We start from the raw sequence: 129,462 nt of genomic DNA on the forward strand, positions 1-129,462 counted from the left end.
TTTTTTTCCCAGGAAGCCAGGGCTGTTCTCCTAGTGGAATCGGCCAGTGCATGTTCTAAATTGCAGATTTCTTTATTATTTCCAAGGTTCTTCCTGTGCTGTTTAATGTGCGGGGCTGACAAGGCAGGAAGAAAGAACAGAAACCTGCCAGGCGCTGCCAATCCTCTCCACAGAGGTGTGTGGGCCTCTCCACCTTGGAGGGAGGAGAAAACGCCACTATGCTGTTCAAAGGGGGAAGCAGCCTTCTCTCCGCGAAGCTTTGCAAAGAGGCAAATGCTCCGCTCCAGTTTGACAAACTGGGGGGAAGCCAGACATTTAATCAATTAACTGATTTTAAAACCAAAAAAAGGTGAGCCGTTTTCTGCTCCTCATTTTCTGCCCTGGGCTGGAATCTTCCATGCATCTGTGGTTTCCACTGGGGAAATTAACCCCACAGATTAAGATTGTGCCCCTTGCTCAGGGTAGGATTCTGGAATAAAAGAGGTATGTGTGATTGAGGCCTGGAACTAGTACACATTAGCATCTAAAGACAGTGTTGTGCAGTGGTTAGAGTCTAGGACGAAGACCTGGGAGAGACCAGGGTTCAAATCCCACCCCATTTGGCCGTGAAGCTGTCACTAGGTAACCTGGGGGTCGGTCACCGTCTCTCTCAGCCTGACCTACACCACAGGGCTGTTGTTGCGGGGGCTGAATGAGGAGGAGGGAGATCCTTTTATCTGACTCTGCCTCTGGCTTGCCTGGCTGGAAAGCAGAGAGGGGTGGGAGGGGGGAGTAAATGAACATTTGCTGCCCCTCCCACTCTTGCATCTGCCCTCCACGGCCCTCTCCCCTCACCCCAAGGCTGCCTTTAGTTTGGAAAAGGGCCCCCCATACACACCCCACGTCCCCACCCCTGGACCCACATCTAACCTGCCTGCCCCACAGTCTCCCTCGGAGGGAGTTGGCTGACCAGCCACTAGGCGGCAGCACTTGTGGGTCTTCTCATCCCTTTGGCCTCCTTTTTGAAAATTCCCTGGGAGGCGACAGGTAAGGGGTGGCATGGTCCGATCCTGCAGGCCTCGGCTCCTCTCTGCTTCAGCGCCAGCCTATTTAGCCAAGATTCCTTTGCATTTTGAAATGTGGGTGCAGAGAAATCCTGCTGAGGAGGAACCCATTGCTTGCTGCCTCCCAGAGCAGGACCCTGGATAGATGGGCCAGGAATAAGGGGACTTCCTAGGTTCCTCATCGTCCTGCTCTCTTCTGCTTTGGTCAGGCCACACCTGGAGTCCAGTTCTGGGTGCCACAATTTAAGGAGGATAACAGCTGGAAGGTGTGCAGAGGAGGGAAACCAAGATGATCAATGGTCTGGAGACCAAGCCTGATGAGGAACGGTTGAAGGAGCTGGGTTTGCAGCCAACCTCTTGCAAAGTTTATCTTCATGGCCATCTCAGCTCTTGCAACACACATCCAAAGCAATAGCTTGGCCCAAGGGGATCATCTTTCATGTCCAGTACAAGAGAAGTCATAGTCCCACTCGATCCTGCCTTGGTCAGACCCCGCCTGGAATACTGTGTCCAGTTCTGGGTTCCACAATTTAAGAAGGATGTTAAGAAGCTGAAAGGTGTGCAGAGGAGGGAGGCCAAGATGATCAAGGGTCTGGAAACCAGGCCATATGAGGAACGGTTGAAGGAGCTGGAGATGTTTAGCCTGGGAAAGAGGAGGCTGAGAGGAGAAATCTCAAGGGCTGTCAGATGGAAGAGGGAGCCAACTTGTTTTCTGCTGCCCCAGAAAGGAGGATCCAAACCAATGGATTCAAATTGCAAGAAAGGAGATTCCGACTCAACATCAGGAAGAACTTTCTGGCAGTAAGAACCAGTGGACTCCTTCCTCACAGGTTTTTACGCTGTTGGATGGCCACCTGCCATGGATGCTTTAGCTGAGATTCCTGCATTGGAGGGGGGTTGGACTAGATGACCCTCGGGTGTCCCTCTCCTACCGAGAGCCTACCGTTCCACACACCCACCCAATTCAAGGAGAGGCGTTCCCTGCTGCATGCAAGAGATGGAGGAAGGCCTCTCCTTGGAACAGGGATAGAGAGCATCTGCGTCCTTCCAGATGTTATCAGTCCTGCACTCCCCCAGCAGCAGCCCACAGGAGTCAGGGAGGACTGGAGTTGGGGAGGCCACAGGCAATCCCCCTCCCTGGACCTGGCAGCCCTCGAGAAACACCACCTCACCCTACAACCATTCTGCCGGGATGCCCCCCAGCACCCACAATTTCCTTGTTCTGTATGGGACACTGACAATAAAGGTGATCGTATCGTAATGGTAGGGAGTCTTTCAGGTGAGCGGCCCATTGTGAGAAGCAGGAGGCTTTTCCATGCTGTCTCTTTCTCAGTCCCCTCCCCAAGCTGAGCTGAAACTGGAGCCAGCGACAGACAGGCGAGCAGGAGGCGAAGGCCTGCCAGTCAAGATCCATCTGGGCTCCTCTTTTCGCCCTGGGAAAAGGATGACCCCGCCGAGCTGGGACGCGGCCGCCTCTCTCTGCTCTCGAGGGAGACGCTCGCCTTCGGGCTGCGCAAGGAACCCAGCAGCGCGCTCTCCCCTTCTCTGCCCTTCCTGCAAGATGCTCCCCCCGGATGAGCGGGGGGGGGGGGCGGCCTCTCCCTGAGGATGTCGGTGTCCGAGGCTGAGGAAGGTCACCCTCTTGCTTTCCTGGCAGCGGAGGCCTGAGGGGGCCCAAATGTCCTCTGTCCGTCCGCTGGAGAAGATGCGCAAGTGACCTTGCGGGGGGACTGCGGCTGCTGCGAGCGAGGCAGGACAAGGTGTTGCTCTCCTTTTGCGCCAGGGTCCTTCCTCTGACAATAAAGTCACGACTCCAGTCCTCCTGGAATTAGAGAGTTCGAAGGGGTCCCCGTGGTCATCTAGTCCAACCCCCTGCAATGCAGGAATCTCAACTAAAGCACCCATGACGCGCCCATCCAGCCTCTGCTTAAAAATCTCCAAGGAGGGAGAGTCATCGAATCATCCCACGCTGCCCAGGGAGGCCTGGAGAGCTCCCTCGGCTGACAATGCCAAGGTTGCAGGTTCGATCTCCATATGGGGCAGCTGCCTGTTCCTTCACTGCGGGGGTTGACTAGATGATCCTCAGGGTCCCTTCCAAGTCTACAATTCTATGAGGACTCATTTTCTGCCATCTCCCACCTGCCCCAGCAAAAAAAACCCATCTGAGCTGGAGCTGTGTTGGCACCCCCGGGGGGGGGAGGGGGGGAGGTGGGGGCGCCCCCTTCCTTTCCATTGCCAGCCCTGCTCTCTCAACCTTCTCTCTGGCTCAGAGACAACTGGCAAGGAGCCGCGAGGAAGGGACGCCAGCAGAGGGAACAGCTCCCAGATGGAGCGCCAGTTGGCTTGGATTCTGGCATCGCCCCACCCGGACAGCTGCTGGATTGGATTAAATGCCCCGAGCGCCCACTAGGCGCAGCTCCCCCCGCCCCGGACAGATTCTTCACACCAAGGCACCTTTGGGGTGCCTTCTACGGCTGAGACGTCCCCCCAATCCAGCCACCCAGCTTCCTCCCACCGTGTCTTCGCAGGATCAGGACCCCACAGGCTTAGGCTGGGTGTGGCGGCGAGGCAATCCACCGGGGGGGGGGGCGCTACCAGGTTTTTTGCTCCAGAGGGACTCCCAGCCTGTGTCTCTCTGTGTCTTTGAGCAGGGCGAAGTACAGCCTGCCTCCTGCAAGGTGAGGAGGAGAACATACAGAGAGCCCGCTGAATCAGGACCAGGGCCCATCTACACAGGAATCCTGTCCTCGGTGGCGAAGCCGAAAGCAAGATCCGAGCACAAGAGTAATCCAGCGGCTCTTACTCCAAAGCAATTGCAGAGGCATCCTGGCTAGTAGCCATCAGTAGACAGTGAATCTGAAGCCTTCCAAATGGGTGTGGGAGGGGATTCCGTAGTTTCGCAAGGGGCTGGATTGGTGCCATGGACTGGTGGGGGAGCAGAGGAGTGGTGGGAGGAACCAGCTGGGGACCCCCCCAGGGAAGGGGGCTCAGAGCCCGAAGGGGGGGTGGAGATGAGTGGTCAGAGGGAGAAGCCTGGGAAGAGGAGGGGCTGGAAGCTGAAAGGGCGACAGGCTGGAGTGAGCGGGGAGAGTCTGTGCCAGAGAGATGCCCAGGTGGGAAACCCGCAAGCAAGACCCCGGCACAAGAGCAACTCTCTCCCCTCCTGCCGTTTCCAGATACTGGGTCTCCAACCGTAGAGGCTCCCACTCTGAATCAAGGGGTCAGCCCAGCCCGCGTTTGCATAAGCGCTTCACACACCCCCAACTCTTTGGGTCTGGCATCTCTATGCAGCAAGCAGCCTTTCTGGGGGTTGGCTTGGGCCAAAGGCACCCGCTTTGGAGACAGCGGGTCTCTCCATCTCTAAACAGGAGTTTCAGATCTGACTGGCACCCATCCCCTTGGGGACACGTCAATCCCTCGGCCTCTGCGGCTGTTGCCTGCTGGCTGCGCCTGTCAAACATTAAGCCACCCGCTTTCTCAGCAGATTCCTCCTCTTCCCTTCTTCCTCCGCTTGCTGCAGCTGGCAGGCTCGTTGCCCGACGGGGGTCCCTGAAGCCCCACATCTCACTCTTTGCACACACCCACTTTGTCAGACATGAAGGAGGGACGGGGGGGGAGAGGGGCAGCAGCGATGGAGAGCAAAAAATGGAGAATTTTCTGGGGAAGGGCTCCCATGGCAAAGCAGTCCCAGAGGCCATCACTCTCATGAGGCCGCTCTCTCTCTCCCTCTCCCTCTCCCTGTGTATATATCTCCCGCACTTTTCCTCCGATGAGGTGAATGAGATCCATAGTCCTCCTCTCCCCCCACATGTCAAGGTTGCAGGTTTGATTCCTGTATGGGACAGCTGCATATTTCTGAATTGCACAAAGTTGGAGTGATGATCCTCAGGATCCTTTTAAACTCTACAATTCTGCTACACTCACCAGAACCCTGCGAGGGAGGCCAGGCTGAGAGAGGCAGTGACTAGCTCCCAAGATCGCCCAGTGAGCTTGCTGGCCAGGAGGGGACTTGAACTCAGGTCTTAGTCCCACACTGCAGCCACCACACCAGCACTTGGAGTCCTGGGCACAAATGGTGGCAAAATTGGGCTTCAAAGCATCTCTTCGCTTTCAAAAGCACAGCTGTGGGGGAGGGAGATGATTCATGGGGCGCAAGGGAAAAGGAAAGGCATTCCTGGAAAGGCCAGACCCCCCCCCCCTTTGTAGTCTTTCTCCCTCCATTTTGCTAAAATGGAGCCAACTGACCAGGCTACACCCCTGAGCACAAGGGAAGTCCCTGTCCCACTCTGTTCTGCCTTGGTCAGACCACACCTGGAACAGCGCGTCCAATTCTGGGCACCACAATTGAAGGATGTTGACAAGCTAGAACAGGGGTAGCCAACCTTTTTATACCTACCGCCCACTAATGCTTCTTTCTTGATGGTAAAATTTCCTTACCGCCCACCAGTGCTTGATGGAAGGATTCAGCTTGTGCCGCAGAACCCCTAAGCCAGAACATGTGCAGAGGGCAGCAAATGAGATGACCAAGTGTCTGGAAACTAAGCTTTATGAGGAACGGTTGAAGGAGCTGGGTATGTTTAACCTGGAAAAGAGGAGACTGAGAGGAGATAGAAGAGCCATCTTCAAACATCTAAAGGGCTGTCACATGGAAGAAGGAGCCAGTTTGTTTTCTTCTGCTCTGGAGGGTAGGACTCGAACCCATGACTTCAAGTTACAAGAAAGGAGATTCCAACTAAACATCAGGAAGAACTTTCTGACAGTGAGAGCTGTTTGACAGTGGAACAGACTCCCATGAGAGGTGATGAGCTCTCCTTCCTTGGGGATTTTTAAGCAGAGGTTGGATGGCCATCTGTCAAGGATGCTTTAGTCGAGATTCCTGCATTGCAGGGGGTTGGACTAGATGATCCTTGGGGTCCCTTCCAAGTCTACGATTCCATGACCTCAGAAGTTGGTGGACTCTCCTTCATTGGAGGTTTTCAAACGGAAGTTGGATGGACCTCCATCCATCGGGGTTTCTTTAGCTCCTCCGTTTCCTGGCAACTGGGACTCAGAAGCATGGATGCCTCCAGCCGTGGAGGCACAGCCTGGGAGACTGCCCTCTCCTCCCTCCGTGGCAGAGTGGCAGAAAAAGAAAGCACCCAGAATGATCTTGCACTCTTTCGCGACTGAGCTTTGAAACGGATTCCGGCTGGAACCTGGTCAACATGTGCCTTGAGCAGCCCAGGAGTGTGTGGCCGCGAGATCAAGAGCAGCCTGGTGGATTTGGCGGACGCTGCCAAGCCCCATTCACAATTAAGTTCCCAATTAAAGAGGAGGGAAAGAGAGAAACTCCCAGGGTCGTAGTTCCACCATTGCTTTGTCTTATTGAACACCTCCAGTAAAACCTGACAATCATCAGGGCACTTATACACAGCCAACAATCCACAGGTTTGCTTGAATACATTCTTTCTGCGACACGGGGACATTCTGAATTCGTCACCAGGCTAAAACTCTTGTCTACTTAGTCTTAGAGAGACACAACAATAATCTGCTTTGGCTAAATACAGAGGGGTTGTAGCCCCACTCTAAATAATTCCAGCTCGACCCCCACCCACCCGGCCTCCCCTTCAGCATCACCTGTTTCTAGAGCTTTCACTGGGCATTGCCCAAATCTGTCCAAGCTTTCGTCTTCATGCAACAAATAATCATATTTGCAAAACCAATTAGGGCCATGTTTTCGTTTTGTTTCGGGGGGGGGGGGAGGTTTAGAACTTCAAGAAATGCGCAGGTTTGTGGGAAATAGCCCTGTCGCTGTACAATAGGCATGGCAAGACAAATGGAGCTTCCAGTCTTAGAGGCAGTGTACCTGGATGATCAGCGTTAGCCCCCTTCCCTCCAAACTCCATGTGTTCAACCTGGCTGGACACGCAGTTGACTCTTTGAGCGCAGGTAATGGGGCACCCCCCTAGCTTAGCAGGTGCAAGGCAAGGGCAGCTCTGGCACAAGCCCAGCTGTGCCCCCTGCCTGCGGCTGCCACTTCACTCTGCCCCATGGCAAGAAAGGGCCCGGCAGAAAGAGAGTGCTTTGGCTGCAGAGCGCTGATTTGTTCCTTCCTTCCAGCCGCAGCTCAAATGCGAGGCAAACTGCTCAAACATTCTCCTCTTTTGTAGATCCATTTCCCAGTGGATCACACCTGGAACAACCCATCAGCTGACTGGTGCAGAGAGGGCGCCTTCAAAAGCGCTTGCAGTAACTGTGGATTGGCAGGTACGGCAAGCGCCTCTGAAGTCTGGGAGTGGTTCAAACCTAATGGAGACATGCAAATTGAAAATTGCAATGGAGCGGGCTGGCACTGCCATCGTCAGGTGTGCAGCAGGTGGGCACAGGTTGGGGAACCACATTGTAGCACTGTGGGCCTTATGAATGTACCGGACCCTGCAATCATTCTCTGAGGCCTCTCTCCCTGTGCCTCCTCAAGAGGTCCGGAGGGTGACAACACAAGAAGAGGGCCTTTTCTGCAGTGGCTCCCTGTTTGTGGGATGCTCTCCGCAAGGAGGTTTGCCTGCCGCCTTCATTATACACCTTTAGGTGCCAGGTGGAAACGTTCCGTCTTCAACCAGGTCTTTGGCTGATTGACACCCAATGCCCTCTTAAAATGTGTTGGGGAGCAGGGACTACGGGGTTTTTGAAATGCATTTTGTGTTTTTATCATCTTGTGATTAACCACCCTGAAACCTGCGGCATACAAATAGGGCGGCATACAAATTTAACCAATAATCAGTGCTCTCCCCCCCCCCACGGGGCACTCCTGGGTACACAGTACCAGCACTTGTTTTCTTAGCAGAAAAGCACTGGTTAAAAATGTGGCACTTAGTGTAAGAACTTCATAGTGAGTACCGGCACCTTTTTTTCCTAGAAGAAAAGCACTGCAAATAATAATAATAATAATAATATTTTCGGTTCATGGGCCAGAGGTCCCATCACCTACGTTCCTGCCAATGGGTCACCCCCCCTGCCTGACTTCTTGGAATACTCCTTGAGCAAGCTGCACTTCCTTCTCAAACCAGGAGAGGGTCAGGTTCTTGGTCTCACACAATATTTGCAGAACTGGGCAACCTGCCAGATTGGCAGCTGGCTTGGCTTGCTGCCCCTCTCCCACCGGCCCCCTGGAAAGAGCCTTTTCCCCTTCTGACATTAGCACCCACCCCACTCCCCCCCCCGCACACACCCCAGTTTGCCCTGCCAGCTTTCCCAAGCTGAATATTCATTCCCACATTCGCATTACCCCACTAAGACAAAGTCACTGCTCGCTTTGAAAAGAAAACCAAACGTACAATGGAAGGAGGGTGTTGTTGGGAGGAGAGTGGGGGGCGGAGAGAAGAAAATAGCCCCATTTACTTCCAGGAAGAGAGTCAAGGTTCCCTCTGGGGGGTTTTTTGAGGGGGAAGTCTCTGATAATCTATAAAAAGCAAGCTTGTTAGAAAGACTCAGCCAGGAGGATTACAAGAAAGGTTTTTGAATCAGCCGCTGGTTCTGGTAAGGCTGGGGAGGGGGGAGAAGAGTTCTCTATCAAAAACCTACTGGATCAGGGAAGGGAGGGGGAACCACCATACTAACTTGGCTAGAAAAAGGATAACTGGGTCTGTAGAAATGGAAGCATCCGAAAGGGAACTAAGGCCAGGAAAAAGAAGCCTGAAGGTGTCAGCCAGGATAGATCAGCTGGTTAGAGCCTGGTGCTGAGAACACCAAGGTTGCAGGTTCGATCCCCTTATGGGACAGATGCATATTCCTGCATTGCAGGGGGTTGGACTAGATGATCCTCATGCTCCCTTCCAACTCTACGATTCTATGATGTCCAGCATCCTCTTGGAGGAGCATTTCTGGAGGACCAAAAAGGTGCCCCACCAGCTACCCACTTCAGAGCCACGTCGCCTGTCCGCTTCCGCCAGGAGGAGAACCATCGGGGCAGCCTCCTCACCTCCCCACCTCTGGCCAGGCTCAGTTGCTCTCCACCAGCTTGGCCAAGTCCTGCCGCAGCTCGCTCAGCTCAAAGATCTTCATGTCCATGATTTCTGCCACCTTGGCCACTTCGTGGTACATCTTCTCCCGCTCAGAAAGCGTCTCCGACAGAGACTGCTCAGCCAGGCGAAGGCGCCGCTCCAAGTCTGTGTTGCGCCTCTCCAAGTCCTGGCGAGAAAAAGGAGGAGAGGAGAATGACCTCAGGGTCCCTGGGGTCATGAGGGACCCTCCTGCTGGCCGCCCCAGGACCATCGCCCCCCGGGGAAGAGCACCTGGGTTGCACACAGACCATCTCGCAGTTAGTTCCCCAGAAATGTTCTATCCATGTTTCTTTTGCGGGGGTCTTGTGTGAGTGCCTGGAGGTGGTTGGAGGATGGATGGCTGAAATGGATTGAGGCTGAATCCTGACAAGACAGAAGTGCTATTTCAGGGTGATGGGGGGTGGGTGGGTGTGGTCCTGAATGGAGTCAGTGTGAAGGACCAGGTCCGCAGCCTGGGGGTGATTTTGGACCATGGAGGCGCAGGTCAACTCTGTGTCCAGGGCAGCTGTCTACCAGCTCCATCTGGTACGCAGGCTGAGACCCTCCCTGCCCTCAGACTGTCTCACCTGAGTGGTGCATGCTCTGGTTATCTCCCGCTTGGACTACTGCAATGCACTCTACGTGGGGCTACCTTTGAAGGTGACTCAGAAACTACAACTTATCCAGAATGTGGCAGCCAGACTGGTGGCTGGGAGCAGCTGCCGAGACACCAGTCCTGAAAGACCTACATTGGCTCCCAGTACTTTTCCAAGCTAGGGACAAGGGTGACGCTGTGGTCTAAACCACAGGGCCTAGGTCTTGCCTATCAGAAGGTCGGCGGTTTGAATCCCCGCGACGAGGTGAGCTCCCGTTGCTCGGTCCCTGCTCCTGCCAACCTAGCAGTTCGAAAGCACGTCAAAGTGCAAGTAGATAAATAGGTACCGCTTCAGCGGGAAGGTAAACGGCGTTTCCATGCGCTGCTCTGGTTCGCCAGAAGCGGCTTAGTCATGCTGGCCACATGACCTGGAAGATGTCTGCAGACAAACACCGGCTCCCTCGGCCAGTAAAGCGAGATGAGTGCTGCAACCCCAGAGTCGTCCGCAACTGGACTTAACAATCAGGGGTCCCTTTACCTTTACCTTTCCAAGCACAAATCAAAGTGTTGGTGCTGACCTTCAAAGCCCTAAATAGACTCGGCCCTGTATACCCGAAAGAGCGTCTCCACCCCCCATCATGCAGCCCAGACACGGAGGCCCAGCTCCGAGGGTCTTCTGGGGGTTCCCTCCCTGCGAGAAATGAGGTTACAGGGAACCAGGCAGAGGGCCTTCTTGGTGCTGGCACCTGCCCTGTGCAATGCCCTCCCATCAGTTGTCAAGGAGATAAAGAACTATACAAGCTTTAGAAGACATCTGAAGGCAGCCCTGTATAGGGGAGTTTTTAATGTTTTGATGTTTCATTATGTTTTGATGTGTCTTGGAAGCCACCCAGAGTGGCTGGGGCAACCCAGTCAGAAAGGTGGGGTACAAATAATAAAAATAATTGTTGTTACAGGAATTGGCACGCAGGCCTAAGTCACTTAGGGGGTGGCAAACCAATGTTTTTAATCGGGAGCAAATGGGGTTGGGGAAAAGTTGGTGCTTCTCCTCAGGGGGATTTGGCCGAGTCACCATTGCAGCTGCCCCTAATCCCCCCCTCCTGCCCCCCATTACCTGCACCTTCTGGCGGGTGTCCTCACACTCTTCATCCGTCTCCCAGCTTCCTCCTTTCTGCCCCTTTAGCTGCCGTAGTTCCTGGTCGTTTAAAAAAAGACACAAACAGGAATGGAAGAACGTTCCTTTTGGCCCTTCCTAGTCTGCAATGCTATGATTCTATGAAACTAAAAAGAGAACTATACCTTTAAAGAGCACGGCTCCCCCCAAAATCCTGGGAACTGTAGTTTACTGCTAACAATGCTACATCTATCAAGAACTTCCTGACAGTAAGAGCTGTTCGACAGTGGAATTTGCTGCCAAGGAGTGTGGTGGAGTCTCCGTCTTTGGAGGTCTTTAAGCAGAGGCTTGACAACCATATGTCAGGAGTGCTCTGATGGTGTTTCCTGCTTGGCAGGGGGTTGGACTCGATGGCCCTTGTGGTCTCTTCCAACTCTATGATTCTATGATTCTATGATCCCAAGCACCATTAGCAAACTACAGTTCCCAGGATTCTCTGGGCAAGGGGGGTCACAAGCTTTACATGTGATATGTTTGGAGGCCCTCCCAGTGTCCCTATTTTCCAGGGACAGTCCCAGATTTACAAAAGCTGTTCCAGTTTCTGATTTGACACTGGAACATCCCGCTTTTCCTTAGAATGTCCCTCTTTTCAGTGGAGAAATATTGGACTGCTATGCAACCCACAAGCCAAGGAGCCTTTAGAAGACATCCAAATGCAGCCCTGGATAGGGAATTTTTTTTTAACGTTTCATGTTTTCTTGTGCTTTTATATATGTTGGAAGATGCCTAGAGTGGCTGGTGCAACCTAGTCACATGGGCAGGGTGTTGTTGTTGAATAGGACATCCTTCTCTTCATTGGGGAGATGTTGGAGGATATGTGTCCACAGCCTTGGTCAGACAGCCCTCCCCCCAACCCCATTATTTGTTTTGCAAAACGTGGTTTGGTTGCAGCTTTCAAAACTACAGAGGACGCTCGGGTTGCGAACGTGATCCGTGCAGGATGCATGTTCGCAACCCGCAGCGGCACGTCTGAGCACAGGTGGGTTGCGATTTGGCACTTCTGCGCATGCGTGACTGCTGAAACCCGGAAGTAACCTGTTCCGGTACTTCCGGGTTTTGGCGGTCCATAACCCGAAAAAACGCAACCTGAAGCCTCTGTAACCCGAGGTATGACTGTATTAAAATGAAAAGGGATGCATTCTGACCAACTTTCCACCCCCTTGCAGGATGCAATGGCTGAGAGGCTAAACAAGCCCAATCGCCAACCTGGCGCCCTCTGGGTGGCTTAGACTACAACTCCCAGCAGCCCCAGGCAGCAATGAGCCAACTCAGAGGGCCGATGCCAGGAGCACAGAGGCAATTAACGCACCTGCCCCTCTGGATAGTCACATTTCTGCATGCAATAACCTATTTTCCCTAATACAACCCCCACTGTGTGTTATTTTGACCATGCCACTTTAGGAATACTTGACACCATTGCTTTTTTTTCTAGAAAAAGAGGTGCAGGAACTCCCCCCCTTTTTTTTGACGGACAACCCCAATTTCTCCCCGATGCCTACTCATGAGTTTGATGTATTGGCATAATAAGAATATACACCTCTGTATATTAATGTATGGTAATGTAACAGTGTTTCTTCTTTGTCGTTCACATTCTTTTTTTCTCACTCTCTCTTTTTTATAAATGAAATTCTTCTAATAAAATAGTAACCTAGTCTCAAATCCCGGGGCTCAGCACATGCTCAGAGGAACTCTCGCTCCTTCATTTACGTCCACAGGGCTGGACCACAGCACTGCCCGGGGGACACCTCAGGCACCTAGCAAATTGCAACAAAGCCCCCCCCCCCCTGATCCTAAGAGGCTGCAGCTTAGCCCACTCCCTGCTTTACCGAAATGCTAATTCTTAGTGCTATGAGTCGGGGGGGGGGGCATGGAGTAGAGAGCACAGAGCCTCTTCTCACCAGCGCACGAGTTTCTGCCTTGCGCAGCATTCTCGGAAAGGCGGATCTGCGTCTAGAGCAGGCGCCTGCCCTGTAATTAAACCTCTGCTTTAAACTGTTAATTTAATTGGCGCCCCAGCAAGAGCAGAGGTGGAGTGTGGGCTCCTGGCAGCTGCTGGCGTGGAAAGGAGAGCGATGGAGGAGGGAGCAGAGCTGGCAGGGCCAGGAGGGATGGGGGAACTCCAGCTAATCTGTCGTGGGGGGGTGTGAAAGAGAGGGGGGTGTTGGTCTGTTGGGGCAATAGGGGCAGCCCTGTGCCCAGTCGAGAGGGAGTGTGCAAAAGGGATTTGAGAGCCTGTCCTGATGTCTCATCCAGCAATAAGACCATGAGGCAACAGTGGCTCTCATAAGGCATGTCGCCACCCTGGTGTGGCAGGAAGATTCCAGGACAGCTAAGAAGCATTTATACATTTCTGTGTAATATTGCATAGCATCAAAATTTGTTTCTTTTTATTTGCAGAATGTGGGAAGATATCTTTTCAAAATGAGAGTAAGGTACCAAGATCCGGAATCGGCATGGCGAACTGTTTCAAAAGGACTGGAGCAAATTTATATTTTATATGAAAGAAAATTGTAAACATTTGAAAACGTTTGTAGGCTTGAGTTGAAATGTTTCGTAATGTGAAAATAAGGAGCTGCTTTACATATAAGGAGGTGAATGTCAAAAGAAGATATAAGGTAAAAAAGTGGCTATAGAAATGCGAGGAATTTGTAAAAGATGTTTGGAAGTCAGAAAGAGGGAGGGAAGGAGGTCGATGCCTTGTTTGAGCAAGTTATGGATTTATGTAATGAAAATGTAATGAAATATGGAAAACTCCATTAAAAATTATGTTAAAAAAGAAAAAGAGAGAGTAAGGTACCAGGAACAAATATGAGAGATCTGAATACAGCAAGGCTTTTTTGTGTTGATGAAAATTTATGGGAAAAGCCACGGCAGAAAACCACCGTCTGATATCGTAAGCTTTGCCTCTGAGCCACCAGGAGGGCGACAGCGGCCCCTCACCTCGTCCCTGGCTTTCACCAACTGCTCCAGTTCTTCCAGGGCTGGGCTGGACTCCTCCTTGGCCTCCCCTGAGGACTCGTGGACTCTCTGGGCTTCCAGCTCGGCCACCTGAGGGAGAGGATGAGAGAACGGACAGGTTGAGGGGCAGAAGAGACGAAGGACAGCACCCCAGCTCCCCAAGGCTGGGCGCCAGCAGGGTGGGGAGCCGGATGCCGCAGAGCCCTCCATCACACCCGAGGGCAGGAGCCTGGCTTAGGGGGTGCGGGGCAGGGCTGGGTGCCCCACCTCTCCTCCATACGGTATTCTGCCAGGCCCTCCTGGCACCTTCCCTGACATCTTTTTTTAAAATAATAATTTCTATTCACTTTTCAAAAGTTCAACATACATACTTTAATACATAATAAGTTGGTCTTTTCCAGATTTCCCGGCCCATTTTCCGCGGTGTTTTACTCCCCCCCCCCCCACTGCACAATGCCTTCAATGTCTTATACCAATAACTCATCAATGCTGTTCTCTCAAATTCCTTCCGTTGCTCATATTTCTAATCCAGCTCGCGAGTTCACCAAACTACACTATTTCCCTAAATAGTCTGAAAAGGACGTCCATTCTTCCAAAAAAACTGTCATTGCCAGAGTCTCTTACTTTGGCTGTCAACTTTACCAATTCCACGTAGTTCGTCACCTTACTTATTCATTCTTCTTTGGTGGGAACTTCTGCCTCCTTCCATTTTTGTGCATAGAGAATCCTAGCTGCTGGTGTTACATACATAAAGAACCGAATCATCTTTTTTTGAACGTCTGTCCCTATAATTCCTAAGAAAAAGGTTTCCGGTGGGGTGGGGGGGTGTTTAATCACTTTAAACATCTTTTTTATCTCATTATACATCATTTCCCGCAAAGCCCTCACTTCCTCACAAATGGTGGAGAAAAGATCCACCTGCCGGTTTACACTTTCAGCAGTTATGCCTTCCCCAACATCCTTTTTTGTGCCAGGCAAAAACTTCTTTGACGGACTAGTAGGGTGACTAAGGCATAAGAAGGGTGAGCCCCTTTGGCCCTCGGGGTGTGATTGGACTACAACTCCCATCAGCCATGACCGCTGAGCATGCTGGGAGATGTAGTTCAGCAACATCCAGAAGGTCACCAGCCCCACCGTAAATTGTAAAACTTGTCGCTGTTGGGGGTGTTTGGTGGTTTCCCCCCCCCCCTTTCTGTAATAATATTTTATTCTTTTTTCTATATAGAAAGTTACATTTCTTGCTCAACAATTATATTCCAATTCAACCAAACTAGTGACTTCCCGCTCACCCAACATCAATGTTTATAATTCAAATTACATATATTGCATTTTAAGTTTCCGTCTTATCTAATTTCATCCTCTCTAACATGTTTCTTAATACGTTCTGCTGGTTTTTTTATACTTCAAACCCCACAGGGGTCTTTGCATATGGGAAATAACTTTTAGATGGACTAGAAAAAGTTTCCAGTCTTCTTTAAAGAGTTCTAAATTTATATCTTTTATCAGTGCTGTCAATTTTGCCATCTCTGCATATTCCACTATTTCCATCGGCCATTCTTCCTTGGGTTTCTCTCCTCCTTCCTTTTCTGGGCACAGAGAATCGCTGTCCCTGGAGCCAAGGCTTCCTTTGGGATTTTGCTGTCTGGGATCCAGGAGGAAGCATTCTGGCCTCTTGGAAAATCACTTTAATTTGTTTATTGATTTCATTATAGATCATATCCCAAAAGGTCGTTGCTGCAGGTGAATGGCGCACAATTGAGAAGACCCATAATCGAGAAGATCCATTTATGGGTGCTAAATTCCAGCCTTGCTCAGGGCACCACCATATCCCCAAAGATGACCAGGCAGAGCGCAGCCATCAATCACCTTTGATCAATTATAGCCAATTTGTGGGGGGCAACCAAAGCCGTCTTCCGAAAGACAAGGCCTTTTGCCAATCAGGAGAGCGTAGGCATTGGAGCAGCAATATTGAGCTAGATGGGGCCGCTGGCCTGGCTCCAAGGCAGCTCCCATGTTCCTGAGACGGAAGCCATGCTTCGATGCGCCCTTTCTCGCAGCACAAAGGAGGCGACCTCGGGTGTCCTCCCTCCTCCTCCTCCTCCTGCCCCTCCTCACAAAGCCAGGCCAGTTGATGCAAAAGCGTCCAGCGACAGGGCGGCAACCTCAGGCCTGAGTTGTGGGAAGCTGTGCTGGCAGCCCTAGGCACCATTGCAAAAACCCCACAACAACAACAACCCATCAGAGAGGTAGCCTCTCTTCCGAATGCCGCTGCCTGCAGAACGGGGTCGGCTGGAGAGAGAGGGAATGTCAATTATTCATCAAGACTACATTTTTAGAAGTGCATTCTTCAAGCCTGCAGCTGCTGCTTTGGAAAGGCGGGGGGGGGGGGGGAGTCTGGCGGGATGAGCCTTGGGAGAGAGCGAGATCCCAGGGACAAATCTGGAACCTCAGACGTTTGAGGAAAGGAAGATTCTAGCCCTCATGGCTATGGAGACAAGCTGAAGGAGGCAAGGGCGATCTTGCAGGATCAGAAGAAGAGAGGTTCTGTTTGGGGGTTCATGTCCTGTTTGGGGGCTTCCCTGTGGGGCAGTTGGCCGGCCACTGTGAGAACAGGATGCTGGGCTTAGCTGGGCCCCTTTGGCCGGATCCAGCCCCCAGGCTCTTCTGACATTCCACATACCCAGTAGGTGGCTGTGTTCTGCATAGAGGTTTCTCTTTCAAGGCCCCCAAATGCCCCCCCCCCCGCAGTAACTCAGAGCAGGGCTTTCAGTGTGGCCTGTTGTTTTTCGAGGGGCTTTCCCGAATTTGTTACTCACAAATTTGTTTCCGTTCCATATTACAGTTGTGTTTTTAGCCTTGCAAAAGGCCTCAGGGTTTCAAAACATGACCCCCAAAGCCTCCAGCATGCAAAAAACAAATAATAAACACAGTAAGATCCGCTGGAAATGTTAACTCTCCCCCCGCCAAATACTGAAGTGAAATTTTAAAAACACACATCAGTCAAAGAGTGGTGTTACAACCGATGTGCTGGAAATGATGGGCTGGAGTCATTCAGGCGATTGAGTCTGCTCAGAGGATGACTTACGCAGGAGAGATCACCTTGATATTTCCTGAAAGCGAAGCCGCCTTGCAGAGAATTGCCTCCAGAATCCACCACTTCCCTCCCTACCAGCAAAGGAATTTCAGCTCCAGTGTCTGCATTTAAGTTGATTTATTTAAAAGGCTGACAGCTCACCTTTCCCTGTTCGAGGTGTTTGCGGGCGAAACTGGGGTTGTCATATTTCAACAAGTAAAAACCAGGACACCCCAAAAGTTGTTGAGTTGTTTTTTACGAAAACACACACACACAAAAACCCCACACGATTTTTCGATTGACTTGCCTAAGATCCAGGACAAAGTGCAAACTTTTGGGAATTCCCCTCAGATGTCAATTCCACCTTTGAAATCCCAGTAATGTCTGGGAAAATCCAGCCATATGGCAGCCCTAACAAAATTCAGTTTTTTACGGTTAACATTTCGAAAGAGGGAGAAGGAATGTGTGTGTGTGTGTGTGTGTGTATCAGAGGCAAAAAGAGGGGTGGGGAACTCCCTTCCTCCCCCCCAGAAATCAGGAGGGGCTGTAGCTCAGCGGCAGAGCCCATGCTTTCCACAAATAAGGTCCTGAGTTCAGTTCCCATCATCTCCAGGTGGGGCAGGGAAGGCCCCCTGTCTAAGAGCGGGCAGAGATGCTGCCACGAATGCAGAGCGCAATGAGCTGGGGGGGGGGTGTCACTGGGTCTGACGGCACAAGGCTCCTAGTTCAATTAGCCCCTTAGCCAGAAGCTTGAGGGCTAGATCCTTGGCTTATTTCAATGAACCGTGCCGAAGTTCTGTGGCAGGACATGTGCTTTGCCTGCAGAAGGTTCGGGGATTAAACCTGCAGCTCTGGCGTTATCAACACCATGCTCTAACCAACGGAGCTATGCATGCGCTGACAATGGCCAAAAAGCGAGGTGCGAGGGTGAGAGAAAGAGACAGAGGGCATGGTGTATTTCCCAGTCCCCGTCCTCCACACACACACACACCCCCCGCTGGCAAAAAAGAGTTGTACCAGTCAGGGTGGGGCAGTGACCTCTCCTTTGTCTGCAAAGACTGAAGTGGGGGGGGGGCTTGACAAGAAGTGGCTGCGCTCTCTCTCTGTTTCTCTCCCCCTCTCCCTCTCCCGCTTCCCCCCCCCCAACCTGACGACCTTGGGCGGGAGCTAATATTAGCAAGCAAGGAGCGTCTTTCGCCACGCCATGCAATGAAGCCAGGGACGTGCACAGCGACCTCTGAGAGAGGAATTACACGCATGCCTCTCTCTCTCTCTCTCTCTCTCCTGCCACATGGAAATACTTCCCCAGAGATGAGCGGCGGATCTGGTGCCGATTCCCCCAAGCTCTGAGTGTCTGGGGCGTATCCTGATGAAACTATCCTCTGCGGGGACCTATCCCCAAAGCGTCAGCTTCTGCGGGGAAATGGGGGCGGATTCCGCCAGAGCTCTATGTGCAGAGCGATCGGGTGAGTTGCTCAGAGAGGGAGCTGCCCAAACTAAAGTCTCCTGCTGGCTGCTAAAAATGTTAAAAGCCCTATATGATATATATGGGGGGAGAGAACCCAGGCAGCACCAACGACACATTCCAGTCCGGCCGCCACGGCACAAGGTGAGGCTAGAGAGCACCCTTTGCACCCCGGTCGTGATCCGCTTGGTCAAAACAACACATATCAGCAACATTAAGATCACAGACCATGCACCAGTAGAATCATAGAATGGCAGAATTGGAAGGGACCACAAGGGTCATCTAGTCCTACCCCCTGCAATGCAGGAGCATTTTGCCCAATGTGGGACTCAAAGACCCCCCAAAACTACTTTGTGAAGAGACTGAGTTGCTGATCAGGGCTTGCTCACCTCCCTTCCCTCAGCCTCCACTGGGGAGTGGGCAGTTCTGTCCTGTCCCTCTTCTAGGGGTCATTGCTAGCACCCAATCGCCCTAAATGCAGAGATGCTGCAGAACCACCTGACCTCAGAGGAGGCTGTCTTTTTTGGGGGGGTGAGGGATTAGAGAGGTACTTATCCTACCACCCCTGTGCAGCCAGCATCTCCTGGGCTCACAGAGGCTGCATGGTCAAAGTCCAGAGGCTTCCGCCCTGAAGACCATATAGCACTGGTCCTAAAGGATCTTTATCGGCTCCCAGTTATGTTTCCAAGCACAATTCAAAGTGTTGGTGCTGACCTTTAAAGCCCTAAACGGCCTCGGTCCTGTAGACCTGAAGGAGCGTCTCCACCCTCATTGTCCAGCCCAGACACTCAGGTCCACCTCCGAGTGTCTTCTGGTGGTTCCCTCGCTGCGAGAAGTGAGGATACAGGGAACCAGGCAGAGGGCCTTCTCAGTGGTGGCACCCGCCCTGTGGAACACCCTCCCATCAGATGTCAAGGAGATAAAAAACTATACAACCTTTAGAAGACCTCTGAAGGCAGCCGTGTATCGGGAAGCTTTTTAATGTTTGATGTTATATGATATTTTTATATCTGTTGGAAGCCACCCAGAGTGGCTGGGGCAACCCAGCCATTTGGGTGGGGTATAAATAATAAAATTATTATTACTATTACTATTACTATTACTATTACTATTACTATTACTATTACTACTACTATTCACAGCAAAACCACAGCCCCTCTTACTCCCATAGAATCAGTGCCTATTGGTGTCATAGAACTGTAGAGTTGGAAGGGAACCCAGGAGTCATCTAGTCCAACCCCTTGCAATGCAGGAATGCTGCCCAGAGCCGTCTCTGGGTGGGCTCGAACCACGAACCTTCTGGTTAACAGCCAGGAATGGCATATGAAATGGATGGACTCTGCTGAAATGTCAAAACTGACTGCCAAATTAAGAGGACATAATGACGAAGTGTCTAAGGAAGAATGGAGGCCACAGGTGGATTACCTATCCAATTACCCCCCGTATATGAAGTCGCCGCAGGCAGGGTTTGAAATATAAGCAGCGGAATAATGGAAGATTAAGCAAAACTCTCGCCTTGAAACTTCCCTTGTACCACCAAGACCATCACCTGGAGCAGAATGTCATGGTGCCCTGAGATCAGGACAGCGGTGAAGTGCGCTGCGCAAAGATGGTGGCCATCTCGGTCAGCCCCCCAGCCAGGCTCCCACACCAAAGCCCCCCCCCGAAGGCCGCCCCCTCACCCGCTGCCGCAGGGTCTCCGTCTCCTCCTGGTAGGCCACCAGCTGCTTCTTCCATTGCTCCACGTTGGCATTGGCCTCGTTCAATGCGGCCACCAGCTTGTTGTTGTTGTCCTGCAGCGTGAAGAACTCTGCCTCCCACTGGACTTCGCAGACAGAGCTGGGAAGGAGACAGAGAGGGTCAGCGGTGGATGCCAATGGCCACAGAGTTGGAAGGGACCCCGAGGGCCATCTAGTCCAACCCCCTGCAAGGCAGGAATATTCTGCCCAAGATGCAGCTCAAACCCAGGACCCGGAGAGTCTTGCGCTTTGCCAACTGAGCTATCCCAGCTGCTGGGGAGTAAAATTTGAGATTTGAACAGGAATAAAATAGCCACCGTTCGGGTGCCCTTTCCCCAAGCCACCTCCGCCGCCCTCCTCACCCTTCGGAGAGCATCTTCTTGATACGCTCCCTCTCCGTCGTCATCTCCATGTCGGCGCTCTGGCTGCGGAAGAGCTTGTCATCTCCAGGTCCATTGGAACTGATGATGGGGCTGGGGAGGATCTGTGGGGCAGGAGAGCATGGGGAGGGGGCAGGTGAAGCAGAGCCCAAGTTCAGGTGCCCTCAAGAGCCACCTGTCGCATTCCAGGAAGGTGGGCTCTCATGCACGGACAAACACACCCTCCGAGGGGTCAAGGCCCCGTGCCACACTGGGAAATCCCAAACCTTCCAAAAATCCCAGGTGGTTCTCTTGCTATCCAAACCTAGAAGAACCCCCTCTCTTCCTCACCATAAACTTTTTTATGCTCCTCCTCCTCTGGAACTCCATGCCACTGGATGCTCAGAATTCAACTAGAACTGTCGCTTAGCACTTCAGAAGCATTGCTAAGTATTAAAATGGTGGCTTTATTTTTAACAAACGCTCCCTGCTCAATGCGAAGCTTCCCTTCTCTCCTCCTCCTCCTTCTCCAGGCCAAGGGACTGTTCACACTCCCTCCTCCGCATGTTCTGCTGATCCATCTGTGCCCAGACCGAGGAACATGGCGTCCTCCGCCCCCCAGATCCACCTGCCTGTCCCTTTTACCCAGGAGGAGCTGCCAAGGAGCAGCTGGGGGGGGGTACTGCAATGCTCCTGTGTCTTCACCTGCCCCACACCTGGTGTCAGGTATGGGAGAGGTGGGCAGGCTCAAAACAATTTCATGGGCCAAATTAGGACCCTGCTGGGCCTTGTCTTTCAGAGGTTCCCCCTGCCTGGTCTACATCCCAATGAGTCGGTTCAATTCCTAGTGAACTGGCCCATCCCCTGCTGCAGGGTTTTTGGAGGAACAGGACACCTGGCCTGCTTACCTGGTGGGACGTCAAACTGAGGGCCGGGCTGGTCAGCTCCGTCTTATCCTGCGACTTCTCCCTTGCCAGGCGAGCGGCTTCCTTGACCTCCTGAAACTTCTCTGCAAACTAAGCAGGAAAAACAAAACTGAGGGGTTCGGCCGCCATCTTGGATATTTGTAAAATGGATCAAAAAAGAGGCCCTGCCCTCTTCTACCTTGCTAGCTGTACAGCACCCTTTAACTCCTTTTTTATAATTTAGATTTTTTATTAGATTTCCCCAAAGTTTCCAAAGCTGCTAGGTAGGAGAACAAGAGCCAGAGAGTTGTGTGAGGGCTGAGCCGGAAGCTGGAGACACAGAGACCTGCTTGCTCTGTGCTGGACCCAAAGCTGTGACTAAGGAAGATCTCTTGGGGTGCGAATGCTGTGAGCCCCCCTCACAATGCTCAGGTCGTACTCATGTGTAGGACACCGCAGTCTCTGCCAAGCTTCCTTCCGACACTGAGCCCTGGTCAAGCAATTGGAACCCCCTGGAGTTTCCCACTGCTCAGAGTTTAGGGTAGTGCATCGCTTTGCACTGTGTGTTAAGTTTAATAAAAAAATAAACCCCGTTCCTTCCTTTCCTTGTCCTGCCCCTGAGTTCTTACCTGGGAGAGGTGCTGCTCAGAGGCAAATCCCAGGCCGTAGACGGTGTTTGCCCTGCTGTCGGCCCATTGGCCGAATTTCTGTGAGGTCTTGGTGAACGTCATGTTGGGGGTGATGGTGCTGTTGATGATGGCCTTTGGGGAGCAGAGAAAGGCAAGCGTTTTAAGGGTCTCCTTCGGCCTTAGGTCAAGAGAAAGTGGCAAGAGCAAAGCTTTCCTCCCTTTCTCAGAACACTAGAATTTGCAGACACCCAAGGAAGCTGAGGGATGGGAGATTCAGGGCAGAGGAAAGAAAACACTTCTTCATGCAACGCAGAGTTGGACAGAGGAACTCCCTGCCACAGTGACGGCCAACAACTTGGCTTCGAAAGAGGATTGCGTGGAGGAGAGGGCTACCAAAGGTTACTAGCCATGATGGCTGTGCTCTGTTTCTATAGATTATCTCTTTTAAAAATAAAAAAAGCTTTTCCAAAATGCATGCCTATAATGGGGTTTGTTTTCTCCTGCTCTTGCCGCCTCTCTCACCTTGGTGCCTCCCACACTGATGATTCGGTAGACGTTGCGTGTGGCATCGTAGAAGTAGGAGACGGTCAGGGCGTGCTTGCTGGTGGGAATCCAGTTCCTCTTGGTGGCCGGGTCGATCTGGAAGATGTGTGCCCTGGTGCTGAAGATCGGCTGCTCCCTGCAAAGGAGGGCGGGAGCAGAAGGGGGCGCTGAGCAGCGGCTGAGATTGGCAGCCAGCAATTGCTCCCCCACCCACCCAGCCCACCTCATGTGCTCTCCTGCTTAGTGCCAGGCTATATCTGAGAGACCTTATTCCCTGCAATGAACCTGCCTGGGCTCTGAGGTCTTGGGGCAGACGGTCCTCTCTTGGTACCACCACCCTCTCTGCGGGACGGTGGCTTCTTAGTTGCTCCCAGACAGCTTGCAAACTCTCCGTTCCTAGAGAAATTAGACCACCTCCCTTCTTGTCACTCACCTTTGGTCCCTTTCCCTAAAAACGAAGCTATGTTTCTGGTCCTCATTCTTCTGAATCAAAGGCTATAGGGAGATAGGAATCGGAGGGTTGATCTCCCAGCTCTAATGATTCAGCTATACCCATTCCCTGGAAACTGAAGCTCCCACCCCCTCCCCACCAAGCAACGAGATCGACTTATGGCAGCTCAAAGCTCAAAATCAAAAGAGGGATTTCAAAGTCTTGGCCTTTGTTAGTTCGAATGTTAACACAGAGACGCGGGGGAGCAGAGCGCGGAGATTAAGGCAAGGCTGTTACCTAATTGTTGACATTGGTTAATTCTGACCGAAGCAGATGGTTAGGTGACAAGTGGGGGTTGGGAGAGGGGTCTGAGGACGGTCATCAGGGTAGTCCTTTCTGTCCCTGGGCGAAATTCCCAGTTTGGCTGGGGTCTGGCGGGCGATTCATTTCCTAGCGATGGAAAATGACGGCTGTTAATTGACACACAAAACACAGGAGAGAAAGAGACCGAGGCAGAAAGCAATATTGCTGAGCAAGAGCCGGCCAGAGGTTTTCTGAGCTGTTAATCTGTAATGATTTTGGGCCACTTAGGAAGAAGCGGGAAGGAGGGAGAGACAGACACAGAGAGAATCAATCTTTGCAATCCCTGTATGCTGGGCTCCCATGTCTCAGGGAGATTTAGATTTCCTGACACCTAGAGAGGCAAATGCATCAAGAGTTAACGACACAAACAAATGTTGCATCTCTGCTTCCTTCGCTGCATGTATTTTTTAAAAAAATGGTAGGTGATAATGATGATTATGATGATGATGATGATGATTCTTAATTGAATTTGCATGCAGCCCTTCATCCGCAGATCTCAGGGCTGTTCACAACATAAAAATACAATAGAAAACAACAGTAGTTGACGGTCTGCTGAGAGGCTTGGTGTGGGCAGCAGACCTGGTCCCTTGCAGCCTGCCACAGCAAAGCATATTCGGGAATCAGAGAAGCAGAGAACCACAGATTTAAGGCCCATCCGTAACATGAAATGCCCGCAACCCGAAGCGCTGCGCAGGCGCATGACGTGATTTGGCGCTTCTGCACATGCGCGAGCAGCAAAACCTGGAAGTAACCCGTTCCGGTACTTCCGCGGGATGTAACGCGAAAAGACACAACATGAAGCGGATGCAACACATGGTATGACTGTACAATGGAACCATCGTTTTCAATACAACCCTAGTCATAAGCCAGGCAAATCTGGAACTAGACTTGATAATGCTGGCATCTTTTAGTTGGACTTTGTGAATTTAGTTTACAGAAAAGCTGAGTATGAGTTAATGAAATTATGCATGACATGGAGAAAGTGGAGAGAGGAAAGTTCTTCTCCCTCCGAACATGAGAACTTGTGGACATCCAAGGAAGATTCTGAACAGGTCAAAGTCCTTCTCCACACAGCACATAGTTAACTGCGGAACTCCCTCCCACAGGAGATGGCTTCAGAAGAGGAGAACACACATCCACGGAGGAGGAGACAGCTACTGATGGCCACTGGCCAAGATGGCTCTGCCCCCACAGCCAGAGGCTTTTGAAAACCAGTCGCTGGGAGTCACAGGAGGGGAGAGGGTTTGTGTTCGAATCCTGCTTGCCGGTTTCCCACAGGTAACAATTTGGCCACTGTAAGAAGAAGATGCTGTACTAGCTGGGCTGATCTAGCAGAGCTCCTCCTATGCTTTTATTTTAGCCCACTCATTCTCCGTGCCTCTTTCAAAGTTTCATCATCATCATCATCATCATCATCATCATCATCATCATAATAATATCTTTATTGTCATTGCCCCCTCTCGGGGACAACGAAATTACTTGACTGCTCCATAAAAACACTAATTAAAACAATACAGCAAGGAAGATTAGATGACTTTCAAAGTCCAGGCTTCCCATTCAGGGCCGAGATCGCTCTGGAGAAGAAGCTGTTCTTAAGACGGCTCGTTCTTGTCTTCATCGTCCTGTATCTCCGTCCCGACGGCAGGAGCTCGAAGAAACAGTGACCAGGATGCGATGGATCTTTTACTATGTCCAGTGCCTTCCTATGGCACCTTGTGGCATAAATCTGCTCTAAGGTGGAGAGTGGGCAGCCAACAATCCTCTCTGCTGCCTTAACAACTCTGTACAACCCCATCCTGTCCTGGGTAGTACAGCTTCTGTACCACACACATAAGCCATAAGTGAGCACGCTCTCAATGGCACAGTGATAGAAGGCAAGCAGCAGTTTCTGCGGAAGATGGTTTTTCCTTAGAATTCTCAAAAAGTACAGTCTCTGCTGCGCCTTCTTCACAAGCCCCCTTGTGTTGACACTCCAGGACAGATCCTCTTGTAATTCAATGCCCAAAAATCTGAACGTTGTTACCCTCTCCACACAGACCCCATCAATCAAAAGTGGCTGGACATCTTTTAATTTGCACCTGCCATTCAAACTGCTCTCTTTGGCTTTAAATATATTATAAAACAGAACGAAGAAATATTTACCAAGAAGGAAACACACACATAGCCAGCTGGGATGGTTCCCTTCACTCTTCTTCACAATACCTCACTGAGCAGGAGCAGTCTATCTGAGGAGTGTGGGCTTTGAATTTCAGCAGCTATTCTTAAATCACCCTCATAACCCCCTAGCCCGGCTCTTGAGGCAGGTTCCTGGCAAGGAGGTGCATCTGTCCGGAGAAATCACACGGTTTATTGTCATAACCTGGTCTTTGCTTTGAGGCGGCTCCCAGGCTTGTGGCCCAAAATTGCACCACTTACGCCAGTGGTTCTCAAACTTGTTTCTCTGGGCCACACTTTGAGAATAAAAATGTGCTTGCCCCACACTGATTTTTGTTGTGGTTGACAAGAAGCATCTTGAAAAACAAAAGGAAACCATTCCTAGCACAAACGCTACTACTTTATAATATGATCACAGGACGGTAGGTATTAAACAATGCAGCTACAAAAGGGCACAAATCATTTCCTCACAACCTCACAATGCATATGATACCAGCGTTGCACAACAAATGTAACTGAGCTGTGGGCAGGGCTCTAGAACTAAAAACAGATGATAGATGGACCTTTGCAATCCATGAAAATCTTCCAATAAAAACAATTATGTATATATAAATGGATGGTATTTCTTCTTCTTCTTTGTATATTATTTCACTCTGTGTGCTTGTAAAGGTAAAGGTAAAGCTAAAGGGACCCCTGACCATTAGGTCCAGCCGTGGCCGACTCTGGGGTTGCAGCGCTCATCTTGCTTTACTGGCCGAGGGAGCCAGTGTACAGCTTCCAGGTCATGTGGCCAGCAGGACTAAGCCGCTTCTGGCGAACCAGAGCAGCGCACGGAAACGCCGTTTACCTTCCCGCCAGAGCGGTACCTATTTATCTACTTGCACTTTGAGGTGCTTTTGAACTGCTAGGTTGGCAGGAGCAGGGACCGAGCAACAGGAGCTCACCCCATCCCATCGCGGGGATTCGAACCGCCGACCTTCTGATCGGCAAGTCCTCGGCTCTGTGGTTTAACCCACAGCGCCACCCGTGCTTGTAATTGTGTACTTTTCATTTTTCAATAAAGAATATATATAAAAAGTAGGTATACAAACGCAGAGGCAGAGCTTGCTTCTGTTGGGTAATTTCTGGGTAGTGGCTCCCTGGTTGTGGAAAGCTCTCCCCAGAGAGGTTCACCTCTGGCACCTTCATTCTATATTTTTAGGCACCAGGCAAAAACGTTCCTCTCCAACCAGGCCTTTGGCTGATTAATATCCTTCTGTGGGAAGGGGGTTATTATGGACTTGCTGTTTTGGTTCAATTATTTTCTTGTGTTTTATCTTGTATTTTCTTCTGTGAACCACACTGAGATCTTTTGATGAAGGGTGGTATTTAGTAGTAGTAGTAGTAGCAGCAGTAATAATAATAATAATAATATAGCGAGTCTAATTTGAGACAAACTCATTTCCTCATCAACACAAATAGCCTTGCTGTTTTCTGATCTTTCATATTTGTTCTCAGTATCGCTAGATGCTCTCTTATTTTGAAAAGATTCTGACCCACATTCTGCAAATAAATAAAAATGTATTTTGATACTAAACTATACTACCCTGAAATGCTTAGATGTTTCTCTGATCATCCTGGGATCTTCCCGCCATGCTTGCCACCCTCTCCTGGCGCACCACACCCCTGGAGGCAGGGTTTGGAGGTCCCAAGCGGCAGGGACTGATCTGCCGACTGTGTGACTCCCACACCGACTTCCATGACAGGCGCACATTCCAGCAAGCCATGTCCCCCGCCCACCCCCAGTCTGCAGGCTGCCTTTTTCTCTCTTTCGTTCTTTGGCTTCCTTACAGATGCTTCCAACCAGCAGTTCAGGCTGCAGACAATGGCTCTTGCTCCGCTGCCAGAAACAAACTCCCTTTGCTGATTTCTTTATGCCAGGCTGCTCTTCAAAAAAGGAGGGGAAGGCAAAGAGGAGCAGCGTAGCCCGGTCAGTTGGCAACCCCATCTGGGAATCAAAACAAGGCCAAAGGAAGGAAGCCAGGGTGGTTGGGGGTTCGAGATCTAATGCACAAAAGGCTTCCTCCATATCCTGCAACATTTCTCTGATGAAAGTAGGGACATCCTATTTAGTGGTGGTAGTAGTAGTAGTAGTAGTAGTAGTAGTAGTAGTAGTAGTAGTGTTATATCCTGCCCATCTGACTGGGTTTCCCAGCCACTCTGAGCGGCTTACAACATACTGTATACAGAAACATAATACAGTCATACCTCGGGTTAAATACGCTTCAGGCCGAGCGTTTTCAGGTTGCATTCTGCAGTGACCCGGAAGTAATGGAACGGGTTTCGCTGCTCGCGCATGCGCAGACACGCAGAAGCGGTGAATTGCGGCATGCGCAGACGCGGGTTGCGTTCTGCTCAGGATGCAAACGGGGCTCCGGAACGGATCCCGTTCGCATCCAGAGGTACCACTGTAATTATTATTATTATTAATAATACCTCGCCCATCTGGGCAGCTTCCAGCAAAATATTAAAATACAATAATTCATCAAATATTAAAAGCTTTCCTAAACAGGGCTGCCTTCAGATATCTTCTAAAAGTCTGGTAGTTGTTTTTTCCTTTGACATCTGGTGGAAGGGCGTTCCACAGGGCAGGTGCCACCACCGAGAAGGCCCTCTACCTGGTTCCCTGTAACCTGGCTTCTCGCAGGGAGGGAACTGCCAGAAGGCCCTCGGAGATGGACCTCAGTGTCCGGGCTGAACGATGGGGGTGGAGACGCACCTTTAGGTATACTGGGCCAAGGCTGTTTAGGGCTTTAAACGCCAGCATCAACACTTTGAATTGCACTCAGAAATGTACTGGGGGCCAACATAGATCCTTTAGGACCAGTGTTATGTGGTCTCAGCGGCCGCTCCCAGTCACCAGTCTAGCTGCCGCATTCTAGATTAGTTGTAGTTTCTGGGCTACCTTTGAAGGTGGCCCAACATAGAGAACATAATAAAACATGACACATTAAAAAACTTCCCTATGCACGGCTGCCTTCAGACGTTTTCTAAATGTTGTATAGTTACTTATTTCCTTGGCTTGAGGGTTGCATAACACTCCAACATTTCTCTGATGAGAATAGGGAAATCCTAACGAAAAGTGGGACATTCCAGGCAGTGGTGTCGCAAGGGGGGGGCTTGGGGCGATGCGCCCCGGGTGCCATGTCTGGAGGGGTGACAAGAAAGCACACCGCGGGGAGCTCACCCCGCCACCCCTGGGCGCGGTGGCACAGTGGGTGCCGCATGGGGAGGATCCTCCGTTCGTGGCTGCAGCCGCGAGCAGAGGATCCTGCCACCGTCCCTACGGCATTCGAGCGGCACCAGCGGCAAACTGCTACATACAACGCATGCGCAGTGTCGCATGCATGCACTGTATGTAGCGATACCACACAATGCGCCCTATGCAACGACGCTATGCATGTGTCGTACGTAGCGGCGCAATGCATGCGCAGCCATTGGTTTGCCCCGCCCCGGGTGTCTGTTAGCCTTCATTCACCCCTGATTCCAGGATCAAATCAGAAACCAGGACGGCTTCTGTCCCTGGAAAATAGGGACACTGGGGGGGGGGGGCGTCTGCTTCTTTCCCACAAATGTTCAGACTGGATATGCAAACACTGATGTAGGGCAGACCTGCACCTCCCATGTTGTTAAGCACAGAATCTGTGTGAGATTGTAGACCTGGGAAAAGTTTTTTTCAGGATCATATCCCAAAATCACATGAGAGCACGGAACCCCAATTGGCTGCCATGCTCTCGCAATTAAAAATGGGACACCCCATTTTCCCCCCATGACAGTTGCAATGTAAAATATAGGAATATAGGTAGATATACAGTGGTACCGCAGGTTACAAACACTTTGGGTTACAGACTCCGCTAACCCGGAAGTAGTACCTCAGGTTAAGAACTCTACCTCAGGATGAGAACAGAAATTGTGCAGTGGCGGCAGCAGGAGGCCCCGTTAGCTAAAGTGGTACCTCAGGTTAAGAACGGTTTCAGGTTAAGAATGGACCTCCGGAACAAATTAAGTTCGTAACCAGAGGTACCACTGTAAAGGTAAAGGGACCCCTGACCATTAGGTCCAGTTGTGACCAACTCTGGGGTTGCAGCGCTCATCTCGCTTTATTGGCCGAGGGAGCCGGCGTACAGCTTCCGGGTCATGTGGCCAGCAGGACTAAGCCGCTTCTGGCGAACCAGAGCAGCGCACGGAACCGCCGTTTACCTTCCCGCTGGAGCGGTACCTATTTATCTACTTGCACTTTGATGTGCTTTTGAACTGCTAGGTTGGCAGGAGCAGGGACCAAGCAACAAGAGCTCACTCCGTCACGGGGATTCGAACCGCCAACCTTCTGATCAGCAAGTCCTGGCCTCTGTAGTTTAACCCACAGCGCCACCTGCGTCCCATAGTGAGGTACCCAAAGTGGTACCTCAGGTTAAGAATGGTTTCAGGTTAAGAATGGACCTCCAGAATGAATTAAGTTCGTAACCAGAGGTACCATTGTACTTAATGCTTTATTATGTTTTTATATATGTTGGAAGCTGCCCAAACTGGCTGGGATAATAACAACAGCAGCAGCAGCAGCAGCAGCAGCATCAACAACAGCAATAGCAATCGCAATAGAAATAACAATTAATAATAATAATAATTATTATTATTATTATTATTATTATTATTATTATTATTATTATTATTATTATTACACCATATTACCCTGCAAAAGAGCAACAATCTGAAAGCGACCAGGGGCAGACTTTGGACTTTCAAATTTCGCAAGTCCAAAATTCCCCATGCCCCAACCTCCCGTTCTGCACGCCTACTATGTCACAGTTGCAGTGCCCCCCCACCCCCCAGCCTCACTCCCTCTGATCTGCCTCCAAAGCTTCATAAACTACAAACTCCAAAATCTGGGATCCTGTTGAATCTGGTGCCAAAGTTTTGCAGTCATTTTGCAGCAAAACCCCCATGTTTTGCAGGACCCCACAAACGTGGGGTTTTCGCAGCAAAACAACTGCAAAGCTTTGGCACCAGTTTCGAGGCGATCCCATATTTTGAGGTTTGTAGTTAAGGATGTTTGCCTCCAAAGTGGCCCTTGGGAGAGGACAGAGCAGGACCAGTTAAGCAGGTGGACGTCACGCGAAGCAGCCGCTGGGACTGCAGCTTTGCAGTCTCGACATGCTCAGCCCAGGACGTTCTTCGGAGCATGCCAGCAGCCTCTGGTTGCCTGGAGGCACTGGGAGAGCGCTTCACGCATGGCTGCGGAGGGCTTTGAAGAGGCACTTAGAAACCAGCCGGCCACCAGCAGGGCCTGGCGGGGAGAAAGGAGCATCTCCGCATGTGAGCGGGTGTGCGTGTCCTGGGGCAGAGGGGCGTGCGCACGCGTGCGTGCATGCGAGAGAGCATTCTCCTCCGCATGCCGGCTCCTCGGGACTCTTGAAGCGTGCAAGATTGGCGCTTGATTGTTTGCAGAGAGAGAGAGAGAGAGCAAGGATGCTGGGAGCGTAGCAAAGAGAAATGAATGGATCTCTTTTTAGATATAAAAGGAGCAGGACAAAGGACAGTGAGGAGATGGGAATGGGAGGGGGGACATGCTGATAAAACCAGCCGCAGGGAGAGAGGAGGCATCACAGCGCAAAGGGCGAACCGGTCGGAGCATGCAGGGCCACAGTGGTGAAGCTTTTGCTGCTGGGGGCCGCCTGGCCAGAGTGGATGGAGCCAAGGGCCACAGGGCCCCTTTCTCTGCCTGGCTGCCTGCACACCACACATTCAAAGCATGTTTTCATCCCAACCCGAGAATCCTTGGAGCTGTAGCACATGCCCCCATGACACCTGAACTCCCAGCACCTTTAGAAAACTATAGTTCCCATGATTCCTTTTTGGGGGGATAAATGTATGCTGTGCATGGGTTTCTGGCAACCCCCCCTTTCTGCTGCCCCTTGCACCTCTCTTCCTTGTCACATACACGAAAGGGACTGCATATGGTTTTGGGGGTGCAGGTTGCTCACCCCCCCCAATAAAAAGTAAATCCAGAGTTGATGCTGTTGCACCCAGGTCCTCTTTGCAGCCTTCCCATGGGGGCAACTGGTTGGCCACTTTGAGAACAGGACATTGGGCTAGACGGGCCACTGGCCTGATCCTGCCACAGGGGTCTTCTCACAACCTTGCTCCTGGGGAAGCGCTCCAGTGCAAAGCTGGGACAAAATCATAGAATTGTAGAGTTGGAAGGGACACTGAGGATCATCTAGCCCACCCCCTGCAATGCAGCTGTTCCCTACGGGGATTGAACCTGCAGCCTTCGCATTAACATCAGCAACATGCTCTAACCAGCGAAGACTCCTAATCTCACGGCCGTGGGTTTGAGCCCCACATTGAGCAAAAGATTTCTGCAATGCAGTGGGTTGGACTAGATGGCCCTCGGGAGCCCATCCAACGCTACAATTCTATGCTTCTATGGCAATGGACCCAGCCTTCCCTTTTCCACGGTAACTTTCAAGCCTGTTTAAAAATAGCCTCCAAACGCTCTCAGGTCAGGCCAGCCGCCTCTCCTTCTCCCCGTTTTCTTCTCTGAGCTCAGAGGCTTCGCAGCAGTAGATGCTGACAATGCCTGACTTTGCTGCTCTCTCTTTCTCTCTCTCTCTCTCTCGGGGGGGGGGGGGCTGAGATATTTCCACCCAGCCACATGGAAATAAATGCCATTTGCAGAGAGAAATCCACTGCACAGCTACTCCACAGGCAAATTTTCCCTTGCCCTGGTTCCCTCAGGTTTTTCAAAGCGACTATTTTAAAAACAGGAATGGGTAAAAAAAAGGAAGAGATGAAAGAGTGGAGGAGGTAGAGAAAGGACTGCAGCAACCTCTGCCATCCAGCCATGTGTGTAACTGCATCTCTTCCTGTCCACACTTCCTCCCCCCCCCCCCCCATTCATTAACTCTGCCTCTCTCCTGGCCGCCTTCCCCCAGACATCAGCAGCTGCCAGGCCAAATCCCTCTCCACACCCAAGTCCTATCTGCATGCCTTGGTTTCGTATCCTGGCCTTCCTCCGATGAACTGGATAGCTCAGTTGGCAGAGCAAGAGATTCTTAATTTCAGGGTTGGGGGTTTCGAGTTCCACCTGGGGCAAAAAGGTTCCTGCATTGCAGGGGGTTGGACTAGATGACCCTCAGGGTCCCTCACAACTCTACAGTTCTATGAATCAAACTCTGGGCGGGGCGAGAGAGTCCATTTGGGAGTGGGCAGGTCTTTTTGGACCCTGGGGTCACAGCCTGCAATGGATAAATGCTTTAAATTCTGCTAGCTTCTCTGAAAAGGGATGCAAAGCAATCTCTAGGGGACTAAGAACAGCCTTGCAGGATCAGGCCAGAGGGGGCCCATCTGGTCCAGAGGTCTTGCTCTCACAGCAGCCGACCTGATACCTGTGGGGAACCTGCAGGCAGGATCCTGTGCACAAGAGCGATGCTTTTCCCCTCCCCTCCTGGGGTTTCCAGCCACTGATACTCAGAACAGAAGCATTACTTCTGAATAGGCAGGGCAGAGCCATTGTGACAGCTTCACCCAACATGAATTTGCAGCCTTCCCCAGCAACTTCCATTCCACGCTGAGCAAAAGATTCCTGCATCACAGTGGCTAGGACTAGATGACCCTCAGGGTCCCTTCCAACTCTACAGTTCTATGAGTGGCAGACTGACTTCTGCATACGGAGGACGCATCCAGCTGCCGTGGCTAATAGTCACCAACGTGGCTAATAGTCACCAACAGATCTATCCTCCTCTACGAATTTACCAAATCCACTTTTAGAACAATCAGACTGAGTGGCTGCTAGTTCCACAGACTAGCCTGGTCTCGTGGGAAACGCTTTTTCATTCTATTCTTTTTCAAGACCCCAGTAAATCCCCCTTGAGGAAAGAAAGGAAGGCTTTTTGCACATCCAGTATGACCTGATCTACTCTTCCCTGCCAAAACACTGAAAGGGGGTCGCTGGGCTCCTGTTGCCAACACCTCCCTCCCTCCCCCCCCCCCCTCTCTCTCTCTCTCTCTCTCTCCTTCCAACTTTTAAGCAGGTGTCCAGCAGCATCCCTGACCACACGAGTTATTAAAATAGTACTCCTCCTCTCCCCCCCCCCCCCCCGCAATTTCCAAACTACCCCTCCCTGCTGTGTCTAAAGGGGGCGTGAGGGGAGGAAGGAGATTCTGATTGGTCTCTGCTGACCACCTCACCCATCCAATGGGAGGCTTTGCAATGGGGGGGGGCTGCTAGGAAGAGGGAAAGCGAGAGAAGGTGGAAACCACCAGTGGGCTGAACAGATCTTGTGCATTCATTCCCTTCATCCCTCTCCTGCAACCTCCAATCTGCAAATCTCCCTCAGGGCCATCTTTTCTGCAACCTCAAAAATCTGCCTCTTCTTCAGGTTTGGTGAATTGCGCCTTTGCCTCACCAGCTCCCTGCTCACGCCCTCCTGTGTGCCTCTGCCCCTTCCTCCCCTCTTCTCTGAATTTCATCTCTGCCCTTGGCCTGAGAGGGCCTCTCCTTGGGTGCCACGGCTGAGGAGGGGGGCAGACACATCCCGACATGGGTGAAATCCCAACATGGAGCACAAAATCAGAGAATCATAGAATTGTAGAGTTGGAAGGGACCCTGAGGATCATCTAGTCCAACCCGCAGCAATGCAGGAATAGGCAGCTGTCCCTTCGGGGATCAAACCTGCAACCTTGGCATTATCAGCACCACACTCTAACCAGCTGAGCTATTGCACCATCTATATAAAGAAATACTTCCGTGGCCTGAGGACCAGGGTTTGGGGAAGCCCACTGTCTGGTCACGGTGCTGCCAGCAATAGGTGCTGCCAGAGGAATAATAATAATAGTAATAATAGTAATAATAGTAATAATAGTAATAATAAATAATAATAATAATAATAATAATAATAATAATAATAATAATAATAATAATATGCCGTCCATCCAACTGGGTTGCCTCAGCCACTCTGATGGCACCCAACCAAATATGAAAAACAACAAAACATTAACTATTAAAAACTTCCTGATACAGGGCTGCCTTCATATGTCTTTGAAAAGTTAGACAGTTCTTTATCTCTTTGACATTTGATGGGAGGGCGTTCCCACAGGGCGGGAGCCACCACCGAGAAGGCCCTCTCCCTGGCTCCCTGTGGCTTCACTTAATCGCAGGGAGGGAACCACCAGGAGGCACTCGGAGATGGACCCCAGTCTCTGGGCTCCATCTAAACAATGTTGAAATAATGCCCCTCAATGAGGCCAAACTTAGATTCACAAAATGTAGCCCTGTGTACCCCCAGCAAAAAGCACTGCATGGCACGATATAAAGTCATCGGCTGGCTTCATGGTTTTTCCCACATTGTGATTTTTGCATAGCACACACATACACACAACATGATTCATAATATATTGTCAGGTCAAAAACTATGAAACAGATATCAGGATATGGGCTTCAAAGTGGTTTTGGACAATATATCCATATATTGCCCAGCCCTCCTCCCTCTACCCTTCCCCAAAGGCTCTCCGTGATCTACTGCATCTATTTGCTGGGTATGGGCCTTTGCGGACTCTGAGAATCCTCTGGAAAAATAATCTCTCAAAGGACCTGTTGATGGCATTTTACCATTGTACTGCTGAGAGTGTATTAACTTATGGTCTGTGTGTGTGGTTTGGGAGTTGCATGGTCAGGGGAAAAACAATGCTGTCCAGGGTTGTAAAGAGAATAATTGGGTGCACTCTTCCCACCTTGGATCAAATCTACGCTTCCAGGTGCCATAAAAACCTGCAGAGATAGCGCAGGATAGTGCGCACCCCGGAAATGATCTCTTTCAGCTTCTGCCTTCTGGAAGAAGGTCCAGGGTTATAAAGACTAGGACTAGCCGCCTGAGAAACAGTTTCTATCCAAATGCGATTTTGGTTTTAAACGCAGTGTAAGGTAGTCTCTATGGGAGTATATTGTATTTAAAATGGGGTATCAGAGTTTTTAGGGGGCTAACCAGGCCGGGATAGCAGGCTTGTTGGTTTTTGAATGTCTGATGTAGATTTTTTTCAATTTCGTTGTTCTGTATGGGCCAATGGCAATAAAGATTATCGTATCGTAAGCCCTGGACCTCTACAGATTTTCCGAGGAGGAGGACAGCCTTTTTTGCAAACTCCCTGCCTTCACTTCCCGCGGCTGCCTCACATCCGATGAGGCAGCGGAGGAGACGCAGCAGAGAGCTGGCAGCCAGCCCAGAGCCGTGCTGAGTCAGCTCAGCTGAACCGGCCAAGGTGAGAGTTTGCTCCTCTCTTTTTTTATAGCTCACATGGCTTCATGCACATTGCCCTGAAACGTAGAATGAGAAGGGTATCCCCCAAACCCCCCCCATGCAGGCAATATGGTTGGTCCTGTCTCAAACGGAATGGCAGGAGCCCCACACTATGTCCACGGAGCTCGCACCTTGCGGAGGAATCCCACTCAACCCTTAGAGAAACATCAGGACAGTCTCATGTGAGCGGGTGGAAAACAGAGCTGTTTCATTCTTGACAATAAAAAGGATTCTAGGGGAAAGGTTATAGGGGAGAGCATGTGAGCAGAATTCAGAAGAAGATAAAAGGCTCAGGAACTGGCCTTCCCAGGTACAGCTAAGGAGGAGTCTGGAAACCTGAGAGAGATGCTACAGGTCGATACAGACCAGGAGCAGGGAAGCTTTTTCAAGAAATCAATGGACTGAAGTTAGTGAGGACTGTCAGGTGCAGCCCAATGCAGGGTCACAGGTATTAGAATCACAGGATCGTAGAATCATAGGACTTGGAAAGGATTCAAGGGTCCTCTAGTCCAACCCCCTGCAATGCAGGAATTTCAACTAAAGCATCCATGGCAGGCGGCCCCCAAACCTCTGCTCAAAAACCTCCAAGGAAGGAGCGTCCTTCAGCTCTTACTGTCAGAAAGCTTTTTCCTAATGCTGAGCTGGAATCTTCTTTCTTGTTACTTGAAGCCATTGTTCCCACCCATGGCCTAATGCAGTCTTCCTCAACCTCAGCCCTCCGGATGTTTTTTTGGCCTACAACTCCCATGATCCCCAGCTAGCAGGACCAGTCATCAGGGATGATGGGAATTGTAGTCTCAAAACATCTGGAGGGCCGAGTTTGAGGGAGCCTGGCCTAATGATTCAAAAAAGGAAGAACAAGAAGCCTTTCCGATGAGTGCCATTAACCACAGTGCTCAAATGAGAGTGGCTGGAAAGGGTTTGGGTTTTTAAATAAAATAAAGTCATTAAAAGCGCATCATCATCATCATCATCGTGAGTTAGTTCTATTAGCGTCATTTATGAGCTTGATGTCAAACCAGGCTGTAAAACAGCATCTGTTTAGGGGTTGTGGTGAACGCTCACTGATGGCTCTGAACAACATCATGCTCACCGGTGCATGTGGGGAACGAGGACAGGGTGGGTGGGGGTCATGCATGCAGGAAAAAGCACAGCGCTTCCTACGGTGTGGAGAGCCAGTGACAATTCCGCTTGGAGCAGCTAGAAGTGGGTGGTGCCAGCGGTGGTCTCAAACTTCAGCAGCATCCTGCACAACGCCAAACTTTTGCACACAGCCCACCTCTCGCCTTCCATTCTGCATCCTAGTTGTGGTGCCCCTAAGACTCCACGCCCAGTGCAAGCGAAGCAGCTGCACTCCCTTAATTCAGCCTCTGGCGCCAGAAGTCAGCACACCTGGAAGCAGTCTGCAGTCTGCCCTGAACCTATGGTCACCCTCTTAAGAGCAAAAGAAGATTCACGTGGATCAGGCCAAAGGGGCCCATCTACTCCTCATAGCAGCAAAATACCCTATAGAACTTCAGATAGACTGCCTCTGGGCCTGGAAGTTCCATTCCAAGCTAAGAAGAGCCCTGCAGGATCAGGCCAAGGGCCCATCTAGATAAGCATGAGAGCCCCCTCCCCTCATGGGCGTAGCCAGGATTTGTGTTGGGGGGGCAGGACCAAGCTACCTCCAACACTGTTGGTCAGTTTGTAGAAGCCACACCTATTGCTCAGTGGGCGGTTGCCAGAATGCGCCACAACATCATCCAGGTGACCTCGGCAAGCATTTCAATTGCAAATATTCTGATTATTTCTACTTTTCGTAAAGTATTTTTAGTCACCTGATTTGGGAGGGGCAGTTGCCCCCGCTGCTCCCTGGCTACACCCATGCCTCTCCTCCTATGGTTCCCAGCAACCAGTATTCAGAACATGGAGGCAGAGCCTAGCCACTGTGGCCAGCAGCTGCCAATAGACTTCTCTTCCGGGAATCTGCCCAGTCCTTTTAAGCCCTCCAAGTCGGTGTTCATTGCTGCTCCCTGCAGCAGCGAGTTCCATACTTCTATGCACTTTCACAGGAAGGACCATGAACCCAGTTCTAACATCACTACAAACATAGTGTGCAGCCCCAGGTTCCTTTGGGAGGGAGGGCGGGATATAAATGAATGAATGAATGAATGAATAGGATAAGAATAAGAGAGAAAATCCTTTCACTTCCTTAGTCTCTCGCAAAAGGGTGGCTGATCCTTTTTTCTTTCCTTTTTTACATCCCCACGTGCCCATGTGCCCCACGCAGATCAGCTAGGGCAGAAGCATTGTCCCCATTTGTCAAATGATCACTTTCATAGAATCATAGAACTGCAGTTGGAAGGGACCCCAAGGGTCATCTAGCCCAACCCCCTGCAATGAGGAATCTCAGCTAGTTCATTCATAACAGATGGCCACCCAACCTCTGCTTAAAAACCTCCAAGGAAGGAGAGGCCGCCACCTTCCTAGCTAGTCCATTCTCCACTCTCGGACAGCTCTTTCTGTCAGAAAGTTCTTCCCGATGTTTGGTTGGAATCTCCTTTCTTGTCACTTGAAGTCATGGGTTCAAGTCCTACCCTCCAGAGCAGGAGAAAACACGCTTCTTCCCTCATGTGGCAGCCCTTGAACTATTTGAAGATGGCTCTCCTATCTCCTCTCAGTCTCCACTTTTCCAGGTTAAACATACCCAGATCCTTCAACTGTTCCTCATCTGGCTTGGTTTCCAGTCTCCTCTCAGTCTCCTCTTTTCATGACCAGGGAGAGAGCGTGTGCCCCTGTCTACTGCCCCCCAGCTTTGGACGTATTTCATTTTTTCTTTTTCCGCCATGCCAAAACTGATGGGGGTCTACAAGGGCCTTGCAAAACTGGGGTGTGGAGTTGATAGAGCCCCACTGAACAACAGTGATGAGTGGACAGTTCTGTATAAACCCATCACTAATGCACTATTCCTGCACTGATGAGCCTCTCTGCTGCTTAGCTTCAATTGTGTCATATTTCTGCAAGGGCCTCTCCAGACTGCAGTTGTTTTGTGGGTGTATTATTAATTATTGTTGTTAATTGCCCACCCTTCACCCAAAGGTCCCAGGCTGGGTTAAAACACAATACAGTGGTACCTCGGGTTAAGTACTTAATTTGTTCCAGAGGTCCATTCTTAACCTGAAACTGTTCTTAACCTGAAGCACCTGAAGGAGTGTGGTGGAGTCTCCTTCTTTGGAGGTCTTTAAGCAGAGGCTTGACAACCATATGTCAGGAGTGCTCTGATGGTGTTTCCTGCTTGGCAGGGGGTTGGACTCGATGGCCCTTGTGGTCTCTTCCAACTCTATGATTCTATGATTTAGCTAATGGGGCCTCCTGCTGCTGCCGCGCCACCGGAGCACAATTTCTGTTCTTATTCTGAAGCAAAGTTCTTAACCTGAAGCACTATTTCTGGGTTAGCGGAATCTGTAACCTGAAGCGTCTGTAACCTGAGGTACCACTGTACAGGCAGCCCCCAGTATTTGTGCATTCAAGATGTGTGTGACCCTCCAACATTTCTCTGATGAAAATAAGGACGTCCTATTCCACAATAATATTATTATTATTATTAATAATTTTACTACTTATATCCCGCTCATCTGACTGGGTTTCCCCAGCCGCTCTGGGCAGCTTCTAGCATATATAAAACAATAATAAAACATTTTTTTTAAACTTCCCTCTACAGGGCTGCCTTCAGCTAGTTACTTATCTCCTTGGCTTGGGGGTCACATAGCTCCATATGCTCCAACATTTCCCCCATGAAAACAGGGACGTCCTAAAGAAAAGCAGGACACTCCAGGACCAAATAAGAAACTGGGACACCGAACCCAGGAGTGACCCAGAAACATCATAAGACGTCACTGAAATCTCACTGGAATGGGTGCTTGCCAGCTTTTTCAACGGGTTTCAATTATACGCGAGGTGCAAGGTGCCTGGGAAAGTAAGCACCACATAAACAGGGGGCTGCCTGTGCCTCGGTTTACAAACTTAATCCACTCCGGAAGTCCGTTCTTAAACCAAGGCACACTTTCCCCAATAAGGCCTCCCGCCGCTGGTGCCCTTCGACCGTTCGGATTCCGTTCTTAGACAGAGGTAAAGTTCACAAACCAGAACACTGCTTCCAGTTTTGCGGAGTTCGGAAACCGAATAGTTCGTAACTTAAACCAAGGTACCACTGTATTTAAAACAACACAAAACCAATTACAACCCTTTAAAACAAGGTGGCTTCTAGATACATACACCCTGAGCATTGAAAGCCAGGGTAAAGAGGGAAGTCTTTAACCTTCTCCAAAAGCCAGACAATGAAGGTGCAGGATGTCCTTCTGCAGGGATTTCCACAGCTTAGGGGCCACCACAGAGAAGGCCTGATCCCTCTGGGCCGCCCCCCACCTCTGAGAGCAGAGTAACTACCAAGAGGCCCCCTCTGACCTCAGGACCTGAGAGGGTCTGTAGGGAAGGAGGCAGTTTTTAAGGCAGTTTTGGGGCCTGCGTCATTTAGGATTTCTACAATATTATTATTTCCTCACTAAAGGTGCCCAAAACGACCATGTCATTGGCACAATAATCGTGCCTTTAGTGGTGGTTATCCTTGACTGTCTACACATGGTTCTGCATTATTACTTGCTCCCCCCAGCGTTGCAGTGATATTGCAACAAAGTCGGGAGAAAAATAAGCAAGCAAGCAAACCCCGAACTTTGGGGATATGAAAATTTTCAGGATGTCCAACCCAAAACTCTTGCAGGTGCCAATAGTGTTGAAAGCCAGGTCACACGTAACCGCCCCGATGCCATCACAAGCGCAAGTCATCGTGAACACACGCTAAAGGACACCTAGAATATACAGCTAAACTGGCGCACTTCCTGAACACTTCGCTGGGTCGCCCTGTGGATGCCCTGCCTGCTCAGAACCCAAATTGATTATGAGAGTTCAACAGCTGGGTGTCCCAGGTTCAAATCCTGCCCTGCTGTGAGGACAGCCAGAGCTGGCTTCACATTTTGCACATGTTCCCATGCGCCCGTGGCAAGGAGCCATATTGGTGCCCCCTTTCCCCTTGCACCTTTGGCAGAAGAGCCTGCGCACCTCACCCGGCCGCCCAGAGCAGCAGAGGAACAGCCGGGGGAGCGGGCAGGATCCTAGCCACTCCAAGCCACCATGGAGAGACGGGGTTATGGGGGGGGCTGGGTCTACACCCCTGCATCCAAGGAAAGAGATGCTGGAGGAGCAACAGGCAGTTGCCCCAGTGGGGGTTGCAAGATGGGATTTCTGGAGGTAATGGTGAGGCGGGAGGGGGGCGGGGAGGCCAGATAACCCCTCGTGCTCCACCCCCTTTCTCCAAAATTGGGGGTCAGGTGAAACTAGTCAGTGAGCAGAGTGAGGCGCCCCAATGAGCCATCCTGCCTTTCAGCAGAGAAGGGCTAGAGAGGATGACTGAAAACAGGACCGCTTTTTTCTGTTGTTATCATTATTGCTATTGTTACTGCTATTGTTATTATTTAAAATGAAACTTCTTGCACCCTGTGATGGCCAGAAGCAGGGGGGGCTGGGGAGGGGAAGAGGAAGGGAGCCTGTGGCAGGATCAGTTTAAAAGGTCACTGGCAGCAGCAGGAGAAGAGGGAGGAAATAAATCCTCCCCTTTTGCAGCAGGGGCTGCCCTGACCAGAATCCATTGGCTCCAAATGAGAACCTTGTGGCAGAGGATTTCAGAAAAAACGCCTCTCCCCGGGACCTCGAAACTTTCGAGCGATTCAGCGGTTTGGCTTTGTTGCAAATCTGTTCATTCATGGGAAGCAAAATCTTTTTTAACAAAACCCCGCACACACATAGTTTTTTTGTTTTAGAAAGTGGCAAAAAACCATCCCCCCAATTCTTTTTGTGCAAGCCGTGCAAAATTCAAAGGCGGCTTCTCACCCCATCTTCGTCTCCCGGAGGTCTCTTTTCTTCCAGATCTCCCTCTGATCCTTTCCACGTTGCTTTCCCCACCTCCTTTCTTCGGCTCTTTCTCTCCGGATCCGGATCCTCCTCAAATTTCCGGAATTTCACTTTGGGAATCCACTAGTTGGGAAGCGGGGCGGGGGGGGGGGGACACGGCGGGGGGGGGGGCAGGGCGGATGCGGGCGGACAAAAGGGAGAGATTTGAAATAGTGTCTGAGTCTGGAGCCATGCATTGCAAAGGCAGATCACCCGGACCGGGGCGACCCCCCTCTCCCCGCAAACCCCAAAGGGGTCCCCCCACCCACGAGGGAGCCCCGCCAGAAGAACTTTGCCTCTCCTGCTGAGCAGATGTGTGTGTGTCAGGAAGAGGGTGGAAACAGAGGGAGGCTGTCAGCTGGCTCCCCCCCCCCCGGTGTGTTGCAAATATTTCTCCTTCTCTAAGCCCGACCCCAAACATTTGCAAATAAATCAGAGTCAAAGTCGGTCTCCTTACCCGTTTCTATGGCCTTTTGTGGGGCAGCTTGGCAAGGTCTTTGTTCTCCTTTTTTCATTAAAAAAAATTCTCTTCCTTCCTCTACCAACTCTCTGCTGCTTCATCTCTCGGTCACATTTCTTCTTTGAGTTATTTCCAAGGGCTGGGGGGGGGGGGGGAGTGTCCTATTTGTCGGCTCCTGGGCGCCACCTGCTGGAAGGCTCTGGCGCGCGTTTCGCTTGCAGCCCCTCTGCGGGGGCGCAGGGTCACTTTCAGGACCCCCGGGTCTCTTTGGGGGCGAAGCGACTGCAAGGACAGGGAAGGAAGGGCATCCCAGTCCATGCTGGGGTTTGTTTTAAGCACTGCTGTGTTTTTAATATATATAATGGGGAGGGGCGGAACCTTTGCATCCTGATCCTGGGGGCCGTATCACCTTCCCAGGGAGCCTTCCAGGGGCCAAATGCTCTATGTTTCTATCATGTTCTTATTTTTGTCATTGCTACTATTACTATTGGGGTCTTAGGGGAGGTGTGGTCGTTTGACCACCTTTGGTCCCCAGCCTGCACTCAGCTGAGCTCTCACCTGTGGTTCCTGGAAGCTGTCAGCAAGCGACCCCAAACCCTGGACCGGCATCTCAAAGACTCCCCCTGCACGTGAAGACCGGCTCCAGGAGATTGAGCAGATGAGACCGAGAGTTTCTGCACAGGTTGAAGAGGGGAGTGAGAGGCAGGTGGGGCTCATCCCCCTGGGAAAGGAAACTCTGATCCTAAACCTCTGTTGCCTTGTGGGATGTCTTCAGGAGAAGAAAAGGGCAAGGACTAAACCCTACACAAATCTGGAGTCCCTAAGACGGCTGGATGGTGTCTTGTATGCAAGGGGTTTGACTAGATGGCCCTTGGGGTCACCTTTGCAATGCTTCAATTCTATGAGTGTCCCCAACACGAAACTCTCAGGCAGAACTGAAGCACAAGAGCACCTCTCTCCCTCCCATGATTTGCATGATCTGTATAGGGAAGTTTTTAATGTTTGATGTTTTTATTCCATTCTTATATCTGTTGAGGGATGTGGGTGGCACTGTGGTCTAAACCACTGAGCCTTGGGCTTGCCAAACAGAAGGTCAGCGGTTCGAATCCCCATGACAGGGTGAGCTCCCGTTGTTCGGTCCCAGTTCCTGCCAACCTAGCAGTTCGAAAGCACATCAAAGTGCAAGTAGATAAAAAGGTACCGCTCTGGTGGGAAGGTAAACGGCGTTTCCGTGCGCTGCTCTGGTTCGCCAGAAGCGGCTTAGTCATGCTGGCCACATGACCCAGAAGCTGTACGCCAGCTCCTTCGGCCAATAAAGCGAGATGAGCGCCGCAATCCCAGAGTCATCCATGACTGCACTTAACAGTCAGGGGTCCCTTCTTTACCTTTACCTATATCTGTTGGAAGCCACCCGGGGTGGCTGGGGCAACCTAGTCAGAAGGGCAGAGTACTAATAGTAGTAGTAGTAGTAGTAGTAGTAGTAATGGCTGGTAGCAGCCCTTGGGGATGTGTGCAGGGGGAAGTTTCCTAAATTAAAACTAGATGGACTTGCTTTGGTATATTTCCAGCAGGACTCGGAAAACATCCATTCCTTTACTTAAGTTTATAGAAAGTGGTTGCTTTCTTTTTTTGCTATTTTTCCCTCTCCCTTTTAAAAAGACACCTGTCCTCATTTCAGAGGTTAGGGATCCGATAGCCTTTCAGAGGGACTCCTCTTGAGCTGGCTGCAGCACCAGCACCCAGCACCCCTGCCCTGGGCGCAGCCTCCTCCTCCGAGCAGGAGCCGTCTCAGGGCTCTGAGTCAGATCCTCATGTGGAAACTTGTGAACGGCTGGGTGATTAATGCTCCAAATAAAAAGCACCCCTTCCTTTCCTGTTGAACATTTGGGAGAGGCACTTCTGATCCCAGCAAGATGGGACAAGGCACATAAACAACGCTCCCAGAGCAAGGCCCGCAATATGCCCACATCTCGTTCCAGCCCCCGCCAACCCAATTAAGACAATCTGCCTTGTGCCCAATAATTAGTTTCTAAAATGAGCCTCAAGGCAGGTTGAGGGTGCCCCTACTTGCCCTACTTTCTAAGGTGTCTTTAGCACCATTTGAATTTTGTCTTATTTGGCCATGGTGGTGGTAAAAGGACAGGAAGGATGGAGCAAAACAAGAAAACGGGTGATGATGCAGAGCATGGCATTGTCCGAGCGCTTGCCAAATCACACCTTCCTTAAAATAATTCACTTTATCCACCAGTGTCTATGCTTTGAGAAAGGAAGTTCAACAAACCCTTCTTGCATGCAGGAGTATGCCTGCTCTCTCTCTGCACAAGTCCCTGTTCCAGCTTTGCCTCTTCCCATCAGCCTCTGCTGAGAAAGGCAGGTGATTTTGCCCCGCTTCTGAATTCTACCACTTTGAGGGGGTTTTTGGTATGCAACTTTTACAAAATAAAATGGGTGGCGCTGGCTCATTCAGTCATTCCCAATGTAGACACACAGAGGAAGTACCTATCCTCTGAGGAGGCTGCAAATTGCATCCCTGCATGAACTGCTGCCACCACTCTGGCTTTCTCTTCTTCCAATCAGCCTCCACCGCGGAGGTATGCAGTTCTGAAATGTCTCTGCATCTGGGGTGACTGGATCTGTCACTTCTGATGCAGAGATGCAGCAGAATCGATGCCTGCCGGGAGGAGGTTCCCGGTTGCACCCCTGCACGAATGTCTGCTCTGGGTTTCTTCTATGAAGGATGGACTTTTCTTCCTACACACTCAGGCGCAAGGAGTGGTTTCTAATTTTAATTTGGTGTGAGAGGAATAAGCACACCTTGGAAACCATTTGAGAAGAAATGAATGTGTGATGGTGCAGAAATTTCCTAAAAGGAGGGTCACGTTTGGATGCCAATGGAGACAGCTCACCAAACAAACTACTTGAACAAACGACTGCACTGCATCCACCCTCCAAAAACAAGTGTGCTCCTGCTTGGGCTTTCTGCCACTATCCCCACACTGAGCAAGGCATGCCACCCTTTCCCAACTCTGGGCTGCTGTGCATGCTTTTAAGAAATGTGTTTTGTTTTCTGCTGCGAACCTTGTAGTTCCCTCTCTCTGGCATGCTGACACTTGTCTCCCATTTCTCACTTACCCTGTTCTGGGGGCGATCCTGGCAGCACTCACCAGCTGCGCTCACTATGAGGATGAGCAACGAGTGCCCTGGGACTCACATGCTCCCCCCCCCATGCGCCACTAAGTTTCTGACAACTGCGCTGACCAGCAGCAACAAAGAAAGGAATCCTGGCAAAGGAAGGGACAAGAAGTCACAGTTTTGCCCAATGGACACAACGGCAGCCTAACGACGTGGGAATCAAGCCACCGAGTTAACATTAAAGAAAGGCAGCTTGGCATCAACTTTACTTTTTTATTTATTTTCCAAACCCTCTGAAAATGGGGGGTCCTGGGCACACAATGGGACAGTCCGTGGGGTTTCCGTGGTGCGGACCCTCTGCCAAGGCCATCATGCTGCAAGGCCTTCTTCGTCAGTGAGCGGGACTTTGCTGACCAGGCAGTTTGAAGAACAGCAGGCTGCCCTGCCCGTGGCGAGGCTGGTGGTCTGCTTCGCCTTTGCCTCTTGGGGTGAGCTTGCCAGCAGGGCTGATTCGCTGGCCGAGCCGGAGATGGGACAGGAGGCCAAGCTTCCCTGAATCAAGACTGTTTGCTCTGGCTCGGGACCCGCTGCCCCAACGGCACCCACCGTTTCTGACCTCCTGCTCCACACACTTTTCCAGGAGAGAGAGAGGTGGCCCTCATAAAGGTTCCAGGAGAGTAAGGAAAGGAAAAGCAGGGCAAAGGCTCCTCCCCAAAGCACCAATGTGAAGGAGAGCCCTTGGACTCTCTGGGATCGCTCCAGCCTTGCCGGGTCCTCCGTCTGGAGAGACGCCAAGGGCTGCGACTTTGGAGCTGCAGAGACGGCACACTCCCGATTTGAGGGATCGCTCTCAGGAGCCACAGCGAAGCTGCTCTCTTGCTGGAGGTAAAGGAAATAGGTGGACATGGAGATGCGGAATTCTCTTCCGTTGGATGTCTCAACAGACTGGCACTCGTAAAGCCCGGTGTCAGAAGCCGTCATGTTAAACACGACCAGTCCCCTGGCGTGGAAGAGATATTTGGGCTCTTCGTCCTGCAGGCTGCTGCCATTGAAGGTCCAGACAGACATGGCCAGGTTGGACAGAGAGCTGCAGCTGAGATGTGGGCTGCTACCCAGGGGGACAGGGAGCCTCCTGACGTCCTTAGCTGAGAAAGGAAAGCAGCAGAGGTGGTTACCCTTCAGCTACACTCACCTCCTTCCATCATTTCAAGGACCTTCCCAACCTCCTCCTACAGCCCTGGCACTGTTTTGCTTCTTATTATGATTGTTTTTAGTAGGAGTACCCCACTCCACCTGACTGGTTGCCCCAGCCACTCTGGGAGGCTTCCAGCATATATAAAACATTAAACATTAAAAACTTCCCTATACAGGGCTGCCTTCAGATATCTTCAAAAGGTTGTATAGTTACTTATCTCCTTGACATCTGATGGGAGGGCATTCCACAGGGCGGGTGCCAACGCCAAGAAGGCCCTCTGCCTGATTCCCTGTAACCTCACTTCTCGCAGTGGGGGAACTGCCAGAAGGCCCTCGGAGCTGGACCTCAGTGTCTGGGCTGGTATAGAGGGCCAAGGCTGTTTAGGACTTTGAAGGTCAGCACCAACACTTTGAAGTGTGCTCAGAAACATACTGGGAGCCAATGTAGGTCTTTCAGGACCGGTGTTATATGGTCCCAACAGCCACTCCCAGTCACCAGTCTGTCTAGTTGTAGTTTCCCAGTCACCGTTAGGTAGCTTTAAGCTTCTAGTCCTTGTGTTTTTTAAGCCCCCCCCCCCCCCACCATCTGAGGTGCAGAGGGTGGAAATGTGGGACAGGTTTTTTTTTTGTAGCAGTACCCAGAGCTGGCTAACCCCACCCCTTTTGCACATTTAGAATCATGGAATTGTAGAGCAAGGGCCATCTAGTCTCACCTCCTGCAATGCAGGAATCTTTCGCCCAACGTGTGGATCGAACCCACAACCCTGAGATTAATAAGTCTCATGTACTACCAAGTGAGCTATCCCAGGTCAAAAATGAGTCAGTAAATCACCTGTTAAACAGGTGGATATTTCATAGAATCATAGAGTTGGAAGGCACCCCGCGGATCATCTAGTCCAAGACCCTGCAATGTTGGAATATGCAGCTGTCCCATGTGGGGATTGAACCTGCAACCGTGGCGTTGTCAGCACCGCACTCTAACCAACTGAGCTCTCCGGGCTGAGCTGGATATAAATAAATATTATTTAGGGCAATAGTATTTAGAAGCACATTTAATCTATGCTCGCAGGGTGCTCTTAGACCTGATTTGACTTGGGCTGTGCTGCTGATGTTCCTGCCATTTGTGGCTGCTTTGTTAGTTTACAAGCACTTCAGGGTTTTAGGGTGGCAGCCAGCAGCTCTGAGGTCCCGGTTTCTGATGGAAGGGTGGGAGATGGATGTTATAAAGCAATAAATGACGTGCATGCCATGGTGGCCTAGGTGTGTTTGTGATCCTGAGACTGATACAGCCAACGTGAGCGTTGTCCCTTTGACCCCTATAGAAAAGAGTTTCCCATTTGCGTAGTCGCTCTCAGAGAAAGAGAAGAGATTCTTGCTGTTTCCCCCTCCTCGCATCTTTGGAAGCGCTGCTTAACATGTGCTGCACGGAGGGTTGGGGCTCCTGAAATTTTAATGCGCTTTCTGCTCTTTAATATTTGCCGTCTTGTACAAGATGCGCTCAGCGGCAACGGCACCGACAATCTCTGCTGCAAGCCGCTGTTGCTGGTCCCGCTGACATTCACTCCCCAGCACCCGGGAATTCCCTGGGTTCAGCCCGGGGCTAAAAATTAAAGGCGGCAGCTTTCGAGAGAATGGCTACAAAAGGAAAAAGCGAACATGCCTTCAGTCCCATTCTCTAGAGCCATGCTAACAAAAGAAGGGGGGGGGGAGAATCTGTGCCTGTGGGAGCAAAGGCAAGCTTTTTTTAAACCAAACACAATTTTTTCATGCAGTGCCTCTGGGAAATATCAGAAGTCGCCATGCAGCAGATTCAAAGGGAGATGCACGCAATTAACCAAAGAGGCAGCAACTGTGATCCTAGGTTCAAATCAGACTCTGGGGGCACAGTAATGATTTGCCCTTAAGTGATAGCTCAGTTGGTTAGAGTGAGATGCTGATAATGCCAAGGTTGCAGGTTCAATCCCCATAAGGGACAGCTGCATATTCCTGTACTGCAGAGGGTAGGACTAGATGATCCCCAGGGTTCTTCCCAAATCTATGAATCTAGGATTCAAGATCATGTAGTTGTTTGCAAAAGGGACGCGGGTGGTGCTGTGGGTTAAACCACAGAGCCTAGGACTTGCCGATCAGAAGGTCAGTGGTTCGAATCCCCGTGACGGAGTGAGCTCCCATTGCTCGGTCCCTGCTCCTGCCAACCTAGCAGTTCGAAAGCACGTCAAAGTGCAAGTAGATAAAATAGGTACCGCTCCAGCGGGAAGGTAAACAGCGTTTCCATGTGCTGCTCTGGTTCTCCAGAAGCGGCTTAGTCCTGCTGGCCACATGACCCGGAAGCTGTACGCCGGCTCCCTCGGCCAATAAGGCGAGATGAGCGCCGCAACCCCAGAGTCAGACACGACTGGACCTAATGGTCAGGGGTCCCTTTACCTTTAGTTGTTTGCAATGTAGACAGAATACCTCCAGGCTGCATGGAGGGCTGAGAGGCCTGAGAGGGTAGGGGGAACTGGATGGCACAGCGTCCACTAGTGGCAAATCTGGAACATGCATTCATGGCCTCTGGTGCCAAAAGTGCATTTCGGGTGCATGTGAGAAGTGCCTGCAGGCTTGCGAGGGCACGTCTGTCTGTCTGGGTGGAGGACAGCAGCATTACCGTTACCATGGAGAAAGCAACAGGCTCTTTGGAAAGGAGGTGCAGGGCTCCTGGCCACCCGCCTGCCTGCCACATCACTGTTGCCAGATTACCAAATAGGCAGAATAAGCACCGACCTATGGGCCCCACATATATTAGGGGCCCCATGACAACGGATCAAAATAATATTGATTTGATCTTGAAAGAACATTACAACCAAGCCTTCTTAGTTCACTGTTATCCCACTAGAGGGGGGCGGAGACTGCCTAGGGGCCTCCACAGGGTTTAATCCAGCACTGCCAAAGGGGTTCTATGGCACTGACATGGCTGGAGCTCTGGACAGGCTGCCGGCTGGAAACAGAGCCTGCAAACGATCCCTTGCAATGAAGCCTGGCAGGCATTCTCAGCTGGGATCGGTAACTGTTGGGTCACATCAAGGTCAGAGGATTCCTGGGCTTACTTGGGGGCCTTTAAGCCACAGCATGCTGCCCAACAGGTTGGCATTTTTCTCTCCGATACCCTGAGGATTTCTTTCTTTCTCTTTCTTTCTTTCTTTCTTTCTTTCTTTCTTTCTTTCTTTCTCTTTCTTTCTTTCTTTCTTTCTTTCTTTCTTTCTTTCACAAAATAAAAAGATAAAAGCGCTAGCTGCAGCCTTGTCCTGAAGAGCGACCTTTTCACACTGGCTGCTCACATCTGACTTGTCTCTCAAGCTCTGTGACTGACAGGCACCTCTGGTTTTGCGGCTCCCCTGCCCAGCTCCCATGACCTTTGAAATCTCAACCCCTGGCAGCCTCCCCGCTGCCTGGATGGGTGCCTGAACTCCCTTCCCCATTGGGTGTGCAGCCTCCATCTCCCAGGCCTTTTCCTGCAGATCCTGCACAAGCACAGGAATGTTTTAATTGTATATTTGACATCTGCATCGCAGGGGGTTGGACTAGATGGCCCTCGGGGTCCCACCCAGCTCTACAATTCTATGATTTTATGAGTGGTGGGGGAAGAGACAAATGTCATAATAAGACTGAGTGTGAGAGAAGGTGTTCCTCCAGATAACTTGCTTATCCAGAAGTTGCATGATGTCTGTTCTTCAGGCAGCATTTGTCCTTATTTCTTTGCAGGGGAGGTTATATGTATTTCCATCATTCGACAGCTTATCTCACACTTTTCAGCACATCTCCTGATCACAAAAAGTGGGCAACGTCTGAAAGTGGGTGGGTGGCCAAACTGCTGCCCCAACGGGAAACCAGGAGGCAGGATTCGAGCACCAGAGTCCTCTCTCCCCTCCTGCAGTTTACAGCAAAAACCAGGTTCCCGCAAAGGGAAGCCCACAAAGAGGAGGTGACAGCAGTGGCCTTCTCCCACTCTTGTTCGCCACTCTTCTAAGGTGGACTGGCTCTGTCCATGGAGGATCCATTTAGAAATCATAAGAGCCCTTCAGCAGCTGGGTCAGGCCAGCCTTGTCTAGTCCAGCCTCCTGTCTGCATAGCGGCCACGCAGATGCCCCAAACAGAAGCCGGCAACCAAGAGTCGAGCACCTCGACCCTCCTGTGGTTTCCATCAACTGAGATCTTTTGTTTTCTTTAATGATTCTTTAGCTGGACCATTGAGGTGGAGACGTTTCTTCAGGTATACAGGGTCGAGGCCATTTAGGCCTTTAATGATCAGCACCAATAATCTGAATCATGCTCGGAAACACATTGGGAGTCAGTGAAGGTCTTTTAGGACTGGAGTTATATGGTCCCAGTCACCACTCTGGCAGCCACATTCTGGATTAGTTGCAGTTTCCGGGTCACCTTCAAAGGTAACCCTATGTAGAGCACATTGTAACAGTCCAAGCGGGGGAATAAACAGAGCATGCACCACTCTGGCAAGACAGTCCACAGGCACGTAGGTCTCAGGCATGGGTAGGCAAACTAAGGCCTGGGGGCCGGATCTGGCCCAATGGCCTTCTAAATCCGGCCCGCGGACGGTCCGGGAATCAGCATGTTTTTACATGAGTAGAATGTGTCCTTTTGTTTAAAACCCATCTCTGGGTTATTTGTGGTGCATAGGAATTCGTTCATTCCTCCCAAAAAAATATAGTCCAGCCCCCCACAAGGTCTGAGGGACAGTGGACCAGCCCCCTGCTGAAAAAGTTTGCTGACCTCAGACTCTCAGCCAGCGCGCCAGATGGAGCAGTTGCTCTGGACACAGTATACCTTCTGTAACTTGGCATCCTATGGATCATTATGGTGCCGGCTTTAGAAAGGTAAAATTTACATGTGTTTCTCTACCCAGTTTCTCTACCTCTGGCCCTGAACACCACTTGTGAACTGGCTAACTACATCCAGGCAGAGCACTTGCTTACAGACCCTATTATCTCCAGAAAATAATAATAACAATAATATATATATATATATAAAACATTCCCCTACCCACTTCAGGGCACCTGGAGGCATCACCATTCCTGACACTCTGAATCAGATCCCTGCAGGAAGGAAGAGGCGAATTAACATGAATACTTCATGCAGGCATGAAAAAGCATTTGGCGTTGCGCAACCACTTCTCTCAGAAAGCATCCTCGCCTGGCCTTGAAATTCACAGAATCATGGCTGAGGGGCTCGAAGCGAACAGGGACTCTCCTGTGAAGAGAGAGCAGAGAACAATGTGCTTCGGTGGCGCACGCTGAAGTGTGGCTGAGAGTGCGTGGGTTTCAAAGCCTCACCTTGAGCGTTTATTCTCTGCACAGGCAGGGCTGGAGCCTGGTAGGTGGGAAGCACACTGTGCCAGCCCAGTTCAATCTCTGGTAACAGACAGAGAAGCTTTTCCCCAACCCCATATGGAGATGCCGGTGATGGAACGTGAGATCTTCTGGACATGAAGGGCTCTGTCACTGAACTATGGTCCTCCGCCTCAAAATAAACTAAAATCCTAGTCCTCATGGTTCTGATTCACAGGGGTACAGAGGGGAGCTTCTACTGAGTCAGACCACTGTTCCTTCCTTTACAGATAAATATAAGATTCTAGTCCTCATGGTCTTGAACAAAGAGCTAGGTTTTCCACAGAAAACCACAAAGCTGCCTCGTGTCAAGTCATATCGCTGGTTCATCTAGCTCACAATTGTCTCCAGAGTTTCCCAAACTTGGGTCTCCAGCTGTTGTTGGACTACAACTCCCACCATCCCTAATTAGCAGGACAAGTGGTCAGTGATGATTGGCATTGTAGTGCAAAAACAGCTGGGAGTTTGGGCAATACTGGTCTTGCCTGGAGATGCAGAGGACCTTCTGCATGCTCCAACCCTTAAAGTTAAAGTAAGATTCCAGTCCTCCTGGCTTTGGCTTAAGAGCTTATTGAAACAGAAGCACAGAAAGGTGCCTTACGCCAAGAGATCATTGGTCCATCTGCCCCAGAAGTAGCTCTCCAGGGTGTCAGATGGGGTTTCCCACCCCACACTGGGGTGGATCCTGGCCCTTCTGCATGCCACACAGTTGCTCTGCCACTGAGCTAAGGGAGGTAGAAGTAAGCAGAAGAAGAATGTGTGTTCGTTTCAGTTACAGGCAGGGAGGTCGCCTAGAGGGCTCAGAGTGAAATGAGAGGCAGTGATGTTAAGTGAATGGTAAATAATGCACGGCGTAGCTTTCAAACCCTCTCAAATGCTGCATAAATGCTAATAGCTATTGTTATTATGTATCCCACAGGGCAGGGGTTGTGCTACTCACCGCAAACCCCCAGACGGGTTCGCCACGGGGATGCAGGCGCCAAGAGGCAGTGACCAGGCACAGTAAGGATCCCTGGCTAAGACGCAGTCGAGGCAGAACTTGTACCGGCTGCAGGTCGCCACGGGGAGCTGCACCAGCCGGGAGGCAGACCCAGCATACAGCAGGCCCTGGAAAGGGAGCACCAAGCAGACAAGACGGCGGTGTAGCTCAGCTGGTATGGAGCATGAAGAGAGCCTTCATCTCAGGGCCATGGCTTCCATGCTGGACATGGGCAAATGACCCTTGTGATTCTAAGACATCTTTCCTGCACTGGACTCAACTGTACATGAAAGAGACACACGCAAAAGGGCAGGCAGAAGAAGACATGTCAGGCTAGGACCTGGGGTCCCATGGTTCAAATCCCCACTTGGTCAGGAAGCTCACTGGGGGGCAGTGGGCCAGTCCTTGCCTCTCCGCCTGACCTACCCCACATGGCTGTTGTGGGGATTAGAGGAGGAGCAGGAGAAGCAGGTGCACCTTGGGGGGAAATGTGGGGTGCAAAGGCAATAACTAAATGAATAAAACGATGTGAAAGGAAAAGGCTAAACGGTGAGGAAGGTGTGGTGTCGTGCTGCACAGCCCATCTAGGCATTTAGAGGCCAAGCCGAAAGGCAGCCACTCTTTCAAATTTCAATTTCTCCGGTTTTGGCATTGCAGTTCTCCAGCCAGGCAACACGTACAAAACTGACACATGACAGGTTAAACATAAAAATGCCTAACATACAAAAATGCATTGTGCTGGGGGAAACTGCTCTGCAAAAGGGGAAACTACAACAAAAAAGGTAAACATGGGGAGAAATTCAGACCCAAATGTCACTGGATTTTCAAAACTTGAAAATAAATAAACTGCAAATTGCTGCAGAATTGTAGAAAGCTGAACAGGAAGTTTCGGAAAGATGAGTAACTGAGAGAAACCAGAATGGATGGATCAGGACAGATGTCCTACCTTTTGTGCAGCCAGCTTGAGTGTCTGCACAGGCTCTGGAGATGGAAACAGCTGTAACTCTTCCACAATGAAAATCTCCCCCTGGAGGTTGACAGCTTTATGCAAATAGCCCTTATCTGCACAAAATCAAGCACACTTTTAAACCCCAATTAAAGTAAATGGGGTGGGGAGAAGAAGAGAAGGGACCACTGTTTTGAAGGAAACATGGTCTAAATTACTCAAAAGCAGGAAAAATGTGAGGTTAAGTCTCCTGCCCTCCTAAAAAGGTGCTTTATTCATCGGATAAAGAAGCCAAAAAGACCTTGGTAAAGTCACTGCTTGCCCCAGCCACTCTGGGTGGCTTCCAACATATATAAAAAACCATAATAAAACATTAAACTTTAAAAACTTCCCTATACAGGGCTGCCTTCAGATGTCTTCTAAAGGTATGTGTAGTTACTTATCTCCTCGGCTCAGGGGTTGCATAACCTCCATATCCTCCCACATTTCTCTGATGAAAATAGGAACACCCCCTGCTTCCTGGTAGCCGCCCCGTCAACCCTGTGGGGGGGGTGTGCCTACATCAGCCCCCACCACTCTCACTCCAAGAAAGAAGTTCTTTGCCCCTCTCCTTTGTTTGGAACAGATGGGAGGATGACCGCCCCACCTTGGCACCCAGCAAAAGGAAGGCATGTTTAGAGAGGGAGTGTTTGATGTGACAGAGACTGAGTCAGCACAAGAAGGAACTGAGCGGGAAAAGCAAAGAGTCTCTCAAGCATGGCAGATTTTTGAGATGTTTCCCAAGACCTTCAGCAGATTCCATGGGAGGCAGCAGAGGGCACACGGGCGCCTGCTTGTGCCATGCTGGCAATTCCCAATCTAGGAAGTTGGCCTACCTGTCCCTAGGAAAAGGATGTCGTACGTTGCATTATCCATGCCACTAGTTTGGTCTACCACAAGATGTGTGTATCGCACGCCTCTTTTGACCAACATCGGCTGGCGGCCGATGGGGTTCACGGTGCCATCCATCAGGGGATGGTCCCTGGCAAACTGGAGGACTCTGTCCGGCAAGTCAAGGGAAGAGCTGTATCCCTCCTGGTGCCTGGCAGAAATGTTGAGGCACTAGAAAAAGGAAGATGGTTACAGTATTCCTTTTATTCAGACGTTCACCTGTTTGGTACAAGTGATATCCACTTGAACACTTACCACATGGGGGCATAGATGGTCAACCAGGGGAGGGGGACAACTTACAGCGCCTGGGCGAGGCGTGGGGACCTCTCCCCTGTGCACCACCCATTTTGCATGTGAATTCTCAACGGCAAGTGGGCCTTTGAAGTTTCCTTTCTGGAAAAGGTCTTGAACAGCTTCCATCCTGAACGCACAAATGGCGGAGATGTCCAATCTCCCCCTGAAACAAGATGGAAAGGAAATAAGTTCTGCGACAGAGCTTGTCTTTCCAGAATGCCTCCCTGCTTCTGGAACAACCAAAGGATTTGTCTGATGAAGAAATATGCCCACAAATAAGATAAAAACTCCCTCCCACTCTTCAGAAGTAGAAGAAGCAAATCATGCAGAGATGCAAGAAGCAGCCATCTCTGAAGGGGGGGGGGGGATTTGGGCTCAGCCTATGAAGCTGCCTTATCCTTGGCTGTCCAACGAGCCAAAGATTGTACAGCTAGCATGGTCCAACTTCTCAGGCAGAGAAAGAAAGATCTTTCCCTTTCCTACCTTTCCCCCCCAAACAGGAGATGCCAGAGATTGAACTTTCTGTATGCAAAGCGGGTGGCTCACCACAGTGAACTACAGTGCCTCCCGGATAAACAAAGAATTGGTTATTTTACCAATTTACTGTTTACAGAAACAGGCACTTCTCTCCCATTTGCTCCAGCAGAGGTTTGACAACAATAACTCTACAGGCCGGGGGGGGGGGGGGGGACAACAACAGCACAGCTGGGCCACACAGTCTGCACGATGCATTCACTGTTTCTCAGGTGCTAATTGCAATCTTGAGATGCCCACTTTTCCCAATCATCCTTTGGTGACAAAGCTTCTTCGTATGAAAAAGTCAGAAACAGAAAGGGTGGGGAGAAAATTATTCACACAGGAGACTTCTGCCTTGAGTCAAACCAGGGTACCGAAACGTGGGCCGCCCTTAAGTTGTATCTGTCAATTATTCACAAGACCTCAATAAAAGCTTGTGTTGCTGCCATGTTAGGGGGCCTTTAGTGAGGCTTTTCCTGCCATTCCTGTGGGATGGCTGATGTAGTTCTGTCATCATTGCCATGTGCTCTTATCTGGGCTGTTGGGAGTTGCAGGGGAAACAGGCAAAGAAGGCTGGTGTAGCTGCAGCACTATGGTGGCTGCGGTTTCTGCTTTATGCTCAAAACAGCACACGTTCCCCACCATTTTTTGAAGGAAAAACTGGAGCTTGGCTTTTGCTGCCCAACTCCCCAATGGGCTCTGAGTCCCCTAAGTCCATGAGAAGAATGGATGGAGGTAGGATCAAGAGAAAACAAGGCAGATCTTTATTTTTCTGTTGCAACAGAGTACCCTGCCCTCCTTGCAAGGATGTGAGAGACCAAGAACAAAGTGTGCAGAAACTTTTAAATACTTTAGACGTTGCCCAACCCCTTAGCCAAAGACTTAACTAAAAGCATCACACATACATCACAGAAAAAGGGTTTCCAGCACAAAAAATTGAGTGTGCAGTCATCTCTCCTGTCTGCCAGGATACCTGATAATGTTTTACTGACTGCCTTATCTGGGCAGCCTGGCCGTTTTTTTGAGATGTTAAATACTTTAGTTCTTCAATCCGGGTCAGAGGCCCACCCTATTCGTACACAAATGTGCCCTTAAAACAGATTTTGTAGGATTTGTAAGTGAAAAGAACTACCGTATTTTTCGCACCATAGGACGCACTTTTTCCCCTCCAAAAATGAAGGGGAAATGTGTGTGCATCCTATGGTGCGAATGCAGGCTTTCGCTGAAGCCTGGAGAGTGAGAGGGGTCGGTGCGCACCGACCCCTCACGCTCTCCAGGCTTCGCACACCTCTCCGCAAGCAGCGGGAGCCCAGCGCTGGGCTCCCGCTGCATGCGGAGAGTTGCCTGCATGCCGAAGCCTGCGCGCGCTGAGATCAGCGCGCCCAGGCTTCGCGGACCTCTCCGCAAGCAGCGGGAGCGCTCCCGCTGCTTGCGGAGACTTGCCTGCATGCCAAGCCTGCGCGCGCTGAGCTCAGCGCGCCCAGGCTTCGCAGACCTCTCCACAAGCAGCGGGAGCGCTCCCGCTGCTTGCGGAGATTTGCCTGCATGTTGAAGCCTGCGCGCACTGAGCCCCGCGCCTGGGGGGGAAATAATTTTTCCCCCTTTATTTCCCCCCCAAAATAAAGGGTGCGCCCTATGGTGCGAAAAATACGGTACTGGGAAAAGTTTCTCCGATATATTTCCTTCTGTAGAGGAACTATTTTGGGTTATTAAGAACCAAACTGCGGGAGGCAGTGGAAGACAGGAGGGCCTGGCGTGCTCTGGTCCAGGGGGTCACGAAGAGTCGGACACGACTAAACGACTAAACAACAACAAAGAATCAAGATGGCATCAGGACTGCCCCACAGAACAATTTCAGACATGTGATTTATTTACTGGTGTATGTGTGCTTACCTTGTGCATTTATGAACATTTATTGTATATTTGAGACCTTAGAATTCTTATAACACAGTCCTTCTGCACACAGCAAATATTTCAACTATGAAACTCCCTGCCACAGGAGGCAGTGGCGGCTGCCAAATTTGATGGCTTTAAAAGAAACTCAGGTTCTGGCCCTGATGTCCAGGTGCTGGAAACAAGAGGAGGGGGGGGGGGCTCTTGTGCTCAGGCCCCGCTTGAGGGCTTCCCTTTGGGGCAACTGTTTGGCCACGGTGAGGACAGGAGGCTGGCCCAGCAGCGTTCTTCTTGTGTTCTTACGGCTGTGAGAAAATCTTACCACTGCTGGCTGAAAATCCCATAAAAGATGCTTTCCCGCCAGTTGGTTGTTTTGATCATGAAGACGGCGTGGAGGACATTGAACTGAAAATCTGATTCAGGAGCTGAGCAGACAAGGGTGGCCTTTAGAAACGAGGTCCACTTTTTCTTCAGGGTGCGCCTCCCACCGAGATCCCCCTGTGGAAAATAACCCCACAAGATAGCAGCGAGCAACTCTTCCCCCTCCCCTGAATCAGGGCCTCATTCCCTGGGCAGGGCTGGGGGAGCTTCATGCCAATAGCGGGCAGGGTCAGAGCTCAAGTGGATGGGGCCAGTCCTTTTCTTCCTGGCACCCCCTTTTCTCTTTCTCCCACCCCTTCCACACAGAACTGAAGGTGCCATGTTCTAGCCTAGGGATGGAGGACCTTTTCCCGCACTGGTAAGACAAGCAAGGGGTCCAGGTACGCACTGTGCAGATCTGGGCTACCCGCGAGACCAGAAGTTTGTCGTAGAAGTCAAACTCAACTGCCGCTTCTGTGAAGAAGACATAAACTCTGTCCGAGTCGGAGCCTGCCCCATTCTCCTGCACGAGATCCATGTGAACGAAGGTGGGCTCTGAAGAAGACAATGACACAGGGTTATTGTTCAACGTCAGGGGTAGAGATCCTAACCAGTTGAAGCACCGTACTCTTGCCACTCAGACTTCCAAACTTCATGATTCTTTAAGGAGGGAATCCACCCCCTCTGATACCAAAAGGGGAGGGGGGGAAGAGTTCTGCAGCACCCAGCAAAAATTATGTTATAGCATCGATATATTGTTCAAAACCACTTTGAAGCCCATATTGTGATATCGGTTTCATAATTTTTGACCTGGCAATATATATAGAGTGTGCGTGTGTGTGTGCGTGTGTGCGCGCGCGCGTGCGTGCGTGTGAAAAATCACAATGTGGGAAAAACCATGAAGCCAGCCAATGCCTCTACATAACTCCATTCTTATTTGAGACATTGTGATATATCAGCATATTGTGATGTTTAGCTGCTGATATATCACAAAGCTGAAAACCAGCTCCATCCCTATTTCAGACATTCTGATGTATCAGTATATTGCGATGTTTAGCTGGTGATACACTGCGATGTTGAAAACCAGGTATCACCCAGCCCTAATCAGTAGTGATAGCCACCAACCTAGATGGTTTCAAAAGAGGATGAGGAAGCGAAGTCTATCCATGGCTACCAGTCATGATGGCTCTGCCCTTCCTCCACTGTCAGGGGCAGGCAAGGGAAACCTCAGGAGGGAAGAGTTGCTCTTGTGTGTCCGTCTTGCTTGTGGGCTTCCCATTGGGGCACCTGGCACCCATGGGGATGGGTAGGGTGGAAAGCAGTAGACTGGTAAGACTCCCTGGAAAAGACCCTGATGTTGGGAAAGATGGAGGACACAAGGAGAAGGGATGACACAGGACGAGATAGTTGGACAGTGTTCTTGAAGCTACTAGCATAAGTTTGACCAAACTGCGGGAGGCAGTGGAAGGCAGGAGGGCCTGGCATGCTCTGGTCCATGGGGTAATGAAGAGTCGGACATGACTAAATGACTGAACAAAAAAAACAAAAAAAAAAACAAGAAACAAGGCAGGCAGGTGGGGGACAAGTGAGGGCAGACTGAGGTTGGTGGGGCAGTGCCCTTTTCCTAAATGGATCATGTGAACATAAGAAGAGTCTGTTGGATTCTTACATTCCCAAAATCTTATGGAATGGAACACACTTCACTTGAAAGATCCCTCCTCTAGACGTTCCAACACTCAGTGCAAGACTCCCAGGGCAGTGTACAGAAATGCAATAAAGCGCAATAAAATAACAATAAAATAGCACGCAGCAGTCATCAAGAAGAAAAAGGGGAAACATAATCGTCCAATGATTTCCAAGAGGCCCTGAAACTGAATAAAAGCAGGGAGATGAATTCCCTCATTTTAAAATTTTAAGTGTTTTGTGCATCCTTGCTTGGGTCTCTCTCCCCAAGCCCCTTCTGTGTTGAAACTTGCAAAACAGCAAAAATCAGCATAGATTAACATCAGGCATCCAGCTGTACAAAGAAACCTAGATTACTCCTTCATAGAAAGGACAGTTTGTTATCACTCAGGCTAAATGAGAACATTCTTGCCCTCATTTAAATAAAGGGGCCGTTTATAGAAATTAATTAAATTGCCTTGCATCTCCTTTCTGTTGCGACAAGGCAGAGCAAATAAAGCCTTTCTGATGGCAAGGAAAATGGGTGAAAATAGGCCTGTCAACAGATTAAAGAACTTTATTTATGGATTAATTATCTGATTTGGAAGCGCTTAATCACGGGGAGCACGTTTACAAATTGCAAAAACATCGGTGACGGAGCCCCCTTGGGAGGAACTTGATTGCAAGTTAAAAATTTAATAACAAAATTTAATAAGCTGAAAGATGGCGCTTATTGTTGAGACATGAAAGGTCACCCATATTGTAGCTTGCTTATTTGCAGCAGGGAAGCCTGCAAAGCTAATCGGCTGAGAGGCTGTGATAGCATCCATAGGTGGTTCCATGGAAGGCAAAGCCATTTGCGGCATTTATTTATTTAGTTATTAAATTTGTATATTTCATCCTTTTTAAAAGTTCACAGGGTGCTTCACAACATTGAATGCAAAATGAGAACACAAAATACACAATAAAACAAAAACAAACTCATAATTCCCCCTCCCACAAAGACATTGAAAAGACCATAGAATGTTAATCAGCCAAAGACCTGGTTATAGAGAAATCTTAAAGATATGTAATGAAGGCACAAAGTGAGTCTCCCTGGGGAGAGCACTCCACAGATGGGGAGCCACTGCCGAAAAGACCCCGTTCTCATGTGGCTGCCCTCTGGATCTCTCACGGAGGAGGAACATGAAGAAGGGCCTCAGAGGTTGAACACAGAATCAGGGTCAGTTCATATGGGGAGAGGTGGTCCTTAAGCATTGCAGGGGGTTGGACTAGATGGCCCTCAGGGCCCCAACTCCAGGATTCCATGATTCTACGAAGAGAAGACGAAAAATGAGGCCAAAGGGAAATGAAATTAGGAAGGAACCAGGGTCAAGATAATATGGAGAGCCTTAGCTTTTATAGAAATGCTCAGTGCATTTACAAGTGCCTGTCCTTGCCCAACTGCTTTGTGAGAAGTGCAGCTAGGAAGAAGCTGGCTAGGTGGGTGGGGAGGCGATGGCTGTGGCTTAGGCAACACGCAAAGGAGCCAGCCCAAATTGACTTCCATTTGCTCTAGTGTGCCTTTGTGACCTCATTAGCCATTGCACCAATTGCTGCTGTCACCTCAGCCCTATCTGCAGGGTTAACAGCGTATGCACCACATGCACAGTAATGGGGCGTAAGCAAATGTCGGCCGACTGTGGAGGACACAGTGACAACACGTTTTTACTCACCCCCAACCCAAATCTTTCCTGAACCAAACCTGTGCACCAGTTCCCTGGATCTCTTTCCATCTAAGGACTGGGATACTGTATTTTAAAACATGGACTTGAGCTACTTTCAACATCCCCTCCAGCACTAGCCTGGTTTGATGGTTTGTTTTGTTTTTTTAAAGATCTCCCTTTAACAAAATCTGTTTGGTGTTTTAATGAAAATCTGCTTTTTAAGCTACCATGTAAAGAAAAGCTGTGCACATAGTGTTTGGCTGCTGCGCCACTTTCTCGCCAGATGACGCCGAGGCAGGGTGTGTGTTTTCCAACAATGGCAGATTTAATTGCATGTGCAAAGGGCCCAGTACATGACAAGAGGCAGAGGCGGGCAGATGCCGTCACGAGATCGAAATAAGCACTGCACCTCCAAGCTCCATTAATTGGCGACATCTGCCTGGTGGAGGGGTTAAAGTGACATACCTTTTTTAAAAAAGAGACTTACCGTTAAGCCATGACGCTTTAAATTCCGTCCTTAAAGGATTCCTCAAACTCCGTAGTATAATTGGCTCCGAACCCAAGAAGTTGTTTGAAGTGGCGGAATAAAGTGCACCGTCTGGGCAGGAGAATAAAGAGACAGGCTTTTTATAAATCTCTGGCACTAATGACAGAGAACAGGCAAGTATTTTGTGTGTGCCTGACAGGCTGATGGCTATATTCAGAAGCAGGGCAAGCGAGCACCTGGGCGTAGCCTGGGGGCAGCTGCCCCCCCCCCAATCAAGTAAATAAATAAAAATACTTAACTAAAAGTATAAATAACCAGAATATTTGAAATAATAATTTAATAATAATTTTATTATTTATACCCCGCCCATCTGGCTGGGTTTCCAGCCAAATGTTTTGACAGATTTTTCTGAGTGCTTGGGGTCAAAAGAAGACATTTCATTCCAAATCTGCTAGACAGAGCCAGACAGAGGATGAAGACAGGTAGGTGTCCTGGCCCCCGTCTAACATAAATCCTGGCTACAATCATGACCCAGAATCATTCAAAATCTTAAACACCCAAGAAGGAAGGATTAAAGGTGGGTGGAGCTGGAAAAATGCTGTTAGCATCTCAGAACTGTATCCAGTGTTAGCCCTACTCAGGGCAGATCTGTTGAAATGGATGGACATGACTAACTTTGGGGAAAGTCCACGGCGGGGGGGGGGGGGGAGGCTGGCTTTATGCAAGCAGACAGACTGGGCTGTGTGTAACAAAATAAAAATAAATTGGCTTTCTGATTGCTCTGTTCAAGCCAGTCTTTTGTTCAAGGCCTGAAAAGACACACCAGATCCAAAATATCCCCAGACACCTAATTGGAACAATTAGCACTTGGCAGCCATGACTAAGTGGGAAAGATCTCAGCTCCCTCCATGGTGGTGTTGTGACAATGAGAAAACTCACCAACCACCAGAGACGTGTATCGCGTCCTCGGCTCAAAGGGGCACCTTCCCCGGCTTTCTACCACCTTGGACAGCAGCTTTAGCTTCCTATTGTCCATGACCTATTTGCAAACCAAGCAAAACCAAATGAGCCCAGCTTTTCTGAAGGTGAGGCCCACATTCCCTCAGGGGGCCACATGGCAGGGATGGAAGGGGCAAGAGGTGAGAAGGGGAGGGGCCAATAGATGCAGGCCTCTCTCTTCAACCATCAGGACTCTCCTAGGTTGCCCCAGCCACTCAGGGCAGCTACCAGCAAAATATAAAAACACAATAAAACATCAAGCACTTCTGCTACTGAAAGCTTTGCTCAAAGAACAGGGTTTTAGACATATATGCTTTAAAGCAACATAAACAAATAAATAATGCTTTTAAGGGGATCAGAACTCACAGATCATGGAACATAGAATCATAGAATCATAGAGTTGGAAGAGACCCCAAGGATCATCTAGTCCAAACCCCTGCCAAGCAGGAACCGAAGACCTCTTGGACCATAAGGGGATTGAACCCATGACCTTGCCATCATTAGCGCCATGCGCTAACCAACGGCGCTAACACAGGACGCTGCTTTTTACTGAGGCAAGTGGTCCAACTGGCCTAGTATCGCCCGCACAGACTGGTAGCAGCTATCCAGGGTTTCAGACAGGAAACTCTGCCTGCCCCAGCTGCAGGTGCCACTGGCGACTTGATCCTGGGGACCTTCTACATTCAAGGCAGTTGCTCCCCCTCTGCGCTATGGCCCTCCCCCAACTACACTATATGAGAAAGGGGAGGTGTCAGGGTGCTGTTGACAGCTCCTGGCTGATTGCCCAGGAAAGCAGGAAGGCAGAGAAAGCACAGGCTTTTTAGTTCTTTTTACTATTATTCCAGATGCCAAGGCAAGGCAACCAAGCACCTTTCAGGATCTAACGTTGCTCTGAGTGAAGCTCCACACACAGGACACACCCCTTCTCCGTACTTCCCTGTTCATCAGACTCCTCCCCTCTCATACAGTTGCTGTTGAGGGCCACCTGCCTCCAATCCCTCTGCTCTGCTATTCTCAGTGAAGGCCTGGTTTGTGGGGAGGGAATGGGTTCTGGGAGTCTCCCCAGTGACTGCTCGGGCTCTGCCTGCTCAATGCTACCTAGATTCTCATCTCCCGTTATTTCCCAACTTCTTCCCTCTTGTTCTTCCTCTGGGGTGTGCCCTGTGTCGAACCAGTCCTGTAGATCTACACTATCTGCCCCTTCCTCCTCTCTGGAAGGCTCCTGGGGAGGTGGTCTCCATCACTCCTCTGCATCTGCCCAGCCCCTGACACTAGGGCACGATACTTATGTTCCACGAAGCAAATTTTGCAAACTTACCACGTAACGACAAGCAGGATAAAATGCATTGGTTCCGCAAACATATAAGCTGGTGGCATTTATCTTATGCAGAATGAGGATGTAATTCTGGCAATCTGCCTTTTAAAAAAAACACACACACACACAAAATGAAACAGTGGGGGGAAGGGGGAAACAGATCAAAAGCACACGTAGCTCTGAAAGCTATTCTGCTACTGGAGTTAAGCAGCCAAGTCTAGACTCAAAAGTCACCTGACTTACAATACTGGAGATAGAAGGGATTTGTTCATTCATTCAAAGACTCAGCAACTCGCTGAGAGAGATGCCTTGGACAGCCGCTGCCCGTCAGGGTAGATGGTGGTGGTGGTGATGATGATGATGATGATTATTATTATTATTCATTACTTGTACCCTGGCCATCTGACTGGACAGATTCCAACAGAATCAAAACACAGCAAAATATCAAACATTAAAAACTTACTGATATCCCTTTGGATATCTTGGGAAAGTCTTATGGTTGTTTATTTCCTTGACATCTGATGGGAGGGTGTCCCATCTTGCTACCCTCTACCCGGCTCCCTGTAACCTCACTTTTTGAAGTGAGGGAACCACCGGAAGGCCCTTGCTCCTTCAGGTCTATGGGCCAAGGCCATTTAGGGCTTTATAGGTCAGCACCAACATTTTGGATTTTGCTAGGAAATGTACCAGTGTAGTTCCTTTAGGACTGGTGTTTTGTGGCCGCTCCCAGTCACCAGTCTGGGTTAGATGGACCAAAGGTTTGACTTAGTGTGTAAGGCAGCTTCCTAAACCTGGTGAAGGTCTTAAGAGATTTGCAGCCAGAGGTCCCAAATCTGCCTCCGGAGAGTTACCGTCTCCAGGGAGGGCAATTGGATTGCACCCTGTCCCTGGACAGAGACCCACATTGCTAAAGTGACCCAGAAGCACCACGGCCAAGACCTACTTTACTCTTTCCTCGTCGAAGGCACTCAAGCTTCCTGTTCTCTGGGGCAAACCAGGCCTCCTGGGAACCCAAAAGCAAATGAAACATTAAGATGAGTGAACGGAGACTGCAGACCAATTCCATTTTCTACTTTATAGTCACCACTGCTTTTAGCTGAACACTTCCTGGGCTGGAAGTGGAAGTACTAGGCTTACTTTTGGGGCAAAGTTGTTGAGCTTTTTTTTCAGTTTTTCCCAGAGCTGCGAAGCTTTTTTTGTTATGTTTTTAGGGCATATTCGCCCACCCATAGATGCTCTTTCAGCGGCTTGCCTTGCAAGGGGGCTCACTCACATGCCACAAAGGCAGAAGGTTCCCCGTCATCCCCAGGTAAAAAAGAAAGACCTTCTTTCTAGGAAAGACCTTCTCTCAGTCTGGAGAGCCACTGCCAGTCAGAGTAGACAATGCTGCACTAAATGGACAAGTCATCTCACCCCGGGCAAGGCAGGTTCCTATTTTCCACCTCCCAGCCCTGACATAAAAAGCTTTTAAGTTAGGCTTTTTTTAAAAAAGTAAAAGAAAACAAGGGACTAGAAATAATCTGACAATTTGGTTTCTTTGCAAAAAGTCTCCTATTTTAAACAATGAAATAATAATAAATTAATATTACATACCCTGGTTATTTCTTTAGAGATATCACTCAAGTCCAAAGCAAGGATATAGCCTTTGGCTCCCACATACAAAATGTTGGTTTCTTCACTCAGGAAGAGGGTGGAAAAATGGGATAGTCCTTGTTTCCAAAAAACGTTAAAATTCTCAGCTATAATAATAATAATAATGCCTTTATTGTCAATGTACAACCTGTGTACAATGAAATTTAAATGGAATATAAATGGAAGAGAGAAGACAAGGCCTAAACATGACTTGAAAACGACTATCTGGGTTCCACTTTCCCAGCAACGCTGAGCTCAAAATGGCTTATAGTAATAGCATTAAAAATTAGCGAACATTACTGTCACTATAATCATAATGATCTGATGTAGAATTATATAATTATATATCATATAATAATTCTATCTGCTGCAAAACAGAGAGATTTACTTATAGTTTCTCTTGCATTGCTTTCTTTTGGTGGGTCTACTCCGTGTGGAACAAAGATCCAAGCCTTTGCTTTTCTGTTTTGTTCCCTGCCAGTGGTAAATTGGTCTACAGGTGATGGGTTGAATCCAGACTAAGTCAGCTGCCCCAAGTTCCTCATGGAAATGCACGGGACTCAGGTTCTGCTGTGCTTAAATGTTCACTTTGATTTTGGTGGGGCCCAAGTTCAACAAATGCAAGCCTCCGGATTCAACCTGATGTAAATAAGTTTGCTTTAGAATACAGAGGGGCAATACCCTATGTGGCCTCCAAATCTCATGTGCCCTTACAGCGTTCTCTCCTCAGGAGGAGCTTGTCCCTCCTACACTCCACCTCCAGCAAACATTTGGATTTCAAAAGGTACAAATTTTCCTGTTACATCACACCCACCAGCACCTTGGCAACCTGCCAATTCTGACCACTCCTGGGTGAGCAGACAATTCTTAATAGCTCAGTACTTGGTTCCCCATTGTTCCTTAACAGCTAGCCTTAGCTAGCCTGGCCAGGTTGGTTTGCATAAACTAACCCATTAATTCCTTGCCTGGCACAATTCTGAAGCTTGTATTTTCCCTTCATATACAAATATTATCTGAATACTACATTTTATTACTTTCTAATATGCACTCTTACCCCAGCTATAACAATAATGAAAACGATCCCTTCTAAGAAAATAAGAAGTTGCCCTGTTGTATCAGATCTCCCTAGCCCTGACTTTGTCAGCTGGTGCCCTCCAACTGATGGGAGTTTTAGTCCAAAGCATCTGGAGGGCACCAGGTTGACAAAGGCTGACAGAGTCCAACAGATTGCCTCAGCACCCTTTTCATTAACAATTGTCGTGGGACACCCACAGTGGTACACCACCGTTTTTCTTGGTACACAGTCCAGAAGACCCTGTGTGTTGTTGAGTGACCAGATCGTTCCCCAGAGGGCAAGAAGGTGAAAGAAGGCTGTGATGACGCCCGACATTTCGTTGCAGAGCCCTGCAATCTCTCCGCGTTGGCTCAGTGGCCTTTAACAACCTGAGGTGCAAAAGACGGTTTCAAAGGTTTCATACAGCAATGTTTGCAGTCTCTACGGTGGACTTTAAAATAAACCCTAGACAATTTCTTTCTTTCTTATAATAATAATAATACATTTTTATTTATACCCCGCCCTCCCCAACCAGAGCCGGGCTCAGGGTGGCTAACACCAATAAAATTACAATAATTGGGGGGGGGGGGGGACAAACAAACAAACAAAAAAAGTTTATTAAAATATGGGTTAAAATACAATTTAAAATGCAGCCTCATTTTAAAATTAGCCCATAGATCAAAACCCTAAAGGAAGGGATACATAAGGGTCAGACTGAGTCCAAACCAAAGGCCAGGCGGAACAGCTCTGTCTTGCAGGCCCTGCGGAAAGATGTCAAGTCCCGCAGGGCCCTGGTCTCTTGTGACAGAGCGTTCCACCAAGTTGGAGCCAGTACTGAAAAGGCCCTGGCCCTAGTTGAGACCAACCTAACCACCTTGCAACTTGGGACCTCCAGAGTGTTGTCATTTATGGACCTTAAGGTCCTCCATGGAGCATACCAGGAGAGGCTGTCCCGTAGGTATGTGGGTGCTAGGCCACATAGGGCTTTAAAGGTCAAAACCAGCACCTTAAACGTGACCCTGTACTCCACCGGGAGCCAGTGCAGTCAGCGCAGCCAGTGCATTTGTATGTAAGTTGTGCGTGGTTCTGTCCTGCCCCCCGTTTTAGCCTCACAAGAAGCCGGTGAGGCAGATTCAGCTGAGGATTATGACTTCCCTTCATCAGGACACAAGACTTCTGGTGCTGCAGCCTAGAATAGCATTCACTTTTTTCCCTGCTGCAACACACTGTTGATTCATGTTCACCTTGTGGTCTACTAAGACCCCTAAATCCTTTTCACATCTACTACCTGCAAGCCAGGTGTCTCGGGGCTTATATTTGTGCAGCTGGTTGGACACCATTTTCCAGAGGTGGTATCCAACAAATTCCAATAATATTAGTAGTAGTAGTAGTAATAATAATAATAATAATAATTAAAAAAAAATTACACCCCGCCCACTCTGGGCGGCTTATACTCAGAACAGACCCATAACATGGTTACAAGTGCCACATAAAACTCCTGCCACACCTGCACTTTGGAACTCCCTACCTGTTGACCTCAGGCAGGCAACTCCACTGCACTCTTTTTGGAACCTGCTTAAAATATTTTTTTGTTTAGGCAAGCCTCTCCAGACATGTAGGAGTTACATGCACCCTTGTTTTTAGCACTAATGTTGATTTCAATCACAATAGCTCTGTAAGATAAGCTGACAAGATAATGTAAAATATGTAATGTCAGGCAATGTAAGATAATGCTGACAAAGTATGTTTTAATCTCTTGCTTGTCGATCAGAAAGCACACGAAAGCTCATACCAAGAACTAACTTAGTTGGTCTTTAAGGTGCTACTGGAAGGAATTTTTTTTGTTTAATCTCTTGCTGTTAGTGTTAATTACCTTTTGAAAGGTTTTAATTAGTTGTTTGGAACTGTGCTTTATTGATCATTTCAATATTTTTTGCAAATCACTTAAGAGGTTAATCTTCTTATTCTTTCTAAGTTTATAAACTTTGTAAGTTTTGCAATACAAAATAAAGAACTGGGTCTAAGTTGTTGGATTTCATCTGAGGTCGTCTGACATGGGAGACGATCCTTGAATCCTGCTGTTGCCACAATAGGCGCTGTGGTCTAAACCACAGAGCCTAGGGCTTGTCGATCAGAAAGTCGGCGGTTTGAATCCCCGCGATGGGGTGAGCTCCTGTTGCTCGGTCCCTGCTCCTGCCAACCTAGCAGTTTGAAAGCAGGCCACTGCAAGTAACCCTAGCCTCCCCCCAAAAAAATTCACTTTGAGGTTTTGTTTCTTTGTCCTGTAATGACCCCCCTATATATATGTACGTGTGTACACACACACACACACCCTCAGGACATCTCCCCTCCCCCCACCAAATATCCCCATATTAACTCTCCAAGGGCGTCTCCCCACAAAAAACAACACCCCAACCCCAAAATACTCCTCTCAGGAAACCCCCCCCTCCCTGGTCTTCAGTTGCAGCCTCCCCCTGCCCCCCATTATTATGATGGTCTCCCCATAATTCTCCTCAGGGCAGCCCCTCCCCTCCATTTTTCCAGCTCCCACACACGCCTGCGCCCCACATTCTTCTCAGGATCCCCTTATTTCATGCATTCCCGGGGGGCTGGACTAGAGGGCCTTTGGGGTCCCTTCCAGCTCCTCCCATTACAGCCCCCTCCCCAATTTCGCCCTTATCAACCTCACCTTTTTATTCACCTGCCACAAGCCCCCAGGCGCCCCCCCACTTTATTTTCAGCCCTCACCCCCACCCAATTATTAAGCCTGCCAATATTATTATTATTACTATTATTCCCCCTCAGGAATCCCCCCCCCCTTTTTCCCTTCAGGTTCTCTGCCGGCTTCCTCGCTGCCCCCTCCTCAAATTACCTGGCGGGGGAGGGGGAAACGGCCGGGGGAGGCGCTTTTATACGCCCACGTGACTTGCGCCCCCCCCCACTTGGCCCCGCCCCCTCCGAGCTCCGGAACGCGCCTCGCTCGAGGGCGAACAAAGGAGCTTCGGGGGCGGGCGCTCCAGGCTGCAGATCTGGAGTTCCAAACAATCGGTCCATCAGATGGATTATTACCAATTGTTATTGGTAATAATTGGGGTCCCTCCACCCTACGCCAAGCTGCAGTTATGTATTTTGTAATTACAATAAGTAAATAGTAGTAGTAGTAGTAATACTAGTAATAAGAAGAAGAATAATCAGCAGCAGCTTCCGTGCTTCAGTTCTGGACTTTGCAAGAAAGCAATCAATCAATCAATAGGCAGGCTTCAGTTCTGGACTTTGAAACAAACAGATTGCCAATTATTGTGATCTCCTTACACCCTACTCCTTACTGCAATTCTGTGTTTTGTAATAATAATAATGATAATAATAATGATCCATATATCTCAGGGCAGTTTACAGCATTTAAAAAACGGGGGAAAACACAAAATACATAATGAAAACAAGAACAAAAAATAATTATATGAATTAGTTTTCTTACGAGCCTAAACTTCTATTCAGTAAGGTAAAGGTACCCCTGCCCATACGGGCCAGTCGTGTCCAACTCTAGGGTTGTGCGCCCATCTCACTTAAGAGGCCGGGGGCCAGCGCTGTCCGCAGCGCTGTCTATTCAGTAGATCCATCCAAATTTCTACTAAACTTCTATTCAGTAGAACCATCCAAATTAATGGAGCCAAGTTAGACCTATCTATTTCATTTTGGTGAGTCTGCTTTCAGGAGGGCTGACGTCTTGGTGTCTTGCGCCACCTTCAAGTTCAGAGCAGCCTAAGCCAGATCCTTCATTATTTTTTATTGCAGGGTCCCTTCCAACTATGTGGTTCTATGTTCTTCTCCACTCCTGTTTGTTTGTTTGTTTGTTGCTTTATACAGGTTTGCATCTAAATAAAGCCTACTCAAGGGAAACCCACAGAAATTAATGGGCCCTTTATTTCCTTTATTTATACTTATATTTATTTATTGCATTAGTAAAGGTAAAGGTACCCCTGCCCATACGGGCCAGTCGTGTCCGACTCTAGGGTTGCACGCTCATCTTGCTTAAGAGGCCGGGAGCCGTCGCCATCCGGAGACACTTCCGGGTCACGTGGCCAGCGTGACGAAGCTGCTCTGGTGAGCCAGCACCAGCGCAGCACACGGAAACGCCGTTTACCTTCCCGCTAGAAAGCGGTACCTATTTATCTACTTGCACTTAGGGGTGCTTTCGAACTGCTAGGTGGGCAGGAGCTGGGACCGAAAGACGGGAGCTCACCCCGCCGCGGGGATTCGAACCGCCGACCTTACGATCAGCAAGTCCTAGGCACTGAGGTTTTACCCACAGCGCCACCCGCGTCCATTTCCTCCAAGGAGCTTAAGGTGGTTTATGTGGTTCTCCCCCTCCTTAATCCCAGGTGGCAACTGGTCTCCAAGGTCACCCAGCAAGCTTCATCCCCAAGTGGGAATCCAAACCCTGGTCTCTCCCAGGTTGTAACCCTTCACTCTAACCACTTTGCTTCTTGAATTGCAATGGACATACTTTGAATTTATGGGCTGTATGGGGTGTTAGGGGAGGGGTAGTACCTCTGCTGGGGGGTACCTGCTTCTTCTGGGGTTTTGTCCACCTTTGGTCCCCACCCTGCACTCAGCTCCCACCTGCGGCTCCTAGAAGCTGCCAGCAGGCGACAGCGGCCACAATCCCGGAAACGGCTTTGACTTCCTCTGCATGCAAAGACAGGCTCTGGCGGATGGAGAGGACAAGACCAAGAGTGGGTCCAACAGGCAAGGGGGCAGTTTCTGCCCATGCTGTAGAGTTTGTCCACTTGGGAAGGAAGCCCATCTAGGAGAAGGAAAACTCTTCTCCTAAACCTCCGCTGCCTTGCGGGATATCTTCAGAAGAACAGGCTCAGCAGTAAACACAACACAAATCCAGAATGGAGTCCCCAGGATGGTTGGGTAGCACTTTGTACGCCTCCTTCCGGCAACTCCTGGTGCCCAACGTCTTGCTCTGATTTCCTTTGGACCACCTCTGTAGTCCAACCCCCTACAATGCAGGAATCACAGCTAAATAATCCCTGGCAGGTGACCATCCAACCTGTTTAAAAACCTGCAATGAAGGAGAGCCCACCCCCTTCCGAGGGAGTCGACTCCACGGTCAAATGGGTTTTACTGTCAGAAAGTTCTTCCCAATGTTGAGTTGAGTCTCCTTTCTTGCACTTTGAATCCCTTGATTTGGTCCTCCCCATGAAGCAGGAGAAAACAAACTCGCTCCACCTTCCTTGAGGCAGCCCTTCAGATATTAGAAGATGGCCATCCTATCTCCTCTCAGTCTTCTCTTCTCCAGGCTAAACATCCCCAGCTCCTTTAGGAATTCCTCCTAAGGCTTGGTTTCCAGACCCTTGATCAGCTTGGTCGTCCTCCTCTGCACACATTCCGCTTGTCAATATTCCTTTCAAAGTGGGTTGAGTTGTATCCAACATCAATTCTTGTGTAGTGCCGACCCACTGAAATGCATGGCTAATGTAGGTTTATTAATTTCAATAGGTCCCACTCTGCATAAATCTTAGGTTGGATATAGCGCCCCCCATAGGATGGTAACCCATGGACCTGTTACATAAACCAGATGGTCACTGCTTTCTGCAGAAGAGCTTCTCCTTCTATACCCCACAATGTAAGAGGTTAAATGCAATAAAAAGCAAAACATCTGAACATTATTAAGATCAAAAATATACACATTGGATCTCTTAATTCTTATATCACGTGGAACAAGGCCTTTTCAGTGGTGGTTCCCTAGTTGTGGAATGCCCTTCCCTAGGGAAAGACGCATCTCCACCATTGTTATTAACTTTCAGGAGACATTTGAAAACATTCCTGTTTACACCCAGGCATTTGGTGGTGGAAGAATATCACTCTTAGCAACCCAAAGATCACTGAATGGAACAATGTTTTTACCCGGAACAGCTTGTAGTTGTTTTAATTGTTTTTAAGATATATATTTTTTAACTGCTTTAGATTTTCTTGTTTTTAAATGGCTGGCGTTTCTGCTGCCCTGGGCTTCTTCGGAAGAGATAAATTGAAGAAATTTCTCCTTTCACCAAGTTCTGGCTAGCTGCTGGGTAGAAAGATCTTGCTCTCTCCAGCTTCTGTTCCACCTGTGCCTTTATTTCCCCGTTTTTGCTTCTCACACCTCCCCTTCCACTGGTTCAGCTTTTTATGCAGCTTGGCGGGACAGTGGAGGGAAGCAGGAATGTGTCGGACAGCCAACTGTTGCCACCACGGACACAGCCAGGCTGAGGGAGGAGTGAGCAACCAGCAGCAGTCAAACTTAGCTCAGTGCAGATCCTGGGAGCTCTTGAGCAGACCTTGCAAGTGGGCGAAGGCATTTAGCAGGGGAGTTTAAGGGGGAGGCCCAGAGTTCTTTCTCTTGGTGTGCATAGGAGCAGAGACATGGAGGGCAAGGGAGCTGCTGCTGTAACACCTGTGCCATGTTTGTCATTCTGACGGAGAACAAGCAAGTGCAAGTTGGTTGTCTTGCTGGAAGAGAAGGGGCAGCAACTTGAGGCCTGCCTAGTCACGCCTCAAGCAACAGGACCTACTTGATAGAGCTGAGTTGACTGAGACTGAGCACCAAGAGAGATGGGGTGCCCCCAGGGTGGAGAAAGATTGCCCATTGCAAGAGTCCAACCCCTGAAGGAATGTGACACACAGGAGGAGGACAGTCACAAACCACACTTTGTCATCAGAGTTGCAAAATCGCTTCCATGCTCTCAACTCGGACACCGATTCTTGGCCAGAAGAGCTAGGACAGCAGTTGCCAACCTCGGAAGACACGAAAGTGGCTGTGAAAGGTACAGTGCACAGAACAATTATTGCCACCCCCAGAGGAGAGAGAGACAGGAGGAGATGGATTTGGAGGATCCATTCTTGATCTAACCCAATCAGATCCAAGGCTACTGACCATGGATGAGTATGCCAATAACGTACTTGCTAACTTCCGTGGAGACAACATTGCATTGAAAGGGAACTGCAGCCTAGAGATGATAAGCTGGGAGGAAGGAGTAGGAAGTACTCAAAACCGTAAGTTTCCTCTTTGTTTCTGCCTGGTTTTCTGTTCTGTTACGTGGAACAATTGTCTTGCTTTAGGGGTGGGAGGTGGGTCTGGCAGACACAACAGACAGGCTGTGAGCTGGTGCTGGTGTTGCTGCTATTAAACATGCTCTAGTTATCTCCCGCTTGGACTACTGCAATGCGCTCTCCAATGGGGCTACCTTTGAAGGTGACTCAGAAACTACAACTAATCCAGAATGCAGCAGCTAAACTGGTGACTGGGGGCGGCCGCCGAGATCATATTACACCGGTCTTGAAAGACCTACATTGGCTCCCAGTACGTTTCCAAGCACAATTCAAAGTGTTGGTGTTGACCCTGAAAGCCCTAAATGGCCTCGGCCCAGTATATCTGAAGGAGCGTTTCCACCCCCATCGTTCTGCCCGGACACTGAGGTCCAGCACCGAGGGCCTTCTGGCAGTTCCCTCGCTGCGAGAAGGGAAGTTACAGGGAACCATGCAGAGGGCCTTCTCAGTAGTGGCGCCCACCCTGTGGAACAACGCTCTCCTATCAGATGGTAAAGAAATAAAGAACTAACTAACGTTCAGAAGACATCTGAAGTCAGCCCTGTTTAGGGAAGTTTTTAATGACTGGTGTTTTAATGTATTTTTAATCTTTTGTTGGAAGACGCCCAGAGTGGCTGGGAAAACCCAGCCAGATGGGCAGGGTATAAATAATAAATTTTATTATTGTTATTGTTATTGTTATTCCTGACTCCTGTCCTTGCTGATGGCTGGGGTTTCTGTGTGTTTCCTCCTGTTCCTCCCCTCCTGACTTACAGCATCAAGTATTTCCCAGCTCTTCTCCTCCTCCTCCTCTGGGGCGTGTCCTGTTTCCCACCACCATGAACCTGGGTCCAAAGTGTACTCTCCTGCCACTCTTCCTCATCCAGCCAGTCCCTGACACCTATGTATGTACAGCAGCTAGAAGTAACAGCCAGGAACTGAAATGAGGCTAATAATCAGGTTCGTGTTTATTGAAGGCTTTTTTGTTAAAAAATAAAAGAAAGCAAAAGGATTACATGCCGTTAAACATTTAAAAAAGAAACGATGAATCAGCTAACAAACTTCTCTTTCCACTACGGGTCAATACTGTTCAGATGGCACCGGAAAGGGAGAAGGGGGGAGAATCCTGATCAAGAGCCACTGAAAAAACATCCCCAAAGGGAGGGTTGGGGGAGAGACACAGGATAAAGAATACACATGCCCTAGCGACTGCAGCAGGAAAGTGTCCGTGGGTGCTTGAGGTCTTCGTGAGAGAGCCTGGAAAACTAGAATAAGAAAAAAACACTAGTGAACCAAATTGGCTACCAGGTGGCCATTTTTGCTCTGCGTTTGAAAATATTTTTGCAGACCCATTAAAGATGTTCCCCAGAAGTTGCCCAGTGAAAAGCAGATTGTTAGAAGATATCACACACAGGAAAGGGGTGGATCTTGGTTTTAAAATAACCCCAAAATATCCTTGGGCAAAAGCAACAGTGGGAATTTAAATAACACCAGTGTTGCTCAGTTCAATGCTGCCCTAAAACAAATCTTAGCATAAAGGAAGACTGGCTGTAATCATGATTATCTTGAAGGGTTGGAGAAGAGTAAAAGTCCTCTTTGGCCCCATCCCAAGAAAAACAGTGTTCCATCTTTAAATAAAATTTTAAAAAATCAAAGTTTGCTATGTACTCCTGCAGCTGTGGAGAGAGTCCAGAATCAGGAGGACCACCCCAACGAAACTGGGTTTAAACACACAGCCATTTATTCCCTCAGCCTGGATGTGAACATTCGTAAGTTGACACCCCAAGAATTGGGTTCAAGCCACAAAGGCAACAGAATCAGCTGGAGGAGAGGAACCCAGCCCTCCCACAAAATGCAAGAGAAAAGGTTTGGGTTATGCAGTCATCTCACTCTCTGCAAGCTCCTGAAGTCAGGAGGAGAAAAGGTTCTAGCAACTCGAGAGAAGACATGAGAGTTGGCTGTAAATATGAGGTGGGGTGAAAACAAAACTGTGGCTGAACACAGAAGCTTCACATCAAAGGAAAGGGGCTATTCAAACTGCAACAACTCATTTATGGGCCAGGGGAATCAGCAATCCGACTCAGGCCAGGTTGGGCTGAGAGCCAGTTTAAGAAAAATAAAAATGCAATGCTCAATTAAGAAAGAGAAACCAAAACACCCCTAGAAATTAAGCAAGAGAGTGGTTTTAACAGGAGGGCGGCCAGACCCCTGTGGCAGCTTCAGCTTGACAGAACTGGATCCTGCAGGCCGAAGGAAGGGGGTCTTGTGGGGTTCTTCAACATCTTGCTATCAGCAGCAAACTTCTTGGCTCAAACAACGGTGGGAGCCCCACCTATTCCCATGAACGACTCTTGCATTTCTCAGAATGGCAGAGGAAGAAGTTCCCCATTGCATGCGCCTGATGGCGGCATGGAGCTCAGGCTGACTTCAACACCAACTCTTTGATTCGGAGTTTCCTGGGGCAGAAAAGCTTGTTCTGAGCGGGAAGGAATGCCGCAAACCACAGCGGAGTGTGGTTTCCACTGAAAAGTCCACTTTGGCTATGAAGGGGGAAGGAGTTGCGAATGATCCTGCACATCACAAGACCCCCACCACAAATGGGTGGCTGTGAGAAACCAAGGTCCACAACGGACAGAATGTTTCAGAGTTAACAACTGGTTTGTGTCCGGTCACCAAGATGAAGTAGCCTTTTGCAGAAAAGCCGGGAGAGGCTGGGTGGCAAATCGTTACTGGAGGACTCCAGAGGGAAAATGGATTAAAGAGAGTGTGTGGACACTCATCATTCAGAAAACACTGTCAAATTCAAATCGGGATGCTGTCGAGACGGTCGGTTCGTAAGTAGAGTTCTTGCACATTCTAGAGGGGTCCTATTCAGCAATGGAGTGAACCCAAATTTCAGACAACCTTGTACCCCCCGCAAAAAAAAAAAAAAACTCTCCAGAGACCTTCCTGCAAGAAAACAGCACTAAGGTTCCTTTGCAGAAGGAAAAGGTAACCAAGACTGTTAAAGAAGACAGAAATGCAGGCCAAGCGAAATCCTGCATGCCTGGCAGTGGCACTGATCGCTGATAACACAGAAACAAAAGTGAGATTCGTATCTGCCCTACATGGTATCGGTTTCTACATACTGTTTGTATTTTATTTAAAGCAAACAAAGCGATGGTTCAATAAATCGAACAAGTAATGGTTATTCAATAACTGCTGCTTGTCGTGCAGACCCAAAGCAGTTGAAAAGAAAAATACATCACATTGTGTAAAGGTGGAATTTCTGAATCTTGCGAAAGGCAGGATGATCATATTGTCCACATAGAGGACAGTCCATTTTTTGTCCTGTCTGGAATGGATACAGGCACCCCCCCCACCTACGCAGGGGTTATGCTCCGGGGGCCCCACATGCAGAAGTGAAGTTGCATAAAGTGGGGTGCATGCTGCTTTAATAGGGAGGGTGCACGGGGAAGAGACAGACTCACATGTGTCGACGGGGTTGCTGCCCTGAGCCTTCCGTCCCATCCCTCCTGGGCAGCAGTCCTGAGAGACTTCCAGGCCACAGCTGTTCACTTCCTTTGATTTCCTCCTCCCCTCCCCTTACCACTTTGACCCACAGCCCCCCAATCAGCTCAGCTACTCACACTCTCCCCCCGCCACTCCTTTTCTCCTCTGAGCACTGACCCTGCCTTGTTGGGAGATGGATTTGTGCCTCACCTGCTGGCTCAGGGCCGCACGGCTAGCGGGGCACTGGGTAGCCCATCCTCTAGGGTGCCCTTGAGAGGTGCTTTCAGACCCAGCAGTGAAGTGCCCAGGCGCTGATCCCATGTGCCCATGTCCCCTCCCTCTGCCCACTCACACCTTGAGATTGTCGCTGCAGCCAGGACCAGGCTGGTGCGTGTGTGTGTGTGTGTGTGGACATGTGCCCCACAGCACTCGGAGTGGGGATCTGAGCTGCAGGTAGAAGCAGCCAATTGATTTATTATTTCCCGGCACTGCATGCACACGTGGTTGTACGCAAATCGGCCTTGCGTAAGTGGGGGGGGGGGAGCCTGACATCCTAGGTTCTTGTTAAGAGATTTGATCAAAAAGCAGACCCAGCCGTTCAGAATGGCAATGTTTGTTTTGTTTAGGAGGTTACGGATTCTTCAGAGCAATTTGCTCTTCTAATTGCTCCAAATTTAAAAGGGGTGGGGGGTTCTCAGAAGGTGGCCTGTCCTCTCTCCAGACCTCTCTCCAGCACAATGATCTTCGCTTCTTTGGTTCAAAGCTCATTCTGGTCATTCATAATGGAAACAAACATGAAAAAACGGTTAAAAACAAACCCAGATAAGCTTTGTGCACACACAGAAAATATCTCCCTGGTCAAAGAAGAAGAAGAAAAAGCTTGAAAACAGAAGAAGAGAGAAACAGTTATTTTAATCTTGCAATTAATTCAAAAGGGGGTGAGGGACAAAGCTGGCTTGCTGCATACAACCTACCTATTTATTACAGGCTCTTTTCAGATAGTACATCTGGATCATCCTCTGGCGGAAGGTGGCAAAGGTGTCCTCCTTGTTCTCGTCCCCCGCCACACCCAAGCCCTCCCCCGCTGAGGTGGAGCCCCTAAAAGGGAGGCAAAGCAAAGAGAACGTGAGCACATGCCCAGCCACCGGCTTCCTTGACCAAAGCGCAGGGCCAACGGGCGATGTCCTGGCCGCTGTGTTTCCAAAGAGGTGACCGAGCTCCAGGTCAGTCCTTCCCCACGCCCAGTTCCTTTGGCGCGTGCCAACCCCAAAAGCATAGAGTCCATTTTGGACAGTGCTAGGAAACAGGCAAACAAAGCTGCACCCTTAACATTTACACAGTTGTACTCCCCTTGCAAAAAGAAAAGAAATAGAAAGGCGTGTTGGGATATGTAAGAACATCAGAAGCAGGTGGATCAAGCCAAAGGGTTCAGCATCCTGTTAGCCCAACCAGATGCCCCCAATGGGAAATCCACAAGCAGGATTCGAACACAAGAGCCGCTCTCCCCTCCTGTGGTTTCCAGCAACGGGCATTCAGAAGCACTGCCGCCTCAGTGTGCAGGCGGAGCAGAGCCATCCTGGCTAGCAGCCATTTGTCTCATCCTCTTTTAAAGCCATCCAGGTTGGGGGCCATCCTGTGGCAGCGAGTTCTACAGCTTAACCACAGACTGCGCAAAGAAGGGCTTCCTTACATCTGTCCTGAATCTCTCAATGTCCAGCTTCATTGGACGTCCATGAGTTCTACAGTGTTACGAGGGAGAAAGACCTCTTTCTGTCCCGCTTTCCCCATGCTGTGCATAATTTTATGATGCACCTTTTCTCTGAGCTACAAAGTCCCAAATGCTGCCTCCCGAAACTCATACAAGTTGGTGGCCATCCCTGCCTCCTGCAGGAGGGAGCTGCATGAAGAAGGCCTTTCTTCGGGTGGGAGACCCCGGGGTCACGGCTCGTAAATGAGCCCTTTGCTTCATTCAGCAGCGGGTCTGTGAGGGTGTTGGGCAGGGGGCGTCCTCCCCACCCCTGCTCTGGCAGAAGGCCAACACAGCTTCCCAGCACTTGCAAAACAGCTGCTCTCACTACAGATGCTCCTGTCGAACAAATGAAACTTGGATGCCATCTCAAATCGCTGGTCCAGCACAGTAGGCACTGTCTGCTTTGAATGGCAGAAGACGTTGGACAAGCCAGCCAAGACCCACTTTAAACAAGGGGTGGTTGGGATCTTATGGGTGAGACGTGTAGGATGCTCCTCTGCCAAAAGCACGAAGGCTGGCAATGTGTCTAAGACTGTAGAGGCTGGGCTCATCTTTGCCTCTACAGAGGCCATGAGGTCAACTCTCCCCATGAGGAAGGACCATGTTGCCTCTTAAGCATTTGTAAGAACTCGGCCATTCCACATGGCAGCTCCTACACTTTGGAGCTCCCTCCTTCCCTATTGCAGCCAGCAGCAGTTCTGTTTATAATTATTATTTTATTATTTATATGCCATGCACCTGACTGGGTTCCCCCAGCCGCTCTGGAGTCTCAACAAAAAATTAAAAACACAATAAAACACCAACCATTAAAAACTTCCCTGAACAATGCTGGCTTCAGATGTCTTCTAAAAGTACCAATTTTCCTCTCTGACATCTGAGGGGAGGGCGTTCCACAGGGCGGGTGCCACTGCCAAGCAGGCCCTCTGCCTGGTTCCCTGTAACTTCGCTTCTCACAATGAGGGAACTGCCACAAGGCCCTTAGAGCCGAGTGTCCAAGCTAGACAATGGAGGTGGAGACGCTCCTTCAGGTATACAGGAGCAAGTCAGTTTAGCTGACTGCAGCCTCTGGGAGCTTGTGACAAGGACTTGGGGGCATTGGCATGAAAGGACCAGAGCGCTGTCTTATGGTCTATGCAGGACGGCCAGGAAGCTGCCATGTTTGTCTTTCTGCCTGAGAATGTGCAAAACTACAAGAGCAGCAAGTGAAAACTGGTTGCCTTGCAGTGATGCAGGGTGAGTGTCGGCCCCTAGAGAAGATCATCAACCACTGCAGGAGACAAACCCTTGGAGGAGAGTTTCTTAAAGATGAAATATTGAAGGCACAAAGGTAGATGATTCCAACCCGAAAGAGAAGCCGGAGGCCCAGCCTCATGCTTTCTGTGGCACGTCACCTGTGTTCTGCTGGTACATACTGTGAAGATCACAGAGCATCTATTTGACACACACCGTGATGCAGTCAACGCCTAACAGAAATGGGGAGCATTCCTCAGCACCGTGAAAAATAAGCCAGGTAGCCACACCAGAACTCACTTCCCAGAAATCACTTAGAAGGTACCTGCAAGTTTCTTTCTGGGAGGGCTAAAGTCTTTGGGGTTTTTTGTTTTCTGTTTCTAAATGACAGCTCAGAGCTGGGGGCGCCTGCCCAGGGGCACCACTGGAAGCCTTTGTGGGCAGAATGGTGCCCGCGGGTGCTGAGCTGGCGACCTCTGCAACAGGGAATAACTGTGGTGAGATATCAATCCATTCCCAAACCTGTTTGTTTTTGTTTTTATAAAAAAGGAGTGTGCCACTCGCTCACGTGCTACGTACACTTTGACGGGGTCCTTGATGCCCTTTCCGTGGGCTCCAAGCCCAAGGCCTTCCTTCCAGCCCATTTTCTGCAGCATCTGGAAGCCAATGTTCTTCTGGTTCAGCCGCTTGTGGGAAAACTCCAAATCCTTTGATTTTTGCCACTGAGAACAAAACTGATCATCAGCATCATTATCATAAACACCTGGCTCGGCTATTGCATTAAGGCAACAGAATGCTGTAGCAGGATTATTATTGTTGTTGTTGTTAATAATAATAATAATAATAATAATAATAATAATAATTTGCATAATCTAATAACATTATACAATGTTATATTAATAATATAGTAATAATTTGTTTCAGTCTATTGCAGTGTTTCCCAAACTTGGGTCTCCAGCTGTTGTTAGACTACAACTCCCATCATCCCTAGCTAGCAGGACCCATGGTAAGAGATGATGGGAACTGTAGTCCAAAAACAGTTGGAGACCCAAGTTTGGGAAGCCCTGGTCTATTGTTTTAACTTTTTGTGTGTTTTAAATTATGCTGCAAGATTTTTTTAGTGACAACTTTGCTTTTTCATCGGCTTTTTAAAAAAAAAATTAAAAACTTACCCTAAAAACACACACAACACAACGCTTTGAGGTTGCTTCCATAGTCAAGCTGTGGGTAACTTTTATGAAGAGAAATAAATAAATGCACTTTGAATAAATGGGCAATTAACTGATCTTTTTAAAATTTTATTGTCTTCTTCAGAAATTTGTGCGAACCACTCCTCTGAACAATGCTTTTTATAGAGTTGGGGACATTGGGGATCAGTTCAGGGAACCAAGGGGGCCTGAGAAAGTTTGGGAACCGCTGGGCTGAGGTTATTGCCAGCACCTAACTGGTGAACAGAAGCTGACACTTACATTTCATGGAGGTTTCAAGCTGGCTTTGAAAGCCGCACTGGGAGGCCTCTGCCTGGAAAGCACAGTGCATTAAATCTCTTAAAGAATAAATGCACGTATTTATTATTTTGCCCCCTTCTCACCTTATTTTTGTGGGACTGATAGCCGCGGGGTCGGTCATACGCAATCCGGACGGGGTCGTGGACTGTAATGCAAAAAAAGCAAATCCAGAGGTCAAAGGTCAATCCAGACACAAACAAAATTTGACAAAGAATTACCTGCCTGGCTTAACCTGCCCAGCTGCCTCACTCACCTTTCGGTTCATCGATGAGACAGACCCTCTTGGAGGCTGGGATCAGGCCCACCTTCAAGGACCTGCTGCTGGCCCTCTTGCGCCCAAAGGCCCTGCCCCGCAGAGGACCCGGGGCAGATGCCTCTGAGGTGGTGCCCTCAGGCTGCCCTTCTCCAGCTGTACTCAAGGCTCCAACGCTGGCAGACCCTGCTTGAGCGTCCCCCTCTTCCATTCCAGACTGGGGAGCTTCCTCCTCCTCCTCCTCTTCCTCCTCCTCCTCCTCATTGTTCTCCCAGTCGCCCTCCGAGGGTGCGGGGCTCTCGCTGGCAGGCCCTGGAACGGCGCTGAAGTTCATGGAGGGGCACAGCTCGTAGACCTTCATCCGGTAAAACCTGAAGGCTGAGCTCTCACGGTCATGCAGGAACCTGAGTGAGAGCACAGGAGGACTTCACTGCACTGTGGCTGTGTGACATTTCTGCGTCGCTTCCCCTATGAGGACCCTGAGGTGGCCCAGACAAGTATCTGGGGACAAGCTGCAGCTCTGAGCTTCACAAGCTCTGAGCTTCACAACCAGGCTTGTTCACTGATTTATTTCTAAAAACATTTAGATACCACTGTATCAAAGAAATATATCACAGCGGTTTGCAACAAAACTATAACCCATCTGCTGCACTGACTGAGACTAGAATGGAGTCACTGTGCCCCTAAAGGACCAGGTGTGCAGCCTGAGGGTCTGTCCATGTCTCGCCAGAGTGGTCCATGCTCTGGTTATCTCGCACTTGGACTGCTGCCATGCGCTCTACGTGGGGCTGCCTTTGAAGGTGACTTGGAAACAACAACTAACCCAGAATGTGGCAGCTAGACTGGTGACTGGGACCATATAACTCCGGTTCTAAAGGATCTACACTGGCTCCCAGTACGTTTCCAAGCACAATTCAAAGGCCTGGTGCTGACCTTTAAAGCCCTAAACAGCCTCGGCCCTGTATACCCGAAGCAGCACCTCCCCATCGTTCAGGCCAGCCACTGAGGGTCTTCTGCTGGTTCCCTCCCTGCGAGAAGTGAGGTTACAGCGAACCAGGCAGAGGGCCTTCTTGGTAGTGGCGCCCACCCTGTGGAACGCCCTCCCATCAGATGTCAAGGAAATGAACAACTATCTGACTTTTAGAAGACATCTGAAGGCAGCCCTGTTTAGGGAACGTTTTTAATGTTTGATGTTATATTACGCTAATAATAAATATAGTAATAGTAACATGCCACCACTTTACAGATGTTGAGTGTTGTTACTGCAATGCCTGGCTCATGCAATGAGGCTTGGGATGCTCCCAGAGCATGCCACATGATTTTCCCGGGGAGGGAGAGGGTAGCTCACCACAGATCCGGGTTATCTGCGCTGTTGTCGATGCTGAACTGCTCAATCTCAGGTCCCACCTCCGCCACAAACTTGGCCAGCCTCTCTGCTGTCACCATCGTTTTGGGATCCACTGGAAAGGAGGGGGGGGGGAGATAACAAAATTATTCCCGCTCCATTTTAAACAGGGCTTATATTGCTGGAACACTGGTGGGATACAGCCACAAAACACAGGGATAAAAAGGTAAAGGTACCCCTGCCCGTACGGGCCAGTCTTGACAGACTCTGGGGTTGTGCGCCCATCTCACTTAAGAGGCCGGGGGCCAGCGCTGTCCGAAGACACTTCCGGGTCACGTGGCCAGCGTGACAAAGCTGCATCTGGCGAGCCAGCGCAGCACACGGAAACGCCATTTACCTTCCCGCTGGTAAGCGGTCCCTATTTATCTACTTGCACCTGGGGGTGCTTTCGAACTGCTAGGTTGGCAGGCGCTGGGACCGAGCAGCGGGAGCGCACCCCGCCGCGGGGATTCGAACCGCCGACCTTTCGATCGGCAAGCCCTAGGCGCTGAGGCTTTTACCCACAGCGCCACCCGCGTCCCAAAAAACACAGGGATACAGGACGCTAAATAGGGATGATGGGAGTTGTAGTCCAAAAACAACTGGAGACTAGAGCTGGATGATATCCGGTCTTCAACACTGTGATATATCAGCAGCTAAAGACCGCAATATGTAGATATATCATGGTGTCTGGAATGTATCTCGGCTGCAGAAAATAATACAAAATTGGCATGTGCTCTGCTAACTAGGCTCAGGTGGCCTCAGGGGCACAAAGCACCTTCCATCAGGTTCAGGTGGTGGCCCAGCTATGCCCTTAACTTCATCTATGCTCTAGTAACCTCCAGGTTAGATTACGGCAGAACATTATATGTGGGGCTGACTCTTGACAGTTCGGAAACGTCAGCTGGTGCAGAATTTTACAGCCAGGCTGCTCACCAGGGCAAGGTGGTTTGAGCATACTGCACTGATCCTGGCCTGCCAATGAGTTTCTGGGCTGTTTTTTGACCTCTAAACCTTAAATGGCTCAAGGACTGCCTCTCCGACACAGACCCTGCCCTCATCCTCTGAGAGGTCCGGACAGTGGCAATACGAGAACAGGTCTTTTCTGCAACATGGTCTGACTCGTGATAAGACAGCTTCCTATATTCCTGTGTAATGATGTTAAGAAGAGCCTGCCAGAGAGGTCAACCTCCTAAGTGTCCCCATAAGCTCCCCACAGCGAAGATCCCAGAGAGAATTATGGGAGCAAAGGCCAGCTCAGCAAAGGAGCACCTTCTTTGGATTCAAAAGCCCCTGGGCACAAAATGCCCACTCCCACTGAAGGAGCAGAGGGAAGAAAACCCCATTGGCTCAAGGCAGCTGTTCAGTGGGCCAAAGGACTGACTCAGCGGAAGGCAGCTCAGCAGTTCAAGGGTCACAGGTCCCACCTCCAGCTAAAAAGGAGGGGAAAGAACCTCTCAGCCCAGGACCCTGCAGAGGCACAGCGAGACCAGGCTAAGACGGGGGGAGACCTGGTTTTCAGCATCACAATATATCACCAGCTAAGCATCACGATACACTGGTGAATCATGAAGTCTGAAAACTCTGTACAGCAGAGGCATTGGCTGGCTTCGTGGTTTTTCCTGCTCTTGTGATTCCTTGTAGGGGAGCGCTGAGCCAGCAGAGTTAAAAGGGGCTGCAGGAATTGAGAGACACAAGTGACAGCCCACCATATTAAATCCTATTTTTTTTCTCCAGTAGGAAACAGATTTATTCCAGCTGTATTGCAAGTGATTGACATGAAACTTTGTGCCCAACTTCTATACGGCACACCAGTGTGGATTTCAGGTGACCTCAAGAGGTTGGATAAATTTCACGCATCCCTTCTGAGGTCATTATTAGGACTTGAAAACTCTGTAAAATATGAAACAATATGTTGTGAGCTGGGAATATTGCCTTTATCAGTAAGAGCATGGCTGAGGACCTTGAAATATTGGATCTTCCTCCATTATAGAGCCCTATCTCCTAATTCTCTACTTTACAATCTTTTAAGTGATAGTGCAATCTACAATCTATCATTGACTTGCAGGAGAAAATTGGATTCGATAGGGCTCACTCTAACTGACTTTGAAATCTCTGATCCCAAAGATACATGGGAAATTATCAGGAAGACTCTTACAGAAAAAAGTGTTCTCGCCATGCTTGAGGTTGCAAAGCACAGCACCTGCTCTCCTATCCACTTAAATCTCCCTTTGTGTAGAGATTTCCAAAAGGGATACATGACAAATCTGAAAAAACACGAATCGTGTAGGCTGTTTATGTTGGCCAGATTTAACATGTTTCCCTCGGTGGTAGTGAGAGGAAGATACTTAGCTATCCCAGAATCAGAGCGTCTCTGCAAATGCAGAAAACAGGAACCCGATACTCTAGAGCATATATTCTTTTCCTGTGATTTTGGCAGTTATGCCAGAAGACAATTATTTGAGGCCCTAAAATTTAATAGACAGATTTTTACACAACCAACTGTTCAGGACCTGCTGGCGGACAGCAATGATCAAATTACTTTAATAGTGGCTGAATTTTTAAGTGCTGTCCATGAAGAAAGAATGGTTTTTAATGGTAGGTGATGTTGCTGTGTTGTATTATATTATCTATGTACATCAATTTATTTATTGGAGTTAAGAATAGGACTGGGATAAACTGTGTTTGCTGAGCCCGTATTTTATACAGTCTGTATATGATGTTTGTTTGATAATGTGTGGTGTGCTATGCCTAATAAAGGATTTTGAATTGAATTGAATTGCATAGAGCACACAAGCACACACAAACCACAATTTGTGGTATGTTGCCAGGTCAAAAATTATGAAACCTATATCGTGATATGGAGTTCAAACTGGTTTTGGATGATATATTGCCAAGTCCTCATAATAAATAACAATAAGTTTATTATTTGTATTCCGCCCATATGACTGGGTTGTCCCAGTCACTCTTGGCAGCTTCCTATATATACACATAACAAAACATTACACATTAAAAAGCTTCCCTATACAGTGGTGCCTCGCAAGACGACATTAATTCGTTCCGCGAGTTTTGTCGTCTTGCGATTTTTTTTGTCTTGCGAAGCACGGTGTCGGAAAAGTTTTGGAAAAGCTTCAAAAATCACCAAAGTCTTCAAAAACCTCAAAAAAGGCTACCACACCGCGTGCTATGAGTTGCTCCTCAAAGTCAAGTCGCAACTGTATTAACGGTGTTAAGAAAAAGGAAACAAACTTGCAAGACGTTTCCGTCTTGGGAAGCAAGCCCATAGGGAAAATCATCTTGCGAAGCAGCTCAAAAAACAAAAAACCCTTTCGTCTAGCGAGTTTTTTGTCTTGCGAGGCATTCGTCTTGCGAGGTACCACTGTACAGGGCTGCCTTCGGAAGTCTTCGAAAGGCTATTATTATTATTATTATTACTTACTAAATTTGTATACCGCCCTATACTTGCAGGTCTCACAGATATCATGAGTCACAATATATTGCCAGGTCAAAAATTATGGAACTGATACCACAATATGGATTTCAATTCAGTTTTGGGTGATATGCAGTATTGATATATCGCCCAGCCCTAGACCATACCACATCCTGCCTGCCTTGTCCCCCCTGAAATTCACCTACCGTCAGGAAACTGGCTTGCTAGCCCAAGCGAGCTTCCAGCACTCAAACCTTCCCCGGATGCATCTTCTGGGTCGGTGGCTGAGTCGCAGACTCCCGCCTTTTCCAAGGAGGTCTCTGCTGGGTGGGCTTTGGGGCTCTGCGGCAGGTCCTGCTGCTGGAGCATTGTCCCGGCGGACAGGAGCGTCTGGGTCCCCACGGTGGCCCGCTTCACCCTCCGGGCTCTTGCCACCCGCCGCCGAAGGATCCTGGGCCTCCTCTTCCAGAAGAGCCGCTTCTTGATGCGGAGGACCTTGCGGGCGCGCAGCAAGGCCTGCATGACAGCCAAATCCTGCAGCTCAGGGGTCTTCTCCTGCTTGGGCTTTTCTTTGGCTGCAGACCTCAGCCGATGCATCTCGGACAGCTTGAGCTTGTAATATTTGTACTCCAGGCTGTCCTCTTCCTTCAGAAACCTGTTTTGACCAGGGGGAAAGTAGCAGCTAATCAAAACGGTAGAATTATCACGAGAAACAATTTACAACAATAACTTAAAATGTACAAAAAGTTTAAAAGAACAGACCAAAACCAGTTAAAATTCACATCAACTTTCTAAACATCTGGGCAGGATTTTCTGAACAAGAATGTTTTCAGCAGGCACCGAAAATGATACAGTGAAGGCACCTGACTGATATCAATAGGCAGGGAGTTCCAAAGTGTAGGCGCTGCTTTGTGAAATGATTTGAGTTATACAAATAAGGAGCAGGTATTAAAAAGGTAAGTTAGGCTGGCCCAAGAAGCCCTGTTCCTAGCAGGTTCTGAGAGTCAAGGGAGCGGAAAAAACCACAAAACTACCAGAAGATATTTACCAGTACTCTGGGTTGTCCTTCAACTGAGCTCTCTCTTTCCCTTTCAGAGTGCCGGAAACGATGCCCTCCACCATCTTCTCGATTGTCTCGGTGACCTTCCGGTCAGCGCGTTGTGGAACTAGGACAAGAAACAGGGGTGGGGGTTAGGATAAAATGAAAACCTTCCTCGTGGGAACCTCACAATCACAAAATTACAGTAGGGTCACGACTCACACGTGATTTACTTATACACTTGCAGCTTTGCATGGGAGGGGACGGGGGATAATAAATAAATGGAGAGCTGGGGAGGGTGGTAGGCAGTTGGGAGAGGCCATCTGAGATCTCACGAGACCTTTCCAGAGCCCAGCAAACCAGAGGGCATAAAAAACTATTTCCGCACCAGGTTTTCCGGCTGCAGAAAAAGCTTTCAAGCTTACTGGGCTCCAGGAAGGTCACACGAGACCTCTGGGAGGCTTGGGGGGGGGGAAGGGCTGTGAGATGTCAGATAGCCCTAAAAGCCTCCAACAGCCTTCCAGAGGCCTCACACCACCTTCCCAGAGCCTGGTTCTCTGCTGCAGTGTTGAGGAGTCCACGGGGCAAATGAGGAAATTATTCCCAAGCGCAGGCTGTACGCAAAAGTAAGGTAGAGAGAGCTATGTGGGGTCAGTTCTCGGGGTCTCACTGACTTTGTGTGATTTTGCCTTTGCACAAGAACCCCTAGAAAGTAACTCCGCATAGGTTGCAGCCCTCCCATACTACAGATCCTGCCAATAAGACATCAATTCTCATTTTTCTGCAACTGCCTGAGGAAAAGGACAAATCATTAACATTATTGGTGATTTTGGGTGTGGATTTTCCCTTTGGGTATATTTAATTTTGGGGAGTGGGAAGGCACCACCTCATGCCAACAAGCCCCAGACACAAACTATAACCCTGACAATTCAAAATGTTGGTGCTGACCTTAAAGCCCTAAACTACCTTGGCCCAGTATACCTGAAGGATTCTCTGCACCCCCATCGTTCAGCCCAGACACTGATGTCCAGCTCCGAGAGCCTTCTGGCGATTTCCTCCCTGAGAGAAGGGAAGTTACAGGGAAACAGGCAGAGGGCCTTCTCAGTGGTGGCGCCCACCCTGTGGTACGCCCTCCCATCAGATGTCAAGGAAATAAAGAACTATCTGACTTTTAGAAGACATCTGAAGGCAGCCTTGTACAGGGAAGTTTTTAATGGTTGATGTTTTATTGTGTTTTTAGTATTTTGTTGGGAGCTGCCCAGAGTGGCTGGCGTAACCCAGTCCGATGGGAAGCACATGAATCGTAACATCATCACCATTATTAACCCTAAGAAATAAAATTAAATGCTCACAGGGACAGCAGAAGCAAGGTGGGAGAAGAGGACAAAGACTCACAAACTGAAACAACGTGAACGCTAGAAAGTCTATAGGTGGAAATAATTCTTCCCCCAAAGAAAAAGGACCCAACTGACAACAGGAAGAGTCAGTGGGAAGTAGCACCCGCTTACTCTTAATCTTCGGCTTGGTTTCCGGAGCGCCCTGTGGGCTGGGGGTCTCCACCCTTGGCCTCTTCAGCTGCACCTGGGACCCGCTCTTCTCCAGCCAGCCCTGCAGGTGTTCAATGTACTCCTTCCCAAACAAGGCCGAGGTGTCGAAATTAGGGAACAAGGTGGGCAGAGGGGCCACCTCCTTCAGCCCGATGGCCTCCAGGATCTTCTCCTGCCGGAAGGAGGAGGCCATGGCGAAGGTCTGGCCGAGGAGCACCAGGGCCTTCCGGCAAAGGGAGGCAGTGGTCTCGAAGGCGGCCGCCATCTGGCCCGGGTCGCTGAAGCTGCTGGATTTCAAGCTCAGCTCATAGGCATTGCAGGCCATCAGGAGTGGGACGGCGCTCTTCAGGAGGCAGGCCTGGAGGTGCATCATGCTCCGGTCAAAAGGTCTGATGAGCTGGAAGAAGCCGTTCTTGGTGGCCACCAGCTTCTTTTCCAGCAGCAGGTTCAAGAACTGGCCGTCCACTTTGGGCGTCCGCAGCGCCGGGTGCTGCAGAGTCCGCACGACGGAATAGCAGAAGTCCTGGTGCTCCATCTTCAGCGAGCACTTGAAGGAGGCCAGCATCTTGGCGCACGTCTCCGTCTCCAGCTTGAAGAGGATGCGGAACATTTCCGTGTACTCTGGGTCGTTCTTGATCTTGTGGAAGCCGGCCCACTTGATGATCTCCACCCCAAAGGTGGTGAAAACGTCCAGGGGGCCGCTAAGGTCCAGCTGCGGCTCTTTGTGCTGGGCATGCCTCACGGTTTCCGGGTCGTCGTGCAGCAGGGTGCCCCTCGGGAGCAGGGACGGCCGCTGGCCAAGCTGAAGGTGCTGAGTGGGGAAGGCCCTCCTCTTGGGCTCCCCCAGCAGGTCGCCTGAGGACAAAGCCTGGACCCATTTCTTCACAGGGAGGACCGCAGCTGTCTTGCTTTTGACCAGGCCCTGTGGTGCCCGGATGCGCTTTGCCATTAGCTCCCTCCCCGCATGTAAAGAGGGAGGAAACTCTCTCTCCGCCTCCAGGCCATACTCCAGGTTGTAATCCTGACTCCGCACAGTCCCAAACTCCTCTTCCAATAGCCCTGGAGAATGGAAGCCACTCACCAGCTCTGCTGAACTGTAGTCCGCATCACGGAGCCTGGAGGTCTCTCGGGAGGAGGCATGGCCATAGTCCCTTTGCCGAGAGGCCAGGCGACCGTAACCCCGCTCCCTGGCGGATGGGCCGGGGAGCTCCCTTTCCGCAGAAGACAAACGGCCGTAGTCCCGGTCACGGGAAGGGGCCTGGGCGTAATCTTGGTTCCGTGAGCATGTGGGTGTGTAGTAATCCTCCTCCTCTGACTGATAGGGAGGCACCGAATAGTCTTCGTTGGCGGCTTCTTGGGCTTCTCCCCTCCAGTCGCTGTGCAGGTACTTTCTCTCCTCATGGAAATCCCCGTCCTCATCCTCGTACTGGGTTCGCTGCGCTGGGCGCGAATGAACTGTAGGGGGAAGAAAAAAGAAAGCTATTTCTCATGGCACAAAACCAAGGACACCGGGAGAACTCAACAAGGTGCTTCTTCAACTAATTGGTGCAACATGATGGCAGCTGTGTAAAAACTAAGTAAAACAAAATTGGTGCAAAGACTCTTTTGTAATAGAATGGCAAGACTTTATTACATACATCGTTGAAAGATTAAAATAAAGGCCTCTCCTCACATTATACAATCTTCTGGATAACTTTGATAAACAGTTTATTACCTTCTACACAAATAATAAGGTAAAGGTACCCCTGCCCGTACGGGCCAGTCTTGCCAGACTCTAGGGTTGTGCGCCCATCTCACTCTATAGGCCGGGAGCCAGCGCTGTCCGCAGACACTTCCGGGTCACGTGGCCAGCGTGACAAGCTGCATCTGGCGAGCCAGAGCCGCACACGGAACGCCGTTTACCTTCCCGCTGGTAAGCGGTCCCTATTTATCTACTTGCACCCGAAGGTGCTTTCGAACTGCTAGGTTGGCAGGCGCTGGGACCGAACGACGGGAGAGCACCCCGCCGCGGGGATTCGAACCGCCGACCTTTCGATCGGCAAGTCCTAGGCGCTTTGATAATAGTTTGATATAAAAACTGGGAGGTTTTGTGTGCAAGGCAAATGCTCCACTACTGAATCACAGCCTTTCTCAAGCAAGCAGGATTTCCAAACAGGAGCCAAAACCCAGAGGTAGAAAACCCATGTTTTGCACGCTCTTAATCTCAGGGTTGTGGGTTCAAACCCCATGTTGGGCAAAAGATTCCTGAATTGCAAGGTGTTGGAATAGACCGCCCTTGTGGTCCCTTCAAACTATACAATTCTTTGAAGGCAAGAGGGTATTTATTTGCAAATTTACAGAAAACTGAAAGTCTAAATGTCACCGAAAGGTATCTGGAAAGGGTATGACTTGGAGGATGGAACTGGAGGGAGGAGGAGGGGGGGAAAAGGGAAAGCAGGAGAACTTGCTTTCTTGATCCAATGATGATGATGATGATGATGATGATGGAAGACCTTTAGATCACTGGCCTTAACTGATGGGTTAGGACCCACTAGCACAGCGGTTCCAATCTTTTAGGGGCCACCGCTCCCTTGGTTCCATAAACTCATCCCCAGCACCCCTTAACCTTCCCTCTAAAAAGAATTTGAATAGAATTTGCATTACCCACTAAAGGAAATAAAAATGCCATAAAACTCAAAACAGTTAACACTTAATTGCACATTCATTCATAATAAATGATAATAACAATTTATTATTTCTACCCTGCTTACCTGGCTGGGTTTCCCCAGCCTCCCTGGGCAGCTTTCAACAGAACATTAGAAACAGAATAAAACTCCAAACATTAAAAACTTCCCTAAACAGGGCTGCCTTCAGCTCCAATAAATTAGTTGAATTAATTCAACAACTATGATGAACTTTTCAAAATCTGACAGTCACCCCTCAAGTACTCCTGCCTCTTAGTGCACCCTCCAAGTTATCTCCCTGCCCCCCAGGGGACACTAACACCCCCTTTGGGGCCACTGCACTTGTGGGTCACAGTCTGGTCCAAGGAGCACTGCCACCATATAAATTCATGAAAGATTAAGAAATGCATGTTTGGGTTAAAAGTGAGTCCTGGGGTCTGGAAAAGTGGAAGACTACTGCTCTAGGTGATGGTGATTGGGCCCCATAAAATACCAGCCCCAGGCATCTTGGCCGATGGACAGGGGTGATGGGGATGTGCACTCCAACAGCATTTGGAAGGGCCCAGACTCGGGATTCCTGGACTGGGAAAGTTTTTTATTTCACATCCACATCAGCCTGGATAGCTTGCTCAGTTAGAGCATGGTGCTGATAACGCCAAGGTTGCAGGGTCCATCCCCATATGGGACAGCTGCATATTCCTTTATTTATTATTAAATTAGTATGCCGCTCTGTACCCACAGGTCTCAGGAGAGTTCACAAAAGCACAATGTAAAAACACAAAACACACCATAAAAATAAAAACAAGAACCACCCAATAACCCCACACTAACACCTTTTAAAAGGCCTCTGGATGGCAATCAGCCAAAGCCCTGGTTGAATAGGAACGTTTTTGCCTGGTGCCTAAAAGTGCTCCCTGGGGAGAGCATTCCACAAAGAGGGAGCCACTGCAGAACGGGCCCGGTTCTTGTGTTGCCACCCTCCAGACCTCTTGCAGAGGCGGCACATGAAGAAGGGCCACAGAACATAATCTCAATATCAGGGTCAGCTCATATGGAAAGAGGCTGTCTTGAGGCACTGCAGGGCGTTGGACTAGATGATCCTCAGGGTCTCTCCCAACAATTCTATGATCATTGGGACTTTTATAAGGTTAGCAGCACACTCCACTTGTGGGCTAGCCACTAACCGCAAACCCTTTAATGCCAAGCCAAGGGAACCTTTTCTGCCTCAATGGACGTATCCCATTTTGGGCAGACCTTCTGCACAAGGGTCGAGGCTGAGGGGGAGCAGAATAGAAGGTGAACCCAACCTTTTGACAGTAGGCTAGCTGCTGCACACACTTGCACTCACGCGTCTATCAATCTACCCTCCATCCTGGCAAGCAAAAGGCATGGTCAAGGCTCAAGGACACATCCCAGCTACACAAAAGCACTTGTGTGTGTGCACACACACGCATGCAAAGCAGGGCTGGCAAGGAGAGTGGCCTGGGGAGAATCTGGAGGGCGGCATCTGGCCTCCGAGGCCTGAGTCTCCCCATCCCTGCTTTAGGGGAAGGTCTCAGAAATCGAAGAGCGTGAGGCATGTGGAATTATTTTCTGGCTCAGATTAAATTTACTGGGGTCATAACGCTCACCTAAAACGACTTGAGTCTCTGAGGCTGGAAGCAGGACCGGGGTCAAAGGCTGACCAGCAGCAGCAACAAATAGCTCAGGGGCATTGGACCAACCATACCTCTCAGCTGGTGGAGGGCCTCTTCTATGGGGTCACTCCTGTCCAGATGATGCTGTTTCACCTTGACTTGCATGAGGGCATCGAAAGACTCCCGCGTCATCCGCCGAGCAGCCATCTGGGCTCTGTAAGGAGAAAGGAAGAAGAGCTAGGGAGGAGGGGGAACAGTTGGCATCCATATCGCCAAGCGAATCCTATAGCATGATTCTTAAATCAGGGAGCGAGTAAAATAAAGCGAGTAAGTCTCTTCTACTACATGCCCTGAATCTTCCAACATTCAGCTTCACTGGATGCCCAAGAGACTTCTACTGTTAAGAGAGAAGGAGAAAAACCTTTTCTCTATGCACAGCAGAGGGAGAGAGCTATGGACCTCGCATTTTGTTTCTGGGCTTCCCAGCAGCATCTAGGTGGCCAGCATAAGGACAAGGGGGGTGGATGCAGCAGGGCTTTTCTTATGCTCTACCTGCTTGCAAACACATCAGGTGACTTACGCCAGTTGTCTTCAACTGCTACCAGGCCAAAGCCTAATTGATGGTGGGTCACAGCAGCAGCATTGCCGAATGATACTAACAGTAATAATTTTTATTATTTAAACCCCACCCATGGACGCGGGTGGTGCTGTGGGTAAAAGCCTCAGCGCCTAGGGCTTGCCGATCGAAAGGTCGGCGGTTTGAATCCCCGCGGCGGGATGCGCTCCCGTTGCTCGGTCCCAGCGCCTGCCAACCTAGCAGTTCGAAAGCACCCCCGGGTGCAAGTAGATAAATAGGGACCGCTTACTGGTGGGAAGGTAAACGGCGTTTCCGTGTGCTGCGCTGGCTCGCCAGATGCAGCTTTGTCACGCTGGCCACGTGACCCAGAAGTGTCTCCGGACAGCGCTGGCCCCCGGCCTCTAGAGTGAGATGGGCGCACAACCCCAGAGTCTGTCAAGACTGGCCCGTACGGGCAGGGGTACCTTTACCTTTACCTTTTATCTGTGTTATATGTAATTTTTTATTTTATTTTAACAAGTGGGTCCTCAACACATGTTGAAGACTAACTGACTCACACCTCTGTCACCAGATGCAATATTCAAAGCTGCATTACTCCTGCTTCCAACTTTCTTCCAATGAAAGGAGACAGAAACTTTCAGCTCACTGAGAGACTCCAGGGCAGCAGGTTGGAGGACAGAGGAGTTTTCATTTTTAAGTTTTGCAAGACTGGGCCAACAAGTTTAGAAAGGAGCCTCTGGGGTGGGGTTAAAGGAATGGCCTACTCTTCTCTGGTCCTTGTTTCTGCTGAAAAGCATCCACCATCCATGTTGAGAGATAGAGCTGGGTATCATCCGCATACTGGTGAGCACCCAGCCCCAACCCCCTGGTGAACTCTCCCAGCCATTTCATGTACAGTCATACCTCGGGTTGAAGTAGCTTTGGGATGAGTATTTTCGGGTTGCGCTCCGCGGCGACCTAGAAGTAATGGAACGCGTTACTTCTGGGTTTCACCGCTCGCGCATGCGCAGATGCTCAAAATGACATCGTGCGCATGCGCAGAAGCAGCAAATAGCGACCCGTGCAGAAGCGCGGATGTGGGTTGCATTTGCTTCAGGATGCAAACGGGGCTCCAGAACGGATCATGTTTGCATCCAGAGGTACCACTGTAGATGTTAAAAAGCATGGGGGAGAGCATGGAGCCCTGAGTGGTCCCAAACACTCATCTCCCACCACTACTTTCTGGACACTGCCCAGCAGGAAGGAGCAGAACCCCTGCAAGGGTCGAAAAGACAGGTTTTGCCCAACCAAGCTGCTTGTTTGCATTCTCGGGGGGCGGGGGGGGGCGGGGTGACAAGTTGAAACTGATCCCATAAAACCTGGCACTCCCACGATTTTATCTGCAAAAGCTTTGCAAAATAGCTTCAAAGGGGGATGCTGGGGTCCAGCTGCCGCCTCTCAGCCTAGCCTACCTCACAGGGTTGTTGTGGGGGCTTGAGGGGAAGGGGAGCGCCACATACACCACCTTGAGCTCCTTGGAGGGGGGAGGGGGGCTATCGATACCATAATATATTTTAAAAATTCATTTATTGCACAAATAACATAAAGTACATACAATGCAAACATTACACATCACTGTACAAACGATCCAAGAATTTACAAACATAGAAAAGAGGGAGGAAAGAAGAGAAAAGAAAAAGAAAAATAGAAAATGAGTTTGTTTAAAATAAAAAGAACCTGTATACCCGTTGTACTATTTTGCGATTTAATTATTATTTTTTACACAGTTTCCTAGAATTGTTTTTTTTCCTCCTCCTTAATTCTGATTTCCTCCACCGTTGCATTATTTTACAAGACTCATTCGATATCTGCCAGGAGGCTTTTGCTACCGTAATAATTTAAAATATCCTCAAATAACGGGGGGAGAGCCCTTTGCCCAGCCCCAAAACCAGTGAACAGTGGTGGGAGCAGGAAAGGCTATCCAAGCTGGCCAACGAGCAGCCAAGGAGCCCCTCTTTGGAAGGCGCCTCAAGGGCAGGAACCGCGGGGTCTGTGGGTGGACGGAGGTTGCCAACTTACCAGGCTCTCCCTTCAGGCTCCGGCATCAGCTCGCAGGGCCCTTGGAAAAGTGAAAGCCGCGCTCGCCACTTGCCTGGGGCAGGAAACTGGCTGCTCCAAGGCAGAAGAGGAGGCGGCCTCCAGGTCAGTTGGCAACCTCCGGCCTTCCTCCCCCCCCCTCGACTCCCCCCTCAGAGCTTCCACTTACCGAAGGCGGAATAAGAAAAGGGAGGGGCGGAGTTCCCCCCTTATTTAAATTAGTACAGAATCTCCTCAGCAACACACAGCCTCGAAGCCAGGCAGGGAAGAGGGGGGCTGCCCACTACGCACGCGCAGAGACTCTACCGCGCACGCGCGTGGAGATTCTAGTGGGAGATTCCTATTGCGCGCACGCGCAGCGGCTTTCTATCCAAGCCCCGCCCTTTTGAAAAGATCTCGCGCCTCCAGCCCTTCTTCCCTCCCTCTTGTGCGCACGCGCAAAACACGCACGCACACGCACACACAAACCCCGCCCCCTGCAGGCGTTTCCCCGCCCACCAGCCCTAGTTATGCGCAGGCGCGGTGAAGTGCCCTCGGCCCCCCCTTCCGCCGCGAGGGCTCTGTCGCGAGGCGCATGCGCACAACGTGCTTGCCAACTTTTCTCTCTTGGGGCTCAGCTGCTTCTGCAGACGGAGGCGCTTCTTTCTCTTTCTGCTCCAAGTGAAGGGATCATTAGCAAATCCCATTGTTGTAATTTCATGTTGTAATCCGCCCTGAGCTCTACGGATGTGCAAATTTAATTAATAATAAGTAGTAGTAGTAGTGATTGCTTCCTTTTCAACAGAAACGAGCAAAAGCTGCTTTCCAAACTGGCAAAACTTAGACATGAGTCCTAGAATTGTGCAGTTGGAAGGGACCCCCCCCCCGCAAGGCGGGAATCTCAGCTCCAGCCTCCAGGAAGGCTCCTTACTGCCCTTGAGTCTCTCCGTGGGCTGGAGGAAGGCTGAAAGCTGGAGTAATGCAGCTTTGAATATTGCATCTGTGAAGAGGGGTGCAACTCTAACCAACAGGCATTTAAAGACCCACTTCTTAAAAATAAAATGAAATTCTTCCTTTGGCGACCACTTGTAACCAAGTAAGATTGTCTTCCATGAATACAGTCTTAACTGTGTGTCCATAAGTGACTGTGGAGGCCAATTCTGGATCCACACGTCCTTCCACAGTGGGGACATTGGTTTCTGGGCAGGAGCTGATCATGGAGAGGATTTGCCAAGCAAGCCTTTCTCTTAGCACGTTTCTCCCTCGCGTCCTGAGTTTCTGCTTCATAGTCTGTGACGCCTTTGGTTGAGGCTGCTTCTCCGACTGGAGCACTCGCAGGCCAGTGTTTCCCGATTTTCCATGCTTATACTGCATTTTTTAGATTTACCTTCAAAGCATCTTTAAACCTCTTTTGTTGTCCACTGGCATTACGATGACCATTCTTGAGTTGGGAATAGAGTAGTTGCTTTGGAAGACAATAATCAGGCGTCCGCACAACATAACCAGTCCAAATAAAATAATACATAAATGGCCATAGAAAACAAGCTTGTTCCATCTTCCATGTGACAGCCTTTGAGATATTGGAAGATGGCTTTCATATCTCCTCTTTCCAGGCTAAACATACCCAGCTCCTTCAACCATTCCTCATCAGGCTTGGTTTCCAGTCCCTTGATCATCTTGGCCTCCCTCCTCTGCACCCCTTCTAACTGGTCAACATCCTTCTCAAATTGTGGTGCCCAGAACTGGACAGAGTATTCCAGGTGTGGTCTTCCCTTGATTGGGACACGATGTGGGAGATCAAATGCAGGAAAATCTTCCTGATGTAGAATAGAATGTCCCTATTTTCATCTGAGAACTGTTGGAGGGTAGGCTGGTGTTTCTTTTAACTGCAATTACTGCATTGCAGGAGGCTGGACTAGAGGACCCTCAGGGGTCTCTTGCCGCTCTACAATTCTATGATTATTCTAATGTTCTTATCAGGCAGGACTTGATGCAGGAAAGCTGAAGCAGGTGCACAGCTCACCTGGAAACTGGCTTCTCAACTGAAGTGAGATGGGCTTTATTCACATTGAATCCTTAATCTGTTTAATTCTTTGTGCCTCCACACGTTGCTGAACAAGAACTCCAATCATCCCTGGCTAATGGACGGGAGTTATAGTTCAGCAGCACCAGGAGGACCAAAGGTACCCAGCGCCGGATTTAAAGGGTGGCAGTTTCTTCCTAAATTTGTACCTATACATAATAAAACAACTTGGTCTTAATTCTATGTGTCTATTGGTCTCCGCTTTTCCCCTCCATTTTCTCTGGGGGAATGCGGTAAGCTGTCACTCTAAGGGGAAACAGGTCCACCCTCAGAGGAGATGGACAGACCCAAGGACAGATATGCAACCCGTTTGTGATGTCAGCTCAAAACCCCAACCACACTTTGCGGTTGAGGGCCCCCCCCCCCCCCCCAGCCTTGGGTCAGCAGCCTGTGGGTGGCTTGGCTTGGCTGGGACAGAATCAGAAAAGCTGGGGGTTAATTTTTTTAAAAAAATCACCACATATTAGTAAACAAGAAAGACAGCGTGACCATCAGCTAAGTCTTAAGATCAATGGCTGGGAAACTGGTGAGGGGACCAATCTCCATTGCTAACGGGAAATTGCTCAGGGTGTTTTGAGTCCTTATTTTATTCTGGTGTTTCAATTATGGGTGCCTTGAGTTTAAATGTTTTAATGTGCTTAAAAAATGCTCATCTTTTGCATTTTAATGTTTGTGTTACTTGTTTTTATATTTGGGAATGAGCTGCTTATGACACTTGAATTACTAAATGTATAATAAGCATTCTCTTTCTCCCTCTGCTACAATCATTCTTTCTTGAAACCCCCTTGTTCCACGTGGCTTCGATCCCACTAGCTTCCACCCAGCGTAGACCCATTCAGAGTCATGGGCCAGAGTTATTCCTTCTCATTCATGTCAATGGGTCTACTCTGAGCATGGCTGGTGTCAGATACAAGCCAGAGCTGGGATCACAAGTGGAGAGCCTTGCCGATCTGTAAGGCAAGGCCAGGATGCTGGACCAATGGTTCCTTGTCCTGATCCATCAGGGATCTACTTAGGCCGTTGCGTACAGAGTGCTACTGTTGAGTGAACAACCCTTTCGGGGGGAGCGTCACCTCGCAGCCAGTTGGGATGAACCTGGAAGCTTCTGGGAAGCAACTTTTGGCTCTCCTTAAGCGAGACCTAGCTCAGTAGTGGAACATTTGCTATGTACGCAGAAGGCCACCGGTTCAATCTCCAGGGGAGACGGAGGAAAGAGCCGTAGCCAAAACCCAAGGCAGCTTTTGACAGCAAGGACAGAGCTAGACAAAACAAGGATTTTAGTTTGTGTGTGTGTACACTCACACGACAGCTTTACATAGCCCAGTGGGTGGGGTGCCTGCAACCCTTCAGATAATGATGGGGTGGTAGGGGAGGGGTGGTAGCTCTGTGGGGGGTCATGTGCTCCTTCTGGGGTCGTTTGTCCACCTTTGGTCCCCACCTGCACCCAACTCTCACCTGTGGCTCCCAGACGCCGTCAGCAGGCGACAGCGGCCACAATCCTGGGAGCAGCTTCGATTGGCTGGCTAAATCGGGTGAGGGGAGCCAAAGGGTCTCAAACCCTCAGTGAGTCAGGGGCTTCCCCTGCATGTGAAGCCAGGCTCAGACGGAGGGAGTGGACGAGACCAAGAGGGAGGCCAGTGGTCAAGAAGGCGCTTTCTGCATGTCCTATGAAGGGGAGTGAAGGGCAGGTGGGGCTCGTCCACCTGGGAAGGGAGCCTATCTAGGAGAAAGAAGACTCTGGTCCTTGTGGGACATCTCTGAGAGAGAAAAGGCTCAGGAGTAAGCCCTACGCAAATCCAGAGTGGAGTCCCTTGTCCGCCTCCTTCTGGCAACTTCTGCAGCGCAGCTGGTGCCCAACGTCTTGCTCTGCTTTCCTTTGGACCCCTCGGTGCGGCCGAGAGGGGGGTCTTGTCACCTGGGCAGCCCAGGACCTCCAGACACGCTGCCCAGGCCCTTGCCCTGGGGAGGTCACCTCCCTGCTGCCAACACAGCAATTCACCCCTGGGGGCGCACTCCATTGTCTCTTGAGACAGGCGGATGCCGCACACACACACCGCCATCATCTCAGACCACTGGCTGGAGGAGCTTTTGATGGGGCTCCGGAAGTTCCCCCTCCCAGCTCTAAGAGGCATTCCCTGCTCTTGGAAGGGCATGCGTCTTCTGATTAGAGGCATTTTCCTTCCTCGTGCAGCCAGTAGAGAATGTCTCCTCTTAGGACCAGGGAAGGAAAACCTGCAGAGTCTGGCTGTTGCTGGATTCCGTCTCCCATCACTCCCGACTGTCTGCAATGCCGGCTGGGCTGAGGGAAGCTGGAGTCCCGTGACATCTAGAGAGCTCCTCCCTGTCTCAGCCAAACAAGCTTCTTCAGAAAGAAAAACTGAAGCCTTCAACTTGCATCCTTTATGCTCGTTCCTTGACGCTGCTCCCTGCTTACATCATACCCTCCAACATTTCTCTCATGAAAATAAGGACATCCATCCTAAGGCAAACTAAGGCCCGGGGGCCGGATCCGGCCCAATCGCCTTCTAAATCCGGCCAATGGATGGCCCGGGAATCAGCGTGTTTTTACATGAGTAGAATGTGCCCTTTTATTGAAAATGCATCTCTGGATTATTTGTGGGGCATAGGAATTCGTTCATTTTTTCCCTTCCAAAATATAGTCCGGCCCCCCCACAAGGTCTGAGGGACAGTGGACCGGCCCCCTGCTGAAAAAGTTTGCTGACCCCTGTCCTAAGGAAAAGCAGGACATTCTGGGATCAATAAGAAACCGGGACGGCTTCTGTAAATCTGGGACTGTCCCTGGAAAAACGGGATACGTGGAGGGTCTGTTCTTGGAAACATGTTCTTAGAAACCAAAGCCCCAAAGGCCAGCAATCTGCTCCAGCTTCTGAGAGATTCTCCCAAGCATCTCTTAACACTCATAAGGGCCGGAAACTTGACTTTAAAAAAGAAACGGAGGGTGTGAGAGAGCCAACTTTTATCCAACTAGAATGAGAATGGTTGAGTAGGAAGAGATTCCCTGGTCCTCTAGTACAACTTTCTGCAATGCCGGAATCTCAGCTGATGGCAATCCAAGCTCTGCTTCCAAACCTCCAAGGAAGGAGAGTCTGCAACCTCCCAAAGGAGACCATTCCACTGTCAAACGGATCTTGCCAACAACAGAAAGTTACTCCTAATGTTTAGTTGGAATCTCCTTTCTTGTAACTATCATGAGACCAAAGAGGAGAACCGTAGAGAACAAAAATGAGACAGGCACATGATTGCTTTAAACCAGCAGCATGATGACACAAGAGGAAAAAGAACGGCCAAGGGCCAGAGGATGGCACATCTGGAAGAAGAATGGAGGACAGCAGGGAGCAGTGGTTGCCTAATTGAAGCTGGAGAAGCCTGCCAGGCCCAGCCCTGCCCTGGCGATATGGAGAGCCAGGGTAGGGCCAAAATACAACTGTAAATGGAAAAGCAGCCTGCCAGCCTCCCCCCCCCCCCCCGCACCATTGTTGCTGCTTTTTACTCTTGGCCATTTTTATAGAAAGGGAAGCTTTCTCCGCAGGCGCCACTCCATTCTCTAGGGTCGGCCAGTCAAGTTCTTGAAGCGGCAGATATTTAAAATAACAACCAGGACCGCACAGAAGACTTGGCTCAGAAAAGTAAATGGCGCACCGGTGAATTTCCGGGGCCTGTGCAGCTAATGGCACCCAAGGCCAACACCCTCCTTCTCCCTTGGGCTGCGTTTATTCCTGTCTGCAAGTCCATCTTGCTCTCCGCTCATCCCCACCGCTTCCAACCCCCCGTTTCCCGGCGTCTCCGGGTGTCAACGCGCCAGGCTGCCCTTCTGGCCCGTCCAGAGCTCCCTCAGCTCCACCTGGCAGCCCAGGTCCCTCAAGGCGGCCTTGGCCACATCCTCGCACGTCCGGTGGGCGGCCCGGGCCTCGGCGATCAAGTCCTCAGCGCCCATTTCCAGAATGAGCTGGGAGAAATCCCGAGTGTGGGAGACTAGGTTGCGGATCAGCATGCAGGCTTGTTTCTGGACGGAGAAAGAGAAAAATGGCAAACGATTTACTTCGTTAGCAGAAGAAAGCGCCCAGCGTCGCCTGGGAACTCTGAGAAGCAACAAAAAAAATATCAGTGCCGTTTCGATTCAAAATGATTCAAAATGTTGTATCCGAACGTAGGCCGAAACCTGCGCCTTGATCTCAAGGACCACTATGCAATTTTTGAATAAGATCAGCACCATTTTGAAAGGTTCTGCTCGCCACCTTGAGTCAAAACTTGTACCCCAACGCAGGCAGAAAACTGCTCCTTGATCTCAGAAACCATCATGCAGACGTGGTCTATGGTACCTTAAGAAGCATCCAAATGTAAGGGGCGAGGAGAGAAACAGCTCTCCAAAATATATGGCGCCTTAAACAACATTGATACACCTCCTAAGTGGTTTACACTTCATGTAAATGTAAATTATTTACGAAATTATAATGTTTGCAATACCAATAAAATCAACAGTGTGTAAAAAATGGTATATAATATTGCACTCTAGGGATTCATTGTGTGGTTTTCCAGTATGGTGTTAAGATGTTTCTGTTAATTTCAGTGGGCCTTCTGAGTAGGACTAATACTACTAATAGCTACAATTTTATTATTTATGCCCGCCTCTCTGGCTGGGTTTCCCCAGTCGCTCTGGGTGGCTTCCAACACACATAAAAACAAAATAGAACGTCAAACATAAAAAGCTTCCCAATACAGGGCTGCCTAAGTCAGATAGTTGTTTATCTCCTTGACGTCTGATGGGAGGGTGTTCCACAGGGAGGGTGCCACCACCAAGAAGGCCCTTTGCCTGGTTCCCTGTGCTGAGGCCGTTTAGGGCTTTCAAGGTCAGCATCAACACTTTGAATCGTGCTCGGAAACATACTGGGAGGCAATGTAGGTCTTTCAGGACCGGTGTAATATGACCTCGGTGGCCACTTCCTGTCACCAGTCTAGCTGCCACATTCTGGATTAGTTGTAGTTTCCGGGTCACCTTCAAAGGTAGCCCCACATAGAGTGCATTGCAGTAGTCCAAGCAGTAGATAACTTGAGCATGTGCCACTCTGACGAGACAGTCTGTGGGCAGGGAGGGTCTCAGATAATAATAATAATAATAATAAATTTTATTTATATCCCGCCCTCCCCAGCCGAAGCCGGGCTCAGGGCGGCTAACAACAATCAAATAACTAAATAGTTGAATAATCACACATTCTAAAATATTTCATTATAAAAATTAATTAAAATCAAATTAATGGCAACCATAATACTGTGCAGGTTTCCAGAGGAGGGAGTCAGGCTGCGCCCTGACCAAAGGCCTGGTGGAACAACTCTGTCTTGCAGGCCCTGCGGAAAGATGTCAGGTCCCGCAGGGCCCTAGTCTCTTGTGACAGAGCATTCCACCAGATTGGAGCCGCAGCCGAGAAGGCCCTGGCTCTAGTTGAGGCCAGCCTAACCTCTCTGAGGCCTGGGACCTTGAGGATGTTTTTATTTACAGATCGTAGGTTTCTCTGTGGGGCATACCAGGAGAGGCGGTCCCGTAGGTACGAGGGTCCTAGGCCGTATAGGGCTTTAAAGGTTAAAACCAGCACCTTAAACCTGATCCTATACTCCACCGGGAGCCAGTGCAGGTGGTATAGCACCGGGTGAATGTGATCTCGCAGCGAGGACCCCGTAAGGAGTCTCGCTGCGGCATTCTGTACCCGCTGGAGTTTCTGGGTCAGTCTCAAGGGCAGCCCCACGTAGAGCGAGTTACAATAATCCAGTCTGGAGGTGACCGTCGCATGGATCACAGTGGCTAGGTCAGGGCGAGAGAGATAAGGGGCCAACTGCTTAGCTTGGCGGAGATGAAAAAATGCCGCCTTTGTTATAGCTGTAATCTGCGCCTCCATAGAGAGGGAGGTATCGAAGATTACACCCAGACTCTTAACGGACGGTGCTGGCACCAATTGCACCCCCGCAAGAGATGGGAGTTGCCCCTTCGATCCCATATCGTCCCGCCCCAGCCAGAGGACCTCTGTCTTCGCAGGATTTAACTTCAACCGGCTCCCACGTAACCATCCAGCCACAGCTTCCAGACATCTGGTCAGTGTGTCTGGGGCCGAGTCAGGATGGCCATCCATCAACAGATAGAGTTGGGTGTCATCAGCATACTGATGGCAGCCCAGCCCAAAACTCCGGACAAGCTGGGCAAGGGGGCGCATAAAGATGTTAAAAAGCATCGGGGAGAGAATCGCACCCTGAGGCACTCCACACACCAAGGAGTGGCGCGATGACAATTCCCCCCCAAGCGCCACCCTCTGTCCCCGACCAGAGAGAAACGAGCGCAGCCATTGAAGGACTGTGCCCTGGATCCCCACGTCGGCAAGGCGGTGGTCCAGAAGTTCATGATCGACTATGTTGAAAGCTGCTGACAGATCTAGAAGAATCAGCAGCCCCGACCCACCTCGATCCAGCTGCCTGCGGAGATCATCTGTTAGGGCGACCAGAGCCGTCTCGGTCCCATGACCAGCGCGGAAGCCGGACTGGAATGGATCCAGAGCAGATGTTTCGTCCAGAAACCTACCAAGCTGTTCAGCAACCGCTCTCTCAATCACCTTACCCAGGAATGGAAGATTCGAGACCGGGCGGTAATTGGATAGATCTAAGGGATCTAATGATGTTTTCTTTAAGAGCGGACGCACCACCGCCTCCTTCAGTTCCCCTGGGAATGTCCCGGTGCCAAGGGACAGATTGATGATATCCCCCATGGGGGCCCGCACCTCGTCTGGACACGCTCTAATCAGCCAGGACGGGCACGGGTCGAGAGGACAAGTGGTGGGCTTTCCAGCTCGGAGGAGTCTGTCCACATCGGCTGGGGATATCCGGTCAAAGTGGTCCAATACTGGACCCGAGGACAGTCGAGGGGCCTCCAGTTCCTTTATTGTATCGAAATTGGCGGGGAGGTCATGGCGGAGCAACAGGACCTTCTCCGCAAAAAAGCTCGCAAATGCCTCACAGCTGTGTGTCCAATTGTTATTTAAATTTGGCTGTCCTTCGAGGGACGTTAAAGAACGAATTATACTAAATAATTGCGCCGGGCGAGAGCTAGCGGATGCAATGGAGGCCGAGAAGTAGGACTTCTTAGCGGCCTTCACTGCCATCTCATAGGTTTTCATAAAAACTCTATAGGATGTTCTTGAAGCTCCGTCACGGGCACCCCGCCATACTCGCTCTAGCCGTCTGAGGTCCCGCTTCATTTTCCGGAGCTCCTCGGTAAACCAGGGAGCCCGGTTTCTGCGGGGACGCAGAGGGCGCTTAGGTGCGATCTCATTGATGGCTGCCAGGAGTTGGGTATTCCAGCCCTTAACAAGCTCAGTCAATGAGTCGCCAGGGGGAGCAAGGTCCCGCAAGGCTTGACGGAATCTATCAGGGTCCATCAGCCTCCGCGGGCGAGCCCAAATCGGCTCGCCACCCAAGCAGGGTGGGGGTGGAACGTCAATCCTGGCTTTCAGAGCGTAGTGATCAGACCATGGCACCTTCATCGAAGGAAACGTGATCACATCTATACCGACGCCAAAGATCAAATCCAGCGTGTGGCCTGCTTGATGTGTGGGGCCCGAAACAAACTGGGAGAGCCCTAGTGTCGCCATGGAAGACACCAGGTCCAGAGCCTGTGAGGAGGGAGTGGCATCAGCATGGATGTTGAAGTCCCCCAATACCAATAGGTTAGGGAACTCCAAGGCCCAGCCGGCCACCGCCTCCAATAGGCCTGACAGGGTGGCTGCTGGTGCGCTAGGTGGCCGGTACACCAGCCAGACAGCCAAGCTCACCTCGGAGCCCCACACTAGGCCAACACATTCAATGCCAGGGATCGATGGTGATGGTAGAGCCCTGAAAGAACAATCTTCCCGGATTAATAATGCCACCCCTCCCCCCCGGCCCACAGTCCGCGACTGGTGGAGGACGGAGAAACCCGGGGGCGCCATCTCTCGTAAGGTAACAGTATCCCCTTCGCGCACCCAGGTCTCCGTCACACAAGCCAGGTCGGCCCCCTGAGAGATGAAGAAATCTCGCAGGGTGGCGGTTTTGTTGCCTATAGACCTGGCATTGCACAACACCAGTGACGGAGGTGAGTAATCCTTGCTCACCCTACCCTCGTCTCTCGGGATGGGGCGCAGATTGGAAGGGGTACGAGCATATCCGTATCTCGATCCCCTTCGCCTATAACATCTGCCCCCACCGCCATGCCTCCCTCGCCCCTCCACAGTAGGAATCCCAAGCCTCATATTCGCCTCCATGATGTTCCAGCTAAGTATTGGTAATGTCGGGGCCTTGTGCTGTCCCGGTAATTGTCACTTTGAGTTGTTTAATGGGTTCTTGGAGGTAGAACGAGGACCCATAAGGAAATCGGTAATTTTAGTTTGTGCGGATAGGGTCTTCTTCTGTGTTGATTGAAACCATGATTTGGTAGCATTAACAGGCAGGAAGGGTTTTGCCGGGGAGGAAGAATTAGGCAAAGTTGGTGAAGTCGGATGCTGTTCGTTGAGGTGAGTAGTAGCAAATCTTTGATGGGCTATACTAGTAGATCCGTCAGAGTTGTCAGTCTTAACCAGGGTAGCGCTAAGAAGTGTTCCAGTCATCACTTGTAGTTGCTGCGCCGATGGGGAAGAATTATCACGCAGATGTATAGAAGGGCGAGAACGTGGGGATGGTGCCTGCGTAGTCATTTCCTGGTGATCTTCAGGCAGGGTAGATTCTAGCTCAGGCATTGAAGCAAAGGAATCATCAGCTTCCATATTTTGATTGGACATCAGGTCTGAAACGGGAGCAATGTTGGTCAACATTGGTGCTGTTGGTCAACAGGTGACTGCTGATTCAGATCAATAGGGGATGACAAAGTAACAGGTTGAGAGATTATCAAGGCATTTGGTGGAGACGCCTTGTGGGACGTGGAGCGCCTGCTCTCCTCTCTCATCGGCATAGAGGGGTCCCCTTGCGATAAGAGTCTTTGTTTGAGTAGATCCAATCTATCGAGAATAGCGATGTTGACGTTGGTGTTGACGTTGTTTCTGGGGACATTAGAGGGTAGAAACGGTTCTGGGTTTTCACCCTATAGCAGTGTTCTGTGGGGTCACTCCATTTGCCAGACACGGGGGGGTCGGTTTTTGTTTGTTTGGCTCTTGGGGAGGGCAGAACCTCGTCACAGTCTCTTAGGCGTTTGCCTTGACCCATCGTTATGAGTCGTTTAAAATGAGTCGTTTAAAATGGATCGTTAAAAATAGCAGTGGTTAAAAGGTAATGAAAAGTAATAGAAGTAGCAATACAGCTGAATGTGAGCTGGCGGGAGACCAGTGAGTCGAAGGCTGCTTCCGAGGCTGCCGGAGAATACAATTATCTGCTCATTAAAGCTGATTTACGATGCAGGCTTCACAGTTATCAGCAATGTGAACTCCTAGCATGGACTCCAACACCCTGGTACAATCTTCAGCAAGAACTTGAAAGGCTGGGAGCCACAACACAAATTTAAGGAGGATTCGAGATGAGCTCCGGCAAATGCGTCTTACCTCATCGCCATCTTGGAGACGCTTCGAGAATAGCCTGCTGTTCTTCTGAAGGGAGTTTTCCATAAGAGGAGATAAGATTTCTCTCTTCAGGGATATTCCAATCTCCACTCGCAATTGGATCATTCCTCTGCGTAACTAGATGGGCACTTGGGGTCGCAGGTGGAACAGGGGGTACCCGGCTAGGTGTTTTTCCCTTTATTATAGGGACAGAGGAAGGGAACGGGCGTTCATTTCCGGTTAAAATGTTGGGAAAAAGAGGTTTAACACTCGTGTCCTTAAAGACTCTTGTTGTTATAATCTCCCAGGGTGCCAGCCGAACTTTTTGTCTTGCAAGAAGATGTGGGATCCTTGCAGACTGGAAGGAGAGCATAAATTTCCTTGGCCAAGGCGTGGCATTTAGGGGTACTACAGATATAAGATCTATCTGGGAAAAAGGAATATTTAGCAAATCACGTAGGTACCCTTTAGCCATCATCAGGTTATTCCACCTAAGTCTGGGGGCGTCACGGGAGAAAATGGATAGACATATTTTATTGGGTTGAAAAATCAAGGATTGCTTATTCCTTTGGGGCAGTGGCAGCCTGCATCTTGAGCCCTTAAGGAGAGATTTCTGGTCATGTTGTCTCTTTAAGGCACTCACAAGCTGCACAGGGGATTGGTGCAAATTAGATAGCACAGTTGAGGAAGATAGATGAGCCAGAAAGGCCCGTGTAAGTTTATTCAATGACAAAGAAATCCCCTCCAATTCCTTGAAAATGAAGCTTAAAGTCCTGATTACCAGTTGTATTTGATCAGGTACTAATTCATGGGCAGATTGTCCTAATGCTTCCCGTTTCAGTGATGGAGGTGTAGTTAAGGTGTCAGAAAGGAGGGCTTCCCTATGGCTTCCATCCTCCGCTGGATCAGCTAGCTTTTCCAACTCTCCTTGATCATGCAGAGGCCAGAAGCGGTTGTATGTTTCGACCGCAGAAACAATTACTTGCTCCGTTTTGCTGTTATTGTTAGTAGATGGTGGGGGAGATTCAAGCTTTGGCTGCTTTACTCTTGGAGGTGGACAACCTTTCTCAGCAGACCTTGGTCGCTTGCCATGACCCATTTGTCGCTGTCTCACTAACTAGGAGGTTCAAAGTAGAGGTAAACGGAGATAAAAGAGAACTTATCTTTTATGGACGCAACTCTCTGCTACTCCTCCTCCACTGCTCAACATAAACCAGTCTTCAAGGCGGCGTTGCTAATCAGCTGCAGGCTTTCTCAGCAGAAGATTAGAATATCCTTGTTGATACGTATATTGGCCCCGACAGGCCAACCGTAGAAGTAAAACGATTAAAAACTTCCAACAGTGGTAAAATAATTTAAAAGTCTAATAAAAACAGCTATAAAGACGGCTGTAAAAGGCTATAAAAGGCAATAAAAGGTTTGTAATCCGGAGGGTTCACGAAGGAGAAGTTGTTACAGCCGCCATCTTCTTTGGCTCCTCCCTCCTGCCCTGGATGCAGGATTGTCCTGCACCTCCATGGACACCTGTGAGTCCAAAATGACTCCCAGGCTGCGCACCTGGTCCTTCGGGGGCACAGTTACCCCATTCAGGACCAGGGAGTCCCCCACGCCTGCCTGCCCCCGTCCCCCAGAAACAGTAGTTCCAACACCAGACGCAGCCCATCTTATACCCTTGTGGGAAAGCAGGCTTGATACCTTCAGAGGTAACTGTGGTTACGCCAGGGCAGAGGGTGGGTGAAAGAGCGACTCCTGTCTCTCACAGCGCAAAATTGTTACCTGCACGCCAGCTTCCTTGGGGTGCATCTTCATGGCCTGCAGCGCTGCCAAGGCCCCGCCCCCTTCCATGATGACCCGGCAGTTCTCGGGCTTCCGCAGCGCCAGCATGCACAAGGCCGCACAACTCTGCTCACACACCTGAGGGCGGAAACACAGGCAGCCATGTTCAACCGACTGACGACACACTTGCATTTTTATTATACAGCAAGCTTGACACCACTCTTGCATTTTATCGTACAGTAATAGTATTTCTGCAAGTTTAAGTTCTTTTCAACTGCTTTTAATATAGTGTAGCATTTATTTGTTTATTAAATTTGCAGGCCGCCCCTTCCAACTCTACAATTCTATGATCCCTTGGAACAGGGCAGAGCGTGCATGCACCCTCTTTCTTCTGGAGGGGGCTGATCCAGGGGAAGGGGCAAAAGATGAGGGAGGGGGTTCAAGAACAGCAAAGGAACTGAGAGCAACCAAGGAGAGCCAATGTGGTGGAGTGGTTAAAGCAGTGGTTTTCAACCAGTGTGCTGTGGCACCCTGGGGTGCCTTGAATGATGATCAGGGGTGCAGCGGGCAGCACTGGCCCCTGTCCCTCTTTCCTTCCCTCCCTCCTCTGATGCCCTCTTGCCCCTCTGCCTCCCAAAGGCTTGCACAGATGTTTGTTGCAGCAGCCCGGCTACAGGCTTCCCAGGGGAAAGGGGCCTCTGGGAAGCATCTCTCTTTGGGGCAGCGGGGGGCAGCTCAGAGACAAGGGGTGTCAGCAGTGGCTGCCTAGAGGACTCCCAAGAAGAGGGGGGAGGAGGCTGAGGGAACGCACAACAAGGGAAAGTGCTCAAAAAGGGATGAGCGGCTGCTGGTTCACCAGGAAAGGGGTGAGCCCCACAGGGGTGCCGCAAAAAGAATGTAGTTGGTCAAGGGAGTCATGGACTCAAAAATGATGAAAACCTCTGGGTTAGAGGGTCAGTATAGGACCCAAGAGCAGCTCACTGAGTGACTCTTCTTCTTCTTCTTCAGTGATCACTCATAGCCGAGTAAGATTGTCTTCCACAAACACAGTTTTAAATGTGAGTCCGTAAGTTACTGTGGAGGCCAATTCTGGTGATCTGTCCAGGAGTCGTCAGCACTCACCACAGCTCTGGTAAGGAGCGAATCACGGCAATCTTCAGCTCGGACGGTTACATAGTCTAAGCGGTGCCAGTGGTTTGACCAAGGGTGCCTCCAAGATGTTTTACATTTATTTTTTTGTCGAGAGTGTGTTGGTAATACCAAGGTTGTGCGCTGCACATATCGTCAAAAGTCAGATTCCGTTCTGGTTGCTGTTGCCAATTCCTTCTTTCCCTATAGTCCCAGGCCACAGATCAAAATCTTGCCCAACTCTTGCATTAAAATTACCCAGGAGGATATCCAGCTGAGAGTAAAAATTTTATTTAATGTCTTCATCAGCAATCAGTGTTGGTGCATGAGCGCTTAGAATAGGAGCCTGATGGTTTGGGGTGAGTTTTAGTTGAAGGGTTGAAAGTAGCTCATTAATGCCATTAGTGACTTCTGACAAGAGCTGCACGTTTTTGATAGCAAAGCCTACTCCGTGTATTCAACGTTCTTGTTCAGGCAGACCTTTCCAGAAGAAAGTGTAGCCTCCCTTTTCTTCCTTCAGTTGTCCCTCACCTGCTCTTTGAGCTCCTTGAAGCGATGCAATATTGAAGTTAAAACATCACAGCTCTCTTGCAATGATGGCAGCTCTGCGTTGGGGACGTTGATTGTCTGTGCTATCCAACAAAGTCCATATAGTCCATGTTCCAAAGTTCAATTGTCTTTTATGACCGCTGGGTGCTGACCTCGGCGCAGTAATCCAGTCAGGGAAAAAAGGGAGGCCGACTATGTTTAGGGCACCTTTTTTAGCCCCTCCCCCTTTTCGGGGTGAGTAGGGTGGATCCTAAATAGGGCTGCTCAGTCATGGATACAGCTGCCAAACTACTCAACTGCCTCATTCCTTGACTCAGAGCAACTGAATCTGTATCCACCGCCCATGTGCCGGTTCATGACTGAGGGGTTTTTGGAAGACCCCTGTGTGTGAATCTGTTTTATGCGCGTAGATCAGGGCACACTGACCAACACACAGTCTTCACAGTAAGGCTCTCTTCCAATGGCATGAGGATCACGATGACCGGTAGATTCTTCCTCCGCCTTCGCAGCCGTTGTCACACACCGCTTGTCATCTTCCGCCTGTTCTGCCCTTGAGGACTTCTGGGATCATGCTTTGTCTAGCTCCTCCCCTTTGACCTTACCGCCTTGGGTGACCCTGCTGGGAGTACGAGACCCCCGACGGCTGCGCTCACAAGGGTCCTAGGAACGTGCAAGCCCACTCCCCATGACAAGGTGATGGGCTGGTTGGGGCCTCTCAGTCTAACCCCCTCACACCGTGGTCGTGAGGGTTACACCTGTAGAGGTGAACGACCGAACGCCGCTTTAAGCTGCTTGGAGGAAGAGGCGGGATAAATGCAACAGACCAGCCAATAAATGGAAGCTTCCTCTACCGACACCCACTCACCAAAGGGCTGCCGAGGTGCCGAGTCATGGCCAGCACGATGAGGTCTGTCCCTCCGGCATTGACGATGGCGTCCTTCACGTCGTCGTTGCCCGCGATCGCCTGGATGGCACTCATCACCTGCTTCACCAGGTCCTACAATCGGCAGCGGAAGGGCAAAGACCCAAGGCGTGAGAACAGGTTTGAAAAGAAAGCCACACGGTCGCAGAGTTGGAAGGGACCCTGGGGGTCCTCTAGTCCCACCCGCTGCAATGCAGGAATCCCGGCTCCAGCATCCAGGACAGACGGCCACCCCACCAAGTCAGCTAAAGCTTAGGTCTGGGGTGGAGAAGCAGATACTAAGATCCTGGAAAAACAAATACTATTCTTTTTTTTAGGGGAGCGGCTGTAGCTCCAAGGCAGAGCATCTGCTTCCCAAGGGTCTAGATTCAGGCAGGTGGTCTGATGCAGTTGGAATAAAAAATTGTCCAGTAACACCTTAGAGACCAACTCAGGTGGATCTGAAGAAGTGTGCATGCGCACAAAAGCTTCTACCCAGAACAAACTTAGCTGGTCTCTAAGGTGCTAATGGGCATTTTTATTATTATTATTATTATTATTATTATTATTATTATTATTATTATTATTATTTCGACTCCTTTCCAAGATGATGATGATGAAGATTTCTATACCGCCCTCCATATCTGAAGATCACAGGGCAGTTTGCAATATAAGAACACAAGAAATACTATAATAACAAACAAAAACTCCGCCATGCAAAGTTTAAAAGGCCATAGAGTGTTCTTCTCATTACTAATATTACCCAACGCAAGCCCACGGAAATGAAAATGGTCAGGTCTGTGCTGCAGTTAGGACAGCCTCCCTAACGCTTTTGGCTTTTATGCATCTGAAAGTCCCTTTGCTTTTAGCTGTTTTTACCCAAAAAAGAGCGGGAGGGGGAGTTTTGGAGCATTGGTGAGAAAACTCTCCAAAGGCCCTGATCCCGTTGGAATCATTATTCTGAAATCAACTTTTCCAGGAGGAGTTTGGTCTCAGACTTCCTTTCAAACAAAACACAGATCAACAAAAACTAAAAAAAAAAGAGTGAAAATGAGTGTAATCCCTGGCATTTCTGGAATGTCCCCTGGAACCCTGGGGAACGGCTGCCAGCCAGTGTCGGTAATACTGAGCTAGATGGATTGCTGGCGCAATGCAATATGAAGATGCTGCCTAGATTTTTAGTCCATCAGTCCTTCCTTCAGAATAATGAGGACCGAAATCTTGATTTATTTCGATCCACTGCATATTCACGGATCAGGCCAGCCCTACCTGGAGTGCCGCTGCCAGTCAGAGTAGGCACTACTGGGTTGAACAAACACAATGATCGGACATGGCAGCTACCTACATTCATAATACCTGGTGGTCAATGCAGTCGGCCAGCAGCGCCACCATGAAGTTTAAACCGCCCAGGTCCACAATCTCCTGGCAGAACTCGTTCCGGACAGAGAGGCGCCCCAGAGTGGCACAGATCTCCCTCAGGACGCTGCAGTCGTCGGGGAAGGCTGAGAGGAGGAGGAGGAGGAGAAAGCGAGATGGTTAGTGAATCGTACCTGGTTAGGAAAAGTAAAAGTGAGCTTTTGGGCTTCATACATGCAGAAGGAAAGAAAAGGAATTTGAAAAATGACAATTACTGATTCATTGAGGATTTGTGGAGTAACCACACTTGTAGATAAGAATAAGAATATATTATTTATACCTGGCCCATCTGGCTGGGTTTCCCCAGCCACTCTGGGTGGCTTCCAACAAAGATTAAAACAGCAGTCATTAAAAACTTCCCTAAACAGGGCTGCCTTCAGATGTCATCTAAACGTCTGATAGTTGTTTTTTTCCCTTGACATCTGATGGGAGGGCGTTCCACAGGGCGGGTGCCACTACCAAGAAGGCCCTCTTCATGGTTCCCTGTAACTTGGCTTCTCTCAGTGAGGGAACCGCCAGAAGATCTCAGCGCTAGATCTCAGTGTCTGGGCAGACAACACCCCAAACCACTTCTTGGTTGTCTTTGATTGGCGTTGGAAAGACAGAGAGGGAGGTCTTGCCTCCGGTAACGCTGGGATCGAATTCCCCCCCTCCCTCTGGCCAGATCCAGAAGGGCTCTCCTTGCATTCCATGGGTGGAGAGGAAGGGGCAACGCTTCTACCTTTGGCGGCTTCGATGAGGACCCTCAGTCCACCGTGCTCTGTCACGATCATCTTGGCGTGCTCGTGGGCGTGGCCAAAGGGCACCCGGATATCGTCGTCGAAGGTCATGAAGCGCAGCCCCGCGCAGGCCTCCCGGACCACATCGGCCCGGTCCCCATGGCGGACAACGGCCCCGACCAGCAGGGAGAGGACGCCGCCTTTCACCAGGTCCTGCCGGTTCTGCTCGTGCTTGAGGGACGCCTGCCGGACGCAGCGGATCGTGGCCAAGGTCAGGTCGCCATCGTCCTGCCGCTCCCGCAAGACCCGCAGAAGCAGCTCCTGCCCGGGGGCATCGAGGAAGTCGGGCTGGCCGTCCAGGAGGGTGGAGAGGGCACGGAGGGCTTTGAGGAGGGAGCAGCCTTCCTCACAAGCCAGGCGGCAGGCGGCCAGCACGGTAGGATAAGCGCCCTTCTGCCCCGCCAAGTAGCGGACGGCCATCTCCTGCCGGCACTGCTCCGCAAAGCTCACCAGCAGCTCGTCCACCGCGCCCGAGTCGCCATCAGCAACTGCCTTCTGCAAGGAGTCCAGCGTCTGCGGAAGGAAAGGATCGAGTAGGGCTGGGCAATAGCTGGTTTTCAACATCGCGGGAAATCGCCAGCTACGCATTGCGACACACCAGGAGATCACAAAGGCTGATCTAAGGACGGGGCTGGTGTTTAACATTGCGATACCATTTTGCACCTGGCTAGGTGAAGATGCCTGGGTGCCAGGAAGGCGCCTGGCGTCTCCCCCACCTGGAGGTGCCTGCCTGGGGGTCCCTGGGTTTGGGATACCCCATCCTGTAGAACTCCATTTTATCGGCAATCAGAATGAATTTCAGGAACCCAAAAGCCCTATTAAATAATATGACCTTCGAGCCGTCTGGCCCCCAAATGGCAAGTAGGCATTCCACTCTGCCAACCGTAACCCTGGTTTAAGGAGCCGTTTGACGCCCAGCTTATATATTTCACCTTCTGATGCTTAGGGCCCTAGGGACCTGCTTAACACTGAGTCGGACCACTGAGCTCAGTATTACAGAACAGGTGCTGCCCACCCACTGAGCTGTGCTCCTTTCCTAAGAAATAAACCAAGATTCTAGTGCTCATGGTTTTGATTAAAGCCCTGGTTTAAATAGGAATACAGTCATACCTCGTGTTGCGTTCCGCTCTTCTTACGGACTTCCAGCTTACGAATGTGGCAAACCCAGAAGTGTTTACTTCCGTGTTCGCCACCCGTGCATGCGCAGAAGAGGCGCTCTAGTTGCAGACTTTTTGGGGTGCAAACGGCACCCTGAAACGGATTAAGTCCACCACTAGAGGTACCACTGTAGAGGGAACATTCCCAACCCAACTTCAGGATGCCCGGGATTCAGCCTGAGGCCCTTGAGGTGCCCCTGGGCCACGGCCCCTTCCCTAAGCGACCCCTGGGGCTTTCCTCCTTTCTTGGGCGGCCCCAGCCACCCTTCTCACCTGCAAAACAGCATGCTGTGGCTCTTCCCCATCCACAGAGGCGGAATTGGGGGCTGTCTTCACTATGTTGCTTAAGTCAACACCTGGAGAAAAGACACGGAGCAGTGGGGGCAATGAGTAGGGGTCCTCAGTAGGGATTCGTAGAACAGCAGAGAAGGCTGTGCCATCTCAGGTCTACCCAGCCAGTTAAAAACATCTCTTCGCAAAAACCACACCTTGAGACTCGAACTGCTGGACGGCTTCGATCACGGCCTCTTCCGGATCCATGCCAAGGTCGCTGATGTTCTCCTGCACAACATCGTCAAACGTCTCCTGGGTGATCCGCTTGGCCGCCATTCCGACCTGCGGGACAAGAGTTTGACCGTTGGAAGGGACCCCGAGGGACATCTAGTCCAACCCCCTGAAATGCAGGAATCTCTCCTCAAGCATCCATGACAGACGGCCGGCCGCCCAACCTCTGCTTCCAAACCTCCAAGGAAGGAGCGTCCACAAGAGAACGGTTTACATATGGTGGTGTTCTTTTTTAAAAAGAAAGATACTGTATAGGATCCCCAAAGAAAGGGGAGGAGCGTAGCTGAGGGTTTTAGAGCACCCAATTTGCCTGCAGACAAGCTCAGCTTCAGTCCCCGATGACCACTCCGTGGGCCGTGAGAGATATTGGCTGAAACTCTGGAGAGCCACCGCTGGTCAGCGTATACAATACTGAGCTAGACTGACCAATGGTCAACTGCAGAACAAGGCGGTCACTTATGCCCCTGTCAGTGCTAGAAACTCAGATATATAAGCTAGGTGCCAAATGGGTCCTTAAACCAAGGCTGCAGTCGCTAAAGAGTTTAAAGAGGTCGGAACAGGCCAGTAGATGTGTGGACTGTCCCTGGATCAGGGGACTTTTCTTCTTTAAGTTCTCAAAGCTCTTAACCTCGCTCAGGGTTGTCCTCTGAATTAGCCAGATGTTTAACTGAAAAACAATCACTTTAGAGCCGTCTTGCCCCAAAATGGCAACTAGACATTCTGTTTATTTTAAAAATAGATTTATATCCCGATTTTTAACCCAAAGAGCTCATTGTGACATACAAACGTCTCCCCGCCCCTTCCCTTTTTATCATCACATCAGCCCTATCAGGTAGGTTAGGATGAGAGAAAGACTGGCCCAAGGTAATTCCGTGAGCTTCATGGCCAAGTGCAGATTTCAAACCTGGTCTTTCTGGTTCTGGTTTTGGCAGCTGTAACCTCGGTTTAAGGTGCCATTTGGTGGTTAGCTTTTATGTCTGAGTTTCTAACACTGCCTGGAAGTGTCCAATGGAACGCAGGGGGGTCTTTTCTGCTGAGTGATCAGTTTCAGATTGTGCATGAACAAGACATTCTTTCATGGAGAAGGCGGGAAGGATAATCAGCACCACAGATCTGAAAAATAAAATGCTCCCTTTCCAAATACTGCATCCTGCCTGAATATCCCCTATGAATTTCCTTTTCAGAAGATCTGCAGCCTGAGGTTTTTCAGACGTTTTAGAAAGCTGATCCGTTTTCCCCTTGCTGCTAACAGAAGGTTTTATCGTACTGTATGTGCTCCCATAGCTTTGGAAGGGCATTTTAAAATGTAGCCTGCTAGGCCATGTTGACTATTGTTCATTGTTTTATGATATTTGGATTATTTTGCATTAATTTTATTTTTAAAGATCTGTCGGTCTCTGGAAGATTTGCAATGACGATTAAATAAATTATTTTTTTAAAGTCAAGGTCAGGGCTCAGCACCGGTGCAGGGGAGTGGGGTGTGTGTGTGAAATAACATACAGAAGCATTGATCAGAATGCCTCCTTTTAGCTTATTATTATTTTCATTTTATTATAAACGTCAGTCTAGAGTGACTGGCAGCAGGCACCCAGTCTTAGAAACTGGACTGAAAGCTGGGCTCAAAGGTGGTGAGATAACCAGCTGCTTCCCCAAACCCCAGGAGCTGAGATGCCTCCAAGGGCTCAAATATTATTATATATTATCATTATGATGGTTATTTGGTTACGGCCCCCGAAGCCCAACATGAATATCAGAACGCAGCATGACAAGCAGTCTCAAGCCCTCACGACCCCCTCCTCCTCCTCCAGCCCTGAGAGGCAGCTGTGCCTCTGAGCACACACAGAGTGCAGGCCAGCCCAGCCTACCTCCTGACACCCACCACCAAGGGCCTCCGCCCCTGACTGGGGTGGGGGACACCGGGGCTCTGAGCATGTGCAGAGCGCAACCTCCCCCCCCCTCAGATTCTATTATTGCATCACTTCACCTGGTGTGTCCCTCGGCGCTCGCCGTCCCGTCAAAGACTCCGCATTGGCCGCGAGGGTCGTTACCGCGGCTGGCGCTGCGTAAGTTTGTCTCCACGCGGCTGCCGTCCGCGAAAGGCTGAAGCCGCCACAGGCAGCGCGTGCGCAGAGCGCAACCGACCCACCCCTTAACGGCTAGCTCAACGGCGCTGCGCGTGCGCCTCGAGGCGCTAGTGTACTGCGCAGGCGCCTGCCCATCGCCCCGCCGCTGGCCGTGAGGAAACCCGAACAACGGATGGCGTCGAGCTCGCTCAGCCTTCCGTCAGGAATGGACCCATTAGCCTCTAATCCGCCGCAGAGGCCGCTCGTCCCCCTCGACCCAGGCGGGAGGCCTCCTTCCGTTTACTACGCACCTTACTGCGCCTGCGCGGAAAGCGCCCCCGGCCTCCGCGACGGCAGGAAGGCTCGGCGCGTGCGCAGAGAAGCCGGGAGAGGAAACTGGGCCTTGTGCGCATGCGCCAGATGGAGAGCGCCCCGATTGAAAGTGCGAGGAAGAGGCTGGTAAGTTGGCAACCCCCGAAAAGAAGAGTTCCCAGCCCTAGTCTGTTTCTTGCTGTCGCAGGTCTTGCTTTCATAGGTTAAGTATTGTCACTTTCTAAAATTGATTTTGGAAACCGTGTTTTAGAATTGCCCTGATGGCGTTGCTCAAGAGGGTGGGACATGATTTATTTGGATTAAACTGATAAAACCTTGTATTTTCCATATGGAAAAATTTAATTAAAAGCGTTTGAAAAAATAAATAAATAAAATAAACTGATAAAACCTTGTAGAGGGGTACCTCTGGATACAAACGGGATCCGTTCCGGAGCCCCGTTCGCATCCAGAAGCCGACGCAACCCGGGTCTGTGCGTCTGCCTGTGTCGCAATTTGGCGCTTCGTTTTGAGTGTCTGCGCATGCGCAAGCAGCGAAACCCAGAATTGACGCGCTCCGTTACTTCCGGGTCACTGCGGAGGGCAACCCGAAAATATTCATCCCGAGGTATGACTGTGCTGGGAGGAGGCAGGCAGGGAGGGCTTTTTTATTTTCGAGGGGAGATGATAGAATATACTTGGTGTTGCTATAGACATGTCTGTAGGTGCCAGTCACCTGTGGTGTTTTAGGGGAGCGACAGTCTCGTGGGGGGGGGGAGAGACATGTCGTGCTCCTTCTGGGGTCGTGTGTCCACCTTTGGTCCCCACCCTGCACTCCGCTCTCATCTGCGGCTCCTGGAAGCATTCAGCAGGCGACAGTGGCCACAATCCTGGGACCGGCTTCGACTGACCGGCTAAAGCAGCTGAGGGGAGCCGATGGGTTTTTTACCATATTGGTAACAAACACCTTTTAAAAAACAGAGAAAGTGCTGCTTCCTTCCAAAACGGTGCCTGGAATGAGAGGCCTGTTAGGCCAGGTGTGATCTCCTTGAACACCAGTGGGAATGTGCCCAGTTGGGGGTCCCACACTTTAAAGGAGGGTAGGGACAAACTGGAACGGGTGGGGAACAGTCTGATGAAGAAAGGTTGGAAGGGAGTGGACATGTTTAGCCTGGCCGGGGTAAAAGATGCCCCATTTGCGGGCAGAAGTCCTCCGCCCACACGACCCTGCATCTACAAGGTTAACACAAGGCTGCCAGGGTGGCCGGTTGGTGGTAACCCAAGACAAGGCAGTGGCTTCCCGTTTGTGAGATGCCCTCACTTGTGAGGTGCATCCGTCTCCCTCGCTATTAGCTTCTATGAGAAATTTAAAGGTATCCCTGTTTAAACAAGGTATTTGGGAGTTGAAAGCCCTGTCCCTGGCAATTCTGAAGTTGTTTGGAGAGCCGCTGATTGCTTTTAGGATTTGTTACCTGTTTTTAGAATAATTTTAATTTGGTGGCTTTTATGTTTTGTTATTGAAGTTTCAGTGGATATCGGCGACTCCAAGGATGTGTGCAGGAGGAGCCCAAATGGGAAGAAACCCCTTGACCCCCAGAGAGACGCTGACTCGGACCGTCCCTGAGCTTAGACCATGAAACCTACAAGAGCGACACCTTGGGGGACTCTGGATACCTCAAGGAGGTGTGTGGCGGACAGAGGAGGAGGGAAGCCTTGCAGGGTCAGGCCAGGTTGCAGGGGATTCTGGGAAGTCTCTCCCTCTTCCCAGCACTGATGGTGAATTGTTTTCTTTTCTCACAGGTCAGATCAGCGAAGGAAAGTGGGAAAAAGAATCCCCAGCAGGGGTCATCTGCTCGGAGCTGCATCCCCGTCAAGGAGACTCCTGGTACCCCATCAGAGCCCCACGAGACTTACTTGTGTGGCGGCGGCGGCAAGGACGTGCCCCTGGGCGACCATCAGAGCCCTGCACGACCCCCTCACGCCTCCCTCAGTTCCCCCGTCTCCGCCTGCCCAGCGGCCTCGGTTCTGCTTGCGCCCCTCTGCTGGTACTGGTGCTTGGTTGCACTGGTGGCGGTGCTTTTTGGAAAACCCGGTGGCTGCTGGTGCTGGGGTAGTGGCAGGGGAAGTAGTGGTGTTTCCTCGTCCTCAAAGTGCCTCTGGGTGCATGCAGCTGCTGTGTTGGCGAATCCACTGCCTCAACTGCGTGCAGAGCAGCCTCCTCTCTGCTTGCGCCCTGCTGCTGCTGGTTCTGGGTTCCAGTGGTGGCGCAGGTGGTGGCACTTTTTTAAAGGCCTTTTGGACACAGGTGATGAGGGAACGCAGGCCAAGGCACGAGGGGGTCCTGGGACTCCTTTTCCCGCTTTCCATTTCTAGCCTGACAATTCACCTCCAGATTCTGGGAAACTGCCATGATCATTAATCAGTCTATCGATTAATTTAATCTGTGTGCCGTCCTTCCTCTGAAGCTCTCAGGGAGGCTTGCAGCATAAAAAGACAAAATTAAAAAACAGCATACACATTAAAAACAAGAACGAACTCATAAGCCAACCTCCCAATCCACAAGCATGTTTAAAAGGCCATGCATTGTTTAATTAGCCAAAGGCCTGGTTCTAGGGCAGAAAGGCCACTACCATTGTGCTACGAGCCCTGCTGGGCACCTCTCAGAATCTGAACCCACCCCGCACCCTACCTGCTTCGCATCTCCAGCAGCCTCCAGGCTGTCAGAACAAACATTGCTGGCTCCCGCCTCCTTTCTGGGCTGGGCAGAGAGTGCTGGTCCTGCTCATCTGACCTTCAAAGATGTTTCTTCTTTTTTTTGCACTTCCATGCCATGATAGGTGAGAGAGGGCTGCTGTGGGGTCACCGGCCCGCAGGAGAGGTACTCCTCCTTGTTCACCTGGAAACGCATGCAAACAGATAACTTACAAGATAAATACTGAACCAAAAGCAACCTAAGAAAAATAATTTTTTTTCTTAATGACTGGATAAACCACTCATTCAATTGTATCACCTCTTGACTGATTGCTTGGAGGAGTTCCAGATTAATATATAGATGATAATATTTATTATTATCATCTATATACTTAGACATATTTCTGGACATCTTTTTGAGGCAATTTTGTGCCCCACCCCTCACCTGCGCCCCTGGCGGGGGCCCATCTCACCACCCCCTAGCTTGGGCCCTGCCTGGACCATAGAGAAACCCTCTCCATAAAACTATAGGGATCTCTAAATCAGGCCTTCCTCCTCCACCCCCAGGATCACTGGGAAACACTTCCCCTGCCACACAAGGTCACAACATACCTCCGGATTTTCCTGGGTTTCCCTGCACCGCTGGGCTGCTGCTGGTTCCCCAAACCACGGCCCTGCAAAGGAAGAAGGACATTGTGCTCTCTAGGGGGGCAGAACAAGCACCCCTGCCAGGCTGCCCATGCCCACGTCACCACAGGCTGCCTACCTGCTCCTGCCTGGGCGCCTGACCCCTGGCTTGGAAGGAGGGGAGCAAGGGGCTGGGGCGAGACGGGACTGCAACCCCCCAACCCAGCCCTGTTTCATGCAGGTCAGCGCCATGACCTCCCTGTAAATGTGGGGAATGGATTCCCCATGGAATTAACTTACCACAATCTCCAGAGGTTGATTCACTCCAGCCTCCTTCATCGTTTGGCGTCTCAGGAGCCTTTTTTGTCCTAGGAGACAGAAAGGAAAATAAAAAACAGAGGAAGAGGTGGGAAATGTCCGGGAATTCCAAAGTCTAAACTCAGAGACCTAGACTCAGGATCCAGCCTGCACCTCAGCCTTTCCCTGTTCCCTCCATGTGCCCTATTAAAGATTGTAAGCCCCTCGGGGCAGGACCCTTTCGATGAAGGGTCATGTGCAGCGATGGCGCAAAGAAATAATTCGGAAGTAATTTCACCAGGCTCCTCCCCATGCAAGCTGAAGCCTGCTAGGCGCCTCTCCTGAATACTCCAAAGCCAAGCCCTGGCTCCATGGCTCACCTGAATTAATGGAATCCTCTTGCTTCCAAGTTTGGAGAGAGCCCCTTCTTTCGGCATTGAACGGCCACATGCTCGGAGCGATGGTGGCTGTATCCAGCTCAGCTTCAGCCCCTCCCCTCGTGCCCCCTTCTAGAACCCACCGACTCACCTGCCCCCCCTTCAAACTCCCTTTCCCCATGGAATTAACTTACCACAATCTCCAATGTTTCTTTCAGTGGCACACCAGCCTCCTTCATGGTTTGCCGTCTCAGCAGCCTTTTATGTCCTAGGAGACAGAAAGGAAAATAAAAAAGGAAGAGGTTACATGGCTCCATGGCTCACCTGAATAAAGGGAATCCTCCTGCTGCCAAGTTGCACATGCTCAGAGCGATGGCGGCTGTGCTGCTGCTTTTAAGTCCAGCTCAGCTTCAGCCCCCCCCCCCCTCGGGCCCCCTTCTAGAACCCACAACTCTCAACCGACTCTCACCTGCCCCCTTTCAAACTCCCTTTCCAAGCCTCCTTCCATCTTCCGTCTCCACCAGAACTCCACTTTCTCTTCCCCCTCCCTCCCTGCTTGACATTCCCTTTGGAATTGTAATAGCATCACCTCACAATAATACTATTGCCACTCATCTCCTCTAGGCCTCCTACCTGGAGAATCCATCTTTCTCTACCAACTCTCACTGTCATCTGACAGGCATCCCCCTTGCAGGGCATTATAAGGCTTGCTTGCAAAGCAGCACTTTGTGACATCAGCTGGCAAATGGGCCAGGCTGCTGGGTTGTCCGGCAGCTGAATGAAGAAAAATAAAACCAGACTTGCGGAGGCAAGGGAGGGCTGCTGTGGGGTCCCTGGCCGTCAGGAGGGGTACTCCTGTTCAGCAGGAAACGCATGCAAACAGATAACTATCAAGATAAATACTAAACCAAAAGCAACCTAAGACATTTTTTTTTTAGATGACTGGATAAACCACTCATTCAATTGTATCACCACTTGATTGTATTTGTGTTTACCTCCTGCCCTTCCAAGCCACTATAGTTGCCCTACGAGCCCTGCTGGGCACCTCTCAGAATCCGAACTCACCCCGCACCCTTCCTGCTTCCTTCTCCATCATCCTTCTTGCTGTTGCAGCACACATTCAGGGCTCCTGCCTCCTCCTAGACTACATTCAGAGATGAAAAAGCAACAGAGCGTAAGATCCTCCTTTTGCTGCAAAATAACTGCTTATGAATACAGATTCAAGTCCCAGAAAGTGCCTGCAAAAACAAATAGCTTTTTCCTTTGGAAATAAAAACAAAACAAAACTACACAATATTTTACGAAAGGAAGAGGATTCACTCCAGGCTCACAGGCTCCACTGAGAGGCCCTATTTCACGGATGCTTTTGTGGAGATTCCTGCATTGCAGGGGGGTTGGACTAGTTGACTCTTCCAATTCTATGATTCTGTGTAGTTCCTGCTACATATGAAATGGTTTGGTATTTTTACAGGGGAAATCGGATCAGTTGTAGAAGGGTTAGGCCAGAGACCGAGGGCCCAAACTGCAACCCAAAACCCACTTATTTCTCGCAAAGTGCCAACCTGGAAGTTTAACCTGTATATCAGTTTTTCTGTGTGTTTCACGCTTCTTCTGTATGACTGCTGTTGTGATAAATAATCCTTCATAAGAGTTATTGCCTTACATTCTTCATTAAAATTATCTTGCCATTGATATATAATTTTATGGTATAAGGCAGTGTTTTTTTTCTAAAAAATGTTTAGGGGTACTCTCATTTTGACACAAGAAAATCACCACGGGGGGGGGGGGATACAGTTCAACGCGCCGCCCCGACCACCCCAGCCTGCTCCTGCTTGCAGGCAAGTAGGAGTGGGATGGAGTTGCAACCTTTTTGAGCCGTGGGCCGGTCCACTGTCCCTAGGCCTTGTGGTGGGCCGGAGTATTGGGGGCGGGGATTAATGAATTCCTATGCACACTGCACATATTGTATTTGTAGTTGACTTTGAACAGACTTTTAAGTCTGATTTTTGTAAATAATAGACAAAATGATAAACACTGTAATCATTCAAATGCTTGATATTGCCAGCTCTGCTTCAAAAACTTCACGGTTTTCACCTCTCACCTTTTAAAAACAAAGAGCAAAGCTGGGCTGAATTTCAGCTCATCACATGCTTGCAGACACATGGCCCTCCACACAGCCACAAATTGGGAGAGTTGAAAGGGACCCTGGGGTCATCTAGTCCAACCCTAAAACACAGGGTTCTTAGCAAGATTTGTACTACCAGAGAGACACACACATACTTAGGTACACAGACACAACTGGGGAAGAGACCACAAGCCATGCTCCTATCATGTATCATGTACTAAGGAAGAGGAAAATAAAAGTACCCAACTTTATACAGAACCCTTTTAGCAGATCTTGAAGCTAGTTTGAGTGAGTTTACTTCCTTAGACTAAAGAGTGCAAGTTCCTAGAGAAATGATCTTTAAAGGAAGATTGAAGTGAACATTTTTCCTAATATAGGGAGAGGATCTCTTATAAAGCATAGTTAAAACAGCCATAGATTTGATTTAAAAGTTAAAACAGCCATAGATTTGATTTAAAAGGAATTCAAAAGTGAACAATTTTTCCTAAACTTGCAGAGGAATACAGTGGTGCCTCGCAAGACGAAAATCCGTTCCGCGAGTCTCTTCGTCTTGCGGTTTTTTCGTCTTGCGAAGTGCGGCTTAGCGGCTATTAATGGCTTAGCGGCTTTAAGAAAAAGGAAACAAACTCGCAAGAACTCGCAAGACGTTTCGTCTTGCAAAGGAAGCCCATAGGGAAATTCGTCTTGCGGAACGACTCAAAAAACGGAAAACCCTTTCGTCTAGCGAGTTTTTCGTCTTGCGGGGCACCACTGTAGTAAGCCTAATCTATGCCCCCCCCCCCTGCAGTTTCCTTTAAAGGAAGCTTACTCGGGAGTAAATTTACCTGGCACAGAAGTAAGGAGAAGGAAAAAAACCCTGAAAGAGACAGAATGAAATGGGGGGGGGGCATTTTCTAAGAAAAGAGGCCAGGAAGTCTTATAGAGACTCATATCAGGAGCCTTACAATAACTTCTGTCCAACCAAATCAAAGTTAAAACTGGACTCATATTTTTCTTAGAAGGAACACCATACTTTCATAGGCATATGCTTAATGAAATACATACACTGCATTTTAGCTTGAGAGAGCAATTGTGCTCAACTAGGCTTTTGCAGCAGAAACATTAGGTTAACTTCGCAGCACATTCTGAAATAGACTGGAACACGGATGTAGACTCACAAACTCAAAAGTTGCAGCAAAATCACCCTCCTCACTTAAACTATAGAGGGAAGAGGTGGAGTAATTCTTTCAGAACACAAATAGCACGTATACAGGATTTTACCACTTGGGAGGAAAACTCTCTTTTAGAGCCTCTCTCAAATAACAAACATTTGCACACTTCATTCTCCATTTTGTCTTGTTTAAGATTGATAAGGCTCAACATGGCTTTCTTAGATTTAGAACTTGGAGCAAGCTTGCATTTTTATTTTAGATGGCACATTTAAGATAAGCAGCTGCTGGATGTTACCTAAGTACAATTTAAACACAGGAAAAACGTTTCTTAAACACAAATTAAAGGGGACTGTCAGAGTCCAGGCGGGAAGTAAGCACCAATTGGGCTTCTTTCACGCCAGGGGCCTGAGGACTATTTTTCTTTTGATAGAGGTGCACCCATTTTAAGAATTTTAATAGCGCCAGCTTTTACTTTTATACTGCAGTCGGGGTTTTATCCCCACTTTTCAGGAAACACAATAAATAACCCACAGTAGACTCAATTTGGACAACTCCGAGAATTAGTACTGTGACACACCGCTGTTCGTCTGGCCTGACTTACTAGGCTGGTACAGCTGTTGGCCTTTCCTGGCTACTAAGCTAACAGTGCGGTCAGCGATCTCAAACCCCCCCATGGTCATTTCTCAGCCAGGGAGCCCACAGCAACCTCCTGCCTCTTACAATCTAACCTGAGAGTTCCCTACTGGACGCTTGCGTAGCGCAGTGCCAGATTGGGATTCAGAAATGACAAAGAAGGAAAGGAATCAGGTGCCCTTGCTTTCTCTGCTCACAGGTCATCTCTAACAAAGATCGCCATGGCAGAGGTGCGGCTGCACCTGGGAGTTATAGTTTCAGTACAGAAGAAAAAGCACGACCTTTTTCTGGGCACCCTCCGAGCGACTAGGTCGGCAAATAGAATTAAGTGAAAGAAGTGACTGTAGAAGGGAAATGAAAGAAGTCACACACAACCTTTGCCTGGCCATACTCCAAAGGGCTAGGGCTGGTGTTGAGATCGAGGGGACAGAAAGGAGGAGAAGGCAATTTTTAAGGCTTAGATGAGGAAAAAAGTAGAAAGTTTAGATTTGAAGGGAAAAGGAAGAGTTAAAGAATTTTGGTTGCTGTGGTTTAGAGAACCCAACCCACTCCCCGTGTTTCCTACTTAATACTCACTTCCGCATGCGCTGTTCCTGGTGATCCCGCGATCTCTTGACTGGTTGTTTAAGGCCGGCCTGATCAAGCGTTGCTTCCTCTGGTTAGCCCCGCTGAACCTCCAGTTATTTCCAGACCCTGGGATCGATGGAGGACTGGTTATTCCTCCTGGAAACTGCCTGGTGCGCGCTGGATAACCAGTCCTTCCTCGCTTCCAGAATCCGGGTAACCAAAAGTCCCTTCGTGCATGGTCGCCATCTGTTGTAATTAAAAATCTGCCCTTTTTCCCCTTATGGGGTATCCAAGAGCCCATATAGAGTCCTTACATAGGTTCCCTATTGGTAGGAGAAAATAACAGGCCAAGCAGAGAATATTGAGAAGCATGAGATTGTTTACATTACCGCCAAATTAGAGAAGTATTTAACATGGACAAAAAAATAGGCTTCCAGGTGGAAAAATCTAGAAACAGAATTGTTAGAACCTAAAACTAAGGTACTTTCAAGAATGTACAACTTGCTGCTGAAATGGAACACTCAGGATGAAACGGTCAAATCAGCTATGATAAAATGGGCGCAAGACATTGGCTATAATATTATGTTTGCTGACTGGGAACGGTTATGGACCACTGGTGTGAAATTTACGGCATGTAATGCCTTAAAAGAAAGTATTATGAAAATGATATACAGGTGGTACATGACCCCAGTCAAGCTTGCAAAAGTATATCATTTGCCTGACAATAAATGCTGGAAATGTAAGGAAACTGAGGGAACATTCTTTCACCTCTGGTGGACGTGCCCAAAGGTCAAGGCTTTCTGGGAAATGATCTATAATGAACTGAAAAAGGTATTTAAATATACCTTCCCTAAGAAACCAGAGGCCTTCCTCTTGGGCATTGTCGGCCAAATGGTGTTAAAGAAGGATAGAACTTTCTTTATGTACGCAACAACAGCAGCAAGAATTCTTATCGCAAAGCACTGGAAGACACAAGATTTGCCCACTCTGGAAGAATGGCAGGTGCAAGTGATAGACTACATGAAATTGGCAGAAATGACTGGCAGAATCCGAGACCTAGGAGAAGAGTTAGTGGAAGAGGATTGGAAGAAATTTAAAGACTAATTACAAAAACATTGCAAAATGACTGAATGTTAAAATGATGCAGGATATAAAGATAATATGGCATTAGTGATAAAGCTGAAAGGAATATGTAAAAGTACTTTATAAGTAATAAGGGTGAAAAAAGTTAGAATAACATTACGTCAGAACTAAACGAAATGATATGAAGGGAAAAACTGGTGACATAATAGTTGAAATGTATAATATATAATAAGATTCAAAAGAGGGCAAGATATTGCTGAATATGATTTTGTAAAAGAGAACACAGAAAAGGGAGATGTGAGGAAGTCAGGAAAGAGGGTTATGAAGGTAACAAGCTAGAAACAGGATTTTTATGTTTTTCTTTTCTTTTGTATTTCTATGTATTTTCTTTTGTACTTTTTATGTCTGTGAAATCTGTTTAATTGTTCAAAAATTTCAATAAATATCTTTTTTAAAAAAAGAGAATATTGAGAAGCAAAGCAGCTAGTAAGCCTGATCTTTATTGATCTGTTGCAACAGGGTGCTCCCCTCACATGCAGGAAAGGAGGAGGACCCAGAAAAATAGTGTGCATACCCTTATAAAGACTTTTGAAATTCCACCCTGTAGATGAAGACCACCCCCAGAAACATCATACATACATGACAGAAAAAGGCAGTCTAAACAGAAATTTGAATATCTCCTTGTTTATCTCTTGTCTGGCAGGTTACTTGATTGGATTGCCTGCGGAGCCTGGCCAGTCTTTTGTAGTGATAAATTTGTTGTTGTTTAGTCGTTTAGTCGTGTCCGACTCTTCGTGACCCCACGGACCAAAGCACGCCAGGCACTCCTGTCTTCCACCGCCTCCCGCAGTTTGGTCAGGCTCATGATAAATAGTGATAAATATTTAGTTCCTGGGCCATGTCACAGGCTCACACCCTATTCAAAACCCCCATAAGGTCGAATCTGAAGCTTTCCTTGCTTGGTCGAATTGCTGTTATCAAGATGAATGTATTGCCGAGAATGTTGTTTTTGTTTCAATCATTGCAAATTATTGACAAGATGGATTGCTTCAAGAGGTGGCAAAGAGATATCTCTAGATTTGTCTGGCAGGGCAAAAAGCCCAGAATAAAATTTAAGATACTTACTGATGCTAAAGACAGAGGGGGGTTTGCCCTGCCGGACCTTAAACTTTATTATGAATCAGCAGCTTTTTGCTGGTTGAAGGAATGGCTGCTTCTTGAGAATACTGACATTTTAGATCTTGAAGGTTATGACAATGTATTCGGGTGGCATGCATACT

The 129,462-nt window shown here is 49.7% G+C and overlaps 4 protein-coding genes and 1 long non-coding RNA gene across 16 annotated transcripts; 1 reads left to right on the forward strand and 4 right to left on the reverse strand.

Annotated features, from left to right (window-relative positions):
- Nucleotides 1-6,386: 6,386 nt before the first annotated feature.
- HOMER3 (homer scaffold protein 3) lies at nucleotides 6,387-42,360 on the reverse strand. Of its 3 annotated transcripts, none has more exons than XM_028713575.2 (11): nucleotides 42,225-42,360; nucleotides 41,708-41,851; nucleotides 23,229-23,381; nucleotides 22,481-22,637; nucleotides 21,959-22,090; nucleotides 21,333-21,440; nucleotides 20,428-20,549; nucleotides 20,009-20,165; nucleotides 13,771-13,878; nucleotides 10,777-10,851; nucleotides 6,387-9,209 (listed from the first exon to the last, which is right to left on the reverse strand). In XM_028713575.2, exons 3-11 carry the CDS (start codon nucleotides 23,240-23,242, stop codon nucleotides 9,021-9,023), a joined length of 1,062 nt encoding a protein of 353 aa, XP_028569408.2. In that variant the 5' UTR covers nucleotides 23,243-23,381; nucleotides 41,708-41,851; nucleotides 42,225-42,360; the 3' UTR covers nucleotides 6,387-9,020. The 3 variants fall into 3 exon arrangements, with proteins under 3 accessions (XP_028569408.2, XP_028569407.2, XP_028569409.2); XM_028713574.2 differs by having other exon boundaries at nucleotides 10,771-10,851; XM_028713576.2 differs by lacking the exon at nucleotides 23,229-23,381 and having other exon boundaries at nucleotides 10,771-10,851.
- A 3,258-nt stretch (nucleotides 42,361-45,618) lies between these two features.
- On the reverse strand, nucleotides 45,619-70,714 carry LOC114588362 (semaphorin-4E-like). 6 transcript variants are annotated; one of them, XM_028713581.2, is made up of 15 exons: nucleotides 69,580-70,712; nucleotides 66,926-67,096; nucleotides 65,615-65,760; nucleotides 64,965-65,024; nucleotides 64,025-64,123; nucleotides 62,647-62,746; nucleotides 61,708-61,818; nucleotides 58,262-58,407; nucleotides 57,815-57,990; nucleotides 55,045-55,246; nucleotides 54,735-54,960; nucleotides 53,860-53,975; nucleotides 52,875-53,041; nucleotides 51,591-51,643; nucleotides 45,619-46,504 (listed from the first exon to the last, which is right to left on the reverse strand). In XM_028713581.2, the coding sequence occupies exons 2-15, from the start codon at nucleotides 67,041-67,043 to the stop codon at nucleotides 45,729-45,731; spliced, it is 2,496 nt and encodes an 831-aa protein (XP_028569414.2). In that variant the 5' UTR covers nucleotides 67,044-67,096; nucleotides 69,580-70,712; the 3' UTR covers nucleotides 45,619-45,728. The 6 variants fall into 6 exon arrangements, with proteins under 6 accessions (XP_028569414.2, XP_028569418.2, XP_028569417.2 ...); XM_028713585.2 differs by having other exon boundaries at nucleotides 55,090-55,246; nucleotides 69,580-70,711; XM_028713584.2 differs by lacking the exon at nucleotides 69,580-70,712 and adding an exon at nucleotides 69,497-69,545.
- A 4,011-nt stretch (nucleotides 70,715-74,725) lies between these two features.
- Nucleotides 74,726-96,690, reverse strand: SUGP2 (SURP and G-patch domain containing 2). 3 transcript variants are annotated; one of them, XM_028713407.2, is made up of 11 exons: nucleotides 96,537-96,690; nucleotides 93,807-93,928; nucleotides 89,376-90,869; nucleotides 87,877-87,994; nucleotides 87,035-87,483; nucleotides 83,363-83,474; nucleotides 82,015-82,418; nucleotides 81,845-81,906; nucleotides 80,833-80,975; nucleotides 78,248-78,371; nucleotides 74,726-75,046 (listed from the first exon to the last, which is right to left on the reverse strand). In XM_028713407.2, exons 2-10 carry the CDS (start codon nucleotides 93,919-93,921, stop codon nucleotides 78,248-78,250), a joined length of 3,021 nt encoding a protein of 1,006 aa, XP_028569240.2. In that variant the 5' UTR covers nucleotides 93,922-93,928; nucleotides 96,537-96,690; the 3' UTR covers nucleotides 74,726-75,046. The 3 variants fall into 3 exon arrangements, with proteins under 3 accessions (XP_028569240.2, XP_028569239.2, XP_028569241.2); XM_028713406.2 differs by having other exon boundaries at nucleotides 74,726-78,042; XM_028713408.2 differs by lacking the exon at nucleotides 96,537-96,690 and adding an exon at nucleotides 96,350-96,518 and having other exon boundaries at nucleotides 74,726-78,042.
- Nucleotides 96,691-101,689: 4,999 nt separating this feature from the next.
- Nucleotides 101,690-118,381, reverse strand: LOC114588322 (armadillo repeat-containing protein 6-like). Of its 3 annotated transcripts, none has more exons than XM_077922071.1 (8): nucleotides 118,244-118,381; nucleotides 116,184-116,310; nucleotides 115,969-116,051; nucleotides 114,481-115,051; nucleotides 113,700-113,845; nucleotides 112,308-112,439; nucleotides 109,766-109,903; nucleotides 101,690-102,453 (listed from the first exon to the last, which is right to left on the reverse strand). In XM_077922071.1, exons 2-8 carry the CDS (start codon nucleotides 116,302-116,304, stop codon nucleotides 102,241-102,243), a joined length of 1,404 nt encoding a protein of 467 aa, XP_077778197.1. In that variant the 5' UTR covers nucleotides 116,305-116,310; nucleotides 118,244-118,381; the 3' UTR covers nucleotides 101,690-102,240. The 3 variants fall into 3 exon arrangements, with proteins under 3 accessions (XP_077778197.1, XP_077778198.1, XP_077778199.1); XM_077922072.1 differs by lacking the exon at nucleotides 118,244-118,381 and adding an exon at nucleotides 118,125-118,221; XM_077922073.1 differs by having other exon boundaries at nucleotides 102,323-102,453; nucleotides 109,685-109,903.
- Nucleotides 118,382-118,646: 265 nt separating this feature from the next.
- LOC114588323 (uncharacterized) lies at nucleotides 118,647-124,322 on the forward strand. The gene is made up of 3 exons (XR_003704452.2): nucleotides 118,647-118,781; nucleotides 120,155-120,314; nucleotides 120,432-124,322. It is a non-coding gene; the product is annotated as an uncharacterized LOC114588323 (long non-coding RNA).
- Nucleotides 124,323-129,462: the final 5,140 nt, after the last annotated feature.

This window comes from Podarcis muralis, chromosome 18 (assembly GCF_964188315.1).
Source record: "Podarcis muralis chromosome 18, rPodMur119.hap1.1, whole genome shotgun sequence".
NCBI lineage: Eukaryota > Metazoa > Chordata > Lepidosauria > Squamata > Lacertidae > Podarcis > Podarcis muralis.

Coding starts and splice junctions, on each gene's coding strand:
- HOMER3 (XM_028713574.2), bottom strand. Junction 20,550..21,332: donor TCAGTTTGACGTCCCACCAG/GTAAGCAGGCCA, acceptor CCTGCCCCACAG/ATCCTCCCCAGCCCCATCAT. Junction 13,879..20,008: donor CGGAGACCCTGCGGCAGCGG/GTGAGGGGGCGG, acceptor CCTCTCCCTCAG/GTGGCCGAGCTGGAAGCCCA.
- LOC114588362 (XM_028713581.2), bottom strand. CDS start 67,043: ATGTCGGGCGTCATCACAGCCTTCTTTCACCTTCTTGCCCTCTGGGGA. Junction 54,961..55,044: donor ACCATCTATGCCCCCATGTG/GTAAGTGTTCAA, acceptor TCCTTTTTCTAG/TGCCTCAACATTTCTGCCAG. Junction 46,505..51,590: donor CTCCAGGTGCCCTGAAGTGG/GTAGGGGAATGT, acceptor TTCCTTTCTCAG/CTAAGGACGTCAGGAGGCTC.
- SUGP2 (XM_028713407.2), bottom strand. CDS start 93,921: ATGGCTGCTCGGCGGATGACGCGGGAGTCTTTCGATGCCCTCATGCAA. Junction 90,870..93,806: donor GGCCCTCCACCAGCTGAGAG/GTATGGTTGGTC, acceptor TTCCCCCTACAG/TTCATTCGCGCCCAGCGCAG. Junction 78,372..80,832: donor ATCAAGGACCCCGTCAAAGT/GTACGTAGCACG, acceptor CCTCCCTTTTAG/GGGCTCCACCTCAGCGGGGG.
- LOC114588322 (XM_077922071.1), bottom strand. CDS start 116,304: ATGGCGGCCAAGCGGATCACCCAGGAGACGTTTGACGATGTTGTGCAG. Junction 116,052..116,183: donor CCAGCAGTTCGAGTCTCAAG/GTGTGGTTTTTG, acceptor TCTTTTCTCCAG/GTGTTGACTTAAGCAACATA. Junction 102,454..109,765: donor CCAAGGAAGCTGGCGTGCAG/GTAACAATTTTG, acceptor TTCTCCGTCCAG/AAACAAGCCTGCATGCTGAT.